This window comes from Girardinichthys multiradiatus, chromosome 12, assembly GCF_021462225.1.
Source record: "Girardinichthys multiradiatus isolate DD_20200921_A chromosome 12, DD_fGirMul_XY1, whole genome shotgun sequence".
NCBI lineage: Eukaryota > Metazoa > Chordata > Actinopteri > Cyprinodontiformes > Goodeidae > Girardinichthys > Girardinichthys multiradiatus.
The window spans coordinates 4065777-4173391 of record NC_061805.1 but is presented as its reverse complement, the minus strand read 5'-3'; the positions used below and the strand labels follow the sequence as shown (position 1 = coordinate 4173391).

The 107615-nt window shown below is 42.2% G+C and overlaps 4 protein-coding genes across 8 annotated transcripts; 1 reads left to right on the top strand and 3 right to left on the bottom strand.

Moving 5' to 3' along the window:
- Positions 1-13839: 13839 nt before the first annotated feature.
- On the bottom strand, positions 13840-69241 carry pnpla7b (patatin-like phospholipase domain containing 7b). Its single transcript, XM_047381929.1, has 35 exons — positions 68642-69241; positions 68389-68433; positions 66554-66628; positions 66242-66329; positions 60770-60849; positions 56446-56540; positions 55972-56112; positions 53297-53456; positions 50997-51077; positions 50747-50875; positions 50582-50662; positions 50353-50473; positions 50185-50262; positions 37105-37187; positions 36812-36961; positions 31337-31414; positions 29716-29921; positions 29501-29632; positions 29236-29359; positions 28963-29152; positions 27823-27972; positions 26060-26123; positions 25668-25836; positions 24894-25076; positions 24695-24813; positions 21336-21492; positions 21049-21165; positions 19787-19856; positions 19115-19231; positions 18108-18256; positions 17844-17996; positions 17635-17751; positions 15759-15843; positions 15468-15589; positions 13840-14138 (listed from the first exon to the last, which is right to left on the bottom strand). Exons 1-35 carry the CDS (start codon positions 68645-68647, stop codon positions 14085-14087), a joined length of 3969 nt encoding a protein of 1322 aa, XP_047237885.1. The 5' UTR covers positions 68648-69241; the 3' UTR covers positions 13840-14084.
- A 7024-nt stretch (positions 69242-76265) lies between these two features.
- Positions 76266-79398, bottom strand: LOC124877990. 2 transcript variants are annotated; one of them, XM_047381697.1, is made up of 5 exons: positions 79020-79398; positions 78738-78827; positions 77872-78066; positions 77699-77773; positions 76266-77603 (listed from the first exon to the last, which is right to left on the bottom strand). In XM_047381697.1, the coding sequence occupies exons 4-5, from the start codon at positions 77749-77751 to the stop codon at positions 76949-76951; spliced, it is 708 nt and encodes a 235-aa protein (XP_047237653.1). In that variant the 5' UTR covers positions 77752-77773; positions 77872-78066; positions 78738-78827; positions 79020-79398; the 3' UTR covers positions 76266-76948. The 2 variants fall into 2 exon arrangements, with proteins under 2 accessions (XP_047237653.1, XP_047237652.1); XM_047381696.1 differs by lacking the exon at positions 78738-78827.
- A 540-nt stretch (positions 79399-79938) lies between these two features.
- mrpl41 (mitochondrial ribosomal protein L41) lies at positions 79939-81023 on the top strand. 2 transcript variants are annotated; one of them, XM_047382200.1, is made up of 2 exons: positions 79939-80098; positions 80295-81023. In XM_047382200.1, exon 2 carries the CDS (start codon positions 80313-80315, stop codon positions 80718-80720), a length of 408 nt encoding a protein of 135 aa, XP_047238156.1. In that variant the 5' UTR covers positions 79939-80098; positions 80295-80312; the 3' UTR covers positions 80721-81023. The 2 variants fall into 2 exon arrangements, with proteins under 2 accessions (XP_047238156.1, XP_047238157.1); XM_047382201.1 differs by having other exon boundaries at positions 79946-80098; positions 80299-81023.
- Positions 81024-81473: 450 nt separating this feature from the next.
- dph7 (diphthamide biosynthesis 7) lies at positions 81474-104653 on the bottom strand. Of its 3 annotated transcripts, none has more exons than XM_047382196.1 (10): positions 104488-104653; positions 104183-104358; positions 88778-88911; positions 88608-88695; positions 88354-88448; positions 88083-88243; positions 83932-84004; positions 83782-83847; positions 83512-83684; positions 81474-82015 (listed from the first exon to the last, which is right to left on the bottom strand). In XM_047382196.1, the coding sequence occupies exons 2-10, from the start codon at positions 104312-104314 to the stop codon at positions 81606-81608; spliced, it is 1332 nt and encodes a 443-aa protein (XP_047238152.1). In that variant the 5' UTR covers positions 104315-104358; positions 104488-104653; the 3' UTR covers positions 81474-81605. The 3 variants fall into 3 exon arrangements, with proteins under 3 accessions (XP_047238152.1, XP_047238153.1, XP_047238155.1); XM_047382197.1 differs by having other exon boundaries at positions 88083-88240; positions 104488-104650; XM_047382199.1 differs by lacking the exons at positions 104183-104358; positions 104488-104653 and adding an exon at positions 100991-102214.
- Between the last annotated feature and the right edge of the window lie 2962 nt (positions 104654-107615).

Genomic DNA, 107615 nt, shown 5'->3' with positions numbered 1-107615 from the left:
TGCAACCCACTTTGGAAGAAGCAGTATAGAAAATGACTGTGTTAAAATGTCATCCTATGAATTTATGATAACTTTTTTTAGGTAACTACTCAGAATTCCAGTCACTGATATTTAAAATAGCTTTTAACTGCTAATCTACATTTTAACTGCTAATATTTTACCAGTTGTAATGTTTTTTAAAATATTTACACATTAGAGTTCAGAAACAGGTTTCTAGTACTGATCATTTAAATGCATCATTTTTTTTCCCCCTAAGCAAAATACGTGGGACACTACTATATGACAACATGCTTGCCGTACCTTCTGGGTGGGGTTGCTTTTTCTCAACTTTTTCTTCACTGCACCTATTAGCAGCAGCAAGACGTAGCTTCCTTTTCCTGCCAACAGCACTAACTTTGCATTACTAAGCTGAAGTTTGTTTCACCATCTGCTGCAAGCAGCCAAGCTTGAGGGACAGTTCCCTAATAGGGAGGAGGCTCATGGCGATGTTTATCTAGGTGGGGTTTTTAAATATTTTGGAGTGTTTCCTTTTAAAATCTTAAATGTAATACATGATAAACATGTTTAACAGATGAACTACCACAGCACACTGTATTGCATATACAGGTCCTTCTCAAAATATTAGCATATTGTGATAAAGTTCATTATTTTCCATAATGTCATGATGAAAATTTAACATTCATATATTTTAGATTCATTGCACACTAACTGAAATATTTCAGGTCTTTTATTGTCTTAATACGGATGATTTTGGCATACAGCTCATGAAAACCCAAAATTCCTATCTCACAGAATTAGCATATTTCATCCGACCAATAAAAGAAAAGTGTTTTTAATACAAAAAACGTCAACCTTCAAATAATCATGTACAGTTATGCACTCAATACTTGGTCGGGAATCGTTTTGCAGAAATGACTGCTTCAATGCGGCGTGGCATGGAGGCAATCAGCCTGTGGCACTGCTGAGGTCTTATGGAGGCCCAGGATGCTTCGATAGCAGCCTTTAGCTCATCCAGAGTGTTGGGTCTTGAGTCTCTCAACGTTCTCTTCACAATATCCCACAGATTCTCTATGGGGTTCAGGTCAGGAGAGTTGGCGGCCAATTGAGCACAGTGATACCATGGTCAGTAAACCATTTACCAGTGGTTTTGGCACTGTGAGCAGGTGCCAGGCCGTGCTGAAAAATGAAATCTTCATCTCCATAAAGCTTTTCAGCAGATGGAAGCAAGAAGTGCTCGAAAATCTCCTGATAACTAGCTGCATTGACCCTGCCCTTGATAAAACACAGTGGACCAACACCAGCAGCTGACACGGCACCCCAGACTATCACTGACTGTGGGTACTTGACACTGGACTTCTGGCATTTTGGCATTTCCTTCTCCCCAGTCTTCCTCCAGACTCTGGCACCTTGATTTCCGAATGACATGCAGAATTTGCTTTCATCCGAAAAAAAAAACTTTGGACCACTGAGCAACAGTCCAGTGCTGCTTCTCTGTAGTCCAGGTCAGGCGCTTCTGCCGCTGTTTCTGGTTCAAAAGTGGCTTGACCTGGGGAATGCGGCACCTGTAGCCCATTTCCTGCACACGCCTGTGCACGGTGGCTCTGGATGTTTCTACTCCAGACTCGGTCCACTGCTTCCGCAGTTCCCCCAAGGTCTGGAATCGGCCCTTCTCCACAATCTTCCTCAGGGTCCGGTCACCTCTTCTCGTTGTGCAGCGTTTTCTGCCACACTTTTTCCTTCCCACAGACTTCCCACTGAGGTGCCTTGATACAGCACTCTGGGAACAGCCTATTCGTTCAGAAATTTCTTTCTGTGTCTTACCCTCTTGCTTGAGGGTGTCAATAGTGGCCTTCTGGACAGCAGTCAGGTCGGCAGTCTTACCCATGATTGAGGTTTTGAGTGATGAACCAGGCTGGGAGTTTTAAAGGCCTCAGGAATCTTTTGCAGGTGTTTAGAGTTAACTCGTTGATTCAGATGATTAGGTTCATAGCTCGTTTAGAGACCCTTTTAATGATATGCCAATTTTGTGAGATAGGAATTTTGGGTTTTCATGAGCTGTATGCCAAAATCATCCATATTAAGACAATAAAAGACCTGAAATATTTCAGTTAGTTTGCAATGAATCTAAAATATATGAATGTTAAATTTTCATCATGACATTATGGAAAATAATTACCTTTATCACAATATGCTAATATTTTGAGAAGGACCTGTACAGGACAATGAAACTGAAACGCCTGGTTTTAGACCACAATAATTTATTAGTATGGTGTAGGGCCTCCTTTTGCAGCCAATACAGCGTCAATTCGTCTTGGGAATGACATATACAAGTCCTGCACAGTGGTCGGAGGGATTTTAAGCCATTCTTCTTGCAGGATAGTGGCCAGGTCACTACGTGATACTGGTGGAGGAAAACGTTTACTGACTCACTCCTCCAAAACACCCCAAAATGGCTCAATAATATTTAGATCTGGTGACTGGGCAGCCCATGGGATGATGTTCAACTTCACTTTCATGTTCATCAAACCAATCTTTCACCAGTCTTGCTGTGTGTATTGGTGCATTGTCATCCTGATACACGGCACTGCTTTCAGGATACAATGTTTGAACCATTGGATGCACCTGGTCCTCAAGAATGGTTCGGTAGTCCTTGGCAGTGACGCGCCCATCTAGCACAAGTATTGGGCCAAGGGAATGCCATGATATGGCAGCCCAAACCATTACTGATCCACCCCCATGCTTCACTCTGGGCATGCAACAGTCTGGGTGGTACGATTCTTTGGGGCTTCTCCACACCGTAACTCTCCCGGATGTGGGGAAAACAGTAAAGGTGGACTCATCAGAGAACAATACATGTTTCACATTGTCCACAGCCCAAGATTTGCGCTCCTTGCACCATTGAAACCGACGTTTGGCATTGGCATGAGTGACCAAAGGTTTGGCTATAGCAGCCCGGCCGTGTATATTGACCCTGTGGAGCTCCCGACGGACAGTTCTGGTGGAAACAGGAGAGTTGAGGTGCGCATTTAATTCTGCTGTGATTTGGGCAGCCGTGGTTTTATGTTTTTTGGATACAATCCGGGTTAGCACCCGAACATCCCTTTCAGACAGTTTCCTCTTGCATCCACAGTTAATCCTGTTGGATGTGGTTGGTCCTTCTTGGTGGTATGCTGACATTACCCTGGATAGCAAGGCTCTTGATACATCACAAAGACTTGCTGTCTTGGTCACAGATGCGCCAGCAAGACGTGCACCAACAATTTGTCCTCTTTTGAACTCTGGTATGTCACCCATAATGTTGTGTGCATTTCAATATTTTGAGCAAAACTGTGCTCTTACCCTGCTAATTGAACCTTCACACTCTGATCTTACTAGTGCAATGTGCAATCAATGAAGACTGGCTACCAAGCTGGTCCAATTTAGCCATGAGACCTCCAACACTAAAATGACAGGTGTTTCAGTTTCATTGTCCAACCCCTGTATTTCCAATCAAACCAGTTAGGGTGAAAACTGCATTCACTGATGGCTGTGTCGTCGTTCATCAGGATAATGATGCCTACTACTAAAATGGTTTGAGGAGCACAAGAATGGGCTTGAAGTGTTGACTTGGCCTCTAAATTTCCCAGCATCTGTGGCATGTACTGGAAAAACAAGCCCGATCAGTGGAGGACTCACCTCACAGCCGAATTTACTGATGACATCTTGGTGCCAGACCACAGCACACCTTCAGGGGTGGAGTCCATAATTCGACATGTGAGGGCTGATTTTGCTGCAGAAGGGGAACCAACAAACCTATAGGCCAAGAGTCCAAATATTATCCCTGATTAGTGGATGTTTGCTTGTTGGTTTTAATCTGTAGGACTAATTTAAGAAATCGGACCACTGTGCCAAGACAAAGGTAGTAGACTGGATGTGACCCTACTAAAGACAGAACTAAAATAGGAGCTGCTGGCTTGTAACTCTGTATAATTATTTCCTTTAGAGTGGCATATAGAACAAATATAGTCCTGTTTTTATTTTGCTTATATTTAACTCGGCACTAAAGCTTCAACTATCGCTGTTGGTAACACTAGTGACAATGCACGCTGAGTACAGTCCAAGCTTCTGCAAGTAAAATTTAACACTTTTTAAGGCTCTTTTTAGACCATTATAATTTAAATTTAAGACAAAAATAAATCAGAAAATTTATAGAAAACCTCCCATTGAACCGAAATGTTTAATGAGATGTTAGGTTATTAAAAGCAATATCCCAATCTTAAAAAATATTGTAGAGCTCTGTTTAATCTATCATCTGAACAAGTTTTGCACAGTGGCAAACCTACCAAGGCATGGCCGTCTACCTAAACGGACAGGCTGCCAAGTCCATGGTAACTCTGGAGGAACCTGAGAAATCCAAAGGTCAGGCAGGATAATCTGTTGACAGGAAAACTATTAGTTGAGCACTGTACCAATTTGGGTTTTGTGGAAGAGTGATAAAAAAGCCACTATTTAAAAAGGAAAAATTAGTTCTATTTCATTCCTACTGACCGCCAGAGGTGGTGCTTCCAGCACTGAATGATTATTCTTGCGCATGTGTACGTCGAGAATTTAATAATAACATAGTCACATGCGACCTACCGGTGACTCACATGAGTCTATATAGTCAAATGACACCGGGAGCTCAGTCCCTTCTTTATTCTCGCGTGCAGGTTGATTGAATGCAGGTGTTGGCTTGTGTTCATTGTTCCTCGTTCCTCTTGCTGCTGGTAGCCTCGTGATCGATTGTGGCCGAAGCTGCAGATGGTTCTGCCCTTCAGAGGATGCGCAAGCTGCTTTTTCCTCCAGGTCTTCAAGTAAGTTTATTCGGCTCGCCAGTGGCGTTTTCTGCTCGTGCTGAGTCCGTTAATTTTTTTTGGCAGTAGTTGCTGTCCGCTTTGCTTTGATTGCTTGACTCGCCAGTAACGTTTTCTGCTCGTGCTGAGTCTGATTCCTTTGACAGTATTGCTGTTTGTTTTCATTTATACATTGCTCACTGACTCGTCGGTGGTGTTTTCTGCTCGTGCTGAGTCTATTTACGTTTTTCGGCAGTGGTTTGCTGCTCGCTTTGATTTGTTCCCTGTTGGCTTGCCAGTAGCGTTTTCTGCTCGTGCTGAGTCTGCTTGGTTTTTTTCGGCAGTCCTGAACAGGGCAGGTCCTCGACTTGCGAGGATGATGCTATTTCGGTCGCGATGCTGGATGGACACGAAGGCCTTTTCCCGCCCGACGGCGGATGGCAGGGCCCTGGGTGCCAAGTTTGGGTTGGGCTGCATGCCCCCATGTCGAATCTGCTATTGCCTCTCTTATTGTTCCTCCTGATGAGGAGTTGAGGCCTAATGCCCGTTGTCCACAACTGCAATGCAGTGTCACGGACGATTTGCTTTGTAGGGCCTACGACTCGGGTGCCCAGATGGGCCGGATCGGAAACTCGCTCTCCCATCTACTGTTGGGCCTCTCCTCCTCTTTGGAGTCTGTTCCCTTGGACCAGTTGACTCAGGGCTTGTTGGTCGCATCTCTGCAGGCTTTCGCCCTGATGACGCGTGAGCTTGGGTGCACGCTCTCGACGCTGGTCCATGCTCAGCGCCAGGTGTGGCTGGCGCAATCATCTTTCATCAAGCCCTGCAGGAGAACACTGAGGGTTCTTCCTGTGGTTCCAGGGGAGCTCTTTGGCTCTGCCACGCTGGAGGCCTTAGAACGCACAGCCTAGGCCTCCCGAACGAGGCAGCAGCTGGTGGGTCTTCATAGACCTGCCCGTTGGCCTGTTGCTGCTGGGGGCTCGTTCAGGGGTTCCTTCCCCCCTCCTGTTCCTTTCTTGGGGTCCACGAGCATGGCTCCTAGACCGAGACCGGCTAGGGCCCAGGGGGACCACGGTGGGGCCCAGGCTTCGCGCCCAGTTCGGGCTGTTCCGCCGCCAGCCTCCCATCCCCAGCCGAGTCAAGATGACGGTCATCCGCGACCCGATGGGGCCCTGGACGAGAGATCTGCACCTTGCTGGCCAAGGGTGCAATTGTTCCGGTGGACCACCCCTGCGGGATCCAGTGGGCTCCAGTTGGACCTCTGGGGTCTGACCACTTTTCTGAAATGTATGCCCTTTCACATGTTGACCACCAGGGAGGTCCTGCAGGCAATCTCCCCGGGCAACTGGTTCAGATCTATCCACCTGAAGGACGTTTATTTTCATGTCCCCATTGCACCGGATCATTGGCGGTTTCACGGGCGGCACTTCAAGTTCAGGGTTCTTCCCTTTTGTCTTTCCCTCTCTCCACGGGTGTTCACCCGGTGTGTGTGGCAGCATCCCTTTCCCCCCTGCAGGCACGGGGACTGCGAATCCTGCCTTATTTGGACGACTGGCTCATTTGTGCTGCGACCCGCAATCAGGCGGTCCAGGACACTTGGACGGTGCTTGCCCACACGTGTCAGCTGGGTTTGAGAGTGAACCTGGAGAATAGCAGCCTGATCCCCTGTCCGGTTTATCTGCCTAGGCATGGTTCTAGACTCAGTTTCCATGACCACCTGTCTTTCTCCTTGGTGGGTTGCCGATATTCTGGCTGTGGTTCCGAGCTTCTGTCTTGGCAAGGCTCCACGGTTTGTGGAGTACCTGCATCTTCTGGGCACGCTCACTGCTGTATCCAGCATGGTGCCTCTAGGGCTTCTGTCAATGCGGCCCCTGCAGATGTGGCTGAACGGGGTCGTCCTGGACCTCTCCCGGCATACTTACAGTATCTGACGGCTTCGGGTTGTGCCTCGGGGTGCCAGCAGTCTCTGTCCCAGTGGCGGAACGGGTCCTACACCGTGGCGGGTGTTCCGCTTGGCGCCCTTCCGTGTCGGAGGAAGGGGGGCGCTCCTCAACCCTTCTCCAAGTTGGGGACCTGGCAAGACCGTGCGGCTCAGGGGGTGTTGTCCCCACAGCAGTGCAGGGTCCATATCAAGGTTCTGGAGCAGATGGCTGTGTTTCTGACACTCCATGCTTTCCTTCTAGGGCTGCTGGGGAGACATATGTTGGTTCGGTCGGACAACACCACGGTTGTCTTTCACATAAATCATCAAGGGGGGTCCAGGTCTCTGAGACTACCTTGCCAGCCTCACGGCGGTCTCTGCGACTGGTGCCGTGGTAAAGGACTGGACCCTGTTCGCTGTCCTGTTTCCCATTTGCTGTCCTTCCTTCAGCGGTTGCTGGACCTGGGGAGATCCCCTTCCACTTTGAAGGTGTATGAGGCAGCCATTTCCTGTTGGCATGTCGGGTTTGGTGGTTGCTCTGTTGGCCGGCATGGGGATGTCACACTCTTCCTGAAGGGTGCCAGGCGATTGTGTCCGCCCAGGCCCCCTGTGGCCCCTGCGTGGGATTTGTCACTGGTGCTTGCGGCCCTTCAGTCTCCTGCTTTTGAGCCCGTTACGAGGATGAATCTCAAGTGGCTCTCCCTGAAAACTGCCTTTCTGTTGGCCATGGCTTCTGCTAAACGGGTGGGGGAATTGCATGCTCTGTCTGTGTCTGAGCCATGTTGTCGGTGGAACCCGGATGGCTCCGGTGTTACACTGTGGACTAATGCTTCCTTTGTTCTAAAGGTCCCTGCGGTGGCTGGCAGTATTCTGCTGCTCCGGCTTTCCCATTTTAATCCTGGTACCCCCTCTGAACCTCTTTGCCCTGTCTGAACGCTCGAGGTGTGAGTCCGCTCCACGGCACCCATTCGTCAGACTGACTGTCTCTTTGTCTGTTATGCTGGCTCTCGGAAGGGTCAGGCCCTTTCTAGACAGCAGTTGGCACGTTGGATTGTGGTGATGATCTCTGTGGCTTACTCCTTGCAGGATCGGCCCCTGCCGGGTGGCGTGCAATGTCACTCCACTAGGAGCCTGTCCATCTCATGAACTGCCATGACCGGGGTGCCTCTACAGGCCATTTGTGAAGCTGCTTCCTGGACCGAGCACCTGAGGTTGATGTTGTTGTTGTGTTCCTTTGGGTTTCTGTTGGACCCCTCAGGACCTTGTTGGTATGCATAAAGTGCTTGAAGCACCGCCTCTGGTGGTCAGTAGGGATGAAATAGAACGAAAGTTATGACTGTAACTACGGTTCTCTGAATTGCGGATGACCGCGGATGACCCCTTGGTCTCCGCGTGCTTGCGAGAAGATTATCGGGACTGACCTCCCGGTGTCATTTGACTATACTGGGCTTCTCAAAATATTAGCATATTGTGATAAAGTTCATTATTTTCCATAATGTCATGATGAAAATTTAACATTAATATATTTTAGATTCATTGCACACTAACTGAAATATTTCAGGTCTTTTATTGTCTTAATACGGATGATTTTGGCATACAGCTCATGAAAACCCAAAATTCCTATCTCACAAAATTAGCATATCATTAAAAGGGTCTCTAAACGAGCTATGAACCTAATCATCTGAATCAACGAGTTAACTCTAAACACCTGCAAAAGATTCCTGAGGCCTTTAAAACTCCCAGCCTGGTTCATCACTCAAAACACCAATCATGGGTAAGACTGCCGACCTGACTGCTGTCCAGAAGGCCACTATTGACACCCTCAAGCAAGAGGGTAAGACACAGAAAGAAATTTCTGAACGAATAGGCTGTTCCCAGAGTGCTGTATCAAGGCACCTCAGTGGGAAGTCTGTGGGAAGGAAAAAGTGTGGCAGAAAACGGTGCACAACGAGAAGAGGTGACCAGACCCTGAGGAAGACTGTGGATAAGGGCAGATTCCAGACCTTGGGGGACCTGCGGAAGCAGTGGACTGAGTCTGGAGTAGAAACATCCAGAGCCACCGTGCACAGGTGTGTGCAGGAAATGGGCTACAGGTGCCGCATTCCCCAGACCTGGGCTACAGAGAAGCAGCACTGGACTGTTGCTCAGTGGTCCAAAGTACTTTTTTCGGATGAAAGCAAATTCTGCATGTCATTCAGAAATCAAGGTGCCAGAGTCTGGAGGAAGACTGGGGAGAAGGAAATGCCAAAATGCCAGAAGTCCAGTGTCAAGTACCCACGGTCAGTGATGGTCTGGGGTGCCGTGTCAGCTGCTGGTGTTGGTCCACTGTGTTTTATCAAGGGCAGGGTCAATGCAGCTAACTATCAGGAGATTTTGGAGCACTTCATGCTTCCATCTGCTGAAAAGCTTTATGGAGATGAAGATTTCATTTTTCAGCATGACCTGGCACCTGCTCACAGTCCCAAAACCACTGGTAAATGGTTTACTGACCATGGTATCACTGTGCTCAATTGGCCTGCCAACTCTCCTGACCTGAACCCCATAGAGAATCTGTGGGATATTGTGAAGAGAACGTTGAGAGACTCAAGACCCAACACTCTGGATGATCTAAAGGCCGCTATCGAAGCATCCTGGGCCTCCATAAGACCTCAACAGTGCCACAGGCTGATTGCCTCCATGCCACGCCGCATTGAAGCAGTCATTTCTGCCAAAGGATTCCCGACCAAGTATTGAGTGCATAACTGTACATGATTATTTGAAGGTTGACGTTTTTTGTATTAAAAACACTTTTCTTTTATTGGTCGGATGAAATATGCTAATTTTGTGAGATAGGAATTTTGGGTTTTCATGAGCTGTATGCCAAAATCATCCGTATTAAGACAATAAAAGACCTGAAATATTTCAGTTAGTGTGCAATGAATCTAAAATATATGAATGTTAAATTTTCATCATTACATTATGGAAAATAATGAACTTTATCACAATATGCTAATATTTTGAGAAGGACCTGTAGACTCGCATGAGTCACCGGTAGGTCACATGTGACTATGTTATTAAATTCTCGACCTGCACATGCGCAAGAATGATCATTCAGTGCTTGAAGCACCGCCTCTGGCTGTCATCCGGAATTCATAGAACCGTAGTTACAGTCATAACTTTCGTTACATTTTCTATTTCCCACAACACAGCAAATATGAGGAGGAAGTTTCCATTTAAAAAAATGGTAGTAGCAGCGTTTTCCTGTGGGTTTACCTTTCCTCAGCAGAGGTTTGGAAGCTGATCAGAACAGATGGGAAGATAGATAGAGCTAAATACACGACAATCCTGGAAGGAAACCTGCTAGAGAACAGTCAGCTTTAACCGGGGCAGAAATGCAGTATCATTGCAGTATCAGCTACATATTCTGATTACACCCCATTAACCTACAACCTGGAAAACTTTTCCCATTGTGGAGGTATTTTACGGAAGTGACCAACTGTCGATGATGATTCTTTAAACACTTTTTGACCAAACACCATGATAAACGTGCATTTTTATGATCAGAGAATTAAAGTTATATTTTTTCTTAGGAACATTGAAAAGCAGATATTAAAAATTGGTGTTGGCTGAGAGTTAAAGAGGTCAATGACTTGAGATTTAGAAAAGTTATCAGTTTTTCAGTTTATTCACACACTAACTGACCTGCTGTTTGAGTTGGAACACTTGCAGCCGATTATATCTGACCCTCGCTGTAAAGTGTAACTGGGTATTCCTTCCAAACGACTTTGAGTTCGGCCCAATAATGCTTTTCACAGCTGATGTGTCAGATGACACAACAGAGCTGTCCAAATTTATTGGAACCCCTGGTTAATATGTGTAACAGGGCTTAAAATAAATTGTCTTCTAATCCAGAAGCATAATATCACTAAATCTTTCATTTGAGTACATTTGCTGTGGGAAACAAAAACGCAAGATTTTTTAGAACCCTTTGTTGTTAATACTTGTAAAACCCCCATTTGCCAATAAAACAGTTTTTTGTCTTCTGCTGTAACATTTGACAAGGTTGGAGCATAGAGAGAGATCTTTGTCCATTTATTGTCCTCTTCAGCTCAGGCCACAGGTTTATCTGACATGTCCATGGGAGAAAATTGATTTGTGTTTGGTAATCAATTTTTGTGTTAATTTGGGCATACTGCATGTTTTGGATCCTTGAGCCTGAAAGATCAACTGATGAACCATTTTCTAGTTACCATTTTTCACATTTCATTTTTCATTTCTACGTTTCACGGTTCACGTTTTATTTAGGTATATTACCACGCACTCCTGTAAGGCCCCAAGTGTTTTAGAAGCAATTTCCTTCTGAAATTACATAAATAAAATAAATCAAGTATAGCTCCACAGTTCTAAAGTTTAAATGCAAACATTTAGTACATGTATAAAGGTAAGACATGAAAGAATATTTTTTCCAGTGGAACCATCATTACAACTGTTACTATGTCTGTTTTATTTGTGATAAATCAAAGAAAAAATATTTTTACTAAATGAACATTGCAAAACACTGTGAAAATCCTTTTGAAAACCGAGGAGGAGCCTCAGCTTGTAACAGTTTGACTGTAACTACAGCAAATATGGACTGAATCAATTGAAGCATGTTTGTTCCACAACAATGTTAGTGGGCAATGTTCCAGGCGGAGCTGGCTGTATCGGTTATCACCTAAATCCAAATACCAGTGGGTGTATGTGTGAGTGCGCTTGTGTATATAAGTTTACTCTATAAAAAATTCAATAACTTCATCCTGCACTGCCTCAACTATCATGGAATGTACCCCAGGATCCTGTTTGGGGACTCTCAGCTCCGCCTTTATCACCATCAACCCAGACATCCTCCACCAGAAGCTCACCAGCTTCCTGATTGGCAGCAGCAGGTGACGCTGGGGAGCATCTTCACCCAGTCAAGAACCATCATCACCGGCGCCCCCTCCCCCCACAGGGGTGTGTTCTCTCCCGACTCCTCTTCTCCCTGGACACAAATGACCGAACCTCTGCTGACTAGTCTGTGATGCTCAGATGATACCACTGTCATTGGTCTGATCTAGGACAGTAACGAGTCTGCATACAGACTGGAGGTGGATCAGCTGGTTCACTAGGGCGATCAGAACCACCTGAAGCTTAACCCACTCAAGACATTGGAGAGGATGGTGGACTTCCAGAGATCTCTCCCCACACTTCCTTCCCTCACTATCCTTAACAGTACTATCTGTTGTGGATCACTTTCAGTTCCTTGGAACCATCCTTTCTCTGGACTTGAGGGGGTCCTCATGGACCACATGGACACTCTTCAGAAGGACCAGCAGAGACTGTCCTTCCTGCAGCAACGTTAGCGAGATCAGCATCTCCAGCTCCTGAGCTGCATCATAAATCCTAACAAGTAAGTTCAGGTCTCATGCCTTCATTGCTTTGCAAATATGATAAAACTGTAAATTTAGTTTTTGTGAAGGAACCATTTACCATTTGAACCCATGCAGGGTCCATTTCCTGCCAACACGGCTAACTGCAACCAAGCATCACCTTGTTGAGTTTCATAGCTTAAAACTAAATAAACACTGCCTTCTAAATAAAACTGTTCAGCTTTACAGTAATTGAAAGTTGAATTTTAAACCAGGCAACAGTTTTAATTTCAGTTGTCTTATATACATACAGACACTCTATGTCCTTTTACATCATTGCATGTAAGGATTTAACCTAAAAATAAATGACAACAAAGGATTTAAGTCCTAAATTTCTCATGTTATAAAATTTAAAAGGTACATAGAACAGGTAACTAAGCTTAAAACACTTTAAGCACAAAATGAACAATTATTCAAGCTACAACATTTTGTTTCGAAAACTGTTTTTGTTTTTGTACACTGCTTAGAAAAATCAGTGACGAACCATGCTACATGTAGACCATGTTGTAAATATGAAAAAGCTTTTTACAGTGTTCACATTTAGTACATGCATTGTATAATGATCTGAAAGAGAAACAAGCTGCTCAAAACTTTTGACTAAAAATCTAAAGAAAATCGGTTGCGCATCAGTATTCAGCCCTTTATTTTAATGTCCTTAAATAAAATCTAGTGCTACCAACTGCCTTCAGAAACCACCTCATTAGTAAAAAAAAAAGAATCTTTATGCGTGTAATTTAATCTCAGTATAAATCCAGATGTTTGTGAAGGTTTGTTAGAGACCATGAGTGAACAAACAGCATCTTGAAGACCAAGGAACACAGCAGACTCAAAGAGCTCTGTTCAATCCATCATCAGGAAATGGAAAGACCATCCACCTTAACTGACGGGCCAGGTTAGGAAAGCATTAATCCGAGAAGCAGCCAAGAGGCTCACAGTAGCTTTGGAGGAGCTGCAGGGATCCACAACTCAGGTGGGATAATCTGTTCACAGGAAACCTATTATTACTGTACCAACTTGGCTTTTGTGAAAGAGCAGCAAAAAGTCAATGCTTAAGGAAAGAAGAAGTCACATTTCCTACAACCACTGTAAGGGAAACATGCAGAAAAAGGATCCCTGGTCAGATGAGACCAAAAATGAAACTTTATATGTAGTGGGAAAATAAAAACTACACATAATCCAGGAAGACAACATCTACAATATAAAACATGATGTGGCAGCATTTTCCTGTGGGATTGCTCATCTTCAGCAGAGGTGCGAAAGCTGATGTGAGCTGATGGGAGGATGGATGGAGCAACATACAGGACAATCCTGGAGGCAGCAGCATACTTAAGACTGTGGCAGAGGTTCACCTTCCAGCATGGTGTCACTAAACACAATAAATGTGTGGAAAGGTGGTTCTAAAAAGTACTGACTTAGGTGGCTAAATATAAAATGTGCCACATTTTAGGTCTGTGTTTTGTAAAAAACATAAATCATTTGTTTCCACATCACAATTTAGGCACCACTTTGTGTTGTTCTAACACATGACGTCCAGACAGTAGGCAGTAAGAGTGATGTGGTATAAAACTCCACAGCAAGTATATGGTGTGTATTGTGGGTTCAACAAAGCACTTCATGTGATGTACACACAGTGCCATTGTATAATGTACTTCATAAATTCAGCCCTTTTTCTTTACAGTCGTTATAGTATCAGTGTCAGTATGAGGTTCAGTGTTTTAGCCAAGGACACATGGAGGAGCTTGGAATTAAATCATCAACCACTCCGCCATATACTTCCCAGTTGAAGTAGTCCTGTCCTGCTGAGGCCCACAATTAGGAGACTACTTGATTTCTCCCTGGAAGTGAGTGAAAACTGCTCTGAAATGTGTTTCTCTGTGGTTCCCAATCAGCTGCAGTCCAGCCAGATCAAGTGAGCTGCGATGGAGGTCACAGATGAGCATTCGTTAGCCGTTGTCTAACTTGGACAGGAATTTCTTCATCCTGTTAAAATGACAACATGTTTGTTTTTAGTTACTGCCTACAGTGCTAATGAAAAGTTTAAAAGCACTGATTATTTACGTGAAATCATTTTGGCTCTTAAGGATGCATTTGAAGCATTCTTTTTGTAGGCTGGAATGATTATACTGTGCAGACGGAAACACCCAACCATCAACCATGTAACACCAGCTGTCCCTCTCAGAGAAACATAAATGGGTTATGATGTTTGCGAACAACCCAGGATCCACCAAAGCTTATTGTGAACTGACACAGTATACACTATGCTTTAATAAGGTCATGTCTGTGCCAGGAGGCCAACCAACTTAAATGAACGCTAACATTTCTGATAACAAGAGTGGTCAAATGTCCAGAATCAATTGCTGCTGGAAGCTTGTTCATTTTGGTGCCTCGCCTGCAGGAACATGGACACTACTCTGGTCTGTTGTGGTGAAGAAAGCTCAGTCCTCTTATCCTCTGTATCAAAAGGGATCTGTTCAGGTGGTTCGGGCATCTGATCAGAAACATTTTGGATTTTAAATATTCATACAGAGTTGTTTCTGTTTATAATCATTCAGCACACAAAAAGAAAAGTTCAAAAGCTTCCTTACAGGCCCAAAATGAATTAAACCTGCAAGCAGCATTGAAGGCCCTCGTGTGATTTGGCGTTTCTTTGGGAAAGTTTTTGCATTTTTTTCACTTTGGCCGCAAACGACATTTTCGTGCCCCGGCCACACCCCCTGAACATGGCCGAAAACTCACGATTTTGATAACTTTTAATCCCCCATGCCTTATCAGCATATTGACCAAATATGAAGCCGATAGCTCAAAATCCCTAAAAGGAGTTCGTTAAAGTTCGAGGTGAGTAAAAGTGAACAACGGGCAAAAATTAGCCTTTGACCCAAAATGGCCGACTTCCTGTGCGTTTTAGGGCATACCCCAAGAGACTTTTTTTCTAGGTTTGAGGAGCTCTACCTGTGTGCCAAATTTCAGATCTCTACAACTTACGGTTCGGCCTATCTCACGTTTGGGGGCGTGGCTGAGTGGTTTGGCCACGCCCACTGACGACGACATTACGGAACAAGAATTTCATGCGGGGGACAATTTTGGGTAAAATCGTGTGCATTTTGGCGCTTGGCAAAGTCCCCAAATTGCCCCGCAAAGCCGCAACCGAATAATAGGAAATCCCACGATTACAATAGGCCCTTGCAGCCTTCCTGCACGGGCCTAAAAAGGACATTCTCACCCAGGAATGAGTGTATACATACACTCATTCTTGTATGTTTGTAAAACGCATTATGGAACCGGCCTTTTACATGATGATGTAATGCTCACAGTTTCAGCAGTCTCCTCTTCGTCTGTGTGTTCACCGGCAGGAGTGAATGCCTCAAAGTCAGATAAAGCACTTTCTACTGCCTCCTCATCATAGTCTGTCTGGTACTCATCAGATAGCTCTTCTGAAAGCACGTGAAACCAGGAACAGCGTAAGTACGATTGTTCACAGCTTTTTAAAGAGACCTTAGAACACAACACTTCAACTGGAAACAATAACATTTCAGAAGCAAATTAAGGTTTAAATGTTTATCTCATTATGTGATGGTTTTGTATATTTTACAACTGACTCACCATCTATCAAAGCATTCTTCACAGGTTCAATTCTTGACACAATCTCTGCCAGGTCAGTGAAGGAGGCGTTTGGACATGTGACCACCTGGAAGACACCATCATATCAGTGGGAAAGTCATAATTTGTGGATTTATGATCCTAACAGGCCATTGAAATGCTCCTTGTGGTCCAACAGGTCACCCACCAACTGAAGGCAGAGCACAGAAGTTTCTGTGTTCATGCTGACAAAATTAGCATTGTTTTAGATGTCTGTGCATAGCAATCAGATCCATAATATTTAATTTTATATGTAATTTTGCTACCAAGAATACTATATGTGATGGAAATATTTTTCTGGATCATCAAAAACTTAATTCTGAGGGGTTCAGCTGCAGCGAAGAAGGCTGCAGTCCAGCAAGTGCAAGGACCATCGACCCCTGAGGAGTGTGCTACAGAATCATGTCACCACAAGTGCAGAGCTTGTTTGACACTGGCAGTAAGGATAATTGCAATTTTACGATTGATCTCCCCTGATTGGTGATCAGCGCGTCAGACATTAAAAACACAATCTTTATCCTAATAGAGAGTTCTGTTCGATCTGTCTAAGGGAAACAGAAAGGGACTGATGTTAGTAATGCTAACCATGGTAGCCACATTAATCTTGCTTAACCTGAATATACACTGCTCAAAAAAATAAAGGGAACACTTAAACAACACAAAATAACTCCAAGTAAATCAAACTTCTGTGAAATCAAACTGTCCACCTAGGAAGCAACACTGATTGACAATCAATTTCACAGCTGTAGTGCAAATGGAATAGACATCAGGGGGAAATCTTTGGCGATTAGCAAGACACACTCAATAAAGGAGTGGTTCTGCAGGAGGGGACCACAGACCACTTCTCAGTACCTATGCTTTCTGGCTGATGTTTTGGTCACTTTTGAATGTTGGTGGTGCTTTCACACTTGTGGGAGCATGAAACGGACTCTACAACTCACACAAGTGGCTCAGGTAGTGCAGCTCATCCAGGATGGCACATCAATGGGAGCTGTGGCAAGAAGGTGTGCTGTGTCTGTCAGCGTAGTGTCCAGAGCCTGGAGGCGCTACCAGGAGACAGGCCAGTACACCAGGAGATGTGGAGGAGGCTGTAGGAGGGCAACAACCCGGCAGCAGGACCGCTACCTCTGCCTTTGTGCAAGGAGGAACAGGAGGAGCACTGTCAGAGCCCTGCAAAATGACCTCCAACAGGCCACAAATGTGCATCTGTCTGCACAAATGGTTAGAAACCGACTCTATGAGGATGGCATGAGGGTCCGACGTCCACAAATGGGGGTTGTGCTCACAGCCCAACACCATGCAGGACGCTTGGCATTTGCCAGAGAACACCAGGATTGACAAATTCACCACTGGTGCCCCGTGCTCTTCACAGATGAAAGCAGGTTCACACTGAGCATATGTGACAGACGTGACAGAGTCTGGAGACACCGTGGAGAGAGATCTGTTGCCTGCAACATCCTTCAGCATGACCGGTTTGGCAGTGGGTCAGTAATGGTGTGGGGTGGCATTTATTTGTAAGGCTGTGTGGCCCTCCCTGTGCTCACCAGAGGTAGCCTGACTGCCATTAGGTATCGAGATGAGATCCTCAGACCCCAGCTAAAGCCACTATGAGAAGGTCTGAAATCAATAACAGCAAAGTCAGCCATAAAATGTTTACCTCTAACGTTTAACTCAGAAGCGTTTTGTTTTTACTTCACCAACTTTTCACTGCTAAAACCTGTCTGTAGGTAACCAAAATACCAGAACACAATGAGGAAAGTAGACAACTTGACATAATATCAAATAGAAAACATAATTCAAAATAATCTGCCAGCTACAGCTGTGATGTGTTGTCACTCACATGTCCAGTTTTAGTTTTATGAAACTCCTCCTGATGTCTGTCCTTCAGCATGCTGTCCACCACTCCGCTGCGGTGCCACACGTCAAACAGAGTCTTTCCATGCTGGTATCCCACCTCCTAAAGTCAGACCACAGCAAGTTCACGTTGAGCTTCAAACACTCATATTCAGAATAGCATCCAGAAAGTGCAGGAAGAAGAGCAAAACTCACAGCAATCTCATCGAATTTGCCAAAATCGAGCGTGCCATAACGATCGATGGGCGGCCGGATGTACTCGCAGTAATCGCTGTGTTTGACCACCTCCAGCTGCCTCACACAGCAGACATAGGCGAGTCGTGTTTGGATTTCGGCCATGTTCAGAACCTGGAAAGATGAGGCAGTTAATACCATCTAGAGAGTTGTCTCTCTAGAGTTATTTATTTACAGTTTCCAATTAAAACCAATTACAGCAGGTCAGTGACATGGCTGGAGTACCTTGACTTTTTCAGCTAGTGGGTTTAATCTTTTCCACAGCAGCCACCAGCCGCTCAGACTGTCGCCATAGTTGGTCAGACTGGTTTCATTCCGGCTTCCAACATCAATGGCAATGACAACCTTGGCACCCATGGAGCGAGCCACATCAGCTGAACATGAGAAATAAGAGAAGCACTCCCCCAATTATACTACAAATGTTATTATAAACTCACAATTGTGTTCTATTGATTATAAATCAGGATGTTTCCATGTTTAGCTCTGATTGTTTCTGGACAAATCCTAAATATGTTAGAAACTGAGTTTTGAGGTGCCATGTGCTTGTCCGGTGTATACCATTCAACATTAAAAACAACCGTCCTTTTGTCTTTTTATAGGACCACAGTTTATTTTATGTTTTTTCTTTTTGTTCTAGTTCTTGATGTTCAGTGGAAACTCCTACAGTAGGTGGTCAGTAGGTGTACAAGAATGGCGGTTTAATGTGTGTAAGCATGCATGCAAAAATGCTGTGTGTAGAAGAAAACTAATACAGCCTTTTGCCCTGAACATACCATCCCCATAGTGAAACATGGTGGTGGGTGCATGATGCTGTGGGAATGCTTTTCTTGCAGCAGGGAAAGAGTTTCTAGTCTAAGGATTGGATGATCAATGGAGCCAAAGGTAGGAGAGACATCTTAAAAAAGACGTAAACTGTTGCCGCAGCAAAAAGCCAGTCAAAAAAAATTGTAGAGCACAACGTTTTAATATAAAAAATGTAAAATCCAAAGCATCTGTTTCCTTCCAGTCCACACTTATTCTACTCTGCAATGGTCTGTCACGTCCAGACGTTTGCAAGGCGCTCGACATGTTTGTGTTCTGCAGTCAGTGAACACAGTTCCTAGAGTATGCAGATTACATACGACTGACGTGTGGTGTAATTTTAAGACAGTTTATTAACACAGAGCTTGAGTACAGTGTCATTAAAACCCAGAGGAAGCTGTGAAGCTCGCTACCCGCTGCATGATTCTCACCAGGAAGGTTGTTAATGTACCCTCCATCCATGAGTAAGTGTCCATCTTTGGGATCACAGAGAGGCGGCAGGTAACCAGACAGTGACATACTGGCACGGACATAACGCCAAAGTGAACCTGAGCAGAAGAAGAGTCAGTTGTGGGTTTCAAAACGGGTAAGAAAAAAAACAGGAAAATGAAAAGGAAAAAACACGCAGGGAAAACATTCACTCTGATGAATGGTGAAATCTCTTGCGTTCTCAGTCAGAAAAATAAAAAAAGCTAAACATCAATTAATAAAATGAGTCATTAACTTGTTTTAATGTTTTCTATTTCAAATTTTAAAACATTGTTTTTTTACCGTGTTCCTGAATGTTGCTATTTCAATTTAGTTTGAACTAGATTCACATTCCAAACACAGCAGAATGGGAGACACAAATGAGGTTTACCTAAAATAAGTGAACTAAAACGTTGTTGAATCTATTTTTGGGCTCACATTTACTAACCAAGCAGCATCACAATCAGCTCTGTTTGCACTCTCCTCTATCCTCTGACTCATTGGTGCAACTGAAAATAACTGTAGGTGGACATCTTCTCAATGTTATTCTCTGAAGATTTTACCCCAGAAGAAAAAAAAAACTGTAGTTAATTGTTTTTAAAGAAACCGAGCATCGACGTCCTGATTTCACACACCATCAGTGTGAACTCTCATGGAGGAAGCGGTGATATCTGTTGTTATGGTGAAGTATGGTAACCATAGGTCCTTTCAGTGGAGAGGTGACAAAAACAGAAAAACAGAAAACAGGAAATTAGTATTTCTAATAAATGTGTCTTTTACAACAATATTCCAAAAAGTCTTTATAGAGCAACCAGTGAAAGCAGGTTTTTCCTCACAGCATGTATTACCACATCACACTCAGAAGTCTAAAGCAGGGTTAGGTTCTTAAACAATATCCCAATCTTTGCAAATAGACTATTCATCATAGCTGGTAACTCTGGAAAGGCTGCAGAGATCATCAGCTCAGGTGGAGTGGCTAAAGGAAAACCGTTGCTGAAGGAAAGCCATCAGAAGCCTTGTTTGTAATTAGTTTTTCTCGATATACAGTTTTTAATTTTCTTATGTCACTAACAAGGCACATCACAGTGAACACCCCAAATCTAAGGTGAAAAATGGTGGTGGCAGAATCATGCTTTGGAGATGTATATCTTCAGAACAGACAGGTAAGCTGGTCAGAGTTGATGGGGAAATCCTGGAGGTAAACCTGATAGAGGCTGCAGAAGACCTGAGACTGGGTTGGAGGTTCACCTTCTAGAAGCACAATGACTACTGTCAGAGCTACAATGTAAAGAATATTCATGTTTTAGAATGTCCCAGTCAAAGTCCAGATCTAAATCCAATTGACAATCAGTAGCAAGAGTTCAAAATTGAGGTTCAGACGCTCCAGTCTGACTGAGCTTTGGCTATTTTGTAAAGAAGAAGTGATATATGTATCAGTTTCTAGATGAGCAAAGCTGATAGATTTATATCCTGCTATTATATATCCCTTCACACTGTATAAAAAAGCCTGGTACACTCTTCATGACCTGCATGACACTTTAGTAGTATATAGCTGGATTGTGGTAAATTTTCAAAAACATTGTTCAACAAATCATATAGACTATAGGTGGCTGAAAACAAATACACTCCACACTGTTCAGATTCTTATCAGTAAAGAAAACATTGAAAACCATTTCACTTCCAATTCATAAGTATGCACTATTTTTCATTAATCTGTCAAATAAAAGCCCTATAAAAACGTACATTGAAATTTACAAAATATGAAAAAGTTCAAAGGGTGCAAATAGTTTTGCACCTCACTCTATGTAGTTTGGGAGAATACTTCTCCTCTAAAACTTTGCTGTCCTCGCTATTCATGTTCCCTATCTTTGCAGAGGTGTGGTGTTCAGAAACCTACCTCAATCTGTTTGTCCTTGAAGACAGAGCTAATACTGTAGTTAAAGGAGGCTCCAGAAAACATGGAGGTAACAGGGTAGGTAAGATCCAAAATCTTCTTAAAGTAAGACGTCATACCCTAGACAAAACCAGAATGAGGGGAAGGAAGTAAGGAGAATAGGTCAATAATAAGAAACAAGGTTTTCCAAAGTATTTTCCTTTTGCTAAAAAGAAATCAAAACATGCAAACAATCAACAATATGAAAAGGTCTCAGAAATTTGAAATAAAAATGTATTAGGTGAACACACCATGGCCCACTCCCGAGCCCGGACCCTCATCCGACTGCTGCTCTTTTCCTCAGCATACAGAGCTCCCATGAAGGAGCCAATAGAGGTACCGCCCACCACATCCACAGGGATTCCTGCTTCATTCAGCGCCCGCAGAATGCCGATCTGAGAGCAGCCTCTGAAAACAGATCCATGCAGTGTCAATGTGAAGCTGAACAAAACGTCCGTGTCATATTTAGAATTAATTCAAGAGAAACGTTTCTGTAATTATCATTGATTGATCATGGGATAAACCTTTCAGAAACCACTACTCCAACTGATCCTAATTACATCAGAACAAATTACTTATTTCCTGTACTGCATGGACTGTAGTACTGAGCAATGGTATGATATAAGGATAACAGTCATGGTGGAAAGTTATAACACCCTCTTTCAGTCCCAAAGTTGTACACATCAGGGACTTAGAAACCCCCAATTAGAAACACCCATTCTGTGCATCCCAACAACACATACTTTAAGGTAAACTAAACCGAAATGCAGAAGCAATGTGAGAAAAGCCAAGTTTCTTCTATGATCCAATAAGTGGGAAATAATTATCTTCTGTATCACTTCAACAGGTTCTCACACCACTGAGGAGGTGTTTCACCTTCCAAGCACAGCATTTGATCCAAGGAAGATCTGCAAATCCATGAATCTTGTCTTTGTTGTAATTTGGTTGTATATTTGCTGCTGTTGAGTTTAGAATCATAGTCCTTACAGACACACAGATGTGGCCAGTACAATGAATGCAAGGTAACCAGGTCGTGTGGCTGCAAAACAAGGCCCAAACCATTACCTCTCCACCACCATGCCTGACAGTAGGTTTGACTTGGTGCACCGTTCCTGATGTCTTACCTCCTTGGTAAGTGTAAACACACCTGATTGGTCCAGAGCAGCAGACTAATAAAATTTCAGCTCACTTTTGGTAAGGATCAGTTAATCAGTGCATTTGATTTGTACTATCTGTCTCAGAGTCATTTAACTCCAGTAGAAGGAGTAATATTATATGTCCCTTCACCCTGTATAAAAGGGTCTCTTCTTGACCTACATGACCCTTTAGTAGTATGTGGCTGGATCGTGGTAAATTTTAAACTTCTTCCCTGCATATTTTTCCCAATACATGTTCCTGCACCCTCACCATGGTTTATATATCTGCTGAATTCCCCTATGTATATGGGAGGTATTTAGGTCACCAAACGTAGTTTCAGTTTTACAGTGCAGAGGGAAACATCAAAAGTATTTTCAGCAGCAGCATCAGAACATGAGAAAAATGTTTCTGTTTGGAACCTCAACTGTTATTTCTGTTTTTTTCCTTCCCATCCTTTAAGTGCTTTGTAGAGACTGTGGATTGGTCGTTCCAGCTTTTAGTTATGTAGCACGCAGCGCAATCCAACTGTTGCTTGGGAAATGGTGTGATGCAATAACTTACTGGGAGTATGGGAGCAGAATGCTGGCAGAGCTGTACCCTAGGCGTGATGCTAGTACAGACGCTAATTCTTTAAATCTTCTATGACCGAGCCCTTACTGGTGAACGTGGGACCCAAGTCATGGATGGAGGATAATAAAACACCAGGACCTTATTATGAAGGTTTTTGTGCACATTTAAAATTGTTCATAACCAATTAAGTGTAAGCGGGAGCCCGATGAGTTTTAGAGCACCCCTTAGAGCTTTCCAAGACCCAGCAGATGTTTTACATAGCAGGTTTAATTGTGGGATCTTCATCGAATATGGAAAGGATTTAAAAACCATTTGAGGTTCCGTTCCTACATTTTTAAAGTCTTTTGAGCAAAAGATGCTGTTTTATTGTCCTGATATGTAAAACCTTTGACTGAGGGCACTGCATTAGGCAAACACAATCATAAAATTACTGCACCTCATTATAAAGCAAATGGAAAAGTAAATATATATACTACTACGCTTTTGCTTTTTTGCCCCAGTTGTTTTAAATCAAACAAATTTTAATACCAGGCAAAGAATGAGGCAATACAAGACACAATTTCCATATTTATTTATGAATGGAAAACTTTATCCAAACCAACCTGGCAATGTGTGAGATTAAAACTGAGCCTCTCTTTGAATCAAGAATGAACTTTGATTAACCTCATTTTTTAACATTTAATTTCACTAGCCACACCTGACCTGATTATAAAAAGCAACACATCAGGCCCTGATCTAAAGAAACTCAACAACAGATGAGAAATAAAGTCTCTGATGTCTATCCTTGTGGAAAGGGTTACAAAGACATTCTTGAGGCTTTGGGACTCCTTGGAACCACATGAAATGGAGGTGAACCTTCCTAGGGGTGGATGGCCTGACAACATTAATCCTAGGGAGCATCAATGATTCATCCATGAGGTCACAAATGAACCCAGAACAACATCTTAAGTACCACCAGCCTCACTCACCTCAGTGAAGGTCAGTGAACAGAGACTAGGCAAAAATAGCCATGGTGAGAGCTTTAAGGTCAAAATGCAAAGCACAACAAGTCTACCTTAGAATGGCTCAATAAAGTCAGAACCTAATCCAATGAGACGCAGAGCAATGGCTCCAACTGGTTGTTCAAACTGATTCAAAATTTTCCCGCAGTGACGTAAAACTCTCCTTGCCAGTGCCAAGGGTGCCACAACCAGTTATTAGGTTTAGAAGCCGGCTATCTTTTCACACAGGACCAGGTGGTTCAGATAGCTTTATTCCCTCAATAAATGAAATCATCATTTGAAAACATAACTTTTAATTTACTCAGCTTATTTTTGTCTGATATTAAAATTTGCTTCATGATATGAAACTTTCAAGTATAACAAAAAAGCAAAAAGTGAAGAAATCTGTAGGCAAATACTTTTCAATGCAAATACCCAAAAACATCTCAAGTATTGACTTAATAAAACTAACACAGGCCCTCACATAGACATCATAGATCAAGATCACCATTGTGTTTAACACATATGTGACTGCTGGGTTCCTAGGTGGTCACCAAGTAGAATACAAGCCCTACCTTGTCAGAGCTCCAGGAAAAGCCAGAGCAGTGAAGACAAAAACAGATCAAACACAAAACAAACAGGGTCATTATAATGTGATCCACACGAATTTAAGCAAACAATGACTGTCCTCATAAACTGTTTTTGAGAAAGATTCAGCTACCTATGAAATGCTCAGCAATCTGCCCCTGTAAAGCTCCAATAGGTTCAGGGTCATATCAAAAATTTCATCCTCCTACCAGGGGTACTTTTCTACCCTGGTAATTCTTTAATTCTGGCAGCAGAGGGTCAGGAAAAGAAATGTACTCAGGAGAAGGTTCCTGAAGGGAAAATGTGCCTTATTGTTGTGTTTAATGAATCAGTACCTGGCGCCCCCTCCACCCAGAACCAAGGCTATGCTGTTTCCAGTCAGAATCCGGGCCAGGCGAGAGAAGTCAGAGTGACGATCTGGACATTTTTCAAACACACGCTGGTACAGCTCTCTCTGCAAGATAGGAACAACCTTCAGGATAGAAAAAGGCTCACCGGGTCAGAACCGCCTCAAAGCCACTGAGTGTTTAGTACCAGCTTTGGTAAACTCCTCCTGGAGAACACGCGGCGGGGGCAGGACAGGTGATGGTGTTTGGAGATCCAGCTCCTCATGTTCAGCCACTCCGTGGTCCCGCTGGGAGGCGGGCCATCCTCCCTGTGCAGCAACACCAGCTGCTTTTGAGCCCGCACAGAACTGCTCTCCAACATTCGCTCCAACTACAGGAGGGGAGAGTTTTTATGAGGCATAAAACAAATATGCTCTACTAAACATCAAACACAATACAATACATTTATATCTTCACTAAACTGATGGCATCTCTATAATGACTAACCAGAACCAGCTCATCTTTTCAGAATCTTCCCTTGAATTACTGAGATTTAGGGACAACCCAAAAGCCACTGCTCCATGTGTTCCCCAGATAAGCGATGCACAGGCTATTAATGTAATATAAAAGAAGACATCATTGATGAGATTGAGCCACCATCTTCTATTGCTCCATAGTCCAGTTTAGAAGCTCACATGTCCATTGTTGGAGTTTCTGGTAGTGGAAAGGGGTCAGCAAGGGCATCATGACTGGTCTGTAGCTATGCAGCTCAACACACAAGAAACTGTGATGGTCTGTTTATTCGGACACCTTCCTATCAGAACCACCATTAACATTTTCAGCAGTCTGAGCTAAAGTGGTCTGTCGGTGGATCGGACCACACAGGCAAGCTGTGGTGCCATGATGAAGAAATTATGAATGTTATTCACTTCACTGGAATCATATTGTAGAAGAAAATGAATGCGGGAGCATTCACACTGACCTCACCCACAGTGGGCTCCTGTTCACCCAGCCCCACAATGATGATGCAGTCAGCCTGGCGGATGCAACGTTGGGTCCAGGGTGTGAGGCTGGAGTCGGACTGGTAGAGGACTATACGGTGGATGTCTTCCTGCTGGCCGAGCCAGCTGGACAGACGGTACGCGTGCACACTTTAAAATACGGCATGCAAAGAAACAGTTCATCAGGTTAAATGAAGCTCTGTGAATTTGGTCAGGAAAAACTACACAAAGAACTACCTCTATCTAACTTTTGTGAGCGATTGGAGAAAATGCGAGAGAATAAAACTTGTCTGCTCATAAAGCAAGCATAGTTTTACTCTGTGTTTTTATGTCTTGCACCATTGCATCAGAATTCATATAATCACTGACTTACCTGTCCAGCGCAGCACAGCCCAATCTCTGTTTGATGATGTCACTCGTCAGCAGTAAGGTAGGGCCTAGTAGATAACATGACCAAAAAAAACTAGTAGTAAGACCCTTGGAGCTAATAAAAAGCTCTTGAAACAAACAATGTGCTAAAAAAACATTCTGCATGTAAAAACATTTGCAGACAAAGACTTTTATTTCCATTAACGGTCTTGCTCTCTCAAAATTAAAAGGCTATTTACTTCCTGTTTTGAGCTATTTGCAGATTTCCTCAGAAGTATCAGTCGTACTATAACAACAGGAACAGAGACAGAGATGCAGTTTTTCACCTAACAAAACCTAAGTTACAACACCAAAACTGTATGTAATAACAAATAAGTCCTATTCTTCTCATTGTGGTGCCAGGAAATATTTCAGATCATCTATTAAAATGCAGTGCCTTGCAAAAGTATTCAACTTCAGCATTTTATAGGATCATCTATCATAAAGTAGTACATGACTGTGAAGTGGAAGGAAAATTATACATCGTTTTCAAAATCTTTTACTAATAAATATCTAAAAAGTTTGTTGTGCATTTGTATTCAACCCCCTTAACACTAACACCTCCAACAAATTAAGCTGCCTTCAGAAATCACCTTATTAGTTAATAAATTCCTGGCATTTGTATTTTAACCGCAGGGTAAATGCAGCTGTTCTGTGAAAGCCTTTCTTGGAGAACCTAAGTGAACTACCAGCATCATGAAGACCAAGGGATTAGAAAACAATATCCCAAGCTTTGAACATCTCACGGAGCTCTGGCATAGCTGCACACCTTCCAAGACATGGCCGTCCAATTGAACCGTCACGGCAGACAAAGACAGCAGTTATTAAAGAAGCAGCCAAGAGGCCAAGGGTCCCCCTGGAGGAGCAGCAAAGATCCACAACTCGGGTGGGAGAATCTCTTGACAGCAACATTTTCAGTTGTTCACTATAAAAATAAGGGTCCTTTTGAAAGACTGGAATGAGAACAGAGTGTTGAAGGAGAGCACACGAGGATAGGTAAGATGAGACGAAAATAGAACCTTCTGGCCTACATGCAAACTTCTATGTATGGCTAAGAACTAAATGTACATCACCCTGAACACACCATCCCCACTTTAAAACATGGTAGAGGCAGCATCATGCTGTGGTAATGCTTTTCTAAATCAAGGACAAGGATGCTGGCCAGTGTTGATGTATAGATCAATGGAGGGAAATCCAGGACAATCCTGGAGGGAAACCTGTTAGAGGTGGCAAAAGACTTGAGACTGGGGTAGAGGTTCACCTTCCAGCAGGACAATGACCAGAGCTACAATGGCTTGACCTAAATTTGAGTTTAGATCCAAGCAAATTTAGATATTAGTAAGTCGAGGCAAAGCCATGTCTGAAGCCAATTAAGAATCTGTGGCAAGACTAAACTATGCTGCATAGCACTGGGTAAATATTTATGTCTAAAGTTGGTAGAGACATACCTAAAACAATGTGCAGCTGTAATTACAGTAAGAGAAGGGCTTTTCGGATTTTAATTTTTCCCTAATAAAGAGCTACTTTATGTTGGTCTGTCACATTTAATAAAATAAACTGAACATTGTGATGTCACAAAATGTGAACAAAACTACTGGGATTAAATGCAAGACAAGGCGAGGCACTGTATTAACATCACCTCAGATAACAGATGGGAACATATTAACTGTTTCCCTAAGACTTGTAGCTTCTGAAGCCACCTGTAAAAAAGGCAGTGTGTGGGTTTACCGATGCCACTCAGAGCATGCTGGAGCTCTAAAGTGAAGGTGGTGAGGGGAACCTCCTCAGACACGGGCAGGATGGTCACAGTGGACAAATTAGAGGCTGGATTCCCAGCATCCCACTTACTGGTGGGTGTATGAAGGGCCAGACCACGACCTGTAGGAGAGAGAAAATGATTTTTGATGGATATTTTAGACTGAAGGAACTTCAGGAAAACATTTAAAATATGTATAACCAATGTTGTTTTTCTTTATATGGTTTTCATTTGACTGTATAAACTGTTTTATAAATTGCCACTAAAACATGACAATATTTTAACAGCTGAACCATTAATTTAGAACACATATCCCAGTAGATACCATGGTTAATGGAAACCCATATTTTACATTTAAACCAGTTAATACAACATCCACCAAATACAGCTACCAGGGCTTTCTACTTTGGGTTCAAGTTTAGCAGGACACATTCAATTAATTTCTAATGCTTTTAAAATGACTTCTGCTGGTTTTAAGTTATCTACAGACAATTTAAAAATAAAAATTCATAACATGATGCAGTTGCTTGTATTTAAATCAGAAAGGCAACAACTGGAAAAAGGACATATTAACCATTAAAAATTCATTGTGGTTTTTAAATTTATCCCTAATTTGATTTTGTCACATAGCCGAAATATAAAACCTTTAAGTGCTTATTGCACAGAACGTTCTCCCTTTTTGAAGTTTCAACCTTGGACTCAAGTCCAATAAACTAATATTAGCTGGTTATTCAGTTTGGCTTGCTGCTTAGGTGGAGTCTAAAGTCAGCTGCTTATCTGCCAACTTAATAAGTTGGATAGGTAGTGCTCCTATGGTTTCCACAGCATTGTCAGTGTTTTTGACCACTGGACATGTTTTTCAAACAACGTGTGAAAATTGTTTTTTTTTTCAGCCAGCTACAGAAAGCACATACAGCCAGGGAAAAGTCTGCTCACTCCAGGACTTTCTCTGGATTCTCATTAAAACGACTTCAGACAGTAGGAGTGGAGTGGTTTTTAGGGCTGCACCAAATTGGGTTAAAATCATGTTAAACCATGTTATCTCAATAACCATGGCGATTTTTAAATATTGTGCAGCTCTAATGGTTTTGAAATGAAGTTTTTGTGATTACCAGTCAGAGGTCCGTTGACCTGCTGCATGTTGCCCAGAATCTTCTGTCCCAACACATGGATCAGCCTGGTGACCACCTGAGGATACCTCCTCTTGATGGAGTTCAGAGCTTCTTCTGGCATCTTGGCCAGCTCAGAGTCCCTGATGGCGTGGACCGTAGTGGCTCGGTTCAGATGTGTCAGGGCCTCCACCTGGTCAGACACCGAAAAATGTAAGCTTTTCTTCACTTTAACATTTTAACAGTGTAATGGACAGCAAATCTTTGACAGCTCACCACACCAATCAGATCCCCACGGCCATACTCCCCAGCCAACTCTTTTTTCCCATTATCCTTTGCAATGACAGAGCGCAGACGACCGCTGAGGACGATGAAGGTGCTATCTGACTTGTCTCCTTGTCTAAAATCAGATATGTAAAATCATTTATATTGATTGATCCATATAACAAATGTGGATTCAGGTTCAATCTGAACATCTATATTGTCTTGAAACAAAGCATTGACAGGTTCAGTAAGCAGACAGTAGTCCCAGGGTTCATACCTGTACACAGCACGGCCAGCCTCCACAGCCACCCAGTCCAGGGCAAAATCAATCTGCCTGACAAACGATGACATCCTCCTCACCACAGTGTGAGCAACATTTAGCACCACCCTGGGCTCTTCACGCATTATCCTGTAATTATACAGACAAATATATTCACACATGATAGGAAGACTCCTTAAAGAAAACAGAGGTGTGTGTAGTCAATGTCCTACTCATAGAAGTGGGCCTTGGATACAGAGAGGAAGGTGCAGTCTCGGTGGGCTCGCACAGTGAAGATGAGGGGTTCCCCTGTAAGGACAGCCAGGTGACCCACCATCTCTCCCGGGTGGGTGACAAACAGCAGGCACTCTTCCTCGCGGTCTATCATACGCTGGCAGACATGAAGCAGCCCTGAGATGACGAACGCTATGCTCACGTCCTGAAAAGGAAAGTGGACAAAAGGAGGATGATTAGGTTTTTTTTTTTTTTTAACTCCCGGTATCACCTAAATCTGAACCTCAGTTATGTTAAAAAAATAAATCTTTTGAGTGTCCTGCACAAGTATTCACTTTTTAATCCAATCATACAGAGTCGAGTCAATCTTATACATTCCATTTTGATCCTAGTAACAAAACAATGCAGACAAGATGAGCTTATTATTAACATTAGTGAAATAAATGTTTTTGTCTAAGGAACCCCAGTGGATTGCAAGAAAACCTGTCTGCCAACCTCAACTCATTCTTATCTAGATAAATTCTGTTATCAGCAAAATGTTCAGGAAAGATGGACACTGAAATCATCTAGTGGCTCTGCTGTTGACTTTGCTGTCATCATATTACAATATGTAAGTAAGGACAGTAGTATGTCCTTCCTTACATAAGGGACACACACACACATTGTGGCTACAATGCAGCTCACCACTGTCAGTGTGTGAATGTGTGTATGAATGGGTGAATGACTGAATGTAGTGTGAAGCGCTTTGGGACTCTGGGGACTTGATAAAGCGCTATACAAGTACAAGCCATTTACCATTTTTACCATTTACCATGTCCTGATCCCGAATCAGATCAGGACATAATACTGATGGGTCAACTTTAACTACGCACTTCTTGTGTTATTGGGACCGTTCAAATGATGAGAAGACACAAAAAAACCTTTGTAGATTACAGAACAAAAGTATGAGCCTAAAAGGGCTATGGTGGTGGCAGCATCACGTTGAGGGATGCTTTTCTCTAGCAGGGACAGGGAAGCGGATCAGAGAGGATGGGAAGACGAATGGAGCTAAATCGTGGATGGAGCCAACTCTTGGATTTAGCTCCAATGGACACAGATTTACACCAGACTTCCACTTCACGGTTATGCTATACCTTGTGTCGGTTTATCAAGTTAGTCCCAATAAAATACATCAAGGATTGTGGCTGTAAAGTGACAAAATGTGTCAAAGGACAGAAATTATTTTGTAAGGCAAGAAAACAGTTCACCCTTAATAAATATCAACACTTCATCTTTTATCAAATCATATCTACAGATACCTCTAATCTAATTCCACTTCCCAGGATAAAGATACCCACTGAATACATATAAAACTCATCCAGATGTCTGGTGTCTGAATGATTTATTTCATTGCAAATCCCCACAGAATCCAACAGGAGTAAGATTCTTTCCTTTAATTGGATCAAGTCAGAACCAGAGGTGATTTTTTTTGTTCATTTTGTGAACAAAAGACTCAATATAAAAGTAAGGAAAAATACTTTGTGGAGAACGATATGCATTCAGCTTGTTTGTGAAGCCTTGCAAATGAAAAAAAAAACATAGATTTGACTCTAACAGAGACATTTTTTCTGTTTAATTCACCTGATCTCCTTGGTAGGCTACAACAGATCCAGCTTTGACCTGGCGAAGGGTCACCCTTCCCTCCAACAGACCGGGGTCCTGTTGAACAACACCAGCAGATAACATGTGCTCCTTTAAATCCATGTTAACATACCACAACCACTAAATTATGAGTATCTTTTGAAAAATGCTAATCTTATCATAAAATGATTTCCACGCATGTCAAATTGTGAGTAATAATGCAGTTTGTTTGGCCTCAAGCTTTCTTCTGACTGGCACTAGTGAAAGACATGGAAATTTAAAATAAGAGAGAGAATACATGGAAAATAGTCCAAAATGATTTAAAATACAGGTCCTTCTCAAAATATTAGCATATTGTGATAAAAAAAATCTTTGTAATTTAATTAAAATAATTATGTCAACAAAGAAAAATAATGTAAGAGGGAAAATATTTCTCTTATTTTTCTTGTTTCTCTGGCATCCATTGACAGCTCAGTTACTGCAGTCATGGCTGCTGGACTTTCTCCTGGAGTGAATGTTGAAGCATAGTAGACATGTAGCTCATTGAAGCTTTACAACAAACAAAAGAACATTCACATGACTTGATCAGTGGGAGCTTGAGCCAGGAGCACCACAACATTGCCCTATTAGATCAAATGTTACCTATCAATGTGTCACTTGATAAAATTTGTCTTGTATCTTTATATTTACTCAAAGTGTAAAAGGAGGTTCAATTTTGGTACTTTAAATGGTCTCTGCCTTAGACTCCCCTCAACATAAACTACAAAACTCATATGATCATGAATCTGTGTTACAGGTTTGAAGGACAAGAAAGAAACTGCAGTGTGCAGCAAACAGTCCTGTGGGATAATGTTATTGTGAAGTATTAGTCTTATGAGAATGTCTCTGGGATTACATTATATTATATTAATGTTTATACATTTAATGCTTGTTTCTATCATACAAATTTGATGTATTTTTAGATTCTGAAAGTGGTTTTTGTTTCCTGTTTTTTCTGAATTAGGAAGTGAGGTCTGTTGACAGCCTTCATTTTTTTACTTACCGTTTAGGAAGCATTTTATTGAAGAGATAGTGAAATATGTGTATTGTTTTGGCCTTGCTTTACCCTGAACTTGTCGCTTAAGTTAACCCTGTTCTACATGAAACAAAATATACAGAAGCTAGATTTTAAAAGCAGGTAACATGAGCAACAATTCAAATAACCATGACAACCACATGTCAGTATGATCACACATAAATTAATTAGTTACTGATGCTGATGACATCTTTTTTCCCTTTAAATATGACATTTGTTTTTAAAACTAGCAACAACTTTAGCTGGTAAACATTTAATTAGCAAGCTGTTTTATATCTGATTCTATAGTTTCATAGATATTCTTTGTAACACACTACATCTGCCAATAGATTATTAAATTAACAGCATCCATAAACGGTCTATTGATGGCGAGAGGCTTGGTACATACTGGATAGGGCACCACTCCATCACAAAGCAACACGGGACACAGGACAGACAGTCATGCTCTAACACACCGTTATGTAAAAGATATTTAAAGAGGCCAAATAACAGGTGTCATGGTGCCACAGTGCAGCTCTTATTAGCAGCAAAAATTTGAACAATAACAGCATTTACATAAAACAAATGTATTGCAATTGCATTTAGTGTGAGGAATACTAATTTTGCAAAGGACTATTTGTAATGCAATATTTGTTGGTTAATCTAACAGTCATGAATGAATACTTTGGACTTTATACTTTGTAGATGGCCAAACCTGCCATAGATCAAGATGCTATGAACAACAACCATGCCCTCTGTGCCTCTGTTATTTCTCTTTATTTGATAGAACTCCCACAGCTGTGCCAAAGACTGAACCTCACTACCGATTTGCCACAAATAGCTTATCCAGCATAAGTAAATTAAGGATTGTTTAAATAAATTCACAGCTAGGTTTTCTCTCATCACATCTTAATTATTTTTCAAGTGCCTGAGAGTGATTGCTCACAGTTTAGCTCAACAGCAGGTTCTGTTTTTGTTACAAGCTGAGGTTAGCATGTGATCTGTTCATATAGCGCAAATTCAAAACAAATACTACCTCAAGAAGAATTATTCCAATCATGGAGACAGATTTAAAGTCAGTTACATACATTTCAATTTGACCCCAACTATTAAACTGTTAGAATGAAGCCTTTACTCTTCCCCACCAACAGCTTTCTTGTGCTTGTGCAAGATGCATGTTTATTGCATCATTGTAACAGTAGTAATCTAATTGTAATGAAATGTATCAGTATTGTTTGTATGTCACTGCATATACAGTGCTGTGAAAAAGTATCCCCCCCTTACAAATTACTTATATATTTGCTTTTTTTGTCATATTTATCTTTCAGAGCATCAAACACATTTCAGTATCAAAGATAACTTTAGAATATACAAAAGCACATTTACTAGATGATTTCATTAATTAAGGGAATCCAATGTGAAAATATAATGACCACCTTGAATTAATTATTAGAATTAGCCAAATATTTTTGGAAAGTTTAACTTAACACAACCAGGACTGATTACTGCCTGACCTTTAGAAACGAGAAATAACCTAAACATCGCCTGTCTCACAACATAAAGTAGGCTAAAAGATGTCAAGCAACACATCATGCCCCAATCTAAAGAATCAATAAAACCTATCAGACTGGAAAGGGTTAAAAAGCCACTTCTCAGACTTTGGGACTCCAGAGAATCACCATGAGAGCTTTTATTCACGACGGAGAAAACATGAAACAATGGTAAACCTTCCCAGGGGTTCTATCTCAATAAATTGATGTGAAACTGTATTAGATTGGTCCAGAATAACTTTGAATCCATATTAAGAGACGAAGAGCACTGCAGTACTTACTTTATTTTAAGGTAATATATTTGCTGTTTTTAGACTGTGCAGTAAAGTAAAAGTGAAACCATTTTTATTTTGTACAATAAGTGCAAAGAAATACTATACGTTCTGACAGGGTTCAGAACAAAGGCAGGTTTTATTTAAGGGACGTCAGCTAACATAAGGTCAGACCACACTCAATATACAGGTCCTTCTCAAAATATTAGCATATTGTGATAAAGTTAATTATTTTCCATAAAGTCATGATGAAAATTGAACATTCATATATTTTAGATTCATTGCACACTAACTGAAATATTTCAGGTCTTTTATTGTCTTAATACGGATGATTGTGGCATACAGCTCATGAAAACCCAAAATTCCTATCTCACAAAATTAGCATATTTCATCCGACCAATAAAAGAAAAGTGTTTTTAATACAAAAAACGTCAACCTTCAAATAATCATGTACAGTTATGCACTCAATACTTGGTCGGGAATCGTTTTGCAGAAATGACTGCTTCAATGCAGCGTGGCATGGAGGCAATCAGCCTGTGGCACTGCTGAGGTCTTATGGAGGCCCAGGATGCTTCAATAGTGGCCTTTAGATCATCCAGAGTGTTGGGTCTTGAGTCTCTCAACGTTCTCTTCACAATATCCCACAGATTCTCTATGGGGTTCAGGTCAGGAGAGTTGGCAGGCCAATTGAGCACAGTGATACCATGGTCAGTAAACCATTTACCAGTGGTTTTGGCACTGTGAGCAGGTGCCAGGTCGTGCTGAAAAATGAAATTTTCATCTCCATAAAGCTTTTCAGCAGATGGAAGCATGAAGTGCTCCAAAATCTCCTGATAGCTAGCTGCATTGACCCTGCCCTTGATAAAACACAGTGGACCAACACCAGCAGCTGACACGGCACCCCAGACCATCACTGACTGTGGGTACTTGACACTGGACTTCCGGCATTTCCTTCTCCCCAGTCTTCCTCCAGACTCTGGCACCTTGATTTCCGAATGACATGCAGAATTTGCTTTCATCCGTAAAAAGTACTTTGGACCACTGAGCAACAGTCCAGTGCTGCTTCTCTGTAGCCCAGGTCAGGCACTTCTGCCACTGTTTCTGGTTCAAAAGTGGCTTGACCTGGGGAATGCAGCACCTGTAGCCCATTTCCTGCACACGCCTGTGCACGGTGGCTCTGGATGTTTCTACTCCAGACTCAGTCCACTGCTTCCGCAGGTCCCCCAAGGTCTGGAATCGGCCCTTCTCCACAATCTTCCTCAGTGTCCGGTCACCTCTTCTCGTTGTGCAGCATTTTCTGCCACACTTTTTCCTTCCCACAGACTTCCCACTGAGGTGCCTTGATACAGCACTCTGGGAACAGCCTATTCGTTCAGAAATTTCTTTCTGTGTCTTACCCTCTTGCTTGAGGGTGTCAATAGTGGCCTTCTGGACAGCAGTCAGGTCGGCAGTCTTACCCATGATTGGGGTTTTGAGTGATGAACCAGGCTGGGAGTTTTAAAGGCCTCAGGAATCTTTTGCAGGTGTTTAGAGTTAACTCGTTGATTCAGATGATTAGGTTCATAGCTCGTTTAGAGACCCTTTTAATGATATGCTAATTTTGTGAGATAGTAATTTTGGGTTTTCATGAGCTGTATGCCAAAATCATCCGTATTAAGACAATAAAAGACCTGAAATATTTCAGTTAGTGTGCAATGAATCAAAAATATATGAATGTTAAATTTTCATCATGACATTATGGAAAATAATGAACTTTATCACAATATGCTAATATTTTGAGAAGGACCTGTATGTCTCTATCATGTTTAGAAGTGCACCCATCAATCTATTTTCTGTAGCCATTGAAAGTGTAAGTGGAAGGAAATGTTGTTAAGTTTTTTTTTTTACAAGGGGCCTTTTTAAGGCCTTTTCAAGCCATTTGAATTTCATCTTTCTGCAGAGAAAAATATGATTCACACAGGGAGAGTTGGCAGCCTTCCAAGGACCATTAAGATCAGCCTGAATCCCTCATACTAACTGTTAGGCATGGCAGTGGAGGGGTGATGATTTGGGCTTGATATGCAAACACCAGAGCTGAAAATCTTTTAGACATTTAGTCACAAGTCAATGTGAAAAGCTCCCAGTCACAAACTCCTCTGTACACCTCTTCCATTCAAGGCTGTAACAGGACTTTAAATGAGCTGTGCATTAATACCTGAAAACCAAAATAAAATGAAGTAGGCTGAAATTCTCCCACAAATATCATCTTCACATCATCTTAAAACTCATCGTCTCTATAAAAGAGAGAAGATGAGTATTAAGCATTGTTTTAGTTATTTCAAGGTTAAACTTGATAAACATTAACACCTGATAAGGATGTATGCACCCTGAAATACAGTGAATGATGAAAAGGGCATGGAGCAAAATAGGTTTTAATTTTTTTTAAAGCTGGGCATTCAGTCCAAAGGCAGTGAAGAAGCTGAAATATTTAAGGGAAATTTTGTGCACACATTTTTCAGAAATGCCTGATAAAAATAATATCTCAGTAACAGGAAATATCACCTCAGTTTAGCAACACAGTTAATGGAAAAGACATAAAAACAGTTCCTCTGAAAGCTACCTGTAGCTGGATGACCTGCAGCAGATCCTTTTTAGCAGCTTGGAAGATGGCGTTGACTTTGTTATGGTGGACGCTTCCTCCTCCAGGCTCACAGTAATGATAAACAGCAGATGGAGTGTGCTGCATTGTCACGCTCTTCTTCAGAATAGACTGAGGAGAGAAGGATTTGATCGAAAACACAAGACTTGTCAGAAAAAGCGTGTGTGAGCCAACAGAGAGAGCAGCTTAAACATGTCCAGAATCAAGCCAGATTATTTTAAACGGTGGAATAAAGTGAATTACTCTATAAAGACCTTAACAGAGCCTTGGGTCACCGCCTCTTCTTTGGCAGACAGAGTCTGTTCAAACACTCTGTGAACCTCTGCAGGTACGTCACCTGTGGAACACACACATCCATTATTGCCAGTGGGTAGAATCATGTCCTGATACCTGTTACAGGATTTATTGCAGACCTGTTAACAAGTCTTTTTTCACAGCAGAAGAATTTAAACAAGATATGTGGTGCAAATTTTATGAAAATACATAAATATATAAATTGTAAAAGGCCTACATGCAAAACTAATGTGTAGCCACAAAGTGACCTTCACCCTCAACACACAGTGAAACACCAACATGGCGGAGGCTTTCTATCCAGCAGGCACAAGGAAGCTGGCTGACTGATGGAGCTAAATACTAGACAATCTTAGAAGAAAACTGCAGGAGACTTAGGGCTGGGGTGGAGGGTCGCCTTCTAGCAGGGCAATGACAGTGAAAATACAGCCAGAGCTACAACAGAATAGTTAGACTGTAGCATTTTGATGTGTTACAATAGTATGGCTAAAGTTCACAACGCAATCCAATTAAGAGTCTTCGGCAAGAATTGAAAACTGTTTTTCACAGAGACTCTCCTGCCAATCTGTCTGAGCTGAGCTATGGTGGAAATTAAACTAAATGGGCACAACTGCGACATAACCACCCTAAAAGACATGCAGCTGTTACTGAAGCGAAAGCTGGTTATAAAATACAGACAAATGGAGGCTGCATGCAACTGCACACCAAAGATTCCACCAAAGGATTGGGCGGCAGACGAAGGTGGAGACCTTGGCGGCCCAATCCCCAGATGCTTAGACTGACTCTAGGGACGTTGAATGTCACCTCACTGGTGGGGAAGGAGCTTGAGCTTGTGCGGGAGGTCGAGAGATATCGACTAGAAATAGTCTGGCTCAACTCCACGCACAGCGTGGGCTCTGGAATCCATCTCCTCAACAAGGGCTGGACTCTCTTCTACACTGGAATGGCCCACGGGGAGAGGCGGCGGGCTGGGGTGGGTTTGCTTGTTGCTCCCCAGCTCAGCCGTCTCGTGTTGGGGTTTAGAGAGGGATGAGAGGGTCGCATCCCTGCGCCTTTGGGTTGGGGTTGGTGTTTCGGCCTACGGGCCAGACGGTAGTGCGGAGTACCCGGCGTTCTTGGCCCCTGGCAGGGGGGCTGGATAGTACCTGTAGAATATAAACTATTTATGTGTGTAATATTAACTATCTATGTGTGTAACTGGCATGTGTACATAGAGCATAGGGGGGGCAAGCTTAGGGAGTGAAGCATAGAAAGTGCAAGGTCCTTAGGGAGGGAAGTAGAGAGTCCAAAGTCATAAATTAGTGAAGGACAAGGAATCACCGATGGGGGAGAAGAAGACAGGGGAGAACAGCGCACAGAGAGGGCAAGGTCATAAATTGGGGAAGGAGACAGGGCTGGAGCCGGACAGGATAAGAACCAGAAGTACTCCTTATTTGGATATGAGGTTATATTGTTGCAGGGGAGATATTTACAGACAGGATGATTGTGTATGTGTACTGCATAGCAGCGAAGGGTATATAAAGGTATTGTGGCCCCTCCAAAATGGACAACACACAGACGTTTCCAGGTACCAGTGTAAGTGTGTGTCCCCTTTCTGAGTTCAGATTGGTTTTTTATAAACTTGTGGAAACATACAACTGATCTCTGACTGAGGATTGTCCTTTAGGTGCCAAATAAAAGAGTCGGGGAGAGGTGAGGAGTAATGTAAGAGTTAACTGACGGCCAGTAAAGTTTTCCTACCTCAACAATTGGTGCCGTGACCCGGATTTGGCACTAACTAAAGGATAATTAATTGACTACAAGGCGGACGTCGTTCTACAACACCACAGGGTCGACCCAAAATAAAAGGTAAGGAGATCTATATTTATTCTCCTTTTGCCTGCTAATAGTGTAGGTGGTGTTGTGAAATAGATATCTGTTTTCTCTTAAATTTACAGTCTCGATCAGTTTTGGGTAAAATATTTGTTGGTTGAAATAATGGATTATGGTAAAGAAATGATATAGTGCGTAAAAATATTTGTTGATTGAGACAAGATAAATTTTAGCCGAGATACTTGAATGTTGAGGCTGTAACATACTTTTCACCGAAGATACTTAAATGGTGACGGTGTTGAAGTAAATAAGTTCCGGATTTGGCAATCCAAACTCAGTCCTGACGAGGACTGGGGTATTTAGGCTGGGATTAATAAGGGCCTCCCCGAGGGATTGGGATGCCTCAAAGTGGCCAGTAAATAAGTTCCGGATTTGGCAATCCAAACTTAGTCCTGACAAGGACTGGGGTATTTAGGCTGGGGTTAGTAAAAGCCTCCCCGAGGGATTTGGACGCCTCAAAGTGGCCAGGAATAGGACCCCGAGACCCTGAACTGGCAGGTGAGGGAAGACTGTTGAGATACTTAAATGGTGAAACTGTAATCATAAGATTAAGGAAAAGGAATTCCAGGGAGTCAACGGAGGGTTGATTCCTAGGTGTCAAACCGGGTTTGGCATCACAGCGGTCAGACCAGGAGAGATTGAAAAAGTCCCGCTGAGTGGAAGGGTTTAAGGCCCTCTGCAATTGTGTTAAATATGCTTTAATTTGGGAAGATAAGTTTGGTTTTTCACAGAGTGGAAGTTTTAGGGTAAATAAGTTAAATAGTTTAAAGAGTTTCAAGTAAAACAGTTGATGGATGGATATGAGAAAAATAAGAAACATAAGAAAAAGATTAAAAAGCACAGAGTGCATTAATTAAGGTGTTAAAGAGTTAAAACTTTCCTGCAGGAAGTTTCGTTTGTCTTAAATATTGCGATCAGTCGGAAAAGAAAGTGCATGTTATGGTGGACAACTGACTGACTGACTGATAATATTTCTGTGTGCAAAATCTGAACCTATACTAAACTTCTCATCTGCCTCTCACACACACACATACACACATGTATGGGATTTGAGTGCAACATCTGCGTTTTTGAGTCTGGACTTTAGAAACCTGCCCTTCCCATGGCTACTCGACGCTTCTCCAGTATGGCCTGAAGGAGAGAGGGTCTGTCTGCCTGCCTGTCTGCCTGCTGTAAATCACAGTGTGAGTTTCCACCAGAACGAAACTCAGAAGTAGTCTGGCCCCACTGAGATGGACAACGATCCATGCTGCTGCAGAGCCAGAAGAGCGAAGCACTGGATTTATATTGAAATCACATCTTATGCGGGCAGAAGAGAAACAGGACGGAGCAAAGTTCTTTTTCCCTCCTGGAGAGGAAAAGTGTACAAGAAGGATTGAATGTCTCACCGACAGACCTGAAAGGCCTGGGTTGTTTTTGTTTTGGACTGATAGAGGACTGTGTGCCATGACAGTCTGACTCTGGAGCGATTAAGAAACTGATGGGGGTAACGTACAAACACACACACATTTGCATAAATCTTTTCCTATTTTCTGCAACGAAGAACGCTTATTAACCGCTGCTCATGTGACACGCTTGCTTGACGTTGACAGATATAGTGGGTTAAAATAATATTTTAGGGTTAGAAAAGTATCTTCAAAAGGGTGATAACTTAACTCATTTGATACTTTCCAGTTAATTCTTTTAGAGAAACAAGTTCTCTTTTGTCGTGGAATATTCAGGGTCAATTATTATAGTTATTAAAAGTTATTAAAAAGCAGAGAAAGTTACATCTCCAAAACTCAGCAGTAACCATGTGTTTTCTATGTTATTCTCAGGACAGATCTCATGAAGGAGCATTTTTAAAACCCATTGCATGTGTAACACCTGATGGGGTCTCTTTCAGCCATTATTTTCTGTTGTCAGAGTTTGTATCCCATAAATCTAATGGGTAGAGACCTCATTAAAACAGGCTTAGTTCTCCTGCAGATGGTCTTCATACAGTCTCTGACACAGTACATACAGCGGGGTGCAGTTTTTGTCCGCAAGTGCTAAGTGACGCTTGTGGAAAGTACAAATTCATTGTTTTTCACAGCAGCTGCTGGGAAGAGGTTAAATTAATTTTTTCCTTCCCTCTTCTGATTCATGCAGCGTGTTTATTTACACTGTACCTTATATCAGATCCTGACAAAAACTTTGAAAGGCTTGGTTCTGCAGTTTCTTTCCCTTTGGGGAAGGAAAGGAAACTTAATCAGTTCTGTGCTGCACAGAAATATTAAAACACTTGATGTTTTCTAAGATATCACCAGCTAAAACTTTTAAACCTTTTGAGAGTAATTGGTTTTGTTAAACACAATTTCCTTGCTAAAACAAACCTTTAAAATGAGAATGGGAAAAATTGGGTTATTTTTGAAGGTAAGAAATAATCTGATTGGACAGTGGTACCACACAAAAATTAAACTAATCTCATGTTCCCTAAAAGACTCTGCATAGAAAAGGTCTTCAGAACCGTGGAGTTATTTTCCACCACAGTACCAAGTTTTTTTTTAAAGCATGCTTTTTCTTTATTTTAAAACGGATCTGTATTTTTGTTTTGTTTTTGGCTTTTTAGTATAATGTTGTCTGAAGCTTCTTATGACTAGGTTAGGAGCAAATATGATCTGAGGTAAATTAGGAGCTGTGAACTAGTGATTTTTAAATCTGATTATTGTCCAAGCAGAAATAATACACTAACAGGTCTGGGGATATTTAGCCAATCCTCTCTTCAGTCTGCAGAGAGCCAACATCATTGTTCAATGCAGGAGTACTCAACCTGTGGTTTCTGGACTCCTGAAGCCCATGAGCCATAGATTTTGGGTCCATAAAATGATGTTAGGTTTATGATTATTGATTGATTAATCTTGATCAATAATTATAATTACAAATCATAATCTGACAAAATCAATTTCTTAACCAAAAATCCTCATTTATGAATCGAGGCCAGAGATGTTTCTGGTGTTGTAATTGTGGCTCAACGCCTCTGACAATTACAACCGTTGAATACTCCGTAATAATGAATAACTATTGCCGGAGATGTCACTGTTTAATCGACCGTTTCTGCCGAAACGTGTGGAACTTGAACCTTATTTTGACTGACATCACTTTTTGCACACAATGAAACACAAAACGCTCTCTATTTATCTATGTGAATATTTATTAATTTTCACCTACTCAACATGCAAAATTCTACAAACACAGGGGTAACATCTAAATAAGCAAAAATCAACAAACGGTAGTGGGTATGTATTGAATCAACCAGCAGTTTATGGCACTACAGACGAAGGAAAATGAGGATATGAGTGGTGGTGTGGTGGGGGTTGGAGCGCAGCTTCGACTGTCCTTTATGGTCTTCTGATCATAAAACTTCCCCCTAACTCCTGAGCACAAAGGATTCTAACTTTTGGCGGCAAGCTAGCACAGTGAGATTGAAGACAAAGGGAAATGGAGAATTTTACCATGAGGTCGTTTTAACAGTCCAGTCTTGCAACGCACTCGCGTTGACTCTCAGATAGTAAAACACAAACAGCTCTAGGACCGCGGCGGATCCCGACATCAACATAACACATCAAAGTTTCAATAAGCATAAAAATGTCAACGCAGGCTTAAAATACTTCTTTGCATTTAACCTGAGCAGAGAAATTCTTGAATGCAGCTGCGATCAAATTGAGCAAAACAAAAAGAAAATTATAACAATAACTCTCAGGATTGTAGTTATTATTATTACAGAGTTACAGTACAAAGAATTGGCAAAAGGTTTCAGCATCAGTGAATTTGGATTCATTTAAGAGAAAACTGTTGCTGTGCTTCTAAATACTTTGAGATCTTTTTGGACTGTGTGCACTCATTTTTAAAAAAGGATCCTGAAGATTGTCATAACAAAATTGATCAATTATAGCATTAAAAGATATGGCTGAGAAAACATATTCTGAAAAGAGATTGTTAAAAATTTATTTTAATTCCTGAAGCTTCAAATTTGGCCATTTGTTTGTCTTTGATGTTTGTGTTTGTTTTGTTGGAATTAATGTTTGTTTGTATGTTGCATGAAACAATAATCCATGTTTAGAATAATGTTTCTAAATCCCAGATTGATTAAAACTTTGAGTTTTCAGGAGAGTTAAGAAGCAGCTTGTTTCTGAGGTAGGTGCATGTTAACAGTTTTGCAGTTTAAGGTACACTAAGATGGGTTGGAATGAAGAAACTGTGGGTCCGCCCATAGGCTGTCAATCAGAGGTTGGTTCTGCCCGTCTCCGCCCACCTACCAGGATGGTTCACGCCTTTGTTTTCATGGTAACGCTCAGCACCTCCCTTCCTGAGTTTTAATACTGTTTAAGAGACAATAGAATCAAAATGCTTGTAGTGATTGTTGCCTTAAAAACATGGTTTTTTGTATAATAATTAAGGATGTAGCATGACATTTAGATTTATGTGTTTTACTATTAAAAGGTTAATTAAATAGTTTAAACTGGTTTGAAGAATTAGTTTTGCATACAGAATCATTGGTGATTTATTAGATTGAAAGTTTTCCCTGGTGCCATTATGCTAACTGACAGTTCAAGATATGCCAAAAGTAAGGAATATATTTTTGATAAAGAATCAGAGTTATGATTTTATATTTGACAGGCATTATTTATTAGATTAAATTTGTAGAGTGTATGCATCAGAATTACATTAGATCTACATTACTCAAATCAGGAAGATGTGTGACTTATTTCTAAGTGAAATATTGATGAACTGTATAACGACTGAAGTTTGTGTTTTGTTGTTAATGGAACTGAATTGCAGTTAAAAACATCTGGATTTTATTTATGTTGCTTTCGTTAAATTCATAGAGACACATAGTTATATCAGAATTAATTTCTTTGGTTCTATGTAATGTGATCTTGGTTACTAGAACATTTTTGTACAAACTTTTTGCTGGATTGTCGCAAGGGTTGGGCCCTGCGCCAAAAGGGGGAGTGTCAGAATAAAGTAACATGGAGTTATTGCCAAGATAAATTTTTTTCCACATCTTTGTGGGAAGATAGGATGTTGTTTTACTGTCAAAACCAGTCCACTGTGTTTTCTCAAGTTTCACAGACGGTGAAGGCTGCATTATCAGAAACAGCCACTTCCACCCTCCAGTCCTTTATTCATGGCGACTGGAATCTGATCAGAGTCTAAGAGAAAACACTGGAAGCCACAGGCGCTGGAAAGGCCCATATCAGATTCTACTAGACACCCAGGAAAGTTGCAGGAAAGCTCCAGCTTCCCCAGCTTCATCTGGCTTCCAGGACACAAGTCATCTTCCAACTGGATCATCCACGGCCTGAAAGGTTTGAGGACAGCGGACCACCACAAGACAAAGTACTGTAAGCGGATCACTGGCGAGTGATTGAAGAGGTGGTTGAAGAACACTGATTTCACAAGGGCACAATCTCTTGGGCAGTGTAATGTTATTTCAGAATCTACTTAAGGCCATCGCATTGCCTGAAAGTTAGAAATCATAAGGTCATTTGCCTCACTGCACACACACCACAGTGAGAGACACATAGGAAACATACAGGGAAGACCTCTACACATTTGCACATAACCTTTATCTGGATGATGTACTGGCAACGTCTGCAACAGAGAGACAGTCAAACATGCGCCATGATGTTTATTCTCCTTAATTTCTTAACATTTGGTGGCTACTAGACTCCTTTGCCTGGACAGCAAGGGTCAGCCAAATTCTTTTCTCCCACTTTGACAGCGAAACTGACTCTGAAAAGGAAATCTCGGATGCTTTTATCTAACTTTCATGTTTATTGCTTGATATCTATCATTATGGTACAAATTTTAAATGTGGACATTTCCGCCGTTGTTATAATTTGTTTTCAGTACCAGAAGAAAGGAGTTGTAATGTAAATTCTTGTATTAAGTGCTCTAAGGTGTTCCAAAGTGTATGACCTTTAGGTTACCTCTCTTTCTTCAGAACATCTGTGTTAGAGGAGGAAGCTGTCAAAACCAGGAGCAGATGGGTCTGCTCATAGATAGCGTTGTTACCCCTGACCCGAGGACGGTTCAGGGCTGTAAAGCACAAACTCTTTTAAGTTGAGATAACACCCACATACTCTTTAAATACTGTGTGTAAATGTTTACACCACACTGAACCCAAAGACAGACGAAGAGGCGGAACGATTGAGTTTCTCTCACTGGGAGTGGTGGAACTTCCCTCCCACCCCAGAAGACACCGTTTGGCGGACATTTTATATTTTATATTACATTTTGATGTTTCTGTATCTTTTTCAGGTTATAATTTAACTTTGTGTGGATGAGGACTCAGAGTGTGAATTCATGGACGCATGATGAGATGGATGCATGTTTTTTTAATGATTTTCTCTTTTACAGGTAGTACAGTAATATTTTTACTTATTTCTACTTATTTTTAGAAGGACATTTTAGATAGTGAACTCTTTTATGAGAGTTCAAAAGGGGGATTGTAGAATATAAACTATTTATGTGTGTAATATTAACTATCTATGTGTGTAACTGGCATGTGTACATAGAGCAGAGGGGTTCAAGCTTAGGGAGTGAAGCATAGAGTCCAAAGTCATAAATTAGTGAAGGACAAGGAATCACCGATGGGGGAAAAGAAGACAGGGGAGAACAGTGCACAGAGAGGGCAAGGTCATAAATTGGGGAAGGAGACAGGGCTGGAGCCAGACAGGATAAGAACCAGAAGTACTCCTTATTTGGATATGAGGTTATATTGTTGCAGGGGAGATATTTACAGACAGGATGATTGTGTATGTGTACTGCATAGCAGCGAAAGGTATATAAAGGTATTGTGGCCCCTCCAAAACGGACAACACACAGACGTTTCCAGGTACCAGTGTAAGTGTGTGTCCCCTCTCTGAATTCAGATTGTTTTTTTATAAACTTGTGGAAACGTACAACTGATCTCTGACTGAGGATTGTCCTTTGGGTGCCAAATAAAAGAGTCGGGGAGAGGTGAGGAGTAATGTAAGAGTTAACTGACGGCCAGTAAAGTTTTGCTACCTCAACATACCCCTCCCGGGGACTCCATTATTCTGCTGGGGGATTCAACGCCCATGTGGGAACCGACAGTGACACCTGGAGAGGTGTGATCGGGAGGAATGGCCTCCCCGATCTGAATCCGAGTGGTGTTTCGTTATTGGACTTCTGTGTTAGTCACAGATTGTCCATAATGAACACCATGATCAAGCATAAGGGTGTCCATCAGTGCACTTGGTACCAGGACACCCTAGGCAGGAGGTCGATGATCGACTTTGTTGTCGTGTCTTTAGACCTTCAGCCGCATGTTTTGGACACTCGGTTGAAGAGAAGGGGCTGACCTGCCCACTGATCACCACCTGGTGGTGATTTGGATCTGCTGGAAGAGGAGAAAGCTGGACAGACTTGGCAGGCCCAAGCGCATAGTGAGGGTCTGCTGGGAACGTCTGGCAGGGATGTATTCAACTCCCACCTCCGGGAGAGCTTCGACCAGATTCCGGGGGATGTTGGAGACATAGAGTCCGAGTGGACCATGTTCTCCGCATCTATTGTCGATGCTGCTGCCTTTACCTGCGGCCGTAAGGTCTGCGGTGCCTGTCGCGGCAAAAATCCCCGAATCCGGTTGTGGACGCCGGCAGTAAGGGGCGCTGTCAAGCTGAAGAAGGAGAAGGCTGTGGTTGGCTTGTGGGACTCCTGAGGTGGCTGACGGGTACCGTGAGGCCAAGCGTGCCGTGGCTCGGGCTGTGGCAGAGGTAAAATCCCAGGCCTGGGAGGAGTTTGGTTAGACCATTAAGAAGGACTACCGGTTGGCCTCGAAGCGATTCTGGCAAACCGTCCGGCGCCTCAGGAGGGGGAAGCAGTGCTGTGCCAACACTGTTTACAGTGGGGGTGGGAGGCTGCCGACCTCGACTGGGGACATTATCAGGTGGTGGAAGGAGTACTTCGAAGATCTCCTCAATCCTGCCATCATGCATTCCCTGGTGGAAACAGAGGCTGGGGACTCGGGTTTAGACTCTTTCATCACCCAGGCTGAAGTCACCGAGGTGGTTAAAAAGCTCCGCGGTAGCAGGGCTTAGGGGGGTGAATGAGATCCGCCCTGAATACCTCAAGTCTCTGGATGTTGTAGGGCTGTCATGGTTGACATGCCTTTTCAACATTGCGTGACAGTCAGGGACAGTGCCTCTGGACTGGCAGACTGGGGTGGTGGTCCCCCTTCATAAGAGGGGTGACCGGAGGGTGTGTTCCAACTACACACTCCTCAGCCTCCCTGGTAAGGCCTACGCCAGGGTACTGGAGAGGAGAGTCCGGCCGACAGCCGAACCTTGGCTTCAAGGGGAGCAGTGTGGGTTTTGTCCCGGCCGAGGAACACTGGACCAGCTCTATACCCTCTACAGGGTACTCGAGGGTTCATGGGAGTTTCCCCAACCGGTCCACATGTGTTTTGTGGACCTGGAGAAGGCATTCAACCGTGTCCCTCGTGGTGCCCTATGGGGGGTGCTGCAGGAGTATGGAGTCGGGGGCCCTTTATTAGGGGCCATACGGTCTCTGTACAAGCGGAGCAGGAGTTTGGTGCGCATTGTCGGCACTAAGTCGGACCTGTTCCCGGTCGGTGCATGTTGGACTCCGGCAGGGCTACCCTTTGTCACCGGTCCTGTTCATAACTTTTATTGTCAGGATTTCTAGGCGCAGCCAAGGACCGGAGGCGGTCTGGTTTGGGGCCCAGTGGATTTCGTCTCTTCTTTTTGGTCCTGCTGGCCCCCTCTAGCCAAGACCTACAGCATGCGCTGGGGCGGTTCGCAGCCGAGTGTGAAGCGGCTGGGATGAAAATCACCTCCTCCAAGTCCGAGGCCATGGTTCTCGACCGGAAAAGGGTGGCTTGTCCTGTTCAGGTTGGAGGGGAGTTCCTGCCTCAAGTGGAGGAGTTCAAGTATCTCGGGGTATTGTTCATGACTGGGTGAAGAATGGAGCAGGAGATCGATAGACGGATCGGTGCTGCTGCCGCAGTAATGGGGGCACTGTGCCAGTCCATTGTGGTGAAGAGAGAGCTGAGCCGAAAAGCGAAGCTCTCAATTTACCAGTCGGTCTACATTCCTACCTTCACCTATGGCCATGAACTTTGGGTCATGACCGAAAGAACGAGATCCCGGATGAAAGCGGCTGAAATGAGCTTCCTCCGTAGGGTGGCCGGGCACTCCCTTAGAGATAGGGTGAGGAGCTCGGCTCGGAGGTTCTTGGAGTAGAGCCGCTGCTCCTCCACATTGAGAGGAGCATGTTGAGGTAGCTCGGGCATCTACAGGTCCTTCTCAAAATATTAGCATATTGTGATAAAGTTCATTATTTTCCATAATGTCATGATGAAAATTTAACATTCATATATTTTAGATTCATTGCACACTAACTGAAATATTTCAGGTCTTTTATTGTCTTAATACGGATGATTTTGGCATACAGCTCATGAAAACCCAAAATTCCTATCTCACAAAATTAGCATATTTCATCCGACCAATAAAAGAAAATTGTTTTTAATACAAAAAACGTCAACCTTCAAATAATCATGTACAGTTATGCACTCAATACTTGGTCGGGAATCCTTTTGCAGAAATGACTGCTTCAATGCGGCGTGGCATGGAGGCAATCAGCCTGTGGCACTGCTGAGGTCTTATGGAGGCCCAGGATGCTTCAATAGCGGCCTTTAGCTCATCCAGAGTGTTGGGTCTTGAGTCTCTCAACGTTCTCTTCACAATATCCCACAGATTCTCTATGGGGTTCAGGTCAGGAGAGTTGGCAGGCCAATTGAGCACAGTGATACCATGGTCAGTAAACCATTTACCAGTGGTTTTGGCACTGTGAGCAGGTGCCAGGTCGTGCTGAAAAATGAAATCTTCATCTCCATAAAGCTTTTCAGCAGATGGAAGCATGAAGTGCTCCAAAATCTCCTGATAGCTAGCTGCATTGACCCTGCCCTTGATAAAACACAGTGGACCAACACCAGCAGCTGACACGGCACCCCAGACCATCACTGACTGTGGGTACTTGACACTGGACTTCTGGCATTTTGGGATTTCCTTCTCCCCAGTCTTCCTCCAGACTCTGGCACCTTGATTTCCGAATGACATGCAGAATTTGCTTTCATCTGAAAAAAGTACTTTGGACCACTGAGCAACAGTCCAGTGCTGCTTCTCTGTAGCCCAGGTCTGGGGAATGCGGCACCTGTAGCCCATTTCCTGCACACGCCTGTGCACGGTGGCTCAGGATGTTTCTACTCCAGACTCAGTCCACTGCTTCCGCAGGTCCCCCAAGGTCTGGAATCGGCCCTTCTCCACAATCTTCCTCAGGGTCCGGTCACCTCTTCTCGTTGTGCAGCGTTTTCTGCCACACTTTTTCCTTCCCACAGACTTCCCACTGAGGTGCCTTGATACAGCACTCTGGGAACAGCCTATTCGTTCAGAAATTTCTTTCTGTGTCTTACCTTCTTGTTTGAGGGTGTCAATAGTGGCCTTTTGGACAGCAGTCAGGTCGGCAGTCTTACCCATGATTGGGGTTTTGAGTGATGAACCAGGCTGGGAGTTTTAAAGGCCTCAGGAATCTTTTGCAGGTGTTTAGAGTTAACTCGTTGATTCAGATGATTAGGTTCATAGCTCGTTTAGAGACCCTTTTAATTATATGCTAATTTTGTGAGATAGGAATTTTGGGTTTTCATGAGCTGTCTGCCAAAATCATCCGTATTAAGACAATAAAATACTTGAAATATTTCAGTTAGTGTGCAATGTATCTAAAATATATGAATGTTAAATTTTCATCATGACATTATGGAAAATAATGAACTTTATCACAATATGCTAATATTTTGAGAAGGACCTGTATATCGGATGCCTACTGGACACTTTCCTCGGGAGGTGTTCCAGGCACGTCTCACCGGGAGGAGTCCCAGGGGACGGCCTAGGACACGCGGGAGGGACTATGTCTCTCAGATTTTTATGTTCATTAAATGCTGTATTCTTTAACCTTCACTTCACAACTACTACTTTGTGTTGGTCTAGCACATTTATTCCTGAGGTTTATGGTTGTAACATGGCTCTGTATGTCTTGTCTTGATATTCAGTGACATGATAACCTCTGTGTTTTTGCTGACACAAGAGCAGAACCTGACATGTGTGTACCTGAACCAGAACTTGGGCACAACAGGGAATAGGATTTCTTGTATTTATCTGTAGATATGTCAGAGTGGCTGAACTTTTCTGTCATCAAAGAAAAAAAGAAAGAACTTCAGACAAAAATGATGAGCGCAACCGAACAGAAACCCTGAACATATGGCTGTCATTTCTGACCTGTATCAGCTTTTTCAGAGCCTGTGTCTTCAGAGTGGGATGGTTGCCTGCGAAACCCTTTGTGTGGATGAGGCTCACCCAGAACATTTGCCACGGACACCAGAGAGATAGCTTGACTTTCCTATTACACGAATAAATAAAAGAAAAAAGGCTTCAAGGCGATTCTGTTTACTCTTACATTTCTGCACAATTAGTGAGTATCTCATCATCAATTGTGAAATTAGAGTACCGGGTTGAAAAGCTCCGTGGTGAGGCCGAGGTAGTTGTGTAAGGCAAGGAAGGTCACTCTCTGGAGACGCACCATAATAATCTACAGAGGAAGCAACAATCATGACAATATGTAGTATGTTTGTACCATTATGCAGTGGTGGATTTGGCTGCAGCTTAGATTTACCTGGATGACGCGGACCAAAGTCTCTGGATACTTTTCAAAGACTGACTGAAATGCCACTGCTGGAAGACGCAGGACAGTGGAGGTAACTGCAGCCCTTGCAGACACTGTTTTATAAGGAGCTGGGTAGCCCTGAAAAGTACACAATGCATTATTTGAGAGGAAAGGGGTGCTATAGGCAGGAAACCCTTTAATGACAACAAAAAGTAAAAATATCAGTGAAAGAGACAGAGAGAAAGAGAAGTAGACATACAGTGATAATGTCCAGGATACTGAGCAGACTGTGGACACTGTCTCCTGGTAGGACATCCTTTACAACAGCATCTGTACCATCCTACAAGGATAGAAACCCAGCACAAACTGAATGAGGATGGAAACAGATTGACAGTGAGAGTACAGGTACACATCATTTTATCTATACTATGAATGTACCCATTTAAAACCAAGACATCTCTCTCTATATACACACACACACACACACACACACACACACACACACATATATAGTTGGATTATCTTATTACAATGTCCAGTTATTGCAAAGCTTTGTGTTGTTAGCTGGTCACACAGACCCATATAGTTTTCAATTCAATTAAACTAATTTCAGTTTTATTTATATAGCGCCAATTCACAACAGATGTCGTCTCAAGGCACTTCACAAAGGGTTTGGAATGGTGCGGGGTTGTTGGGGAGGTTAGATTAAACTACTGAGTGTTAGAGTTTGGCCATTTTAGAATGGGCTATGTGTAGGGGTACTAAGTAAAATAATAACCTGATATAGTTTATCCATGTAGAGTCCACTGGTGGCAATTGTTATACTAAAAACAATAATTATTGGGATACCTCTCTCTGTCAGACTGATTATAACCATTGGAAAAGAGAAGGGGTCACACAGGTAGCAGAAATGGAGGGTGTGTTTGCAACCCAACCATAACTGAGCCGGTTTAGGCTAAACATGACTCCCCCTCACTCCATCCAACAGGGAGGGAGGAAGGCAGAGGTAAAAATAATTGGCGAGTGTTGTTTCCTGTTGCATTGTGTGAACAGTGGGTAACTTCAAAATGGGCTAAGTCAATCCCTCATACTGAGCATGCATGTAGCGACAGTGGAGAGGAAAAACTCCCTTTTAACAGGAAGAAACCTCCAGCAGAACCAGGCCCAGTATGGGCAGCCATCTGCCACGACCGACTGGAGGTTTGAGAGAACAGAGCAGAGACAGAAAAAGAACACAGAAGCACTGATCCAGGAGTATTTTCTATGGGAAGGAAAAGTAAATGTTAATGAATGTAGCTCCTTTAGTTGTTTCATCTAGGAAGAAAGAACAGGTAAACTCTGAGCCAGTTTTCAAGTTTCTGTTATAGAATGTGTTTTTTTGGTATGACAGAATACTTTGAATTTTCCGTGACTTTTGAGACATCAACTTTCTCTTTGCCCTGTTTGCAACACATCTCCAGCTCCCACATTCAAATCTGTATCAAAGCCGAGGCACATTCTGCAGCATGAAGCCTCTACAAGCCTATTTAGCCTACTTACTTATTGAAGCAATGGCTGCACACTGGTTAAAAAGAGCACCAGCATTAACCAGCATACGCATCGCTCATGTTGTGCTGTGTCAGCCCTAAACGGTTGCCTGCTGGCCAGAAACAAAAAAAATTCTGATGTATCTTTCTTCTCAGTGAATGCACCATGCCTAAGTGCTGCAGGATTAGAGTAAAACTTTACTCTTCAGTGTGGACGCCGTTTCTGAGGGAGGAAGACTCAAAGTTAGACATGTTTCATATAAGCGAGGTGTTAAAAAATGAATACAGGGGAAACTATTTAAAAAGGAAACTATATTGTCTGATACGTGTTGAGACATGTCTTGAGTTCAATCAATCTGCAATAGAGAATATGATTTCAGCAGATAACAATAGGAAGGGAGAATAGAGTACAGCCAAGATGCTTTGCTTTCTCTTTTTGGGCTTTCTAACTCAGTTTTGGAAGATCCTGGACTAGAAAATGTTGGCATAGCTATGGAAAATCTCAGAGTATAAATAAAGATTTACATCCTCCAGAATAAACATCAGGAGACCTCTATTGTTTGTAATACTAACCAAGTTAACTGCAAATATAAAATGCTAAAGCTAGGTAAAAACGCCAACTATGCAATCATTTTGACTACATTTCAAAACAGCCACTCCTCTCTTTCACAGCCGTGAGACACGTCTTTGCTCCTAATATAAAAAATAACGTCCATTCAAAGCAAGAAGACTATTAAGAAACATACTAGTTTTCCCATGTCTTATATTAGTGTTAAAGAAAACCTAGATTTGTCTAAAACTGGTATCAGCATGTCAAGGTTTTTAAAAACGTAGCTCGTAAACTAGCCACAGAATTCTGATCAGTACAGTCAAATAATTCATAACTGACTTTATTAAGCAATCAACTCATTCATATCACATGTTTAAATATCCCAGATAATAAAAACAGCAATGAATAATATTGCTTTAAGTAAAAACAGCTAGAGACAGGACACCCACATTTTCTGGGAAGCTTTGAGGCTTTCAGTCTTACATTTTCATGGATGCAAAGCTCCAGCCGTCCATCTTGAACAACATAAATGCTGTCATCAGTGTCACCAGGTCGGAATAGTCCCTCTCCCTGGTGCAGCTGGATCAGCACCATGTGGCGACAGAGCTCCAAGAAGAGGGGCTTCTCAAAGTGTCCTAGCACCCTGAATGCAAACACCATAGTTTTATTATTAATAATATTCAAGCCTAATATCAATGCACAGTTTCACATTGCTGCTAAAATCAACTGTGGATACCTGCTGTTGGCCTGAATTTTTCAGCTGCAACCCCAGTGAAGAATTCCACTATCTCTTGCACAACATAATGATAAAAATCAAAACTTGCTTCTGAAAAACTGTAAATTAGACTGTGCTGAATATTCTGTTAATCTGTTTAAATCAGGGTTTTCCCTTAGAACCTAAGTGCATTTCCCCCTTTAAAATGACATTCATGGTGAGAGAGAGACCATATTGACTGCTACAGCTTTAGGTCTGTCTGTGTCATGTGATCTGGCCAGCACATGGTGTTTAGACAAAAATGTTTCTGCTTCTTGCCAACATCTGCTGCTTGGGCATTCAAACAACCTGTAGTTGCTCCACCTCACCCTGTTTTTAATCACCAAATATATTACAGGCATACAGCCTGAAAGCGTGGCATTTAAGTGATTACCTAACATTTGTTGCACTTCCAGCAGTTCTTTGTGATATGAATATTGTGTAAAATGATGTTGCGATAAAGCTAAATTTGCGATATATCGAGCAGCCAGATTTAGAAACAATAATGAAATTATGTGCAGTTTAGGTACCATGTTGTCAGAACATTACAGTAGCTTTCTGAACAGAGTTAACCTGCGTTGGAGCTGTATGTTGGGGCTGTCCAGCAGATCCTCTGATTGGGACAACATTTGTCACTTCCAGGAAAACTGCAGCATCAGGAAAGGCACTAGCGAGTGTGTTGTAATACCGATTAAATGTAGGGAGTCATTTCACTGTACTGCAAAGCTCCTGCATTGTGAAGCGTATGCACAGCATGCATTATTGATCTGTAACATCTTATCCAAAAGTTGTATGACTCCCTTAAATGACTTTTTTATTGCAGACAGGAATCTTATATTATTTATGACAAATATTCTGTTATAAAAACTTGTTTGAGACACAAGGCTATACAATAAAAACCCAATGTGTTGCAAAATGTGTCTATGTGTTGGTTATTGCTATGCAAAGATGTCAGTGAACAAAGTCTTTTCAAGTTCAGCATCTTGGGGAAAGTTAAAAAGTAAATGGTTAAAAGAAGAGTGCATGCTTAAAGCTTAGAGTGGCTCTGTCTTGAATCAGTCTCCCTGTCTTTTCTCCACAGTAGTGTACTCAGAGCTCAGAGGGGGCACACAGAGGGAAGAAACCCACGCAGTTTACCGCTCGTAATTTTCCCTTAAAGACAAAACCTACAACAACAAAAGGTGCTGAAGAATCTTTGCTAGTCAAAGGACTTTTCAAATGAAACTGAAAATGTAGTAATTCACAGATCTGCCCGATTTATGCATCAAAGCAAGTGTTCCCAGTAAGGAAAATTGCTCGCTTCCGATTTCTCGCTGATTGGCTGGTGCATCTTTATTGGGTACAACTAAGAAAATTCAATTCAGTTCAATTGAAGGTTTAGATGAAGCTAATATTTCTGACAACTCAGGAAACTCCACAGGATCAAAACAGTCCAAACACAAACCAGGTTCTGCAGTTACTTCCACTGCTGTCCCACTTGCCGAGGATGAAGTAATCATCTTCGGGAGTATGTCAAAGATTTTCTTTTTAATAGAATCAATATTATTTAAGAAAAATCCCATAAAGTTATGACTGCTAAGAGCTAAGGGAATGGATGGCTCAACAGAGCTATGACTCTATGTAAGTTTAGCAACTGTACTAAAGAGAAACCTAGGATTATTCTTGTTCTCTTCTATTAATGATGAGAAATAAGCTGTTCTGGCTTGGCGAAGTGTCTTTTTATACAACAGTAGGCTATTTTTCCAGATTAAGTAGGAATCCTCTAGGTGTGTAGAGCGCCATTTTATCTCCAATTTTCTAACATTGTGCTTTAAAGTATGCAGCTCTGAATTAAATCAAGGAGCCTGCCTCCTATGAATGATGTATGTTTGGATGGGTTGTACTGGAATTATAATTTCCCCTCGGGGATCAATAAAGTATCTTTGAATTGAATTGAATTACCTTCTTTTTCAAGGGGGCTGCATTGTCTAATGCATCACGCAATGATGAAGAAACACTATGAACAAAAGAATCAATTTGTGAAGGGGTAGAAACAGAATTATTGCCCTCCACTGTGCTTTTCAGTGGTAATGAGGAAATTAAAAGTGGAACAGATTCTTTACAGGTTGTCACAGCATCGCCTGATAATGATCTACTGTAATGAAATTTTCTTTCAGGTGTGGAGTACTCGGTTAAATTAAACTCAAAGGTTATTAAGAAATGGTCAAGACAGGACAGGGTTATGAGAAAATATTGTTATGTCTTTACACTCAATGCCATATGTCAGCAAAAGGTCCAGAGAATGAAGACAAAGGTGGGTAGGTTTGTTAATGTTTTGAGCAGAAAGAAAATCAGGTAATCGCTGAAGGGACTTTTTTGTTTTTGTTGACTTTCAGGAAGATGGGAATGTGCGTTCTTTACAAACCTGACGTTCTTTAGCATGTACAGCACCTCCGAGGGCAGGTGGGAGTTCTGCACATCAAACTCAGTGAGGTCAGCTTCAAGCAGACAGGGAGGAGGTTCTTTGGGCTGCAGGGTGGGTGGTTCCTTTCGGATACGCAAAATCCTAACAAGCAGATCAGGAGAACACTGAAATGAATCACTGAAGCAACTATTAATGAATGCATGGTATGGTTAACTCCTGCTTCTAGGCAACTTTCTTCCAGGTGAACAGCAGAAAAAACATTGAACTGTTTCTGCTCTGATATGATCATTTCCCTACACCTTTAACTCAAAGAAAAAGAACCTTATGCTTTTAAGAATATATCTACAACTAAGGGCCAAGGAAAATGGATGCCCAAATAAGATTTGTTTTCCTAAAACATGTCTTCTATATGAGAGCTGTTAACTATTCACACATCAAATCTAACCTCCCTAAAGGTTTGAAAAGAGCTCTCACTTTCGAGCTATGGACAGAACTTTGGTCCTCTTTCTTCCTCTCTGTCGTGAGGCTGAATTTGAATTGAATGCAGGTGTTGTGGACAACGTCTGAACCTGCAGCAAGAAAAATGAAACAATGAATTACAGATGGCAAAGTTTCACATCAAGACAAAAACAGTTATTGTGTAAAAGGATCTGAAGCTTTGTCTCACAGCAAGCTGTTCATTTTCAGCCATCAGAAGTTCACTTATTATCCCTGAAGTCCAAACTAGGTCTGTCAAAGCTGCATTCAGTTCTATTTGCAGAGCACCATATTCACAAAAACCCACTTTTCTTCTTTGACATCACAATTTCTATATAATGTGCTGTGATAGCAAAATAGAAACCTGACCTGACAATGGCTTCCACCTTCCTTCCTGCTGGTCATCCCCTTTACATTTACAAGCTAAAGGAGAAATATTTATCACAGAGGAGTTGAGAATTTGCATGAGAGTTAAGTTAACTCTCACCTCTGCTCTTCCTAGAAGTGGTGCCAGGCCACATGGGGTTTGCTAAGGTGATATAAGGAAGTGTCGATCTTTGTGCTGGTCAGAACAGTCTCAGCTCAGTAACACGTCTGTTGACTGAATGGTTATCATCGTTCTCTTTCTTTAGAAAATACAATTTTTCTTCAACAGTGCTTATAACTGTTCTGGTTGGAACCAATGGGTGGCCTCATGCCAGTTTGTCAGTGGGGCATTTCAATAAAGGAAACAGTAAAAGAAGACTAGCAGTCCTGTCAACAATTTGCCATAATTGTGACATCAATGTTGCGTTCTGTAGCTTCAGATTTGTGAAAGCAATTCATGTTAATTCATGAGTACTGTGCAGAATGATCAAATGCATATTTTCAAAGAGTTTTAGCTTCTAAAAGATTTTTTTTTTTTTACACTGTTTGACCCTGGCACAAAATGATTAGCTAAATTCATCTCAGGATACTCTGGATAATATGAGCACATGTGAAGGAGTGAAAAAGTCCCGCTGTCCCATCTACCCTAACTAGCAGACTGATGGGACACTGACTGAAGATTGACTCAGGGACAGATGTGCTTAACATCACTCTCTTGCAGAGTTAGCAGTGATTAAAGAAAAGTGTCCAGCTATCAGTGCTTTGCATCAAAAATGTCTTATATACTTATATACTAAAATAAACTATTTTCTGGATCAAAAAGAACTTGAGGGTTAGATGTTCAGGGTCAATGGAGAAGCTTCAGCACAGGTGAGATTTTCAGAAAGCACCAGGATGCTCTTACTACAATTTTCTTTGTGAGAGCTGACAGCAAAGAAAAGGTAGAGAGGTGGCCACTTTATTTAAAGATTCACTAAAGTATAAAAACATATTTCTGGGCAAAGTTGGCTCTTTTGAATATATGGCCCTCAAGGTAAAGAGCCTGGTCCGAACCATATTCTTGAATATTTACAGGCCTCCTAAGTCCAAAACAAACTTTTTCAGTGATTTTAATTAGCTTTTATCTGTGATATGTGTTGATTATGACTGTTTAATTATTGTGGGAGACTTCAACATTTACATGGACAATCCTGAAGACAGAAGGGCAATAGATCTATGTGACACTCTTAGAAATTTTGGTTTGACTCAACATGTTAAATAACAAACGCACAAACAGGGACATATTTTGGACTTGATCATCACTAAGGGTCTAAACATTTCCAAGGTGTCTGTAACTGATGTTGCCCTATCTGACCATATTTCTGTTGTTTTTGAAAGCATCATCTGCAATGACTCAGTTTGCCAAAGAGATATTATAAGGAAACACATCTTTAAGGACAGTGCTGCTGAAACCTTTAACCAGATTTACTCTTCTACCTCCACTTTGCCCTGTAACACTGTAGATGAGTTGGTAGATAACTTTCATTCTAAAATCTTGGACATCATTGATTCAATTACGGTACTCAAATTAAAGTTAAGGTCGTTCCTGGGAAGAAATCTCTCCGTGGAGAAGTGCTCCACCAATCAGAAGTGAAAAAAAGGAGTGTCGAAAAGCTGAACGCAGGTGGTGAAAGACTGGACTCCAGGTTCAATATATTATCTATAAAGAGACACTATACAGATATAACCTACATCTGAAAAATGCATGGGAATATTTCTTTTCTGAGATCATCAGCAAAAACATTAACAATGCTCGTGCATTATTTGCCATGGTCGACAGGTTAATAAACCCTCCTGTAACTGTAGCATCTGAACTCCACCATACCAGGGCCTACAATGAATTTGACAACTTCGTTACTGAAAAAACCCAAAAGATCACAGGGGTAGTCAGCACATCCACATCAACTCCAGTACCAATATTGTCTCCAACTAGAACTGATTTTTACAAAATTTCCCAATTTCACCAAATAAACGACAAAAACTTAGAAGAAATCATACAGCAACTAAGCTCTTCTTCCTACTGTCTCGATGTTTTACCCACAGCTTTCCTTAAGAAAGCTTTGCCCGTAATAACATCTGATTTAACACAAATAATAAACGTGTCCCTTTTGTCAGGTGTTTTCCCCCAGGCCCTCAAAAAAAGAGCAACTTGGACAAACTGCTTCTACAGAACTACAGGCCTATATCAAACCTCCCCTTCATTACCATAATTATTGAAAAAGCTGTGTTTCAGCAGTCAAACAACTTCCTAACAATGACCAACAACTTCGATGTCTTCCAGTCAGGCTTCCGTGCTCACCACAGTACAGAGACTGCCCTTGTCAAGGTGTTCAATGACATTGTATAAATGCAGACTGTGGAAGAACCACAGTGCTGGTATTATTGGACCTTAGTGCAGCATTCGACACTGTTGATCACTCCATTTTATTAGAGCGCCTGGAAAACTGGGTCGGCCTTTCTGGTACAGCACTCAATTGGTTTAAATCCTACTTGAAGGACAGGGACTTTTTTGTGTCAGTAGGTAACTTTACATCAGAGACCACAAAAATCACATGTGGCGTTCCCCAAGGGTCCATCTTAGGGCCCCTTCTATTCAATATCTACATGTTCCCCATAACTCAGATTATAATAAACAACATAAACTTTTCTCAGCAATCCAGGGCCCATCTCGAGATGATATGGGTATTTTCCAGTGTAATGGTGTCCTTTGTCACAAGGAAATACAACTTTTTGGCCTGGGACCAAGACACTCTCAGATTGTTCTCAGTGAGAACATGTTGAACCTTCTCAGAAGGCAGGAGAAGAATTGAAGGCAAGCAAACAACCACCAGCTTTAAACATTAGCAAAGCAAATGGCTCTGAATTTGACCCAGACGTGAATCCCTGTCATGTCAGAGAAAATTACAGAAAATAGGAAGAGAAAAACAATAAACATGGATTTTGTCTAAAATGTAAGTTATTTGGTAATAAACAGCTGTGAAATGTATGAAAGACACTGATGCCTGCAGTAACATGTTTTAACTGTATTCTGCAGGTAAGAACTGGCTCCAAGGTTCTTCAGCAAGACTTCGATCACTGGATTGAACCTCCTGAGCATCACCTGGTTGTTATTTGGGGTAATCTGACCTTTGTTATAAGAAGCAGAGATTCATCAATACCACTCAAGTAAATCAGTTTGTTTGGCAAATTGTAAACAGATTGAAAAGTCTTTCTGGCTTTTAAGTGATGAAACCTTCTGATCATTTTGTACTTGACAAAAAACATAAAGGATTCTCCTTGAAGTTCTGAAAATTACTGTTTAGTTAACATCCAAACCCCACATCCAGTATAGTTGTGGGAGTTTAATAAAGGAAAAAAGTATGTCAATTGATTTTTACTCTTACAGGAACACAATTATTGTTGGCATGTACATACTTGTCTCTGTGACCAAACATCCTCCTTCTGTCTCTCACTCATGAACTGAGAGTAATGAGGGTAGAAGATCTGTCTCCATTCTTTCTAAAAACCAGTTTCAAGCCACTCACTATCTTCTGAGCATTATTACCCTCCCTCATGAGGCCAATAAGCATTTAATGAAGATAACAAAGAGCTCCAAATATCAGGTCATTTTGATGCAAACTGTGTTTTGGTATGACTAAACCCCATCACAGAGCTCAGGTGAGCGTAAGAGGACAGAAAACAAAACATATGAGGGATGCGATGTTGGGATCCAGATCCAGATCTTTGATTGTGATCTGAAAAAAAACCATCTAATGTCTAAATGTAGCAACAATAGAAAGCAATGTGAAAGGAGTAAACCCAATCGTCACATATTGTACTGTTGGGTAGAAAAAACATTAGGTCCGTAATGGCCGAACCCGTGTGAGCAGCTAAAAAAAGAGAAAAAGCAGCTTGGCTTGTTTCAGACCATACTAACCTTTCTCATGATCTTTCGGCCGTAGAACATCACCTTGTCCCTCTTTCTGAAGCGATAGTGAGGAACACCGGCCTCTTCCTCTGAAACAACCAGATTTTCCCAGTGAGACCAACAAGCAGGGCCACGCAGTTTAACTCCAAAGTTGTTCTAATTAACTCTATTTTTAAATCTCCTACACTCAAACATCTCTATACTGAGAGGGAAGTGGTCCTAACCTAATTGTCTTCTACTTCCAGGTCCTCCCTTTACAGATCCACAATGGATCATCTGCCTATATCTCACCCTATACCTGCCATCGTCCTCCATCTCCACAACAGTCCATATATCCTCCTTTCAATACATCTATAAACTTTCACTGTGCTTTAACTCTTTTCCTCCCCCTTCGCAGATCTGACTGACCTTCATTTACTTAGCTGGTTTTAACAGTCAAATTTTAACAGTCTATTCAGTAGGACTATCAGCTGTGTACTGTATCTGCCTCCTGCACAACACAACTGATGGTCCCAACCCCATTTATAAGGCTTGAAATCCCACTTATTAAACCTGACAGGGCACACCTGTGAAGTGAAAACCATTTCAGGTGACTACCTCTTGAAGCTCAACAGAATGCCAAGAGTGCGCTGAGCAGTAATCAAAGCAAAAGGTGGCTACTTTGAAGAACCTAGAATATAAGACATATTTTCAGTTGTTTCACACTTTTTTGTTCAGTATACAATTTCACGTGTTAATTCATAGTTTTGATGCCTTCAGTGTGAAGCTACATAGCTTCATAGTCATGAAAATAAAGAAAACTCTTTGAATGAAAAGTTGTGTCCAAACTTTTGGTCTGTACTGTACCTCTCCCCAGCCACTTGGGCCAGATCGTCCAGGGGAATAACAAGGCGTTCCCAGGCTAGCCGAGAAACATAGTCCCTCCAGTGTGTCCTGTGTCTTCCTCTGGGCCTCCTCCCGGTGGGACGTGCCCAGAACACCTCATCAGGGAGGCGTCCAGGAGGCATCCAAACCAGATTCCCGAACCACCTCAAATGGCTCCTCTCGACGTGGAGAAGCAGCGGCTCTACTTGGAGTCCCTCCCGGATGACCGAGCTTCTCACCCTATCTCTTAAGGAGAGCCCAGACACTCTGCGGAGGAAACTCAATTTGGCCACTGGTATCCATGATCTCGTTCTTTCAGTCATGACCCAAAGCTCATGACCATAGATGAGGGTAGGAATGTAGAGTGACCAGTAAATTGAGAGCTTCGCTTTTTGACTTAGCTCTCTCTTCACCATGACAGACCGGCACAGCGCCCGCATCACGGCTGATGCATCACTAATCCGTCTATCAAAGGGCCTGGTACCCCATGCTCCCAGAGTACCCCCCACAGGATTCCACGAGGGACACAGTCTAACGCCTTTTCCAAGTCCACAAAGCACATCTTGACTGGTTGGGCGAACTCCCATGCACCCTCCAGGACACCTGCTGAGGGTGTAGAGCTAGTCCAGTGTTCCACGGGACGAAAACCACACTGCTCTTCCTGAATCCGAGGTTCAACTATTCGACAGACCCTCCTCTCCAGAACCCCTGAGTAGACCTTACCAGGGATGCTTAAGAGGGTGACTCCCCTATAGTTGGAACACACTCTAGGGGGACCGCCACCCCGGTCTGCCAATCCCGTGGAACTGCCCCTGATGTCCACTCAATGCTGCAGAGTCGTGTTAACCTACACAACCCTACAATATCCAGAGCCTTAAGGAACTCCGGGCGAATATCATCCACCCCCGGGGCCTTACCACCGAGGAGCTTTTTAATCACCTCGGCGACCTCAGCACCAGAGATTGGAGAGCCCGCCCCAAGGTCCCCAGGCTCCGCATCCTCAGTGGAAGACCTGCCGGCGGGATTGAGGAGGTCTTTGAAGTACTCTGCTCACCGACCCACCACAACCCGAGTTGAGGTCAGCAGCACACCCTCCCCACTGTAAACAGTGTTGGTGGTGTACCTCTTCCCTCCCATGAGACACTGGATGGTGGACCAGAATTGCCTCGAAGCTGTACGGAAGTTGTTTTCCATGGCCTCTCCAAACTCCTCCCACGCCCAACTTTTTGCTTCAGCAACCACCCGAGCAGCATGCCGCATGGACTGCCGGTACCCATCGGCTACTTCCGGAGCTCCACCAGCGGGTTCGAGGACTGCCACCGCGAAAGGCACCAACAACCTTGCGACCACAGCTCCAGTAAGCCACCTAGGCAATGGAGATGCAAAACATGGCCCACTCAGACTCAATGTCCCCCACCTCCCCCAGAACGTGTTTGAAGTTCTCCCGGAGATGGGAGTTGAAGCTCCGCTTCTCGGGAGACTCTGGCAGGCGTTCCCAGCGGACCCTCAAGATTCGTTTGCCTCTGCCAGCTCTGACCGGCAACCTCCCCCACCATCGGAGACAGCTCACCACCAGGTAGTGGACAGTGGAAAGCTCCGCTCCCCTCTTCACTCAAGTGTCCAAGACATGTGGCCGCAGATCAGATGACACAACAACAAAGTCGATCATTGAACTGCGGCTAGGGTGTCCTGCTGCCAAGAGCACATATGGACACCCTTATGCTTGAACACAGTGTTAGTTATGGGCAATCCATGATGAGCACATAAGTCCAATAACAAAACACCACAGGGGTTCAGAACAGGAGGGCCATTCCTCCCAACCACACCCCTCCAGGTCTCACTATCATTGCCAACGTGAGCGTTGAAGTCCCCCAGCAGAACAAGGGAGTCCCCTGGAGGGGCACTCCCCAACACGCCCCTCCAAGGACTCCAAAAAGGGTGGGTAGTCTGAACTGCCGCTTGGTGAATAAGCACAAACAACAGTCAGAACCCGTCCCCCGCATATAGGTGTAGGGAGGCTACCCTCTTGTTCACCAGGACGAACCCCAACGTACAGGCGCCCAAGATGGGGGGCAACAAGTATGCCCACCCCAGCTCGGCGCCTCTCACCAGGGGCAACTCCAGAGTGGAAGAGAGTCCATCCCCTCTCAAGGAGACTGGTACCAGAGCCCGAGCTGTGTGTCGAGGTGAGTCCGACTATATCTAGCCGGAACCTCTCTACCTCACACATCAACTTAGGCTCCTTCCCCACCAGAGGAGAGGTGACATTCCACGTCCTAACAGCCAGCTTCTGCAGCCGAGGATGAGACCGCCAATGTCTCCGCCCAGCCCCTTTGGCCCCTCCCATGGGTGTTGAGCCCATCGGAATGGGGACGCATGTTTCCTCTTCGGGCTGTGCCCGGCTGGGCTCCAAGGGTGAAAGCCAGGTGCTCGCCAGCTTGCCCCACCTCCAGGCCTGGCTCCAGAGTGGGGCCCCAGTGACCCACCTCTGGGCGAGGGAACACTGTTTCCATCTATGGTAATCATCATAAGGGGTCTGTGGGCTGCACTGTGTCTGATCCCTCACCTAGTACCAGTTTGGCTTGGGTGACCCTACCAGGGGCATAAACCCCCTGACAACACCTGACAACATAGCTCCTAGGATCATTGGGACACTCAAACCCCTCCACCATGGTAAGGCTGCAGCCCATGTTTGTTATGTAATAATGTTAATGTCAATGGGTTGTGCTAATGACTGTAGTTCACATTAGAAAAAAAAGATTTGTACATTTAATGCCCCCATTCCACACAGGCCACAAATAAAACGAATTTCAGGGTTTTGTGCTGTTCAAAATGTTGGTGCCAAAATCCCAAATCCAAAACATCGCAGTTAATTCTTGTTTCATTCTTAGTTAGCAGAACCAATTCCTACTTGATTCGTAGGCACCTCTGTGTATTCTTAACTGAATGTTGGGTTTATGAAGCATAGTCTTGACCTCTCAGGCCCACTGTATCCCCCAAAACTGACCAAATCTCCCTGCTGCCCTTAGAAAAAAAAAAATATAATAAATAATAAAGAAAATAATAAATAGAAACAAATACAAAACAAACAAACAAAAAATACTTTTTTTTTTGCAATACATAAGAAACATAAAAGAGTGAAATAAAAAATGTTTCATTTAGTTTCTTATTACATTTTATATGCAAAAACCGTCACTTCACTAAAAACTTTTCAACTTTTAAATATTATATATCATATAAAATATAATTCACATAACTTTGACTCCTGCAATCTATTATACTTTTTATTATATCTTGATGGAAAATCTGTCAAATTGTCAAGAATAGTAAGGAATTCAAATTTAATAATACCTAATTCTTAGATGAATTCGGGATATTGTTATTTGATTCCTAACGTTAGTGCTGTATTCTTAATAGATTCTTGTAAATCATATTGAATTCTTGACAATATTCATGTGAATCAAGTCGAATCTCACGAATTATCTTTGTCTATGATACCTGTGCCTTAACTAAATCTTGGGATGTCACAATTTGAATCAGAAAATATGCTAAATTCCTCATGAATACTAAAATTGAGCAAGTTTTGGCGTTTCGTGTTATTTGTAGTCTGTATGGAAGACAGGTTTAAAACTCCAGTGGAGCCACTTTTAGATGTGTTTCAGTCTCTGGTCCAAATCATTTGAATCCAATAGTAATGGTAATTAGCAGGACTCATCAGAACTTGACTGCATGCTGAGGAGGTAACTCAGCCATTTACTTCCAGTTTGACACCTTTATTAAAATTTAACATTAGCCTTTTTTCCTATTATGTAGTTAGCACTGATTAGTGCAAGCTATGTTTAACATAACACAATTGGTCATAAAATCAAAAGAGACAAACATTTTATACAGTGTAATTAATTAAGAGGTTTGTTAAAACTAATGTTTTGACAATAGGAGTCTTACTAAACATGGGCTTGTGAGGCTGCTTTTTAAATTTATTTATTCATTTAATGTTTTTTTGTTTAATCTGATTCCATTGGACCCAAATATTACTTGTTCAGTAATCCAGGTTACAGATTTGATAGTAAACCCACTCACTGGTAGCAATCACAACAGATATTAGTCCCTTTTTGTGTTGAAACCCTAACTCAGCATGCTGGGTCAAACCCACAAGCCTTGCTATGTTTTAGTACATCAACAAAGATCCGTCCATATGTGACCTAGGAATGGGTTAGCAAAATAACCCCAAGTCTGTTGTTTGTAACCAGTTTTCAGGGTGTACATCGAAAGGAGTTTGGTGTTAACAACTTCTAATACCAAACAACGTGACAAAAATAGTTTGCAAGCAGAACGTTGTGGGTTTGGTTCCAGCTTCTTCCTGCCATGTGTCGATGTGTTACCTATGGTAAGGCAGATAACTCCAAGTTCCTACCGATCTGAATATCGGTGTATGGCTGTGTGGGTATTTGTGAGCATGATTAGGGGAATGTGACTGTAGAGTCAAGTGCTTTGAGTGGTCAGTATTACTAAAAAAAGTGCTAAATAAATTCCTTCCATTTACCATTTAAAAGTGCAAATGCAGTGCAACTATAATGAGAATTGTAGAGCGAACAGTGCAGTGCGTAAGACACTAACTTGATTTTTTGTATCTTCTGTACAGAAGTAGCACAACAACTCCAAGGACAGAGACAGTCGTCACAGCTCCAACTAGCACAAAGATCCACTGGAAAGAAAACAACAAATGCTTCTTTGGTCAGACAGAAAATACAGTTCAAACAATCTCACTGAGGACCAAAACTGTTTCTCTGTTACCAATATTTATTCATTATGTTGATCCAGGAGGGTATTCATAGCTCTGCAAACTTCCCAATGTTAAATATTTCATTTTAACAGAAAACTGCAAGCCACATTGTCAAATGATTATGATGTGCAGGTCTCACTGCTCACCAAACTGGGTTCTGTCCGTTCCTCCACAAACTGCTTCACCTTGGCTTTGATCTCACTGGTGAATGGACCCAGGTTCTAAAATATTCAGCACAGGAACAAACCCAGTGGATGAAATGGACTGAACCTGAAACAGGCTGAGTCTGACAGCACTGAAAGACTATAGCAACTCATATTTAGTTTATAAAGTTTTTATAATGCCACCTCAGTAAATACCAAGTTATCCAAACAGCCTATCTTGACAGACTTTTTAAAATAGTAAACTATCATAAACAGGCAAAACATTTTTCTTTGACTGGAAAAATAAACAGAAAGCTTCTTAAAACTTAGAATTCCAACTCGGAAACTTGGAGTTTTCTGACCAACTCTGTACCCAAACTCCAATATGGCTGCTTCCAATATGTTGAGAGCAGCAGAGAAACAGTTTATTCGCACTTCTGACTTTCTCACACACACACACAGTATTATACAATGTTCTTTAGTGAACATGTTGCTATGGTATTTTCTCCCCCACTCTGGAGCCACAATGCAGACAAATACAATTCGAGCAGCTAATGTATTTAGCCTGGTCAATAAGCACATCAGTGAACAAAACCTACTGGGTCTGGAATGTGGAACCTGAACAGCTAGTTGGGTTTAATATCATTCACAGATCATTGTTTCAACTTCAGTTTCTGGGTCACGGTCACCCACCTCTGTCCGGCCTGGGAGATATTGACATTTTCTCCACTATAGAAGAATAAAATAAAATAGAATAGAATATCCTTTATTGACTTTGTAACATGTACAATGAAATTGAAAGAAGATATCTGGTATGTGCATAGAGCACTAAACACTTTGGGTAAAATAGAAAAATAGAAGCAGTTTATTAAAAAGATCAAATAAAAATATAAATGTATACTAACTGCATACAATATTGCATCTGCTTTACATTCTGGCTGCGTTGAGTTTAGCTATTACTGTTGGATAGAAAGTGTTGTTGAATCTGCTTGTCCTTGCTTTAATTGTAGTGTCTACCTGATGTTACGGGTTCAAACAGAGCGTGACCTGGGTCAGAAGTGTCCTTTATGATGTTTTGGGTCTTTCGGAGACAGCAAGAACTGTAAAGTTCTTCAGGTGTGGGAAGGCCAGCCAATGATGTGCTGTAAATTTCTTTTAAAACGTTTTTGGAGAAGCAAAGATCAACACCCTTGAACAACTCATCTTTTTGACTGTTGATCTCAGCAGTTTTACATCAAAGTTGGTTGCATGAATGGCTCACTGGATGAACCGCTTCTCTGCCCAACTACAATCTAAGGTGGTTGTAATGCCAAAATAATTTTGAAAATACTCTTTTTTTTTACTCATTTTCACATGTAGATTAAAGGTTTAATAAATTCCAAACAGTGTTTTAATAAAGGAAATATGAGTAGTGTAGAATAACTCAGTTCAAGTTTGACCAGTCTAAGGTGTCTCACCTGCTATCAGTCATATTTTCCTACATGGAAAATGCCCAACTCCGGGGATCATCCACTCACCACTGACTTGACATGCAGAAATGCATAGAAAACCTGCTGCAGGCACAACTCAGAGATATCCTCTGCTTAAAAAAACAAACGTCCTGCGCTCGGGATGCCCCCCAAGGTTGTGCCCCCCTGGGCAGCATGCCCATATCACGACCAGCCATTGATTACAAATAACTCATTCTTATTTAAATAATAATAAAATCTCCTCTGAGTACATATGGCAATGTTGAATATTTATGACCATGTTTTTCTGTCATCTGAACTTGTAACAACATCTAAAGTATAGAGAAGGGCCTTTTATAATAAAGAAATAGAGGTTGAGGAATATCATACCGGGTAAACACAGCTTTCCTCCTGAGCCTGGGGCCCCATGCCTGCCTGGGAAATTAAAAAACTGCAATAAAGCAATCTCTCAGTGGAAAATGACATTTAAATCCTGAAGATGTTAGCTGATGTAAGTCGACGACATGGAAACATGCTCCTCTGTTTCACTAAAGTGATTCTGGTTGAAAGATGATATACCCTGAGAGCCATCAAAGAGAACAACAAGGAGCAAATGCTCTGAGAAATCTGGGTTAAAGATCACCTCCATTTCTCAGGCTGACTCCGAACCGAACCTTGCCTCCTGGAGTTAAACACATCTCCCTGAAGGCTCCGGACCAAAGGTCCAAAGCTCCTACAGTGGGATACATAGATTAACGCAAGTTATTAGTCAATGTTCTCCTTTAGCTTGTTGTTTACTCGGTTCTTTCTTCTCCTGTCGTGTTTTGCTCTAAAGCCAGAAACTTCTGCTCAAGCTCGGTGACTTTGGCCAACACCAAACTAAGATATGACTTTTAGACACATCGAAGAAACCAAGCGAGAAGCTGAATTAAGTGGAGTTTATGTTTAGGCGACATTTCCAGGAGCTCTGGGAGTCATATGGCTGCTTGTCAGTCATAGTGAAGCGATGCGGTAGTTTCAACGTGTCTAACTCGCGCTTATGAATCACAACTACTTTTCAAAGACTTTTTCAGGTAAAAAAAATGGTAAATGTTTGAATATATTACCAGCAGTGTTATTAAAAGCAATGTCCACTACATTACACGCCGTCGACTCACATCAATAAACCAAGGAAATAAGGTGGGAGAAAAATAGACTGAATAACATAAAGGAAAATAATTTCCTAAAACGTCTGTTTCTGAAACACCAAAGCAAACCGTTTTCATACATACCTCGTTTAGTTCAAAGTTATTTTTATGCACGCCTTAGTGTATACGATTTTCTGGGACGGTACATAATTTCCTGCCAACCTTTCAAAATAAAATCATATTTGGTGGTACTAAAATACAAAAAGCTGTGATAAAAGTCCAATTCTAACAATTTTCAGATCATACATTATTTCGTTATCTACACGTGTGCTTAATGTCTTGCAATAAAATGTCCCGACACAGAATGGTGGGTTGAGTTAACCTAGCAACTTGTGTCATGTGAAAGGGCAAGGGATCTGTGACAGGATTTAGTTTTAACAAATTTCTACTTCCTGTAGATTAATCAGGTTCAGGTTTGACCACTTTAAGTCTTTTATATAATCCACTAGAGTCTTTTAAAACTGTGAAAAAAAACGTTTAGTTCAGGACCAAGTCAGAAGCTTTGACAAACATACCAACTTTAGAGATAGAAATACCAAAGACAGCTCTGTCATCAAAAGGAGTCAGCTAATTTGGTTTGGATATCTGGTTAGGACACCTCCATGCCACCTACCTTTGGATGTTTTCCAGACACATCTTACTATGTGGAGACTGAGAGGCAGACCCAGACCTCTGTTGAGGGACTATACAGGTCCTTCTCAAAAAATTTGCATATTGTGATAAAGTTCATTATTTTCTATAATGTAATGATGAAAATTTAACAATCATATATTTTAGATTCATTGCACACTAACTGAAATATTTCAGGTCTTTTATTGTCTTAATATGGATGATTTTGGCATACAGCTCATGAAAACCCAAAATTCCTATCTCACAAAATTAGCATATCATTAAAAAGGTCTCTAAACGAGCTATGAACCTAATCATCTGAATCAACGAGTTAACTCTAAACACCTGCAAAAGATTCCTGAGGCCTTTAAAACTCCCAGCCTGGTTCATCACTCAAAACCCCAATCATGGGTAAGACTGCCGACCTGACTGCTGTCCAGAAGGCCACTATTGACACCCTCAAGCAAGAGGGTAAGACACAGAAAGACATTTCTGAACGAATAGGCTGTTCCCAGAGTGCTGTATCAAGGCACCTCAGTGGGAAGTCTGTGGGAAGGAAAAAGTGTGGCTGAAAACGCTGCACAACGAGAAGAGGTGACCGGACCCTGAGGAAGATTGTGGAGAAGGGCCGATTCCAGACCTTGGGGGACCTTCGGAAGCAGTGGACTGAGTCTGGAGTAGAAACATCCAGAGCCACCGTGCACAGGCGTGTGCAGGAAATGGGGTACAGGTGCCGCATTCCCCAGGTCAAGCCACTTTTGAACCAGAAACAGCGGCAGAAGCGCCTGACCTGGGCTACAGAGAAGCAGCACTGGACTGTTGCTCAGTGGTCCAAAGTACTTTTTTCGGATGAAAGCAAATTCTGCATGTCATTCGGAAATCAAGGTGCCAGAGTCTGGAGGAAGACTGGGGAGAAGGAAATGCCAAAATGCCAGAAGTCCAGTGTCAAGTACCCACAGTCAGTGATGGTCTGGGTTGCCGTGTCAGCTGCTGGTGTTGGTCCACTGTTTTATCAAGGGCAGGGTCAATGCAGCTAGCTTTGGAAGTGCTTTGGAGCACTTCATGCTTCCATCTGCTAAAAAGCTTTATGGAGATGAAGATTTCATTTTTCAGCACGACCTGGCACCTGCTCACAGTGCCAAAACCACTGGTAAATGGTTTACTGACCATGGTATCACTGTGCTCAATTGGCCTGCCAACTCTCCTGACCTGAACCCCATAGAGAATCTGTGGGATATTGTGAAGAGAATGTTGAGAGACTCAAGACCCAACACTCTGGATGAGCTCAAGGCCGCTATTGAAGCATCCTGGGCCTCCATAAGACCTCAGCAGTGCCACAGGCTGATTGCCTCCACGCCACGCCGCATTGAAGCAGTCATTTCTGCAAAAGGATTCCCGACCAAGTATTGAGTGCATAACTGTACATGATTATTTGAAGGTTGACGTTTTTTGTATTAAAAACACTTTTTTCTTTTATTGGTGGGATGAAATATGCTAATTTTGTGAGATAGGAATTTTGGGTTTTCATGAGCTGTATGCCAAAATCATCCGTATTAAGACGATAAAAGACCTGAAATATTTCAGTTAGTGTGCAATGAATCTAAAATATATGAATGTTAAATTTTCATCATTACATTATAGAAAATAATTCACTTTATCACAATATGCTAATTTTTTGAGAAGGACCTGTAAATCCCTTCTGGTCTGGGATATATAGCAGGAGAGTGTTGGTAGAGAGAAGCAACTCTGGTTTTCCCTCCTAGACCATTGGAATACAATGGATGGATGGACAGACGGACGAATGGATGTGTATCAAGTAGAGGGGAAAGAGTGCCATGAATCAGTGTAAAAGTAACTTTTCTTACAGCTTGAATCCTTCAAGGCATGAAGTTCACTAATGAAAAACAATATTATTCATCAGTCGGGTTCTGTCTCATATTGATGGATCTTTGTCACACTCACATTTGTTTTTCAGTTCTACTATGAATGTTCTTTTGTGTTCAAATGTGGCAGTTTGCTTGCCATGTGTTCTGCCTGGAGTAACCTTTGATGATATGATTTGTAAATAATTGTTTCCATGCAAATATTCAGAAGGCAGTGGAGTAGTGCTGTTGTAGACCCCTACATCCTCTACACCTTCTAGGCTTTTAGAGCCCACTGGTCCAGGTTGTTCCTTGAGGATCGGAGCCCCTGTGACCTGAGAATGGGGGAAACCTTTACAGGGAGCAGGGGACACCTACAGATCCACTGCGAGTCTCCTGATGCTATAAGCTTTCTTGGAGCATACCAAAATGCAGTCAGCACACTGCTTGGTTTTTCAGGATGAATTAATACCCGCCATGAGATCAAAATTAGTGATTGTACAAATTTCCTCTCGGCAAACACTATGTATGCATGTATGTATGTATGTGTGTGTGTGCGTGCAACAGTGTACAATGACTGACTAAACATCTCTTATTCTTCATACCATATATAACAAAGGGATTTAGTTTGAAGAACATATGGGGCCCTGTCCCAATACCCACACTTGGCTATGTGCACAATATGGCGACCGCTAACTTCCGTTCAAAAGTTGTGAGGGCGGGAACTTCCGGGTAAACGTCCCTGCCATTCAGGTTGGAAAGAAATAGGTATGTCAATTGTCCATAGGAAAAAACAATGCTATCAGCGTGTGAGTGGATCATCGCTACACTGTTGTGTACCTCGATGTTCGTGTTCCTCACGCTATAATTCTAAAGTTAGCTTTCACAGCTTCCCTGCTGATAATGTAGCACGTCAGCAATGGCTAGCCAAAATCCGGAGGGATTACTTTAGTCCCACTAGAGACACACGGGTATGTAGCCGACATTTCTTACCCGAGGATCTGATAGATACACCGAGGGGGAGGAGATGGTTAAAAAGGGGTGCTATTCCCATTTTTTTTGAGTGGAACAACTACTCATTGCCTGAGAAATGGCTAGAATTGCGCCGCTCAAGGTGGCAGCAGGTTGGAGTAGCTCTGTTTCTTTTGATTCTGATTTATTCTTTTTTGGGAACTATTCCTCTTGTGGTGGATATAGTTGATTTTTTTTGGATGACTGTCCACTCCAGTGTCAGATGCTGTGCAGCTTGGAGGATTTTTCTTAGTACTTTCTATTTTTGGACATTTGTTATGATGCATTGCCATGGCAACGGGGTTGTTTCTTACAACTGGGAGCAGCTGATTAATATCTCAAAAGCTCAAATAATACTTCAGCTACAACCCCAAATCCCTGATGAGTTGAAAAGGAGACGCCGTGGATGCAGAGCAGGAGCTAAGAGAAGAGAGAGAAGGAAGAAGTTCAAACCATCTCTTCCGTCGATTTTGATGGGCAATGTGAGATCGTTGGGAAACAAGTTGGATGAACTCCAAGCCCTACAAAGGTCCCAGCCAGAGTACCGGGCATGCAGTATCATGTGTTTTACTGAGACATGGCTACAGAATCATATCCTCGACTCCAGCGTCTCTCTGCCGGGCGTTTTAACCATACGAGCAGACAGAGATTTAAAGAGGAGTGGCAAATGTAAAGGAGGTAGACTGGTACTTGTGAACAACAGATGGTGTAATCCAGGACATGTAACTGTGAAGTGTCATCTCTGCAGTCAGGATATTGAACGGTTGGCAGTAAGTTTTCGTCCATATTATTTACCCAGAGAGTTCATCAGTGTTATTTTGGCAATAATTTACGTTCCGCTGTTGTTGACACTGCATGTGATGCCATCAGCTCAGTTGTTGCTGAGCTACAGACACAAAACCCCAATGCTTTTGTGGCAATTTCTGGTGATTTTAACCATGCTTCACTCTCTGCTACACTTCCAACGTTTCAACAATTTGTCAGCTGCTCTACCAGAGAAAACAAAACATTGGATTTGTTTTATGCAAATGTCAAGGACTCATACATCTCTACAGCAAGATCTCCTCTAGGCAAATCAGATCACAATCTTGTTTTCCTCTGCTCGAAATATAAGCCCCTTGTTCAGAGGCAACCTGTAATAAAGAGGACTGTGAGAAAATGGTCACAGGAAGCTGAAGAAGCTCTGCAAAGTTGCTTTGAGGCTACAGACTGGGACGCACTGTAACAGCCACATGGAGAGGACATCAATGCCATGACTGAGTGTGTAACCGACTGAGTGTGGATAACATCATCCCCACCAGAACCGTGAGATGCTTCCCCAATAACAAACCTTGGATCACCAGTGACCTGAAGGACCTGCTTAACAAGAAAAAAAGAGCCTTCAGAGAGGGAGATAGAGAATTATTGAGGAGTTTACAGAAGCAACTTAAAGTCAAGATAAGAGACAGCAAGGAGGTGTACAAGAAGAAGCTGGAGAGCAAGCTCCAGCAAAACACTATCAGAGATGTGTGGACAGGGATGAAGAAGATCACAGGCTTCAAGCAGAAGGATGTCCAGACCGATGGAGGTCTGGACAGAGCCAATGAACTGAACACATTCTTCAATAGGTTCAATTCAGAAACAAGCTTCGCATCCTCCTCTCCTGCTCACAGCCAAACAGACATTCCACCTTCATTTGACCCACAGGACCCACAGCTGTCCAGTAACACCTCACATTTTTTATCTTCCACCTCAGCTCTAGACCCTTCTGCTTCTACATGTTTGCCTTCAACCATATCCGAAGATGCTGATACTTCCTTTGCTTCCCCCTTCCACCTGTGTGTCTCAAGAAGTCAGGTGAAGAGACAACTGGAAAGACTGAATAGGAATAAGGCTGCAGGTCCAGATCGTGTCAGCCCTAGAGTCCTGAAGGCCTGTGCAGAGCAGCTCTGTGGGATTCTGCAGCACCTCTTCAACCTTAGCCTGGCCCAGAAGAAGGTTCCGGTGTTGTGGAAGACCTCCTGTCTTGTTCCGGTACCAAAGAAAACTCACCCATCAGTCCTCCTGTTGCCCTGACATCTCACATCATGAAGGTCCTAGAGAGACTCCTGTTGGCCCACCTGAGTAAGCAAACAGTAAACCATGAGGACCCCCTTCAGTTTGCTTATCGCTGTGGAGTTGGAGTTGAAGATGCCATCATGCACCTGCTTCAACAAACCCACTGTCATCTGGACAAAGCCAGTAGCACTGTGAGGATCATGTTCTTTGATTTCTCCAGTGCATTTAATACAATCCAACCTGATTTGCTTTGTCAGAAACTCCAGAAGACTCAGGTGGAGGCCTCAACAATCTCCTGGATCAAAGACTACCTGACAAACAGACCACAGTTTGTGAGACTGAAGGGTTGTGAGTCTAACCAGGTAGTCAGCAGCACAAGAGCACCACAGGGGACTGTACTCTCACCATTCCTTTTCACTCTGTACACCTCAGACTTCCAGTACAAGACAGACTCCTGTAATCTGCAGAAATACTCGGATGATTCCTCAGTCGTGGGGTGGATCAGAGATGGTCAAGAAGATGAGTACAGGACGGTGGTGGACCGCATTGTGGCATGGTGTGGAAACAATCATCTCATTTTGAACGTGACTAAAACAAAGGAGATGATTGTAGATTTTAAGAGAAACAGGAATAAGTCAAAAACTACTTATATCATGGGAGAATAAGTGGAGGAGTATAAATACCTCGGTGTTCACCTAGACAACAGACTAGAGTGGAGATGCAACTGTGAAGCCATCTACAAGAAGGAACAGAGCAGACTGTACTTCTTGAGGAAGCTTAGGTCCTTCAGCGTTTGCAGCAAGATGCTGCATATCTTCTATAAGTCTGTTGTGGAGAGTGTGATCTCTTCTGCCATCATCTGCTGGGGAAGCAGCATCAGAGCCAGGGACTTAAAAAAAGCTCAACAAGCTGATAAAAAAAGGCTGGCTCTGTTCTGGGGACTCCTCTGGAGATCATTGTGGAAAGACGGATTCTTCATAAAATGAAAAACATTATGGAGAACTCTGAGCATCCTCTTCATACCCTGACACCCAAGTAGTGCCTGATTGCACTGAAATCTACTGCCAGACACCATCGGATGTCCTATTGCAGAGTGAGGTGTTTTCTGCATACAAGTCCCACTCTACACTCAAAGCCATGATCGGCATGGCAACTCATGGTGCCATCACATTCTGCCCTTTTTGCTGGATCCATGAGTGATCGTGAGATCTTCAAGCAATCAGGCATAATCAATGTATTAGAGCCAGACATGGCAATAATGGTTGACAAGGGCTTTCTAGTTGACAATCTGGCTCCCTGCAAAGTATATAGGCCAGCCTTCCTCTCAGGGAAAAATCAGATGTGCCCACACGATGTTCATGAGACATGCTTGGCTGAGGGTCCATGTAGAACGCTGCATCAGGAGAGTGAAGGAGAACAAACTTTTTGACCGCGTACTACCAGTGTCTGTGTGTGGGATCATTGATGAGCTCTTCAACATGGCTTGCTACCTGGTAAAATACCAGATTGGGCCCCTCGTGAAGGCATGGGAAAGTTAAAGCAGTAAATACAATGTCAACAGTTAAATTCTCAGATGTTTAATGAAAAGGTATAGATTTAGATGCGATGGCAAAAAGATAAATGTGGGTGTTGGTTAATTTTGTTTCTCAAACTGTTAAATAGGCTTCTTCAGGTGATATGTTCAATTAAAATACTTTGCAAAACTATGTTTCCATCCTTTCAATGAGAACATGCTGTGAAGACTTAGCATTTATATGCATATCAGTTTATTTTCTTTGATCTCTTTACATTTAAACTTGCATTTTGAATAAGAAATGTTTATAAGAGCTTTTCAAAACATTGGCTCTTTAAAACTCCAAACACTTCTCAATTAACAAGTGGGAAACAGTTGAAAAGAGTACCATTAATAAAATACTGTTGGAACAAAACAATTCATGGGATGATTGATGTTGATGCAATGGCGGTGGAGGAGGGGCATCTACGTGCTGATACAAAATAATCAATGTACTGGAAAAGTAAACATGAAAGAAGAAATGATCAACCTTTTCTCTGATTGTCTGACACACACTAAGGTCCCTATAAATACGTTGGACAAGAATGTCATCCTCTGCATAGACTACAAAATCACACCACTCCATGCCTGTGATTAGGAGCTGCCCCTGCACCTGCCAGTAGTAACAGTGACTTGACAAAAGTTTCATTGTGCCATTACATTTTCTTAAGTACTTACAATCAACATAACTTTTAGCATTGGGAAATTTGATCTCCAATAAACCATGGAGCATCGGGATGAATGACAAAGCCGCAAGGCCAATAGTTGGTGTTCTTGATTCTGGTGTATTGTTGAATAGCCAATGGTTCTAGTACAAGACCTCTCTTCATAGCTGCCATGGCTGCTATTCCCTTCTTGATTCGCTGCGCTAAACTCAGAGCAGAACTGGACCCTTTTACATGACACACTTCCCGGAACCGAGAGGAAGTTATTCGGGGTTTCCTGACATTATGCCATTCAGCTGTTGTGCTCTGCTCCCTGGTGGCAATTTCAATTTGTCGGTACTGTTCCAGCGTTGTTGCAAGACACTCCAGTTCTAGTTGCTGCTGGTGGGTGCAGACAAACTGGACAGAGGTGGGCTCAAGGTGGTAGTTGTCCAACGGCGGTGGAGGAGGAGCATCCACGTGGCGAGTGATAATTCGGCTGACTGGTAGTGGATGCTGGAAAGCGATAGGACTGCCTTCCTGGACTTTTCCAAAGGCTGAGTCAACTAATGGGACATCAGCACTGATGGCCATGGTGGTAATCAGAGGAGCAAGGTCTGCTGCAAAGTCCTGGTAAACCTCTGCCACTCTGAGGACATCAGGTTCCGGCATGTCTCCCCGCACTACCTTATAACTTTTGCTCCTTTAAAAAAAGCAAGGCACCCTATTAACAATTTTGCTTCAAGGAATTGTACATTTTTAAGCAACTACATAATTGAGTACATTGACAAGAATTACCTTACTCCATTTCCAACTGTGCGCTGTTTTGGTCTTGCAGAGACAAAAACCATGTACACGTCCTGGTTTCACACCCTGTAAAACAATAAAAAGAAATTATACCAGAAAAAATTATAACAATAGCGACACCAAATATAGAACTGTATGGTATGTAATATCAAGATCACACTTACCATGGTCCTTGGTTTGTGCCAGCTCTGTTCCTATTCAGTACAGCTTAGTATAGGCGGCACAGCAGTCAAATTCAGAGCAGAGTAGTGTGCGGTCTGGTACAGTAGTGCAACACTGTGATTGCACAACACAGTACCAGCTGCACAGGAACACTCCACTTCGGCGATTTGTACAGGATAGCAGTCTTCAAACTTCATCTAAACACAAAATAAAAAGTCAGCAAAAACTATAAAGGTATTACTTGGTAATTTTAGAACAAAATACAAGATTTCAGAGTGTTGGCTGTTTTTTGTGAACTTAATTGTATTTTGATTTGTACTCTGGGTTTACATTTGCTATTCCAAACTGTATTTTTAGCAAAGTGCAATTTTGATTATTTATGAGTGTCATTGCACATTAAATGAGTAATAATAATTATGTGATAAGGAAAAAACGTTGTTCAGAGTATCGTTTCCCTGGGGCCCTAATATATCTGTGACTCAAATAAACTGCACACGTTATAAACTATTATAATCTGTTTGCCAACCAAACACGGAAGAAAACAACAGCGATCACTCTTACAGGAACCTGTTCAGTCTATAAAAAGAAAAATAGACAAAAGCAGAAAGAACTGGCCATTGCATTAACAATTTGAAATGAGGTTGAACTTATAGCAAAACAAAGAACTGAAGCCATTAGACACTAGCTTATGGGGTTCTCATGCAAGCTAACGCTAAAGCCAAAGCTAGATGTATGCACCTAATCAATCACTTTTCCAAACAGCTAGAAATGCTTACTACTTAACTTACACATCAGTGACATAAGAACCCCAAATTGTACTCTTGTTTTCGTGGAACAGACAACATTTCTTGTTATTATTTCACCCTACTCTTGAGTTCATGAGGCTTATCGTTCTTTCGCATGGATCTGTAACAGACCGCCCTGATGCTCACTCTCCCTGATGAGTCTTTGTTGGACACTGTGGTTAAGACAATAAAACAGGGTAACAGGGTAGAAATCTGAAACTACGACTTTGAGGTTAGGTTAAAACAGACTTCATATAATTGCAGAAAGCGATAACGCATTAGTTTTAAAGTAGAAAGAAAGTTGTAAAGTAGATACGACCTAAAGCTAGTTAGCTGAACAGTGACTGAATGTGTTTAACGCTTACCTTCACAGTTGTCAATGTAATTCGACACGTAAAACTTGAAGCCCTTTTCTTTTTTGCAACGTGGCGCTGATGATAAGGCTCGAATCAAGCGGAGAACATCGTTGACTGAAACTTTTGGGAGGTCCTGAAGGCAGCGGGTGTAGTACAGCGCCATTGCTTTAGGTGGTGAACAACCGAACAAGAAGTACTCGCCCTCACAACTTCCGATTAGCGGAAGTTGTGCAGCCACATCATGCAACGAGCCACTTCCACCCTTGTGTCCCTGAATTGCGCGTTCCCGTTGATGGGTCCCGTCCCCTTTGTGCCCCACATCCGCCCTTCGGCGAAGCCCGCATCGAATCGGACTTCGCCGAAATATATTACCCACAATTCACTGCTGCAGATCACGTTCTGAGCAAAAACCAATCACAACCGTCAACGTAACCAGCCATCAAATCAGAATAATAAGAACTGCGTAAACTTTAGACAGCAAGCCGACAAATATATTTTTTTACTGGTTTTCCAGGCTCAACATTATAAGATACCACTGGGTTCAGAGTGAGTCTGGGCAGTCAGTACGTCATAACACTGAAGTTACCTTTCAAACAAACACTTGCGCGGCGAGAGTCTGGTGTGTAAGCCTCCGTCGCTTCCTGCACTTTCTTCTCCTCAAAACAATTGCTTGTTGCAGTTTTAAAATATGTTTTTTAGCAGCAAGACTGGGAAAACAGCGCTGGTTCCCGCCCTTTTTGATTTTGCAGTTACGGTGTAGAGGTGCAAGTCGATGACGTAATCCCTACTGTCCCAATTCTCCAATTTTGCACGCTTGTAACCTGCGCACTTCAACCCTTACATGCACTTGTACAAAGTACACACTTCATAGAGATGCGTAGGGTGTAGTGTGGGTATTGGGACAGGGCCATAGTTTCTGAAGTTCTTGCGCTACTGTTTTCTAGCTTTACTCGAGCTCTCCTCCAATTACTAACAGCTTGTGCCAGTATCTTGTGTTTTAATTGGTCAATATGCGTTTTAGTCAGCCAATCACCACGCACTGTATTTAGTAGCGACACATACTTGTTCCTATTAGCGGTGTGTTGAAGGTGAGCAGAGCTTTATGTTTTTTATTATGTGTCAATGCGACCGTTTTGCAGAAGGAAAGGCGGGTCTGACGCAGAGGTTTTTACATCAGTAGTTCAGAGACATTGAAGTATCTGATTTGCTTTGTCTTCATGTTGTATTGCTGCATAGCTAATGCTAACAGCTGTCCTCTCTGCATGTGTTCTCATGGTCCTGGAGGAAGAACCTGTGGGAACCATGGGGGTGCTGTCCACACTAATGAGGGGTCTGGTTCGAGGTGCGGACAGGATGTCTGAGTTCACCAGTAAGCGTGGCTCCAAGACTCATAACAAAGGCAGAGGCTCCCGGCCCGCGGGACTGAGGCTCTCCAGCAGAAAGTTCCTGTCCGTTCGGACCATGATTCCTGAGTTCGTGGTGCCCCATCTGGAGGGATTCAAGCTGAAACCGTACGTCTCATACCGGTCACCGAGGGGGACAGATCCTCCGCTGACAGCACAGAGTTTATTTGATCAGGTTGTAGCCCCTCAGATCAGAAAAGACTTTGAGGAGGGCACATTCAGCAGAGATCAGCTGGAGAAATATGGATTTGAACCCACACAAGAAGGGAAGCTGTTCAAGCTGTATCCTAAGAACTATGTGCGTTAATGACTGTGTTTGGCTTCAGGAACATCACGGATGGAACTGGAAATTTGTCATTTATTAGAAGTGTTGAAAAATCTGCAAATAAAGTTGATGAGCTACTCAGCACAAGGGTTAAGCCAGAATATCATTTATGTCAGAGTTAAATGTCCGTCCTAATATTGGAAAACACCTCTAAGCGTTTCAGAAACAACTGGTGGAGGATGTTTGTCACACATTTCCCTAGGAAAAACGTACCTGGAGTGACCCATTGTTGCATTAAACTGACTAGTCTGGCTTGGTAAAATAAAGCTAGATAAAACTCGTGTATTTAATGGCTCATTTACTGGTCAAAGTATTTAAAACGGACATTTCCTTGTGGCCTGTATTTCTAGAAGTGCACCTGTAAATGTCCAAATCTAAAACCTAAATGTGTAGTTGCAGACCTCAATGACCTGTTCAAGTAGGCTCCAACATGTGGCTCCAACTGGTCCCTTACCATCTTATTGTCACTGATTACTTATTTACTCTAAAAATGCTCAGTTTTAAACAGATTGAGCAAATATACTCATTGATCTTGTTAAAAATTAACCACTCAACTTGGAATTTCCCCCACTGAACAAATAGACTTAAAGCTGAATGTTTCAGGATGAGATTATGCCAGAATAAAATACTTTCTTTAAGGGTTGTTAAATAGCTTTATCAGGGGTGCTAACAGTTCAACTTAGTGTTGTGGTGAAGGGCTGTCTCCCTGTTGGTGCTGTAGAATAAAGACATGAGGATTATAAAGTGTTTATTAAAAACTGTCATCAAAATAAAGTTTGTGCTAAATAAGCATTATGTTTAAGTGTAGGAGACTCATCTACATGAAGCAGTACAGGGTATTATAGGATGTATCTACATTAGACCAGCTCAATGTGGACCGGGCTCCTGCTGAGTTTCTTCTGGAGTCCAGTCCCAGCGCCACACATGGAGCATGTGGTCATAGAATGAGCAGCTAGCTAGCAGACAGGACAGCGAGGAAGCATCCTTGTCCAGGTTGGGGGCTGGAGCTGCAGCAGGGCTGGTGGAGGGTGCTACAATCGCCTCTGGGATGTAATGTCCTGCGTCATCCTCCAGGGAAGTGTCAAAGCTGGCAGTAGGAGACTCATAATGAATCCGTAAGTGTCCTCTGCTCTCTATGAGGCTTTCGTTTGGTTCTGTGGCTGGAGGGGACTGCGGTGCGGGGTCCTCAAGGGACAGCCTGGACCAGTCAGCTCCATAGGCCAAGGAGTTGTGGAGGATGTAGGAGGCAACAACAGGACAAGCTCCTCCACTGCCCTCTGAACAAAGACAAGCAAACAATTCTTAATGCATTCAGAACTAAGCTAGACTTCGGGTTTTTGTGGGTTAGAATAGAAAACTATGTTAGATAATTTTAAAACTTTGTTCCACATGTGACATGTATTCTGTACAATTCAAGTTAAAAAAACTAATTAGTAAAAAAATAAAAAGCAGCAATAACAGTTCCACCCTTAACTAATACTTCCAACACAGTTCAGTTTCACCACACAGTTCTTCTCAAATTTACACTTAACAGCTATCTTAGTTAGCTCAAGGGAGTCAAAGGTGCAGGCCCTAGGCCATTTGTGGCCCTTGGAAGAATATACAGGCCCACGACCACAATTCAAGAATGGGACAAATCTGGTCTCTTAACAGGTGATGCAGGTCGACCTTTTTTTTTTTTGTTACACATTTTAGGGACGAGTTGTTCAATAATGCGAGGACTTTAAAATGCAGACTATGGTAATTCAAATCTTGTTCAAATTAAAATTGTTAGGTAAAATCCTTTTTTCCCTTCTACTAACCACGGTTTTTGCCTTCATTTCATTTTTACAGTAAGTAGGACCACGAACATCCAGTAACTTTTACTCAAAAGCAGACTTGGGCACATCCAGCCCTTAGACCTGGTTAATTACATCATGCGATTTCAGGAATGAGTTTAGTTTATTAAGTGTGTAAGAATAAAACATTTCACTATAAACAATAGAGAGGAGGCCGAGTACCATCATGATCCTACGGGTTTGGTTATTGGCAGGGTGTTCCATGATAAGTGGATCTCTGGATCCAGATTGAACATGACTCAAAGCACTGGAAATCTATGGCAGAGATGGGAGCAGGAGGATAATTCCTAGTGCCATAAACAGACTAAATGTTTGCGTAAAATTTTTCTGCTCTTTGGTTGGCCTCAGATGAATTGGTTGGTTGGTTTAAATCTTCTGGATGTGATAAATTTCTTTCTGTGATGACAAACATTTTCTGTGTAAAACCTTAAAAAAGAAAAGTTAAAACAAACAAAATACAGATTTTATTCTTGTGGAATTCCATTTTTATTTTCTTTTAACTGGAATTTGTAAATCACACAGTTTTGCTCATTTTTAACCATAGAGGCTAATTTTCCTTCCGTTTTCTTTTTCTATTAGAATACTAGAGCTCTTTGGAGAGTTTCACAAACAAATTATGTTTAAAAAAACTTGAGCATCACTGTTTGTTTACATTAAAACAATCAGTCTGCAGATGAGAGCTCAGTTAAAAGCTCAACAGGGATATATTTCAACTACCCTTAATCTTTACATCAGTTAAAAGAGTCCATGATAAATTCACCGGTCAAAATAAATCAGCCGGCCATAACTCTGAACTATCGGGTTTTGCTCATGTGAGCTGCACTGTTTTCATACCTAATGAGTCAGAAAAAGATAACTGTTGTAAAATGAGATAAAAACAATGATTGGAGACATAGCTAAGAATTGGGAGCACTTTTTTCTCCCCTCATACCAACCTAAGACCTGCTGGCAGTGAAGGATATGGAAGTCATTATGCATGCAGGCAGCCAGCAGCAGGTGCTGATGGGTTGGATGCCATTTTAGCCTCCACACCCCGCCACCCACTGTGGTCTCCCCGAGGGGCTGCCGCATGTTCCTGCCATCCCACAGCAACACCTGCTCATCGTAGCTGCCAAAGGACAAGATTGGAGCACAATTACATCATGACCAGATATAACACACACTGCCCAGTAGTACATTTTTCTTTTAAAGATGAAGATACTGACCTGCCTGTAGCCAGGATATGTTCCAGATGAGGGTTGCTGTGAATACTGCACACACCCATTGAGTGCCTTAAACAGAAAAGCCCAGAATTTACCAGCAAGGTTTGCCACAACAGACATCAGTAGTGACAAAACTTTATGCACTGTTACTACCTTTTACTGGTGAAAACAGGGCTTGATGGACCAGCTCTGAGATCCCAGCCTTTGAGTTTGCAGTCATCACCCCCTGGGAAACAAAATACAAATATGAGCAATTACTGGACAGCTATTAGTCAGGCACTCTACAAATCTGGACCTTTTGGAGCAGTAGCAGTAGCCTGTAAGAAGATCCATCTACAGATTACCAAAAGACTTGTAGGGGACACAGCAAACATGTGGAAGAAGGTGCTCTAGTCAGATAGGACAAAAATTGACCTTTTTGACCCTCATTTGAAACTGCTTTGTGTGGCAGAAAACTATCACTGCACATCACCCTAAACACACCATCACACAGTGAAACGTGGTGGTCGCTGCAGGTACAGAGGAGCTAGCTTGAGTTAATGGGAAGATAGATGGCGCTAAATACAAAGCAATCCTGGAAGAAAGTCTGCTACAGGTTGCAAAAGATTGGAAACTGGGGTGGAGGTTCACCTTCCAACAGGACAGCAACCGTAAACATATAGCCAGAGCTACAATGGGATGTGAAAGGTTTAGATCAGGGGTGGCCAACTCCAGTTCTCGAGGCAGGTGTTCTTTAATTTTTAGACGTGTCCTTGGTCCAAAACACCTGAATCATAAAGCTGAACTAGAAAAGTTCGGAAGAAATTTAGACGGGGCCTGCATCTTGATGCGTGCTTCTCGGACCGCAGCTTGCTATTTAAAATTCATTGTCTATGCTATTATCAGTTTAAAAAAATTACTAGTAACTCTGGAAGACTGAGGCTTTTATTTTGAAATTTTCAGTAAGCCTTATTTTAAAAAGCCAACACTGGGTGAGTTTCAACATTAGTGTGAAGCCCAGTCCGGAAATGATCTATGGTTTAAAATGCCAAGGCTTTTATTTTGTAGAGCATGTTTTGTCTTATTTTGAAAGTCCAGCATGGTTGTCCCTTCAGGTCTGGGTTATTTCCATTAGTTAAATAGAACCCGTTTGCTGTTTAAAAATCATTTTCTATGCTCTTGTCAGCTCACAAAAGCCATAACTCTGGAAGACTGAGGCTTTTATTTTGAAAGTTTCAGTAAGCCTTATTTTAAAAGGGCCAACATAGTCCCATTTCCAACACTTGATGAGCTTCAAAAATAGTGTAAAGGCCAGTCCTTCAATGAATCTATAGTTTAAAATGTAAGGGCTTTTATTTTGTAGAGCATGTTTTGTCTTATTTTGAAAATCAAGCATGGTTGTCCTTTCAGGTCTGGGTTATTTCTATTAGTTATATAGAACATGCTTGCTATTCTAAAACCATTGTGTATGTTATTATAAGCTTTAAATAATCATTAGTAAGCATGGAGGGTTGATGAAAGAAATTGCCCTTTAGGGTTAATCACTGTTGTCTGGGTGTTGGAACAGCAGTACATGCTGTTTAAGTATCCCACAGAACATGGCCGCCATGTAGTTGCCTCCTATGAAGATGGTCAAAGGGTTAGGGGTCGGGTCATGTTTAAGCCATAGAAATGACTGAAAATCAATGAAAGTCAATGCAAAGTCCTCAGAAAGATAGTAATCCATGCATGCGTGTGTGTGTGTGTGTCTGTGTGTGAGACACAGAGAGGCAGAAAGAAAGACAGAATCACATCCAGACATATACAGTAGGAGATACACAGAGCTATAAATAGAACAGTGAGGAATGAATCAGCCAATCAGCAAAGAGCATCAGTGTAACTTGACACCTGCTGTTTCTCACTGACGCAGCACCTCACTCTCTGTCTCCCCTGGCCTGGCTTTATAACATGGAGGCGCATGCTCCCGAATGACTGGCCATAACTCTGAAACCGTAGGGGCGATCGATGTCATTCTTGGACCGTTTTTATCAGAACGGACAGGGGAACATTAATATTCATCCTTTATTTTTGAAAATTTAATAATAAAGGCACAACACTGGATGAAAAGAGAGGGAAAATGGAGAAAAAGACAAAAATGCCTGAACATGCTCCCGAACCAAGTCTAATATCTCGGAAACCGTACATGGTATTTGACATTTTTTTAAACTGTGGGCGACAGCTATCCTTCGTCCCCAATCATGGAGATTTTCATAGCTCTATGTCATTCACAGTATAAAATAGGAGGATGGAAATAAATGGTGTCACTCATGGATTACTGGTCAAACTCTCATTGAAAATAAATGGGAGGCCTACAGAATTCCTGTGAGTCTTGGCGATCGAGGGGGTTTTGACAGAAATCTATGAAACCTAGAACAATTTTAAAGTTATTGTGTGAAAGCAGAGGCCCGGCCCTACAAACTGACCGAAAATTGTGACTTTAGAGCGAAATTTGTGGCCGTGAATGCCAGTTAAAAATCATTTTTCCTGAAAAAATCCCCTGTTTCTACACTCTAGTAACTGCCATCTCCACTGTTAGAGTGTGATTTTGTTGCAAACTTTGTGTCGCTTGAAGTCTAATTTTAGAGAAACCGTAGCAGTTATCAACAAACCGTTTTCATTTCTGAAGAGCTGGCGGATTTTTCTACAAACTGAAAGTCAAACTGTGTTTCTAGGTGAAAGTATACAGTAGAGCCTCAAAAACAGTGAATTTTGAGGATTCCTCCGCCCCTGACTCCATTCATTCCTATGGGGATTTTGGGGGGCGGTTTTTCGTTAATTACGTCGCCATGGTAACTCGAAACGCCAATAAAAGTAATAGCACACCTCCCGGGACCGAGCCGGACGTTTTGATATATATATTGTGGGGGTGCACGCTGCGGTTCGGGCCGCATTAAAGTGGATAGGTTTTGACCAGGTGAATCGCAATGCACTGCTCTCCTATGCATTGCTATGGCAGGCCCCAATTACTAAACCCCTGATATATGTTTCAGCAGTCTCTCATAGAAGACAGGGGTTTTTTGTGGACTTCAGGTTTAAGTCAAAAAAGATTTTAAACTCCCTGGTCATGTAAAATACAAACATCTCATCCCTAGAGCAGATGGAGGTTTGATCCCCTTCCATCAAACCTCCACCGTCTGATTCCTGCGAGATGTTTAGTAGCGGTAAATTCCAAACATACTATACCATGGTAACTCGAAACGCCAATTAAAGTAATAGCACACCTCCCGGGACCGAGCCGGACGTTTTGATATATATATTGTGGGGGTGAACGCTGCGGTTCGGGCCGCATTAATCTGGACGGAAGAAAAATAATAAAGAGTCCAGTTTAGAGGTGAATAGTAATAGGTGCCTCCATGCAATGCATGGGGCATTGAATGCATCGCTTCGCAATGCATTCAATGCCTCCTATGCATTGCTATGGCAGGCCCCAATTACTTCAGTATGCACTGAAGTTCTCTAGTCCGGCTAATCATATTATTTGATTCAGGTGTGTTGAAGCAGAGACGCATCTAAAAGTTGCAGGACACTGGCCCTCCAGGACTCAAGTTGCCCTACCCTGGTTTAGATCAAAGCAAGATCATGAGGTGTATTGGCCTAGTCAAAGTCCAGACTAGAATATTGTACACATGCTCTCCATCCAATCAGACTCAGTTTAAGTCAATTTGCAAAATGATGGCAATAAGATACCATCAAAAAGGTGGTTTTATGCAGTTTTGACTGAGGGGGGATGTATACAAAAGACTCTTTTCAGATTAGTTTTCCACAGCTATGTACTACTTTGTGTTAAGTAAAGGGTGATGTTTGGTGATGCTTTTAGGGGAATAAAAAGGGGGAGTTTTTTTAGTTTTGATGTAACCTAACTGAACATGGGTAAAAGATCTGAGTTTTCAGTATTGGATCTTTCAATCAGTGGTCGGAGCCATGGAGGGAAAAATCAGCCCATTTCATAGTTCCATCACTCTGGATGATCTCAATGCCATGCAGATTTCTGCAACAGAACCTTCGGTACCGCTTTTTATGCATAAGTTACTTTGAATCTAAATGACCATAGAAAAGTGCAATAGCAACAGCCATTAGAGGGCTTAACAGACTACGTTGCATAAAGAAATTGTGCTGGGTTATGTTTCTTGTCTGAGGTTTTATCTTGATCTCATTTTACGGCTGCTATGAAATCGAATGATTTTATTTTGGGTTATATTCTGAAAAAATGCAAGTATTGATTTTAATATTTGCAGAACAAATAAAATAATCAGAAGCAGTCAGAATACAATCCTGAGTTGTTTTACCAGAATAAACCAGCTGTGTGTTCCAGTAGGAAAAGGCTGTGATCCAGGCCTCAAAGTCATGAGCTTTCCATTGGGACAGAGCCATCAGAGCTCCTTCAGCCAGGGAGAACACACTGACGCAGCCCGCAGAATCACTGCACACCACCCGTATGTCACTACTGCTGGGCACAGAAGAGAATGCTTGATATGATCTCTGAATATTCAGCACTGTAAATCTGACAAGATTTTTAAGAATAGTAACAACAGCAGGAGTTTGTGTAGCTTACACTACCTGTTCATTCTTCCAGTGGACCAGTCCAAAGACAAGGCCAGCCGCTGTGCTCCAACCTCCAAACTGCACATACCGTTCAGAATGCGCCCACCTTCCTACTGGATACACACATTCATGAGTACAGAAAAGACTGATACATGATAACATATGATTCATTACTTTCCAGCACAGAACTGTTAACAGGTTCTGAATCAGAGAAACAGCGCACTTAAACCCATTAAACAATGGGATTCATCTGAAGCTACATTTCTCACCTGACTATCTAACAGCGTGTAGAGGTGCAGCTCTCCTGTAGCAGCAACCATTCCCAGCAGCGGCCTGCCTGATACAGGAACGTGGCACCTGTCAACATGTAATAACAATGAACACAAAGGAAAGGAAATGATCGTGACTGCATCCTTGCTAGTGAAGCCCAAGTTCTTACCATTTCAGATCTAAAATAGCCGCTGTGTCCAGATGTTGTAGCTCGGTGAGAGGAGGGCTCATCAGACCCCCCCACCGAAACTCAAAAAGGTACAAACGACCAGTTCGGCTGGGCGGGGCATCCTCTCTTCCCCCCTGAAACATGAATGAATACATAAATGACATACAATGGACAGGAGCATGAAACTACACTGTGCGGCATAATTAATTACAACTTAGTTTTACAAGTGGATCAATGGATAACGTGAAAAAGGCTTCGCCAAATTTCTCTAATTTGGTCCAGTACAAATTACTTCCTACAGGTATTTGTTATGCATAGCTTTTTAAGGTGGCACCGCTTCATTTGTCATATTAGGTGAAGACTTCAACATGATTCTTGCACTTCCTTGATTACAGTCTTTTATTAACGGATATGGTGTTTGGTTCAGAAAATTTATTGACCGTCTCTCGGCGAACCACCGTGTGTGGAAGGAGGGAGTAGGCAGAGACCTGCTGCCCGTAATCAGACGGCCAGGATCGGTTCAAACTGAACGGGGGCGCCGCTGAATCCGCGGAGCGCAAATATCCAACATTCAACCTAAAACTAACTTCACCGCGGTGATATGTCTGTGGTGTTTCGCAGTTTTTATGAAGCGGTTTGACCGGGGAGAAGTTAGTTTGAAGTTGGATATTCAAGCTCCGCGGATTCAGCGGCGTCAGCCTCCTATTTGGTCCGGCACGGGCAGGTTGATCTCGCTCCTCCTACACACGGTGGTTCCCTTAGGGTGTATTCACACCAGGAAAGTCCTTTGGTCCACTTGTTTGCTCCGGACCAAAAGTGAACTTTATTTTTTTCATTTGGTGCAGTTTGTTTTCACATTGTACTTTTTGCAAGTGAACTATTACTTGTAAACAACGCCACGCGGGTGATGATCATTGCTCCCATTGGACAGAAATGACGGGGGCGGGACAGACCACAGCCCCGGAAATTGAGGAAAACCGCTGTAGACGTGCTGCGTGCAGCACCTCTGTTCTGCATATTTGTGCTATTATTACAGCTGCAATATTATTGTGAGAGTCAAGAACAGCTCATTCAACACAGACTTTGAGACATTTCATTTATAATTTTGGAACCCCGTCGGAGAATGTGTTGTGAACGCCGACGTTCTCTACGTGCAACAAGCCAGTAGCGTTGCTAAGCAACACACAGCTTATCAGGTATGATTACCTTACAACACAAAGCATTGCTACCGGCTATGGTGGCTTTTTATGTCCAAAGAGACGTACGCTTTATGTAGTTGGTTCGGATCGGGGCCGGTTTGTATTGAGACCACAAGCGAACCGCACCAGAGTCTGTTTGGAAGCGGACCGAGACCATCTCAAAAAGTGGGTCTCGGTCCGGTTGTTTGGTCCGGACCAGGGTTCGCTTGAGTGTATTCACACCTGCACAAAAAGGTCCGGACCAAGGAGGGAAACGAACTCTGGTCCGTTTAAAGTGGACTAAAAGTGGCAAGTGTGAATACACCCTAACACAAAATCAAACTGGAAAAATTTGCATTTCCTGCGAAAATGCAGTGTGAATGCTGAAAGCTGAATTTTTTAGCTGAAAGCTGGCAGAAACAAGCTGAAATGACTGCAGATAATCTGCTGAAATTTAATGAATTAGAAGAAAACAGAAATGCTAAACTCCTTTTCAAAACTGGCAGAAAGTGGCTAAGGTTGACAGCAGAATATCAGCTGAAATCTGATAAATTAGTAGAAATAGCAGAAACAGCAAAGAAAAACTGTCATCTGATCTGTTTAAGCAAGAAGACTATCAGGTACAAAACACCATAACAAGGTGAAGTCATGTCAAAACTACTTGAAAGAGTTGTTGAAATACAGGTCCTTCTCAAAAAATTAGCATATTGTGATAAAGTTAATTATTTTCCATAATGTCATGATGAAAATTTAACATTCATATATTTTAGATTCATTGCACACTAACTGAAATATTTCAGGTCTTTTATTGTCTTAATACGGATGATTTTGGCATACAGCTCATGAAAACCCAAAATTCCTATCTCACAAAATTAGCATATCATTAAAAGGGTCTCTAAACGAGCTATGAACCTAATCATCTGAATCAACGAGTTAACTCTAAACACCTGCAAAAGATTCCTGAGGCCTTTAAAACTCCCAGCCTGGTTCATCACTCAAAACCCCAATCGTGGGTAAGACTGCCGACCTGACTGCTGTCCAGAAGGCCACTATTGACACCCTCAAGCAAGAGGGTAAGACACAGAAAGAAATTTCTGAACGAATAGGCTGTTCCCAGAGTGCTGTATCAAGGCACCTCAGTGGGAAGTCTGTGGGAAGGAAAAAGTGTGGCAGAAAACGCTGCACAACGAGAAGAGGTGACCGGACCCTGAGGAAGATTGTGGAGAAGGGCCGATTCCAGACCTTGGGGGACCTGCGGAAGCAGTGGACTGAGTCTGGAGTAGAAACATCCAGAGCCACCGTGCACAGGCGTGTGCAGGAAATGGTCTACAGGTGCCATATTCCCCAGACTTGGGCTACAGAGAAGCAGCACTGGACTGTTGCTCAGTGGTCCAAAGTACTTTTTTCGGATGAAAGCAAATTCTGCATGTCATTTGGAAATCAAGGTGCCAGAGTCTGGAGGAAGACTGGGGAGAAGGAAATGCCAAAATGCCAGAAGTCCAGTGTCAAGTACCCACAGTCAGTGATGGTCTGGGGTGCCGTGTCAGCTGCTGGTGTTGGTCCACTGTGTTTTATCAAGGGCAGGGTCAATGCAGCTAGCTATCAGGAGATTTTGGAGCACTTCATGCTTCCATCTGCTGAAAAGCTTTATGGAGATGAAGATTTCATTTTTCAGCATGACCTGGCACCTGCTCACAGTGCCAAAACCACTGGTAAATGGTTTACTGACCATGGTATCACTGTGCTCAATTGGCCTGCCAACTCTTCTGACCTGAACCCCAATGAAGAATCTGTGGGATATTGTGAAGAGAACGTTGAGAGACTCAAGACCCAACACTCTGGATGAGCTAAAGGCCGCTATCGAAGCATCCTGGGCCTCCATAAGACCTCAGCAGTGCCACAGGCTGATTGCCTCCATGCCACGCCGCATTGAAGCAGTCATTTCTGCAAAAGGATTCCCGACCAAGTATTGAGTGCATAACTGTACATGATTATTTGAAGGTTGACGTTTTTTGTATTAAAAACACTTTTCTTTTATTGGTCGGATGAAATATGCTAATTTTGTGAGATAGGAATTTTGGGTTTTCATGAGCTGTATGCCAAAATCATCCGTATTAAGACAATGAAAGACCTGAAATATTTCAGTTAGTGTGCAATGAATCTAAAATATATGAATGTTAAATTTTCATCATTACATTATAGAAAATAATGAACTTTATCACAATATGCTAATTTTTTGAGAAGGACCTGTACAAGAACTGACAAAAAGGCGAGTTTGGACTTGGTTCCGATACTGGGTTCCTAACCGGTTCTGATGAAGAATTCCTCCTGGTTCTGATGAGTTTGGGTCTGGTTCTGACGGAGATGTGTTCCTGGATCTGATGGAGTTTGGACCTGGTTCTGATGGAGGGTTCCTAACTGGTTCTGATGAAGAATTCCTCTTGGTTCTGATGGAGTTTGGGTCTGGTTCTGATGAATGTTTGGACATGGCTCTGGTGGAGTTTTCTTCCTGCTTCTGAAAGTTGACCTGGTTCTGATAGACCATGGACCTGGTTCAAATGAAGATTTATACATGGTTCTGATATTTATTTCTTGCTCTAAAGGATGTTTTTTTCCTGGTTCTGATAGTTTCCATCTGATTCTGATGGATTTTGGACAAGGTTCTGATGGAGGTTTTCTAACTGGTTCTGATGGAGATTTCCTCTTGGTTCTGATGGAGTTTGGGTCTGGTTCGGACAGAGATTTGTTCCAGGTTCTGATGTGCTAACAGCCTATATGCAAAAGTGTATGAAAATGTCTTAAATTTAATCACTGTTTAAGTACTCAACACAAAATGGCCACCAGTAGTTGCCTCCTATGGAGATGGTCAAAGGGTTAGGGGTCGGGTCAGGTTTAGGCCATAGAAATGAATGAAAATGAATGGAAGTCAATGCAAAGTCCTCAAATACAGGTCCTTCTCAAAATATTAGCATATTGTGATAAAGTTCATTATTTTCCATAATGTCATGATGAAAATTTAACATTCATATATTTTAGATTCATTGCACACTAACTGAAATATTTCAGGTCTTTTATTGTCTTAATACGGATGATTGTGGCATACAGCTCATGAAAACCCAAAATTCCTATCTCACAAAATTAGCATATCATTAAAAGGGTCTCTAAATGAGCTATGAACCTAATCATCTGAATCAATGAGTTAACTCTAAACACCTGCAAAAGATTCCTGAGGCCTTTAAAACTCCCAGCCTGGTTTATCACTCAAAACACCAATCATGGGTAAGACTGCCGACCTGACTGCTGTCCAGAAGGCCACTATTGACACCCTCAAGCAAGAGGGTAAGACACAGAAAGAAATTTCTGAACGAATAGGCTGTTCCCAGAGTGCTGTATCAAGGCACCTCAGTTGGAAGTCTGTGGGAAGGAAAAAGTGTGGCAGAAAACGCTGCACAACGAGAAGAGGTTACCGGACCCTGAGGAAGATTGTGGAGAAGGGCCGATTCCAGACCTTGGGGGACCTGCGGAAGCAGTGGACTGAGTCTGGAGTAGAAACATCCAGAGCCACCGTGCACAGGCGTGTACAGGAAATGGGCTACAGGTGCCGCATTCCCCAGACCTGGGCTACAGAGAAGCAGCACTGGACTGTTGCTCAGTGGTCCAAAGTACTTTTTTCGGATGAAAGCAAATTCTGCATGTCATTCGGAAATCAAGGTGCCAGAGTCTGGAGGAAGACTGGGAAGAAGGAAATGCCAAAATGCCAGAAGTCCAGTGTCAAGTACCCACAGTCAGTGATGGTCTGGGGTGCCGTGTCAGCTGCTGGTGTTGGTCCACTGTGTTTTATAAAGGGCAGGGTCAATGCAGCTAGCTATCAGGAGATTTTGGAGCACTTCATGCTTCCATCTGCTGAAAAGCTTTATGGAGATGAAGATTTCATTTTTCAGCACGACCTGGCACCTGCTCACAGTGCCAAAACCACTGGTAAATGGTTTACTGACCATGGTATCACTGTGCTCAATTGGCCTGCCAACTCTCCTGACCTGAACCCCATAGAGAATCTGTGGGATATTGTGAAGAGAACGTTGAGAGACTCAAGACCCAACACTCTGGATGAGCTAAAGGCTGCTATCAAAGCATCCTGGGCCTCCATAAGACCTCAGCAGTGCCATAGGCTGATTGCCTCCATGCCACACCGCATTGAAGCAGTCATTTCTGCAAAAGGATTCCCGACCAAGTATTGAGTGCATAACTGTACATGATTATTTGAAGGTTGACGTTTTTTGTATTAAAAACACTTTTCTTTTATTGGTCGGATGAAATATGCTAATTTTGTGAGATAGGAATTTTGGGTTTTCATGAGCTGTATGCCAAAATCATCCGTATTAAGACAATAAAAGACCTGAAATATTTCAGTTAGTGTGCAATGAATCTAAAATATATGAATGTTAAATTTTCATCATGACATTATGGAAAATAATGAACTTTATCACAATATGCTAATATTTTGAGAAGGACCTGTAGATAGTAATCCATGGATGTGTGTGTGTGTGTGTCTGAGTAGGAGACAGGGAGAGAAGAAAGGCAGAGTCACATACAGACATATACAGTGGAAGATACACAGAGCTATAAATAGAACAGTGAGGAGTGAATCAGCCAATCAGCAAAGAGTGTCAGTGTAACTTGACACCTACAGCTTTTCTAACGCAGCACCTCACTATTGTCTCCACGTGGCCTGGGCTTTTAACATGGAGGCGCATGCTCCCGAACTACCGCCCATGATTCGGAAACCGTAAGGGCTATCGACGTCATTCTTGGACTGTTTTTCTCAGAACGGACAGGGGAACGAGAATATCAATCTTTTTTTATTGAAAATATAATATTAAAGTCACTACACTAGGTGAAATGAAAGGGAACAATGAAGAAAAACACAAAAATGCCTGAACATGCTCTCGAACAACATTTAAACGCGAAAACTATAAGGGCTAGTAGCGATTGCTCTAAGACCGCAAGGGAAGCTCAGCTTCCCCTAAAATGTAAAAAAATAAGTGATAAAATATATACTGTTGGGTGTACATGTCATTGACTAAATATGCGCTACAACGCTTCTTATCACTGGTAACGACGTGGCTTTCCTCTCACTCATTCCCGCAGCTTCACAGTGCTTTAAACAGTGAGTTCAATAGCGAAGCAAAAATGCTGGGCTTTGTCCCACCCATCGGACGCTCAGCGTTTCTGAGGGTCTATGGGGCAGTGGGCTGGCCTCGACTGGCTCGGACGCTCAGCTTCTGCATGATGATTGGATGATCTGTCTGAGGCTGAATCCTTTTGATTGACAGCAAAATGAGCGAATCAGCAATCTTGAAATTGAGCTTCCCTGTCTTGAAAGACCAGCATCCGCCACTGATAAGGGCTATCAATTTGATTCATGCACCGAATGAATCAGTAGGCCTTGCTGGACAATCATGGAGCTTCTCAAGTTTCTACAAAAGTCTGTCTGGGAGGTGTGACCCTGTGAAAAAGTGGATCATTTTAAGCATTTTTTACCTGAGTTAAAATGGATTTTTCACTCGCAAACAAACCTCTTTCACAAGGAAACGACAAAAGGTATCCAAAACATTTTGGACCATAGGTATAAGCAGACATCGGTGAACTATCCTGGTATTTTTTCGTGTGTCTACATAGTTTTTTATGACAAAACGATAAAAGGTATCAAAAAAATTCCTTCACTGTGAGCGCCAGCAAGGTCTGAAGAAAAATCTGCACAAGGCTCATGTCTCTACCTCAAACGGTTTACGAGAGGCGGCGATTCGAAAACATGTGAGTTTAATGATTTTTTTGCTCTGACTTTTTCTGAATGCCTACAGCATTCACACTAATGAAAAGAAACAGCATCTCAGTAGTGTGAATGCCTACAGCATTCACACAATCATCCAAATAGACTGGAAGAAGGAGGCACATCCATTGTTTTCTGATTTAAATGCATTTCCTTTTTTTTTTTATTCACTATTTTTCTTCAATAGCTTGCCGTTCATGTGACCAATTGACACAAAATCAATCATAAATCATCCAAATAGACTGGAAAAAGGAGGCACAATCATTGTTTTCTGATTAAACCGCATTTGTCTATTTTTGTGAATTTTTAATATTAAAATTCATTTTTCTTCAATAGCTTCCAGGTCATGTGACCCACTGACACAAAATCTGTTTGAAATTGTTCTACTACACTGGATAGATGAGGCACACTATCTGATTTTAATGTGTTTTCTATTTTTTTATACATTTCTTTCATTACAAATCATGTTTTTTTCTTTCAATAGTTTTTAGGTCACGTAACCCAGTGGTACAGAACTACTGTTAATTCTATTAGACTGAATAAATGAGACACTTTTCTTTTTATCTGATTTAATTGCATTTTCTATTTTTTGTCAATAGCTTTGAGGTAACATGCCTTTCACAAAACTAATATCAAATCATTCTACTAAACATGACAGAAGAAGCCTCTGACTGAAGACACTCTGTTGTTGTAGGACAGTCTCATTAAGAGGATGCTCAGGGTTCTCCATAATGTTCCTCATTTTATGAATAATCCTTCTTTGCACAATGATCTCCAGAGGAGTCCCCAGAACAGAGCCAGCTTTCTAGATCAGCTTGTTGAGCTTTTTTAAGTCCCTGGTTCTGATGCTGCTACCCCAGCAGATGATGGCAGAAGAGCTCACACTCTCCACAACAGACTTATAGAAGATATGCAGCATCTTGCTGCAAACACCAAAGGACCTAAGCTTCCTCAAGAAGTACAGTCTGCTCTGTCCCTTCTTGTAGACGGCTTCACAGTTGCATCTCCACTCCAGTCTGTTGTCCAGGTGAACACCGAGGTACTAGTACTCTTCCACCACCTCCACGTCTTCTCCCATGATGGAAGAATAATGTCTGATCTATTCCTGTTTCTCTTCAAATCTACAATCGGACACGGCGCTGAGGATGTAGGGGTTAAGCGTGCGACCATATACAGAGACTACAGTCCTCGAAGCGGCCGTCCTGGGTTCGGGTCAAAGATCCGGCGACATTTGCCGAACATCTCCCCCTCTCTCCTCTCTGCCTACTGTCAAAAAAACAAAAGGCCACTAGTGCCAAAAAAATCTTTTTAAAAATCTACAATCATCTCCTTTGTTTTATTCACCTTCAAGATGAGATGATTGTTTCCACACCATGCCACAAAACGGTCCACCACCTTCCTGTACTCATCTCCTTATCCATCTCTGATCCACCCCACGACTGCGGAATCATCTGAGTATTTCTGCAGATGACAGGAGTCTGTCTTGTACTGGAAGTCTGAGGTGTACAGAGTGAAGAGGAATGGTGAGAGTACAGTCCCCTGTGGTGCTCCTGTGCTGCTGACTACCTGGTTAGACTCACAACCCTTCAGTCTCACAAACTGTGGTCTGTTTGTCAGGTAGTCTTTGATCCAGGAGATTGTTGAGGCCTCCACCTGAGTCTTCTGGAGTTTCTGACAAAGCAAATCAGGTTAGATTGTATTAAATGCACTGGAGAAATCAAAGAACATGATCCTCACAGTGCTACTGGCTTTGTCCAGATGACAGTGGGTTTGTTGAAGCAGGCTTATGATGGCATCTTCAACTCCAACTCCACAACGATAAGCAAACTGAAGGGGGTCCTGATAGTTTATTGTTTGCTTACTCAGGTGGGCCAACAGGAGTCTCCCTAGGACCTTTATGATGTGGGATGTCAGGGCAACAGGTCTATAGTCATTGAGGACTGATGGGTGAGTTTTCTTTGGTACCGGAACAAGACAGGAGGTCTTCCACAACACCGGAACCTTCTTCTGGGCCAGGCTAAGGTTGAAGAGGTGCTGCAGAATCCCAGAGCTGCTCTGCACAGGCCTTCAGGACTCTAGGGCCGACACAACCTGGACCTGCAGCCTTATTCTGGTTCAGTCTCTCCAGTTGTTTTTTTTACCTGACTTCTTGAGACACACCGGTGGAAGGGGGAGGCAAAGGAAGCATCAGCATCTTCTGATGTGGTTGAAGGCAAACATGTAGAAGCAAAAGGGTCTATGGCTGAGGTGGAAGATAAAAAATGTGTTGACTGGTGGGAGCTAAACACATATGCAGGCCACACTATTCAGGTTTTGCTTAGTTTAACAGCAGCAAACAAAGTGTTTTTATCGTTGAACTTTGTTTTGGTCATCACATAAAACTCCACTAAAATGCATTGTAATGTGTGGTTTCACAGCATTAAGGCAGATAAACATGTAATAAGTATGAATAGTTTTTTCAGTGCAAGTTGTGTTACTTAATAAAGAGAAAATATATTGAAATATGTGGTTGTACAGCATCACTTGTGGAACAACCTATGGGGTATGAATACTTCTACCAGTGTTTAAAGAATGACAACTAGACTAAAAAGGGTGGTGAAACATTCTTTAAATGTTTTCAAACCACTTAGAGGTTTCCACATTTTAAAGACGTGTCACCATAATTAGCAGCCTCCATCATTAGTAAACGGGAGAAGTTTGAAACCACCAGGACTCTTCCCAGAACTGGACGGTTATCTAAACTGAACTATCAGAGGAGAAGAGCCTTAGTCAGGGAGGTGACCAAGAACCCCATGGTCACTCTGTCAGAGCTCCAGCATTCCTCTGTGGCGAGAGAACCTTCCAGGAGGACAACCATCTCTGCAGCAACTCACCAATCAGGTCTATATGGTAGAGTAGCCAGATGAAAGCTACTCCTTAATAAAAAGGCTTATGGCAGCCTGTCTGGAGTTTGCCAAAAGGCATCTGAAGGACTCTCAGACCATGAGAAACAAAATTATCTGGTCTGATTACACAAAGATTCGTCACGTTTGGAGGAGACCAGGCACCGCTCATCACCAGGCCAATACCATCCCTACAGTAAAGCATGGTGGTGGCAGCATCATTCTATGGGGATGTTTTTCAAAGCAGAAACTAACAGACTTGTCAGGATAGAGGGAAAGATGAATGCAGCAATGTACAGAGACATCCTGGATGAAAACCTTCTCCAGGGCATTTCTGACCTCAGACTGGAGCTACGGTTCATTTTTCAGCAGGACAATGGCCTGAAGTCCACAGCCAAGATCTCGGAACCACCCTGTAAATGTCCTGGAGTGGCCCAACCAGAGTACAGATTTGAATCTGATGGAACATCCAGAGAGATCTGAAAATAGCTGTGCACAGACCTCTCTCATCCAACCTGATGGAGCTTGAGATGTTGTGCAAAGAAGAATGGGCCAAACTGGTGAGCTAAGCTTGTGGCATCATATTCAAAAGGCTCGATGCTTTAACTGCTGCCAAAGGTTGAGTCAAAAAAATGTTAAGCAAAGGCCGCAAATACTTACGGAAATATGATTTCTTTTCAAGATTTAATAAATTTGCAACAATCTCAAACCAACTTCTTCCAGATTGTCATAATGGGGTGTTGTGTGTAGAATTTTGATGAAAGAGATTAAATTGATACCATTTAAGGCTGTAACAGAACTAAATGTGGAAAAAGTGCAGCACTGTACTTTGTGGATGCGCTGTATGTCATTTATTTTAGTGACAAGTACACCTTCTAAAAGAGAGGTATTATTAAAACTCTTCACTAATGGATTTAGTGAACCGCTACCTTAACGTGGTGGAGGGGTTTGAGTGCTCAAATGATCCTAGAGGCTATGTTGTCTGGGGCCTAAATGCCCTTGGTAGGGTCTCCCATGGCAAACAGGCTCTAGGTGATGGGTCAGACAAAGAGTAGTTCAAGAATCCCTCATGAGGACCAAATTATCGAGGCACGTGACGTCGCCCGGTACAGCGGAGCCGGGGTCCCAACCTGGAGCTAGGCCCGGGGTTCGGGACTCGTCGGAGAGCACAAGGTGGCCGGGTTGCTCCTCGTTGGACCCGGCCGGGCCAAGCCCGAACGAGAGACGCAAGGCCATCCCCCAGTGGGCCCACCACCTGCAGGGGGAACCGTGAGGGACAGGTGCAAAGAGGATTGGGTGGCGGACGAAGGTGGCGGACGAAGGTGGAGACCTCAGCGGCCCGATCCCCGGATGCTTAGGCTGGCTCTAGGGACGTGGAATGTCACCTCGCTGGGGGGGAAGGAGCCTGAGCTTGTGCGGGAGGTCGAGAGATATCGACTAGAAATAGTCGGGCTCGCCTCCACGCACAGCGTGGGCTCTGGAACCCATCTCCTTGAGAGGGGTTGGACTCTCTTCTACTCTGGAGTGGCCAGCGGGGAGAGGCGGCGGGCTGGTATGGGTTTGCTTGTTGCCCCCCAGCTCAGCCGTCTCGTGTTGGGGTTTACCCCAGTGGATGAGAGGGTCGTATCCCTGCGCCTTCGGGTTGGGGAGAGGTCTCTGACTATCATTTCGGCCTATGGGCCGAATGGTAATGTGGAGTACCCGGCCTTCTTGGCGTCCCTGTCGGGGGTGCTGGATAGTGCCCCTCCCGGGGACTCCATTATTCTGCTAGGGGACTTCAACGCCCACGTGGGGAACGACAGTGACACCGAAAGAACGAGATCCCGGATACAAGCGGCTGAAATGAGCTTCCTCCGTAGGGTGGCCGGGCACTCCCTTAGAGATAGGGCGAGGAGCTCAGCCATCCGGGAGGGGCTCGGAGTAGAGCCGCTGCTCCTCCACATCGAGAGGAGCCAGTTGAGGTGGCTCGGGCATCTATACCGGATGCCTCCTGGACGACTTCCTCGGGAGGTGTTCCAGGCACGTCCCACCGGGAGGAGGCCCAGGGGACGCTGGAGGGACTATGTGTCTCGGCTGGCCTGGAACGCCTTGGGCTCCCCCTGGAGGAGGTGTCTGGGGAGAGGGACGTCTGGGCGTCTCTGCTGAGTCTGCTGCCCCCGCGACCCGGTCCCGGATAAGCGGAAGACGACGAGACGAGACTAATGGATTACTGGTTTATATGGCTGATTTGTTGATTTCCAGTCATGTTTAACTCAGTGCTGATGTGTGAGAGTTCTACTTTTTACATTGGTACAATATCACAATAAACAAACATATATATTACCTTTGGTTAACTGTGAGGAGGAAACTGTTCTGTCACCAAACAGAATCACACCAGCTGTGGAGGGATTTAGGAGGTAACTGGCGTCCACCTCTCCCGATGGATGGACAGCCACATTAAACTGGCTTGCAATATTCTGCATAAGCAACATAATAATTTATAAATATTTAAAGTGGCTAAAACTGTGTTTGCCAGCAAATCTGAACATTTGTTGATATCAGTTTTAAAATGATGAAGTAAATGTTGACAAATAAGTGAAAGATGAACTTAAAAAATACAATCACACACATACCTCTCCTGTCAACTGCTGATGTGGACAGAAGGAGCATAGCTCTGAATGATGGACGAACGCTTCGATCCTTTATTTTTGAAGGAACATCTGTGCCCCTCTTTTTCCAAAGTAAGGTTAACTCACAATCAGATATACCAAGAAACTGGTTCATGCATTAACGACTTATACAGTAAAGCTGGACAGTTTCAAAAAAGCAGGTGTGATTTGCTAAAATGAATGTTTTATATTTGACTGTAGCTTGTAAGCTTAGAGAATTACCTTGCAACTGATCACAGTATGTATTATAATCCTATGTTTAATCAAAATGATCAATTGTGATTACAAAAATTCTTAAAAAACAAGTGTCTCATCTATTCTGTGTAGTAGAGTGATTTCACATTAGTTTTGTATCATTGGGTCAAGTGACCTAAAAGCTATTGAAAAAAATCATGATTTTGATGAAAGAAATGTATAAAAAATAGAAAATTTATTAAAATCAGACTTAAAAAAATTTGTGTGCCTCGTCTATCCAGTGTAGTAGAACAATTTCAAACAGATTTGTGTCCTTGGGTCACATGACCTGGAAGCTATTGAAGAAAAATCACAATTTGTGACCAAAAAAACCCTAAAAATGTAAAGACTTAAAGGGAATAAAAAATAGTGTGCCTCATTTATGTAGTCATGTAGCATGATTTACCATTGATTTTGTTTCAGTTGGTCACAAGACAAGGAATGCATTTATTTTTATTTCCCAAGAGTGTTTGGTTCGGAAACTTATTGACGGTCCCATGAACCACCGCGCGTCAGAAGAGGGAGCAACAGAGAGCAGCTAGCCGAAATCTGAGTTCCTGAATCAGATCAAGCGTGAGCTTGAATATCCAATATCTAACTTCACCGCGGTAGCCGTTTGTCGTTTAATGTGCTCACACAGGGATCCATTACATATACAGGTCCTTCTCAAAATATTAGCATATTGTGATAAAGTTCATTATTTTCCATAATGTAATGATGAAAATTTAACATTCATATATTTTAGATTCATTGCACACTAACTGAAATATTTCAGGTCTTTTATTGTCTTAATACGGATGATTTTGGCAAACAGCTCATGAAAACCCAAAATTCCTATCTCACAAAATTAGCATATTTCATCTGACCAATAAAAGAAAAGTGTTTTTAATACAAAAAACGTCAACCTTCAAATAATCATGTACAGTTATGCACTCAATACTTGGTCGGGAATCCTTTTGCAGAAATGACTGCTTCAATGCGGCGTGGCATAGAGGCAATCAGCCTGTGGCACTGCTGAGGTCTTATGGAGGCCCAGGATGCTTTGATAGCAGCCTTTAGCTCATCCAGAGTGTTGGGTCTTGAGTCTCTCAACGTTCTCTTCACAATATCCCACAGATTCTCTACGGGGTTCAGGTCAGGAGAGTTGGCAGGCCAATTGAGCACAGTGATACCATGGTCAGTAAACCATTTACCAGTGGTTTTGGCACTGTGAGCAGGTGCCAGGTCGTGCTGAAAAATGAAATCTTCATCTCCATAAAGCTTTTCAGCAGATGGAAGCATGAAGTGCTCCAAAATCTCCTGATAGCTAGCTGCATTGACCCTGCCCTTGATAAAACACAGTGGACCAACACCAGCAGCTGACACGGCACCCCAGACCATCACTGACTGTGGGTACTTGACACTGGACTTCTGGCATTTTCTTCTCCCCAGTCTTCCTCCAGACTCTGGCACCTTGATTTCCGAATGACATGCAGAATTTGCTTTCATCCGAAAAAAAAAAACTTTGGACCACTGAGCAACAGTCCAGTGCTGCTTCTCTGTAGTCCAGGTCAGGCACTTCTGCCGCTGTTTCTGGTTCAAAAGTGGCTTGACCTGGGGAATGCGGCACCTGTAGCCCATTTCCTGCACACGCCTGTGCACGGTGGCTCTGGATGTTTCTACACCAGACTCGGTCCACTGCTTCCGCAGTTCCCCCAAGGTCTGGAATCGGCCCTTCTCCAAAATCTTCCTCAGGGTCCGGTCACCTCTTCTCGTTGTGCAGCGTTTTCTGCCACACTTTTTCCTTCCCACAGATTTCCCACTGAGGTGCCTTGATACAGCACTCTGGGAACAGCCTATTCGTTCAAAAATTTCTTTCTGTGTCTTACTCTCTTGCTTGAGGGTGTCAATAGTGGCCTTCTGGACAGCAGTCAGGTCGGCAGTCTTACCCATGATTGAGGTTTTGAGTGATGAACCAGGCTGGGAGTTTTAAAGGCCTCAGGAATCTTTTGCAGGTGTTTAGAGTTAACTCGTTGATTCAGATGATTAGGTTCATAGATCGTTTAGAGACCCTTTTAATGATATGCTAATTTTGTGAGATAGGAATTTTGGGTTTTCATGAGCAGTATGCCAAAATCATCCGTATTAAGACAATAAAAGACCTGAAATATTTCAGTTAGTGTGCAATGAATCTAAAATATATGAATGTTAAATTTTCATCATGACATTATGGAAAATAATGAACTTTATCACAATATGCTAATATTTTGAGAAGGACCTGTAGGTCGACTCTAGACTAATTAGGAGACTTCTGAATGCAATTGGATGCAATACATTTTATCTAAGGGGCATCAGTGTAAAAAGGGGCCAAGTACATATGCACACCTTGCTTTTCAAATAGGTATTTCCTTCGTTACATTTCACCATCATACGTTACTTTGTGTATCTAACACAAAAGTCCCAATAAAATACGTGTGGAAAAATTCCAAGGGGTCAACCTCCATTTCTTTCTTGTGACCAAAAGCTGTCAATTTCCCGACTTTATTATTAAACTACAAACCACTCAACATTAAATCGCAAAGCTTTTATTAAAACATAAAATGGCGCTGGGTAGTGTTGGTCTGCATTTCTGGTTGACTCCTATTTAATCTCACCGCTTTGTGCAGCTGGTAAGTCCCACATGCTAGGATGTCATGGCTGGAGGATAGCGGACACCACTCCACTGTATCCGCACTCAGCTCCGTATCAAACACCTGCAGACTGCGGGTCCTCGACTTCCAAGCCATGGTCGCCAGGTCTGCATAACGTTACTGTGTTGTTTGGGAGGCAGCTACAAAGTAACAATAAAACAACAACAGTACTCAAGCTTTAGTTAGTAGTATGTTTTATCCCAAGCTAACTCCCGTTAGGCTAACTCAGATGACGGACGGCGTGTTTACAACAGGCAGCCTGGACTTACCTTGTTGCTCTCAAGGAAGGCGGTGTGTGGACATAGGGAGTATATTTGCTAATTCATCTCAACACTAGTTAGCTATAAGAAAGAGCTGCAACAAAACTGCCAGCCAGAGCAGAGTGTTGCATTTAACGTCAGAACTTCTTCTGATATTGGCAAAGCAACTGAAGGAGACATTACCGCCACCAACTGGTAAGGCTTGTGGACCACATGACATCTATACATACTTATACATGCCCCTACATACACTAAATCCTACTATACAACTTACGCTGTTTTAAAAAATAAAATATAGCCTGATATTCTCGGTTTCCTGAATCTTTTTGCAATAAATCAACAATGTCTAATTTAATTTTCATATTACAAAGATTCCTAACCAACTTATTCCTCTGGACCTGATGTTTCCTACAATGCAAAATAATATGTTCTTTTTGTCTCATCTTCCCCGCAATCACATTTCCCTGTCTGATGTTTCCCTATTATAAATAAGGTTCTGTTTAATCCAGTATGTCCAATTCTAAGACGTGATATAATCGTCTCTTCTCTCCTGTTTCTTTCTGTTCTTCTCAATTCTCCAATTTTCCTTTGTATTTTATATAACCAGCATCCTTTCCTTTCTTCTTCCCATAACCTCTGCCACCTCTCTACCATTTTTTGTTTTATTATACCCTTTACTTCTTTTACACTAAAACTAACATTAATGTCAACCATTATCCTATTGCCGCTCTTCTTAGCCATATTATCCGCCATTTAATTCCCCTTAACCCTGTGATGTGCTGGAACCCATATAAAATTAACTGTAACCCCCATCATAACGATTCTATAAAGTGTTTGTTGTATTGTTGGATTTTACTGGTCTAACCTCTTCCACTCACTGAACTGCTAGAAGTAAAGCAAGCATTTCTCCTGTATAAACCGATACTCCATCACTTACCCTTTTTCCTACTTTAATATTAAATTGTGGTACAATAAAAGCTATTCCTATCCTATTTGCAGTATTTTTTAATGCATCAGTATATATGTACATAGTTATAATACTGGTTTATGTATTCTTGTACAATATATTTATTCATAATAAAAAACTTATTTTTCTACTTCTTTTCTAATAATGAAAATTCAATTTTTGCATCAGGAAGTATCCAAGGTGGTATTGTAGGTAATGGAACTGTCTGACCTATATCTAATTTATCTAAATGAATTTCCTTATCTTTAGAAATTATTATCCATCCAAAGCTTTTTATTTTTTCCTTTTCCCAACCTGTTGTAAGCACTTTTAATGTTGGATGGCCATTCCTTTGTTCTTGTAAATTTGCCCAATAATTTAAAGATAACTGGTCCCTTCTAAATTTAAGAGGCATTTCTCCCATTTAAATTTGTAGTGCTGCTATTGAAGATGTTTTAAAAGCACCTGTACATATTATTATAGCTTGATATTGAATATAATTTAGCTTTTGGAGATTTGTATCTGCTGCTGAATTATAAACTATGCACCCATAATCCAAGACTGACCTAATTAATCCAGTATAAATGGCTTTCAATGCCTTTCTATCAGCTCCCCACTCGGTTCCAACTAAACACCTAATTATATTTAACACCTTCCTACATTTATCTAATAATTTCTTAATATGTACACCCCATGTCATTCTTTCATCAAACCACAACCCAAGAAATTTAAATTGTTTAACTCTTTCCAACTCCTGATCATATAATTTCAACTTGATTTTTTCATCAACTCTTTTCCGTGTAAAAAAACATTATTTTAGTTTTTTCCACCGAAAACTTAAAACCCCATTTATATGACCATTTTTCTACAACCGAAATTGCCCCCTGCAGCTTCTTTACTATATATTTTAAATTCCTTTCCCTTTTCCACATTGCTCCATCATCAGCAAAAAGTGAAAATCCCATTCCACCCCCTACTTCCTTAAACATATAATTAATTATAACAGAAAATAATAACGGGCTTACTATGGTTCCCTGTGGTGTCCCATTTTCTATATTCAATCACTCAGAATACTCTTTCCCTATACTCACTTGTATTTGTCTTCCTTCTAAAAAATTCTCAATCCATCTAAACATTCAACCATTTATTCCCATTCTTCTCATTTTTATTAATAACCCTTCCCTCCACATCATATCATATGCTCTTTCAATATCAAAAATACCACCACAACACTCTCTTTATTCACTTGAGCCTTTCTAATCTCATTCTCTAAACTTAATATTGGATCCATTGTGTTTCTCCCTCTCCTGAACCCACTCTGATACATTGATATAAGACCTTTATTTTCCATATAATATAACAATCTTTCATTTATCATTCTCTCCATTATTTTGCATATGTTTGATGTTAAAGCTATAGGTCGGTAATTTTCTGGTTTTGTCTCATCTTTCCCTGGTTTTCGAATTGGTATAATCACTGCTTCTTTCCAAGTTTTTGGCAATTCTCCATTCTCCCAGACTCAATTATGCAATTCTAATAAAATATTTTTAGATGTTTCACTTAAATTACTTATCATCACATAACAAACCTGATCTTTTCCTGGAGCTGATAATTTGTATTTAGCAAATCATTTGAATCTTCCGTTTGCTCCAATAACTCCTTATTCTCTAAAATTGTCTTTTCTCGTCCTTTTTTCCCTTCTTCACTAATATTTTCAGAACTATGAATTTTAACAAACACCTTTACCAAGACTTCCGACTTTTCTTTATCTTTCACTGCTGTTATTTCCCCATTATTTAGTATTGGATATCCACTCACTCTTTTAATCCCATTCATCCTTTTAATCATCGCCCATACATTAGAAATGTCTGTCTCCCTCCCCACTAAATTACAAAAACTCCTCCAATATTCTCTTTTTGCATTTTTAATGGTTCTTCTTACATTTGCTTGCAATTTCTTATATTCATTCAAATTCTGAAAGTTGTGATTTCTTTTTAATAACTTAAAAGCTTTATTTCGTTTCCTAATAGCTGCAGTACATTCTATTGTCCACCAGGGTACCAATTTTCTTTCCCTTTTCCCACCTTCCATCCTTATACCTTGATTAGCTGCTTCTATAATAGCATTACATATAGAAAGATTAAATTCATCAATACTACCATTTATATCCACTTTTTGTAGTTTTATGTCA

Excerpts from the sequence above, each read along its gene's own strand:
- pnpla7b (XM_047381929.1), bottom strand. Across the intron at positions 50,263-50,352 it reads CTCTGAAAAAGCTGATACAG|AAAAGTTCAGCCACTCTGAC; the intron begins GTCAGAAATGAC and ends CTTTGATGACAG. Across the intron at positions 26,124-27,822 it reads GCATGCTCTGAGTGGCATCG|GCCCTACCTTACTGCTGACG; the intron begins GTAAACCCACAC and ends GTTATCTACTAG.
- LOC124877990 (XM_047381697.1), bottom strand. The coding sequence starts at position 77,751 with ATGGTTTTTGTCTCTGCAAGACCAAAACAGCGCACAGTTGGAAATGGA. Across the intron at positions 77,604-77,698 it reads ACAGTTGGAAATGGAGTAAG|GAGCAAAAGTTATAAGGTAG; the intron begins GTAATTCTTGTC and ends CTTTTTTTAAAG.
- mrpl41 (XM_047382200.1), top strand. The coding sequence starts at position 80,313 with ATGGGGGTGCTGTCCACACTAATGAGGGGTCTGGTTCGAGGTGCGGAC.
- dph7 (XM_047382196.1), bottom strand. The coding sequence starts at position 104,314 with ATGGCTTGGAAGTCGAGGACCCGCAGTCTGCAGGTGTTTGATACGGAG. Across the intron at positions 88,449-88,607 it reads ACACGCTGTTAGATAGTCAG|GAAGGTGGGCGCATTCTGAA; the intron begins GTGAGAAATGTA and ends TGTATCCAGTAG. Across the intron at positions 88,244-88,353 it reads TCCACTGGAAGAATGAACAG|CAGTAGTGACATACGGGTGG; the intron begins GTAGTGTAAGCT and ends TTCTGTGCCCAG.